Genomic DNA, 111743 nt, shown 5'->3' on the forward strand with positions numbered 1-111743 from the left:
ATATTAAATTGCTATTAAATTATTTCAATAGGGAAAACAATGGCCTCACAATTTGGACGTACGTCCGCGTGGCAACCCCTTGATGAGACCTTATTTTAATGTGTTTTTCTGATCTGTAATAATGACATCAACCAACCACATTTGAATGAAAACACTGCTGCAAATTAAATTAAAGGGTGGTGATATTCTTGCGACTAATTCATTGTTTTTTATATTATATTTATAATTTTATTAATAATCATTTTAAAATTAAAAAAAGAAAGAAATATAATAATCCTATCATGTTCTTATTTTTTTAACTTTCTATTTTAATTTATTTTATACATTTAAATATATTTAAATAAAATTTAAAAAATATTATTATTTAAAAATTTAGATACAATTTAGACAGTAAATTAAAATAAGATGAATTGAAATAAAAAATAAAAAATAAAATACAATATTATTAAAATTATCATTATTTTAAAATTTTAAAAAATTAAATTATTTATTATATTTTATCTAAAAATTTTAAAAAATTATAATAATCAATAAATAAAATGAGATAACCCTTATTATATCCGAACGTGCCTAATACAAATCAGACGAACTCAACAGCACATGCAAAAAGAAGACAAAATTCCACTTCAACTGAATCAACTCCGTGACTCGGTGACCGTGCCATCGCTTCTTTTTATAAAGTCACATCCTCCAGTACTTCCATCCCACTAGCTAGCTCTTTCAGCTCCTTACCGTCAGACCATTTCCGCCCATTATGACTGAGGCCAAGGAACTCTTGTCGGAGAAATGGCTATCCGGTAACCACATTTCCGTCGCCAAGAGAAACAAGAAGCTCTTCTTGGCTCTTTTCGCAACTCTCTTGCTTGCTGCTGCTATTGTCGGCATCGTCGCCGGAGTTAATTCCCGAAAGAATTCCGACGATGGCGACCTCTCGGCTTCCCATGCCATACTTAAAAGCTCATGTAGCAGCACATTGTACCCTGATTTATGCTTCTCGTCTCTTGCCTCCGTCCCCGGCGCAACCGCAAAATTGTCCAGCAAAAGCGACGTCATAGAAGCGTCTTTGAACCTCACGAAAAAAGCCGTCCGACACAACTACTTCTCCGTGAAGAAGCTGATCAAAACCAGGAAGAATCTCACCAAGCGCGAAAAGACCGCTCTCCATGATTGCCTGGAGATCATTGATGAAACTCTGGACGAGCTCCACAAGGCCGTGGAAGAACTCCACGAGTACCCCAACAAGAAATCACTGTCCCTCCATGCCGATGACCTCAAAACCCTGATTAGCTCTGCAATAACCAACCAGGAAACTTGCCTAGACGGGTTCTCGCACGATAAAGCTGATAAACACGTCCGGGAGGCTTTGCTAGCAGGTGAGATCTATGTAGAACGTCTGTGTAGCAATGCGCTGGCCATGATCAAGAACATGACAGATACCGACATAGCCAACGAGAGTAAGACGGCGAATCGGAAGCTTAAGGAGGTCGATGCGGATGAAATTAAGTGGCCGGAGTGGATGTCGGCAGCGGACAGGCGGCTTCTGCAATCATCTTCCGTGACACCGAACGTGGTGGTGGCTGCAGATGGCAGTGGCGACTACACAACTGTGTCGGCGGCAGTGGCGGCCGCACCGGATAACAGTAACACGAGGGACGTGATCAGGATCAAGGCGGGGGTATACAGGGAAAATGTGGACGTGACAAAAAAGAAGAAGAACATCATGTTTCTGGGAGATGGGAGAACGACCACCATCATCACAGCAAGCAGAAACGTGGGGGATGGAAGCACCACCTTCAACTCTGCCACAGTAGGTACGTATGTCCATTCTTCTCCTTCTCCTGCATTACTTTCTTATCGTTAATTTCTTTTGTTCAAATTTCTAAGCTGTTCATCAGGATCTTAATTTGTTTGAATAATCTGGTGGTATATGGCTATAGTATCGTAAGGGAATATGCTGTGATGGGCTGCGCAGTGGTCTCCATTTATAATAATATTAGATAATTCGTACATAGGGAAAAAAATGGAGCAATTTGGGATGAGTTGCGTATGTTTTGGCATTTGCTTCCATTTATGAGGACTGGGTCAGTGCCAGAACTTTAAGTCAGTAGGATTAATGCCAAAAGGCCCACTGCTTATTACCTTTTTTGTTAATTAAAAATTTCTATGATAAGTGATGAGTGTCGGTAGGTATAAAAAAAATTATAAAAATAAATCTTTGATATAATTTTATAGGATATATTAAATTAAATTAATTTATAAATTAATTTTTATGATTAAAATATTTCTTCATTTCTATTGCTTGCCTTTTTTTGCAATTTCTAACTCCAAAAAAAGAAATATATTTTTTGGGTCCGGTTCCTCTGTTCCCGACTAGAACAGAGTTAAAACTTTAAAATTTAGGTCTGTTTGAAAAATGGTGGGTCCAGGTAGCACCACCTGTTGGCTGCCCTTTGGTGCAGAATAATGCACGTAATGGCAGCATCCGGAAACCCCACCAACTAGACAAAAGGAAATGAATGAAGACAACGGGACCAGTAGGATATATATATATATATATATATATATTATTAAATAGGCAGTATGGATATAATTCTAGATAGGGGTCACACTCATATCTAGAAACTTCAATATATTATATGATGACCACAATAATTGAAGAGCCAGCACATGGGCTTCATTGAAAAGTAAAAAAACTGGACAACGAATTTAATGAATTATCGTTCCGCCAATTAATGTCGTGACAGACGAAGGGGAACAGAGATTTCTCTCTCGTTGAACACCACAAGTAATTTGTATATATGTATAATTTAGTCAGTAATCAAAACTGGTCATACATGAAGGAACACTCATCCATTGATGCTGTCCCACGTTTACGAAGAAAACAGTCTGATCTGTTGCGTGTAATCAAAAACATAATTTATCTGTTCTGCACATTACCAAAAAACTAAGGAACGAACCTTTTGTTCTATAGTACTGCATTGTCTTCAAGCTAGCATGCCGGATACATGCTTCCTCGACCTTTCGTTCTAATAGTTTATTATGGGAAAACCGGACCGCTGTTTAATTTCCTACTTCCCACTTGAGAGTTATGTTATTTATAGTATTTTTGTGTATTTATTGTGTTTTATATATTGATGTGATTTGTTAAGATAGTTATTTTTATATTAAAAAAAAAATGACGTAGTGAATTACATTAACAGAGTACATGAAAGAGTATGCAAAAAATAAATGCAGATACAATTTTTGGAGAGTTGATCAAGTTTTGCATTAGTTTTTAATGTTTAATGACATTAGAATAAGATGTTTGGATAGTTAAAATTACATGATTATAATTTAAAATTATTAGGGTGGAAAATATTTGATCCAAAACCGTCTTCAAGGAACTCCCTTTTTTATTTTTCTTTTTTGGAAATTTTGAATTTTAGACTTAAAATATCACAAGGTAACACTCATTCAACATCTAATTTGACTTTCAAATTCTTATGAAAAGTACTGTATGTTGTCACGTCAATAATATTAGGTGTTATAATTTATTAATAATTTATATAATTTTTGAAAATCTGTTTACACATGAATTATATATATATTGGACAGAACATGAGGAGGTTTTTTAGATGATTTCAGACTGTTTGAAAATGAAATAATTTGTAAAAATCTTTGAACGTCAATTCTGAATCCAAACATGTCATCAGCTCTAGCTCTCTTCACGTAACAATTTGTCCAGCTTTGCTCTTAATTTGCCTCTTCCGGAGTCCGATTACAGCAGGAACGGCCACGCCATTGAACTGATCTGGGGGTGCTTTGATGCTTTCCCTAATCCCTGGTTCTCCCTAGATGAGCATGCAGCCACACGATCTAGTCTGACGATGGATGATGCGTCAATGAACATCAGAAATATTTATGATCGATGCAGTTGAAAGCACATGTTACAGGATAAGCATCATCTGACAGCTCTTGAATGCATGGGGCCGTACGTAGATACCATTTATGATCGATGCAGTTGAAAGCACATGTTCATATATCTAGTCTTTTATGATAATATATATATATATATATATATCTGCTTGATTAATATCTCATATATAAACTGGATCGATTTACATAAATTAATCACGTTTCCATGCATGTTGTTGCAGCCGCGGTCGGAGAGGGATTCCTAGCACGTGACATAACCTTCCAAAACACGGCCGGTCCTTCGAAGCACCAAGCCGTAGCTCTCCGTGTAGGTGCTGACCTCTCAGCATTCTACCGATGCGACATGCTTGCGTACCAAGACACTCTTTACGTGCACTCAAACCGTCAATTTTACGTGGGCTGCCTTGTCGCCGGCACGGTCGATTTCATCTTCGGCAATGCCGCTGCCGTGCTACAAGACTGCGACATTCACGCACGGCGCCCGAATTCCGGCCAAAAGAACATGGTGACAGCCCAAGGCCGAACCGACCCCAATCAGAACACTGGAATCGTGATCCATAAGAGCAGAATCGGAGCCACTTCTGATCTGAAACCCGTTCAGAGTAGCTTCCCCACGTATCTCGGCCGGCCATGGAAGGAGTACTCTAGGACCGTCATCATGCAGACTGCGATAAGCGATGTAATCAACCCTGCCGGATGGTACGAGTGGAGCGGGACTTTTGCCCTTGACACGCTGTTCTATGGGGAGTATCAGAACACCGGGGCTGGCTCTGGAACATCGAACAGGGTGACATGGAAAGGGTTCAAGGTGATCACCAGCGCTACCGAGGCCCAAGCTTACACTCCAGGAAGCTTCATTGCTGGCAGTAGCTGGTTGGGATCCACCGGTTTCCCATTTTCTCTTGGACTTTGATCCAAAGCCTGTGTTTTTTACTTTTTGTTGTGCCTGTGGTGCCAATAATGGTAGTAGAAGTACTAGCAAGGCTTGCTATAAATTCGATTATTTAACGTGAGAATTAGTGCATGCAAAGGTCCGCCCGACATCATGAATTGTCCTCGATCGGGTATAGCTAGAGTGCGTGACTTTCAAATTTTCATTGCTAATTAGCTCGATCAAGCGCATTTTGCCATTTGAGAAGATATTATGTATTTTCGTGATATGGTATTTTGAAAATAAGAAATAAAATTGGTATGTTCAGGTTTATGAAAACAATTAAAATAGAGGCATGCCCGCATGATTGTTCACCCGACCCGGCCTGAATTTGAGCCTTCCTACCCGACCTGAAAATGACATCTCTCAGTTTGCAACTTCTGGGGAAAAAAACCGAACTGAATCGGGCATTACCAGACCCGATCCGATTATTATTATTTATTTGTTTATTTTATTTTTTGGTAGTGTAAATCTTTAATCTTGAACTTTGAGTTTAATTAATGTTTATATTGTGGAAAAAAATTAATGGATCACCCTAAAAAAGATGAATGCGAATGCGCCCGGTTACTTGTTTTTGGCCCAATTTGCTTCAACAATATTTGTGTCTCGTTTATTTTTAAGTTGAGATTAAAATTAAAAAATAAAATAAAATATTCTTAAATTTTTGTTTTAATTTTTTTTAAATTTAAAAAAAATAAATTGTTTATTTTATTTTGTATAAAAATTTAAAAAAATTATAATGATAAAATAAGAAATTTTTAAAATTTTAAATTTTAATCTCGAAAACAAACCAGACCTGAAGAGTTTACAGGCAAATAAAGTGGATTAGCATCTTTTCACTTAACATTAAAATGTTAGATTTTCATTTGCATCGCATATGTAATTTGTGTTTGGAAATTGAGTTAAACTTCGTTTGTAGGGCTGTACAAAAAGAAAATTAAGGTTGTCCCCATAATAGTTGATAGAGGAACAACGAACTTGCCTATGGGAATCGAATCCAAATCTGGCATGCACGTTGTCCCCATAACTAATTATTAAGGTTGGAGGCGGAGGACAGTTTATTGGGACCTTTGTTGATGAGACATGGCCGACCATGTTCTCTGCCTCTCTCTCTCTGTGTCTACGCGACATTTTATTAGTAATTGTTGTTTGAAAAAAAAGATGGCTGAAATCGTTTCATGGAAACATTCTTCTCTTTACAGGATTTATTGGCGCAATTACCGGTTACGCGTAGTGACTCGTGAGAGAGAGAGAGAGAGAGTTAGCCAATTACGCACCACTATTGGCGCTGATACTGCAAATGGTCGTCTAACTATTCGCATCTCTGATTACTAGATCTGAATGACAAAGTGAGATTTGGTACATAATTATCATCCCGATACTTTACCCCCTTATCAAAACTTAATTTAATTATTTCATTTATCAAAAATACTATTAAATAAGATTATTTTATAAAATAAAATTGATAATTACATAGATAAAACTTATCTGATTTGAGTAACATTAGAGGACTCCCGTTAGTATATTTTTTATATATTTTTTTTTCTTTTTTTTAACATATATATATATATATATTTTAAAAAAATAAAAAAGAATTCAGAAAATTATTAAAAAATATTTTTTTAATCATAAAGTAAAACAGAATAATAATAAAAAAATCTAACGGGAGCTTCCAATGGGAAGAATAGTATTGTTCATTTGAATTAGGAAAATGCTACATGCCCCGCTGGGGGCTCCCGCTGGGCATGTAACATTTTTTTATCTATTTATTTTAGTTTTTTTAATATAAATATTATTAATAATTTTAAATATTTTAAAAAATAAAATAAAAATTATAATATTATTAAAAAATATTTTCTTAATCACGAAATAGAATAAAAAATAATATTTATTTTACTTCGTGATTAATGAAGTATTTTTTAATAATTTTTTTTTACTTTCTGATTAAGAAAGTGTTTTTTAATGATATTTTAAATTTATTTTATTTTTTAAAAGTGTAAAAAAAATCTATATAAAAAATAAATTAAAAAAATACACATAAAAGAGTACATATTAAGCCCAACAGGAACCCCAGCGAAGCTGTAGCATGTCCATTTTAAATATTTAAAAAAATCATAATATTATTAAAAATACTTTCTTAATCATGAAGTAAAATAAAAATATTACTTCGTAATTAAGAAAATATATTTTTTTTTACTTTCTGATTAAAAAAATATTTTCTTAATAATATTTTAAATTTATTATTTTTTTAAAATATTAAAAAATGTTAAAAAATCTATATAAAAAATTATTTAAATAAAAAATATAGAAAATAATCCTACAGCCCCCAGCGAGAGCCCCCAACGGGGGCTGTAGCATCACCCTTTGAATTATAGATTTATGCACAATCAAACTAATAAAATGTTGAATTGAATCGTACCAATCTCTAATGGGGTTATATTACTCTTTTTTGTATCTGCTATTTTATTTTTTAATTATTTGTTTAATTAAGAGAAGAAAAGAGAATAGTAAATAATAGACTATTAGAATAAGTCACGCGTATTTTTTTTTTTTTTAAATGTAAATACATTTATAGCCCACTTGAAAAACTCATTTTTTTGTTAATAATAGACTCTATATTTTTTCAAAAAGAATATATAAGATTTACACACTTAAAATTATATATAATATTACTCTTTTATAAATAATATATTGTCACCATTAAGGTGGTAGCCCAATTGGTAGATATTAGGAGATCGTTTTTCATTTGTCTGAGGTCATAGGTTAGAAACAGCTTGCCTTAATGAAATTTAAGAACCAAAGTCTTGAAGACCTTTTCATGCTGGCACATTGGTGGAGATGTTGCGATGACTGATTGCTTCACCTGAGATTAATAGTTATGACTCAAATTAAATATTCTGTAACGGGTGAAGGCATTGTGGTCACGCGTAAAGGGAGAAAATTATACTTGCCACCCTCCTCAATCCCCACTCTTTTAAAAAATAAAAAATTAAAATTAAAATCTTGTCCCATTAATCATACCAGTGAGTAGGCTGCGTTACCCACGTACGTGGACCAACAGCATATGATTCATGATGTTTACTTTGTAATTTTGTTAGCGATTATGTGTAAATTTCTTAAACAAGAAGCATCGAAGCAATAGATTCTGTCTTGTAAAAAGACATCCCAACCAATCCGAACCTCCCAGATTACCCTCCATCCTCTCCTTTTTAGCCCTCTACCACTGTACCACCCACTTTACCTTTAAGGCCTCCTGGCTAGCTAGCTAGCTGCTAGAAAACCAGAGGAAATATCTTCAGTCTTCACTGCTCAATCGCCAGTTGAAACTTTATTAAATATGGATGATCCAATCAAGTCCTTCAAGGGCTATGGCAAGGTTGATGAGCTTGAAGAGCAGGCCTTCCGGAAAAGGACGCGCAGGCGTCTCTTCATCCTCGTCATCTCTGCAGTCGTCTTGTTGACGGTGATAATAGGTGCTGTTGCCGGGATTTTGATACACAGGCGTAACAACTCATCGCACTCATCTAGCCCTGCTCCGGCGACCCAGTTAAATCCCGCCGCGTCACTAAAAGCGATGTGCGGCGTGACTCAGTATCCGACCTCGTGCTACTCCAGCATCTCCTCCCTGGACACCACCAACACCACCGACCCAGAGGTCCTCTTCAAGCTCTCTTTGCGCGTCGCCATCAAAGAGCTCTCCGAGCTCGCCGACGAATTACCCGCCAAGCTTATTGCTAAGACCAACGATACCAGAGTAAGAGATGCTCTAATCGTCTGCCAAGGACTTTTCGAAGATGCGGTGGACCGTCTCAATGACTCGATATCATCCGTAGAAGTTGGTCATCAGGGTGAGAAGCTCTTGTCGTCGGCGAACATCAGTGACATGAAGACGTGGCTGAGCACCACCATCACCGACCAGGAAACCTGCTTGGACGCACTCCAAGAAATCAACTCAACACTTCTCGAAAACGTGAAGACCGCCATTCAGAACTCCACCGAGTTTTCCAGCAATAGTTTGGCCATTGTGACCAAGATTCTAAGTTTACTAGCCAACTTCAACGCTCCGATACATCGGAGGAGGCTGCTTGGGTTCGGAGGGAAATTTCCGGATTGGGTTAACTCGGGTGAACGGAGATTACTGGAGAAATCCAACGCGACGGCGCATGTGACGGTGGCAAAGGACGGGAGCGGGGACTACACCACGATCAAAGCAGCGGTGGCGGCGGTGCCAAAGAAAAGCGAAACGAGATTTGTGATTCATGTAAAGGAAGGAAAGTATTTGGAGAATGTGATATTGGACAAGAACAAGTGGAATGTGATGATTTATGGGGATGGGAAGAAGAAGACCATAGTCTCCGGCAGCTTGAACTTTGTGGACGGCACTCCCACCTTCTCCACCGCCACTTTCGGTATGTATCTATCTCCGTCTCATCCCTACAACATTACTGTCTTAATTTAATTGGGTTGTCCTCTAAATAATATCACCATTTTAACACTACTAAAGAAATAGGATTTCATTTATAAGAACTCTGTAGGTAAAACTAAAATTACAAGCATTGGGGGTTTGAATATTTAGAGATGTTGGATGAAAATATGAGGTGGAATGGCTTGTGTGAGATGTATTCAATAGAGTTGTGGGCTGATTTGCGTTGTGAGCAATGAGGTTGGCAGAACTTTTATGGGTTTTTGTAGCTTCTCATGAATTGAGAATTTTCAGAGTCCATTAGATATCTTTACCTATAGGAGAGGTTTAACATCGAGGGAATCATCTTCTAGGATTAGAATTTCCATGCCTTCAGTACTTTTGCATTATTGACAGCCAACAAAAGCAGCTCTGGCTTCTCCCACAATGAGAGCAATTTGATAGAGAAGTTAGAACCCGTGCGCCCATGTGAAACTCTCAGCTTAGTCAGAAGGAAACCGTGAGTGGGGTCCTGAGGGGGCCGATCGATATGGTGAACGAGGAGAAAACCACATGGTTTACGAGTAACCATGTGAATTGGATGCGCCAGTAGTAGTACTCTTACCTAAAAATTCGATAACAACTTTGCCAACTTTGCTTTGCCGCAAAAGAGGACAACGATCTTGAAATTCGATTAGAATGTAGATTCCATGTTGTTGTGTGGATAGTGGATACCCCACCACCACGTGAGGCCTACCTCCATTTGCTCTTACTATATCCCTACTTGATCACTTTTGATTGGCTATTATTTGAATGTTTATGTTTTCAAAAAAAATTATTTGAATGTTTTATGTTTTGAAATTTTCGGGCTGTGGGTGGGTTCCTTCACTTGTAGTGATCATAAAAGTCCGTTTCTTTATTACTACCATTTGTTAATAACTACCATTTCTTTCATATTAATTACCCTTTTTCTCTTTTTGGGCACGACCCTGATTAACGAGTACTAACCACAGAGTATGTGATATGTTGAGCACAGCTGTTGCAGGGAGGGGCTTCTTTGCAAAGGATATGGGGTTCATTAACACTGCAGGTGCTGAAAAGCACCAGGCTGTTGCGCTCCGGTCTGGCTCCGACCGCTCGGTGTTCTACCGGTGCTCGTTCAATGGCTTCCAGGACACACTCTACGCCCACTCAAATCGTCAGTTCTACCGTGACTGTGACATTACTGGCACCATCGACTTCATCTTTGGCAATGCAGCGGTGGTGTTCCAGAACTGCAATATACAGCCGAGGCAGCCCTTACGAAACCAATTCAACACCATCACGGCTCAGGGAAAGAAAGACCCGAATCAGAACACTGGCATCTCAATCCAAAAATGCTTCTTCTCTCCGCTGGATAATCTCACAGCTCCAACGTACCTTGGTAGGCCATGGAAGGTCTACTCCACCACTGTCATCATGAAGTCTGAAATTGGGGCATTCTTGAATCCGTTGGGCTGGAAGGAATGGCTCTCCGGTGTTGAGCCGCCCAGCACCATTTTCTATGCAGAGTACCAAAATACCGGGCCTGGATCGACTGTAGACCAAAGGGTCAAATGGGCTGGTTTCCAGCCCTCTCTAACCGCAGATGAGGCCGGGAAATTCACTGTGGAATCCTTCATACAGGGTAGCGGCTGGTTACCGGAAACAGATGTGAATTTTGATGCTTCTTTATGATCCGAAAATATGGATTGAGATGTCTGATTCCCAAGACCTTTTTCCTTTTCCGACACAAATTTTGTATACGCTGGTAGTAATTTTGGTTTTGCTTGTTTGTAACATTCTTAATTCGTATTATACACGACACACTCCTGGCAATTTTTACTATGAAGAATGTATGATACAAACAATACATTTCACAGCAAAGAGTATTTTTTATTTTTGTAAAATGATATTATTTTTTATATGATATTTAATGAAAATATTACTATTTGTGTGAAGTATTAAATTAAAAGAAATGATTTGTACAAATTTTAAATAGATAAGTTTTTGTAAAAAGGTAGATCTTATTTTAAAAATATGTAAACAAAATTATTTTTTATTAATGAAATTTAATATTTTATATAAAATTTATCTATTTAAAATTTATATATTTAAAATTTATATATAACATTATTCCTCTTAAATTAATTGCTTTTGATAATTGCTTTTGACTGCTTTTCTATAGATTGTGAATTCTTTCAAATCGGAGTCGGCTATATTCTTAGTGCTGTGCTGGCAATAACGACATTTAAAATAATAAAAATCAAAGCAACAACATCATAGTGGAATAGTCTTTGTTTTATATTTTTGGATGACAATGATGTTGCCTTGTCAGCGGAACTAGATTGTCAAATTGTTACCAATTTGATTATTAGTAGTGCTTCCAAATTGTCAAACAAGATGGCTAATCTGGATTGGCTTTAATTTCCAAATTTGGGAGTCATACTTTAAAAAAGAAAATGATACTTCCACCAAAAAATATGTATCGATCAGTTTTTTTTTTTTTTAAATATTTGTGTATATTTGTTTTTTGTATTTTTTTAAAAATTTATTAACATAATTTTTTTTTAAGAAAATTAGACTAGCGATACTGAATTTGGTAGCTTTTCTCGGTGGCTTCAACATCTAGCTTTGAAAATGGGTGAATGTGGTAAGCATTATTGTCACCAAAATATATCAAGAATAGAGGAGTTTATTTATTTACTTTTTTTCCTTTGCAAAAAAGAGGTTGGAAGGGATGGTCAAAGATGACTTACTTACGAAGAGACCATGGTAGCATCTAATCCGTTGGGGAGCCAGACAGGAGGGGCCTAGACGACGAGAACCGCATGCACTCTCTACAAGTTGGACTTGAGCTATAGCCTAATTCCAATCTCACGAGGGCATAAGTGGTTTATAAGCTAATAATCACCAATAATTTTGAGCACTTTTTGTTGTAGAATTTAACCATAAAAGTTTAATATTTGGATTCAGATATGAGTTGAAGTAGATTGAGATAATTTGTAAATAGTATAATAAAAAATTAAATTATTTATTATATTTTATATGAAAATTTTAAAAAATTATAATAATGAGATGAGATGAATTGATGTAAGTTTTGAATATAAACAAAATAATTTTTATGAACTAATAAGCCAACTTATCATTCTTTTTATTTTTTTGAAACGACTGGTGTCAAATTATTACAATCCAAGGTTTATTTATTGATCCTTGACTTTTTAACAATTTGTGTATGATGGCCTAACAATTAAGATTAATTAAAAATATGTGACGTGACGCAATCTCAATCATCTAATCTTAATGGAAAATGATAGAGTCACAGCTGGTGGCTCTTGCTGGTAGTCACAGTTGGCTCTAGTGTTTTTTGATATATTTTTTTATAATTATTTTTATATAGATTCTTTTAATAATTTTAAATATTTAAAAAAAATAAAAAAAATAAAATATTATTAAAAAATATTTCCTTAATCATGAAGTAAAAAAAATTAATTTTTTATTTTATTTCGTGATTAAAGAAGTATTTTTTAATAATTTTTTTATTTCATGATTAAAGAAGTGTTTTTATTAATATTATAAATTTATTTTATTTTTTAAAAATATTAAAAATTTTTTTTATAAAAAATAACTATAAAAAAATACATTACAAAATATGTGCTAGAGCCAGCGTTACTCAATCTTAATACTACATTTTAGTAGGCTTTTTAGGTAAAGTGTACGACTCATAATGTGTGTCTAAAATTTATTTTTTCTTAAATGCAGAAACTAGAACTTCTATGATCTTAAATATTATTATTTTTTTAATAATAATGAGAAATTATAATTTTTCATTGTGTAATACCAAATTCAGTTTTAAATTCTGGGTGCAGTGGGGCACACAGTAATAATAGCAGGCCCGCGTGTTTGAAGGAAAACCCGGGGGCGCCGATTGACAAAATAGACACGACGATCAAGTCAGCTCTGGTAGGGTTCTAGTCTCTAGAAGAGGCTGCAAAATCCATAAGTCTATAAAAAAAGATATATATATTTATTTTAATTATAAAATAATTATATACAAATAATTTTATAAATTAAATTATCTTAATATGATTAGTTAAATTATAAAATTATTTTTATTATAAAATATATCTAATAAATGAGATGAAATTATAGTATAGATTGTTTTGACGTAATTTACTAGTGGACGTAGGAATAAAAATTCATGGACGTAGGAATAAAGAAAAAGAAAAAGAAAAAGTGCGTGAATCGACGCGGAAATTTGCGACTGACAGAGCCAGTCCTCTACGTTTTCCGCCGACCATCCTTTCCCCATTTCAAACCGCTCTGCCAGCTGCTGCTTCTTCTCTCCGCATCTCATTCACGTTTCCTGTTCTCGATTTCACTTCTGCTATGGCTCCCCCCGTCACTCTCGATACCATCAATCCCAAGGTCTCTTCATTTCCACTCTCTCTATTTTTTCATTTGTTGTTGTTGTTGTTGTTGAATATTACTTTTGCAAAGCTTATATCTTTGTTTTATTTGGTTTAATGATCTTCTTCAGTATCGAGTCTTCGTAAAATATAAGTTGACCTCCTGATTTGCAGCGAGCTCACTTCTCCAGCAAATTTGATTGGTGTTTCAATGGTTACATCGATTCTATTGACCTTGAACACCATAAGAGTTGGCAAATTTTAGTTCATATCGAACGATTCTTTGACCTATTTCAGGAGTCCCCAGCAACCATGGCTGAGGATGTGAAAGAGTTGTTTGTAGAGTCGGAAGAATGTAAAAGCATCATCTCCTAGTTATTTTTCTATTTTGACGTTTCTAAAGAATCTCCAGCTCTAACAAAGGTTTAAGAAATAAAAATTGACGAGTGAATAAGAGGTCCTCTACTCTTTTTTTTTCACCATTAAAATTTATTTTTTAAAATGTATTTTTCTAGTATTTAAGGCAGTTGCCGATATATGTTATCTTCTGGATATGATTATTCACAACAAAGCGACTCTTTTCCCAGGTTCTCAAATGTGAGTATGCTGTCCGTGGTGAGATTGTCACCCTTGCCCAGGTAATATGAGAAGCCATATTGCTTAGAAGCCCTGCAGAGCAGTTATTATCCAATCTTTTTTATTCCTCCCTAAGCACCATTTTTATTGTTCTCCTGTCGCAGAGAATACAACAAGAGTTACAGAGTAACCCAGGTTCTCATTCCTTTGATGAGGTATGGTTCTTGTCTTTCGCATGTTATTTAGATTGAACATTTCTTTGCCTAGGCAGGAATTATATGTTTCCCTGGCCGAGTGCAGCCTATTTTCCCTTGCCACACCTCCATTTCAAAGCCCCAATAAATAATTGTTATGTCTCGTTACCAATACGTAGTGAATTATTTCAGATATACTTATTTGCTGCTATGATAAAAGTCAAGGTTTGAAATTCAGACTCACAAACTAGGCCATATCTAACGTGAGCTACCATAGGTAAATTAGTAGTAGCATCTAACAAGAATGATATTGTATTTTCTTTTTTATAGTTAAGAATAATATTGGAAATTAGAGATGAAAAGATGATTTTGTTTCCTTCGGGTAGCAAATAGCAATTTTATTTTTCAAAAATAGTAATGAATCCATATTAAAAGCAGCGCACTCGGATTTCTATAATCTGTATGGAAAGATAGAAAAGCACGTCCTGCTAGATTCACGCTCTAGTCACAATCTCAAATAAGTTCTTTGAAATCAATGCCCCAATGTCTAGTTCCTATGACAATAATTGTATTCGAGGTACTGACTTTCATTCATCTTATACAGATACTTTATTGCAACATAGGAAATCCTCAATCTCTTGGTCAGCAGCCCATTACATTTTTCAGAGAGGTTGGTTTACTCTCAGTATGTGCTATCAGCACCTGCATTAATACAATTAAATGAATGCTTAATTTAATGCCCGAGTAATCCCTGTTAGGTTCTTGCCTTGTGCGACCACCCTGCTATTTTGGACCGGAGTGAAACACAGGATCTGTTCAGGTACTGAAAATTCACTGCTAGTTATATGCTATTAGGTCATCTAAGGCGGTATATACCTGCTGCAAGTTTTTGTAACAATCTGACTTCAATAAAAACTTACACTAAAGCAAATTTTCAAATATACATGTTTTTAAAATTTATTTTTGAACCATTTATGACCCTTCCTAGATAAAGATTCTGGCTTCGTCTTTGGCAGTGCGGATGCTGTAGAGCGAGCTAGGCAGATTCTGGATCAAATACCAGGAAGAGCAACTGGAGCTTATAGTCACAGTCAGGTACTGATCACCTTGTCCACCCCAGGGAATTTGAAGAGAAATTGATTCTATATTTCATTGTCCATGTTGGGATGTCATATGACTGGTTTGTTGTTCCTTTGCACCTTCAGGGTATCAAGGGATTACGTGATACAATTGCTGCTGGTATTCAAGCTCGTGATGGTTTTCCTGCGGATCCAAATGACATATTCTTGACAGATGGTGCAAGCCCAGCGGTAACTTTCGAGCTCATTATTTTTTGTTTTTATCTCTTCCTATGTTTTCCAGTTGATACATAATAACAGATTGTGTTTTCTTATTCATAGGTTCATATGATGATGCAATTACTAATAAGATCAGAAGAGGATGGAATTTTCTGTCCCATTCCTCAGTACCCGTTGTACTCTGCTTCAATTGCTCTCCATGGTGGCACACTGGTAAGCTTCTAACTTTGGGGGCTACGATCAGAAGCTCAATTCATCTGGCTAATTAGTTCTGTTCAACTGATAACTTTTAGCTGGCTTTTTTGGCGATTGGCCTATATTCTTTTTGTAGCATATATTAAAAATTTGACCAGACATGGTTGCTTGGGAGTTGGAAAATGTATATTTCATTTATACTTTTATGAATTTTCTCTCAGTCTTAGGCATGTTCTTTTTTTTTTTTTATCTGCAGGTTCCTTACTGTCTTGATGAAGAAACAGGATGGGGACTGGAAATTTCTGAGCTTAAGAAACAATTGGAGGCTGCCAAGTCCAAGGGCATTGCAGTTAGGGCCTTGGTTATTATAAATCCAGGCAATCCAACAGGGCAGGTAAGCTATAAGTAGGTTTTAAGAAGAAATGTTTGTACTAGAAAAGTATTTAAATTTCACGCAAAGGAGAATGCCTGAAGATAAGTGTCAACTTTTGGCCACATTACATGAGATGACCTTTTTTTGGTTATGCCTGAAGGTTCTTGCTGAGGAGAACCAGAGGGACATTGTGGAGTTCTGCAAGACAGAAGGCCTTGTTCTGCTGGCGGATGAGGTTGGTTAATTCTACTTAGTAACTTAAGATGCATATGCACTTATAAAAAAAAAAAAAAAAAAAACTTAAGATGCATATTCATCTTGCAACTCTAGAATCAAATAGAGATTTGGATGTTTCTGAGGAGCTAGATTTGATTTTGTTTGGTTTATAATTACTTCATTGCTCTTTGTTCTATTTTTCACTGTGTTGAATTTAGATCTAATGTCCAATAATCTTCATACAGGTTTATCAGGAAAATGTTTATGTTCCTGAGAAAACATTCCACTCGTTCAAGAAGATTTCTCGTTCTATGGGGTATGGGGAGGAGGATCTCTGCCTGGTTTCTTTTCAGTCGGTTTCTAAAGGTATGCTGGATTAATAAATTGATCAAGAAAATAAGTGAGAAGAGCTTCTGCAAATCATTAGATGCAGATTTAAGAGGCATGCGTTTCTTTGGTTTCTTCAGGCTACTATGGGGAGTGCGGGAAAAGAGGAGGTTACATGGAGGTCACTGGATTCAACGCTGACATAAGGGAACAAATATACAAAATGGCATCTGTCAATCTTTGTTCTAACATCTCTGGTCAAATTCTTGCAAGCCTTGTTATGAGCCCACCCAAGGTTAATTTTATCGTCTCTTTAGATTAGTGCTGTTGTTGTCTCTTCTTTGTGTTTTCGGCTTTCTTCATAATTTTATTTTATTTCTACTTATGGGTTTAGGATTAGACAAGCTTAATTTTGGCAAGCTTGAAATAGTTTCTTGGGACAATTGGGTCAAACCAGGTCAGAAAGTTCTAACTTGAGACCGTTGACTCTTGATCATGAGTTATGGGAGTTCAATCCTTCTGAATTATAATTTGCTTCAACCAATGATATAATATTTACATGGGCCGGGGGTGTATCTGGTCTTTGAAGTAGTCAATTTTTTTAATAGAAGATTCCATAATCATGTTGCCATAAGGCATGAACGCGTGGAAATGAGTTGCTATAGAAGCTCACATGGTGAACAATTTATTGTCTAGTATAATATCAACTGCAATTCACATTCATTTGCTAGAAATGACATTAAAGGGATGTATGCAGGTTGGTGACAAGTCGTACAAATCCTACTGTGCAGAGAAAGAAGGAATTCTAGCATCATTGGCAAGGCGTGCAAAGGTTAGTCAACTGAACAAAATTAATTCTATGGGATAAATCAATGACGACAAATTAAAGAAAAAGGGCATTTAGTTAGAAAGGACCTGGTGTAAGATCTGTTATCGTGTGGAAACTTGTGCTTGGTAGTGGGAAAGGATATGAATATCCTGCGTGAGTTTCTAATAATCAGATCAAACCATTGATTATTTCTCACGTAGTTTCGGATGCAGTGTTTCCTGGAAAACTTTATTCATTTATGGCATCTTGCCTCCATATTAACCTTTTCAGAAACTCTTGGTTCCTACAAGGATTTTTTTAGAAAGTTTATTGCTGCATATGATTGCTCTCATATGTTATTTATTGTTTTATAACAGGCACTAGAAAATGCAATTAACAATTTAGAGGGAGTATCATGCAACAAAGCAGAAGGGGCAATGTATCTCTTTCCCCGTATTTACCTGCCCCAAAAGGCAATTCAAGCAGCAGAGGATGCAAATATCGCCCCGGATGCATTCTATTGTCGTCGCCTCCTTAATGCAACAGGAATTGTTGTTGTTCCTGGTTCTGGCTTTGGACAGGTTAGTATTTGTTAACTTCTGCCGTTGGTGTATTAATGTGGGATATCACTTCAGATGAGTCTATTGGAAGTTTAAAAACAGTGTTGTTAGCAAGTCAATGGCCATGAACATCAAATAGTCTTTCTTTTTTCTCTCTAGTTAGTGATGGAAATCAAACCATACCAACAAACCAATCTTTCAGATGCTATGCGTGGCTTTTTCATAAAGACCCAAGTACCGAGGGTGGGAAATAGAGAAGGGTGAAAAGACGCATGGTTTAACTGACCATTTGATTGAATTTGTCTGAAATATATGAAATATCCCTCACGAAATTGTCAAAAAGGTAGATGTTTTTAGTGGGAGGGTCTCACATTTCTGTTCCGTTTCACTAAAAAACTGTGAACTGTCAGTAAGGCACCTGTATTTACATTTGTCATCTTCCAGAGGTATTTAACTGAGAGTTTGTAATGCTTGCTTTGTCAAAGGTAACTGGCACCTGGCATTTTAGGTGCACAATACTCCCTCAAGAGGATAAGATTCCTGCCGTTATCTCCCGTCTGACGGACTTCCATAAAGGATTCATGGATGAGTTTCGTGACTGAAGGATTCATGGATGAGTTTCGTGACAGTACACAATAAGACGTACCCATTTTGGCAGTACATGGACATTAATGTTCCCATACATTTTAGACTTTTTTTTTTGTATGAAAGACTGAAGAAGAGGATCCTTCAATAATTTTTTTTTTTATAAAGAGGAAAATGTTTTGGTTAAGCATTTTTTATTGTGTCTACTGACACTTGTAAGTGAATTAAAGAAGAGAGTGAATTATTGGAGGCCAAGATGCAGTTGGTCGGCGATTGCTCTCATACTTTAACATGAACAAGTGGTGGAGAGCTTGACACCGCTGTCTTTCCTGCAAGCTTCTCATGTCAATTTTCATATCTAATATCTCATCTCATATCTCTTACTCATCTTATCTTATTAAACATATCAATATATCATATCTCAAATCTCAAATCTTATCTCCCATCTCATATCTCATACCTCATTTCATCTAATATCTCATCGTTGATCTCATATCTAATATCTCATCATCTCGCATATCATATCATCTCATCTGATCATCTCATATCATATCTCATTTAATATATCATATCTCATCTCATATATCATATATCATCTTATCTCATTATCTCATCTCATATCTCATTAATTCATATCTAATATCTAATCTCATATCTCATTTCTCACCTCATCTTTCATCTCATATCTCATCTCATCTCATCTTATGTCATCTCTCATCTCATATCTTATATTTCATCTCATATCGCATCTCTCATCTCATCTCATATCTCATCTTGTATCCCATTTCATATCTCATATGTCATAACTTGTCTCATCTCTCATATCAATTTAACATGAACAAGTGACACCGCTGTTTTCTTTGCAAGCTTCTCATGTCAATTTTCTTTACGGAAAGAGAGGCGGAAAGAAACGCCAAAATAGTAGATTTAATTGTCTGAGACGGTGGTGGATGAAACAAGCAAAAGATGGACCCCAAAGAAAGAATTGCAACTTCTGGGGAGCTCTGGTCTGCTTTACATACTTCCTGTGCGTGTTTGGTCTGCGGCTTCTTTACTCATTTATTATCTCTCTCTCTCTCTCTCGTGCTTTTTGTGTTTTTTCGACTTGATTGCATCCTGGTCCCAATGTATATGGAATATTGGTTTTAATTTCCGGGCTGGATTGAGAATTAGACATTGGAAAGCCATTAAATCTAGAGCTAAAGGTTTGTAAAGCGTTTTTTTATAATTATTTTTTATGAGAGGATTGATAGGTGGGCTAATCTTCAAACAACCTCCCTCCCAAAAACAGAAAAAGAAAAGGAAAAAGAAAAAAAGGAACATCAATTTTACTCAACCAGTAGTCTTCTCTTCATTAAAAGACTTGAAATGCACACTGCACAATGGGGAATTTGTCTTTTGTTTAATGCTCAATGGTAGTTATTGCAAGGAAAGCAACCACAGGAGTTGTGGCCAGGAAAATGGGAGTTATGCCGGTTCATCATCTTACATGCTTGTTCACTGGCTTTCTGCATGTGCTCCGAGTGTTGCTGCTGGGCTGCAGATCTCAATTCTTCAGCTTTTCTATGAACAACTGCCATTCTCTTCTTCAACTTCTCTTCCAAGTTTGATGTCATCCTTTGTATTTTCACCTGAACAATCGTTTCGGAATACAGTTAGATGAGCCAAAGGAAAGAGTTCCAATGACTCCAGAAAGTAAAATCCCGAGACTAGTCAATCGTTTTGATATGTTAATTCAAATAATGGATTCCGATCAACCCACTATACTCCAGTCAGTTGGAATACCGAATTTTATTGACAAGAAAAAATTAAACATTCCATCTCTTTGTTGATACAGCTTACACAAAAGTAGAACGAGAAGCATGTACATATAATATTCACCCTTGAATAAAAAAAAAAACAGTTCATTCTCAAAAGATAGGGGGGGCTGTGTCCCATGGCAGTGGGTGGCTCAAGGACCAAGTCAACAGCAAAGCCTGACAAAGCCTTCCAGAATCCACACACATCAATATATTAGCCCACTGAAATGCAATGATGAATTCATGAGGTAAGGTCACATATAAATTACCGTACATATTTTTTACTTTTTTGTTAGTATATAAATAATAAATACAACAAATCAATTAGTTTAGAAATAAAAAATAAAAAATAAAAAAATATGATGTGTGAGATTATGAGTAGAAAACTCTAGAGTTAATATACCCATTCTCCCAGCGTGTCATGTTCTTTGGGAATTTAGAGCCAAAGGCGTGGAAGGCTACGGTTTCATGTTCGCCATGCTTGCATTTTCAATGCAGAAGAATTAACAGTGAGCCAAAGAAACAATCCCTACTAGAATGGGAAGCAACAAAAATGTTGAGAAAGAAAAATCACACTAGAGCCTGAGAAAATACCTCAAGCTTTCTTGATTGAGCTTCTGCTTTTGCATTTTGAAGGTTCACCCAAGCTTGAATTTTTGCTGCTTCTCTTTGATACCTGTAATGACCCATATTCAAAATTGGTAAACAGCATTCTGCATGATAATAAAACTTTACAAGCCAATTTACCTGAGGCAGCACTTGGTCTTTTCCTCTTCTTTCCACGCGGCAGCTCTGGAGTCTGAAACACTTTTCCTGCTCATGTTTTCTGTATCGAAATGTCTGAGGCTTTTTGACACTTCTTCTTCCTCCTCTTCCCTTGAGCTCCAATTCGACGCGACGGAGTCGTATTGCGCCCCAAGTTGTAGTTTGGCTAAATGGCACTCTTGCAGCTGTGCAACGTCAATGGTGCTGTCGGCGCTGCCAGAGTTCGCCAAGGCCAATGGCCCTGACCTATTTGCAGGCGTGTTATGGTGGGCAGGGGATGGGCTCTTGAATGGCGTGTGGCACCTAGAAGTAGTAGAACTGCCGAGTGGAGTCATCTCCGTCCCAGCATCTCGGTGATGCACCTCATAAACCCCGTCTGTGCAGGCATCTTTCATGCTTCCAGCCAATTTGTTTTTGAACAAGAATTCTTCTTCAGTGGGCTCTGAGTATCTGAAATTGGGAAAAATGGTTTCTATGTCGTCCGTGTACTTATCTGCATTAACAAATTTCAAATGTCTGTTGTTCATAACAAAACTTAATGTCTATTACGATGGGTATATAATCGAGAAATTGACTGTACTCTAATTCTATCGGCAACCAAATGCATGCTAAGTTGAAACTAGCTAATGCATTGTTTGATAAACATTTTTACAGCTAGGAACCCAACTGGGTGTTGTAGCTGAACAAGGAACATAATCAAACGGTACATCAAAAGCTTAAAAACTTTGTTAAGCTTTTGGAGCACAAAAGGAGTTTGAGAAGTGATGCTGAAATGGCGAAGGTTCCATTAAAGTTGAACGGGAGATCCTTACCTTTTAGTACTACATCCGTTGAAGCTGAGACCTCATTGAGAGCTCTGACCGAGTAATGATGGTCCAAAGATGTAGAAACTTGAAAGCTTGAAACTACTTTTGAGACCTTTTCCTCTATGACCTTTGATTTCTCCGCAAAGACCTCTACTTGTTGCCTAAACCTATCAGACTGTCTGCAGATCTTCGAGGACTCCGGTGGCTTTATGGAGTGGGCAGGAGAGTCATGGCAAGAGCTGCTCACCAGCCATTTCTCTGCGTTGTCCCACTTTGAAGGGAAGTTTTTTCTTAAATGATCACCGATACTGAAGCTGAAAACAGGTCTACCAGGAGTCGAAGGAGCCTCCACTCTCCTCTGAGTGACCGAGCTTACTCCCTCTCTCTTCCTCTGAGCTGAAACCTCAAGAAGCCCTCCATCTTCCGTGATGTTGTTTGCCATTGGAAATGACTTGACAAAATCAGAGGTCTCTTTGAGATTAAGCTTCAAAAGTGGGTCGGGGAAGGTGTCTACAAAGGGATTATCTTTGCTTTTCCCGAAGAAGGTTGTGCTGCCTTGAAAAGCAGATTCCTGAATTAAAACAACCAAGAAAAAACAAAACAAAACACCGTTGTAGTCGATACCCAGCAGAGTATGGAAACCAGAAAAACAATAAAAGAAGAGTGCAAATGTGGGATCTTTACCCCATTAGATGCAAATACAGATTGAGCTTGGAAGTGTTTGGGGCTTGTGAGATTCATGGTCATGGGATTGAGGTTAGAGGGATCACTGGTAAGGGGGCCAAGGAATCGCCTGAGGAGTCTCGTGTATGTTAGGAGGGTGGTTTGCCTGTCTGCACCAATCTACGAAAGAACAAGTCTATTTTGTAAGCCTGCTTGACAAATCAAATATATGATTGATGTGAAAGCCTGTTATACAACAGTTAAATTGATGGAATAAAACACTGTCACGAAGAAAAGTGTCTGAAGACGCAGCTGAAGTATGAAAACAGTACAGCTGAACAAGGAAAAAGCATTGACTACAGAGAACCACGTTCTAAAATACTGTTACAAATGACTCACATGCGATGCGATCAGCCAGCCAACCTGCTCTCGGTGAAGTAGATAAGGAAGGGGACGAAAGAGTGCTCCTCCATAAAGGGAACTTTGGGAGGAGGAAAAAGCAGTACTTTTGAGTACTGAATCCTGATTCAGAAAAATGCATTCTTGTTAAAATAAACAACTCAGTTTTTCTGTTCTTCTCTTCGGAAGCTTCTAATTATTACAGTAGAGGCTCTCACTGTGTTGCATCCCAGGTGTCCAGGACTTCTGTCCCTCTTCTTGCATCCATGCTTAATGACGGTATACACACTACACAGTGTTCTTCTTTCTATGCGCTTGTTAGAACTTTTTTTATTCTGATTCTGTTCCAACATTTATAATGCTTGATAGTAAAGTTAAAAACCTTGAATGTTTTTTAAAAACGATATTACAAAATGTCTTTTGTTGCATTTTCTTTTATCCTGTTTCAGGGAAAGAAGGAAAATAACAGTGAAAATGACTCGAGATTATGCTCTCTCTCTCTCTCTCTATAAATATATACCCATATATTAGGAGTCTTCTTGTCTGTTTGAACTAGCGAGGGCGTCCAATGTGAAAGGCCCAGGAACATGGAGTCCAACAGCCCAAGAAGCTGAATGATGGCTCGCATAGTTGCTCATTTTCTTTCTTATCTTTTAGGTATATGATCATACAGGAAAGATGACGATATGATCATTCACATATAGCTGTATGAACATTATTTTTTATCAACGACATGACGATATCCTGTCCCACCTACGCAAGATCTACAATAAAATATTCATGCACTACATCAAATAATAATATATATAAGTTATTTGATTTCCCACTTAATTATATTGTTATCAAAGAAAGGAGGGGCCGGGTGTGATAGAACACTTCTGTTTGTTTACTATCGAGTAGCATTAGACGCGTTCTGTTAAATAAAAGAATAGACAAGATCGATTGAGATGATTGATTGATTGATTGATGGATGGATGGATGGATGGATGGAAAAATAGAGTTGAGTTGATTGATAGAAAATTAAAAAAAGGACTTGACGAATAATGTGCAAGTGAGAATTTAGAAGCAATTTTAGGCTACGGTGAAAATACTTACAAAATATCTATAAATAATATTTAAGAATAGTTATAATTAGATATTGAAGTAGATTTATAGATTTCGTTAAATATTTTGAGTTATTTAGATGTATAAAATATATTGAATTATTGACTTTTAAATAGATAATTGAAAAAAATATAGATCTCATCAATAATTAATCTTTTTAATAATGATTTTATTTATATTTAATAGTGATAAATATTATAATAATTTTATTTTTTATTTATATTTAATAGTGATAAATATTATAGTGATTTTATTTTTTATTTATATAAAATAGTGATAAATATTATTGTGATTTTTAGATAGATTTTGGTATTTGGATAGTTTATTGTGTTTGGCATGTGAAATATTTTCATAAGTACGAGAATACTTAGAAAGTGTTGAGAAGACTTCACCACCCAAACGTAGCCAATTATTTTTATTGGATTAGCCAAATAAAAAAAATGTTCTATTTTATTTTTAAGAGGACTCTATTGGAGTTTGTTTATTTTTTTTTAAGAGGACTCTATTGGATAGGGGTGGGCAGCGGGACCCCGCACTCCGCTGACCTACCCTATTCACCCCGCCCCCCACCCATGTAGGGCGGGGGCTCCGGCCCGCTTAAGCGGGATGCGGGGGGCCCCGCTCGCACCCTAAGGAAGATGCGGAGGCAGGGGGCGGATGGGGCGAAGCCCTGCTCCGCTTAAGATATATATATATATATATATATATATAATTAAAATTATATATATATATATAAAACAAATAAGTAGAGTGAAACGGCGCCGTTTTGTCATGGACAAAACGACGCCGTTTCACTTAGGACTGGTAAGCGCCTCAACTAAAAGTGAAACGGCGCCGTTTCACTTTTAGTTAAGGTTCCCCCCTCCCCCCTCCCCGCGTCTGTTTCCCTCATTTTTCGAACTCTCATCTCTCACTCTCTTTGAGTCTCTCGCGCGATCTCTCACACTCACTCTCTCTGAGTCAGTCTCGCACTCGCAGTGCCAGCCTCTCTCTCTCATTCGAATCTCCGTCTCGCACGAGTCCACGACTGCACAAGTAGCACCACCGCCGCCACTTCTCCGTCTCCGTCTCTCACTGGGATTTCGCCGCCACTCAAAGGTAAGAAATCCGAAACTCATTCTTTTTTTTTTTGTTTTGGATTGGAGATTGGAGGAAGGTTGGGTTGAATCGGAGATGGAGGATGGGAAAATTGTGAATTTGTGTGCTGTGGAGAATTTTGTGCATGTGTTTGATTCGTGTGTTTGTTTGTACTTGTTTGTTTGTTGATTGGAACTTTAAATCAATTTAGGAGTTCAATCCGAAGCCCATTCTTGAAATTTAGGGGTTCAATCCGAAACCCTAAATTGAGTTAGGGATTTCAATTGAAACCCCATCAATTTTAGGGTTTTGGATTGAACCCCTAAATTGATTTAGGGGTTCAATCCTTAACCCCCAAATTGAGTTAGGGCCCTAGGGGTTTTGAATTGAAACCCCTTGAAACACCCTAAAATTTGAGGGTTTCGGATTGAACCCCCTCAAGTTATGTTTTATATAATTATTTTACTATTTAAAGGTCCAATGTTAATGGAAATAATAATGTGATTGATAAGTACATGTTTTGAATTATGTCGTATGTTGATTGATTTTTTTATTTTTTATTGTGTTGTGGAATCAGGAATGTCTTCTCAAAGAGATTTCATTGATAGCTTTCCCACCCCTACCAGTACCACTGCCCCAGAACCTAACCCTACTCCAACCCCTGGGAGTGGGAATACACATTGCCCTGCCCCTAAGCCAACACAAAGTAAGAAATATGTTTCCGTAGTTTGGTCTCATTTTACCGAACTAGAGGGTAGTGACCCCAATAACCTACAAGCTAAATGTAATTATTGTGGAAAAATATATGGATGTTATCATAGGAAACATGATACATCCCAGTTAAAGGTCCATTTAGAGGAACAATGCAAAAAGAGTTCAATATTAAGATCCTTAGTGGAGAATGGTCAATCAAGACTAGAAATTGGACTGAAAAAATGACGGATGGGAGTAGTGGGGGTTCAACATTGAAGGGGTTCACAAAATATAATGTTAATGAGTGTAGAAGGAAGTTAGCTCATATGGTTGTCATAGACGAGTTACCTTTTCAATTTGTGGATGGGAGAGGGTTCCAAGAATTTGTCCAATAATTGGAACCTAGATTTATGATTCATTCTCGCCACATTGTGGCAAAGGATATGAAAAAGATGTACTAGAAAGATAAATATGTTTTGAGGGGCCAATTGGCGGGTTTGGTAGTTTGCCTCACTACCGATATTTGGACTTTTATCCAAAATTTTAATTATATGTCTTTGACTGTTTATTTCATTGATTCTGACTGGATTTTTCATAAAAAGATTATCAAGTTTTGTCAAATAACTGATCACAAGGGTGAGACAATTGGGAAGGCCTTAGAGGCCTCAATAAAGGAGTGGGGGTTGACATGGGTTTGACAGTTTCGGTTGACAATGCCTTGTCTAATGATGTCGCCTTGGGATGTCTGAAGACTTATCTTAAAGAGGCAAATAAGACATTCTTGGGTGGTGAATATTTGCATGTTAGATGTTCTGCACATATCTTGAATCTAATTGTGACTGGGGGTTAAAAGATGTTGATAACTCGGTTGCACGAGTTAGATTGGCTGTGAAATTTGTGAGGTATTCTCCTTCTAGATTGGAGAAATTCAATATTGCTGCGAAGAATGTGGCATAACATCAAAGATGGGTCTTTGTACTGATGTTCCTATCAGATGGAACTCAACCTTCTTGATGTTGGAGGCGGCCCAATAATATAAAAAAGCCTTTCAATTATTGGGTGATGAAGACATTCAATATGTCAAATACTTTGATGAGCACGAGGGTTTAGGATTGCCTAATGATGATGATTGGGAGGTAGTTGCTACATTTGTTGATTTTCTCGGGCTGTTTTATGATGTCACGTTGAAGTTATCTGCTTCTTTGCATCCTACATACTATGAATTTTGTCAACAAATATGTAGGGTGAAAGAAGAATTAGACGATATGTGTAGTGGTTCCAATCTAAGGATAAGAGGGATGACATTGACCATGTGGATCAAATTTGACAAGTATTGGGAAGATTTGACTAGACTCAATATTTTGTTATATGTGGCTACTATTCTTGATCCCCGTCTAAAAATTTCAGGCATGTTATATGGTTTGGGACTTGCGTATGATTAGGCATGGACTGATCTTATTGGTGAGATGACCCGCGATACCCTTTATAGATTTTATGATGAGTTTAATGCAATTAAGGGTGGTACTGCATCTACTACACCTACACATATCCCAACACCTCCTCCAGACACCGGGGCAACAAAGAAGCGTAGATTAGCATGGACGAAAACCCTCACAGATAATCCCACACTAGTCCATCAATCCACAGAGGTGGTTTCAGAGTTAGACAATTATTTGTCAACGGATCTTATTCAAGAAGATGGTGATTTTGACATTTTAGGATGGTGGAAGGTAGTATCAAAAAAATATTCCATCCTTTCTGAAACTGCCCGTTGTATATTGGTCATCCCTATTAGCACCGTTGCCTCGGAGTCTGCCTTTAGTACCGGAGGGTGCATATTAGATCCTTTCCGTAGTTCATTGTCTCCTACAACTGTGGAGGCATTGATATGCACACAGAGTTGAACGATGGGAAAATATATTTATGTTCCAGATGTGTTAGATTTTAAAGAGACCGACGAAGAGGGTGGTGATCAGTCTGGATCTGGACCATCTGGTAATTATTGTTTTTATTTTATTATTTTAATTTATTTATATTCATTTCAATTTCATCAGTATTAATTTTAGTATTGATTGTTGTGGTAACACATGAGACGACTCAGACGATGTCTATCTCCACTACTATATGAACATGTGCTCAAGCCTCAAAAGAGTCAAAGACTACCCATCCGGCCGCCCCAAATGTCACAGTCAAAGACCCAAACCGCTCGCATCTTTTTTTAGATTTTTAATTTCTTAGATTTTTGAATTTTGAATCAGTCTATCAGATGTATGTATTATGTATTTTATTTGTAATTTTGTAATGTTAATACAATGTCCTTTGGACACTTTTTTATTTGTAATTTTGTAATTGTTTAGACTTTCCATTTTATTTTTGTAATAGTTTAGTTATTATTATTATTTATTAGTTTATTAGGTAGTAGACTTGTAGTCTATACTCTATATTAGTACTTCATTAGTCTTAATTATATAAAATTGTGTATGTATATATTATTTTCATTCATGAAATTTTTTTTTTTTTTTTAAAAAACACAAAATTATATTTTTATGGGCCTAAAATGGCCCAGAAACAGTTTCTGGGCCATTTTAGGCCCATTACAGCGATTTATAGGCCAAAAAGGCCCAGAAACCGCTTTTGGGCCTTTGGCCCAATAGCAGTGCGGGGTGCGGATAGAGGATCCCCTCCACCCGCACCCCATCATCCGAGACGGGGTCCTCCGCCCCCGCACTCTAGGGGCGGGGGGCGGATTAGTAGTATGGCCCCCCGCCCATGCGGGGGCGGGGTGGGGGCGGGTAGCACTCCTATTATTGGATTAGTCAAAATTGAAGGATATTTTTGATGAATTTAAGATAAATTTAATTTTTAACTATTCTATTCACATAAATTTTTATATTGAAATAGTTATTTTTTATTATATAACAATAAGATAATATAAGATGAATTTAGTTTCAGTTATTTATATCAAATCTTCACATTAGATTATACATTTATTGAATAATTAATAATTTTTTTAATTTTATCATATTTTACTATTCTACCTATTATATATTAATTAATAATTATATTCTTATTAAATTAATATATCACTACCTCAAATTAATATACCAATTATGATAAAATATGTAATAGAAAGAAAGGGAGAGAGAAATAATTTTATTAATTAATAAAATTAATAAAATAATTTTAAATTTGAAAAAAATTTTAAAAGTCACTGTACCTTTAACTAATCCATTGTGTGCATATTTTGGTCTCTAATAATTAAATATTTCGTAAATTTAATTTTAACTAATCTAATGAGAATGCTCTAATGAAAGGGAAAGGTGTTAAAATTGCCATCACTGCAGCACAATGAACATGTGAAATGAACGATGTGATAATAATATTCCTACATACAAAGTAAAATACATTCAATGGCATATGATTCCTATCTCAGATGAAGAAGACTACTTTCTTATTTTCTTAAAAGTTTTTGCTTTTGTGGTAAAAACTTTGACTTGGGAGTAATGCTAAATACAAATCTAAATAGACAAACCCGACTAGGTATGGGTATCAACAATATCTCAGATATTTTCATTAGAGAAAATAGGTCTGGATTCAAACACCAACATAGAAAACAAGCAAGTTCGTTCTTGTATAGCTTGTGAAACTCTGAATAGATCCACTGAGAATATATTGGGAAGAAAAAGGCAATATAAGCAAGCAACAGAACTTGGGATTCACCGGCAACACTGATAGAAGATAAGCAAAATGGGCCCCATATACATATATTTAACCAAAGAACGCACCATGATAAGACAACCTATCAATAATGGAATTTGATATCTGCTTCAACTTATAGAACTTTAGACACTCATGATGACATGACCAAACCATTATTCTATTGCCAATATAACTAGAGTCTGAGGAAGAACAAAAACTTCTACTTTCTTCTTCTTCTTCTTCCTCTTCCTCTTTCTTCTTGTAGCACAAGATCAATGGCTATTTCATGTTCTTATTCCTCTCACATCCCAGTTCTGAAATCTGGTCTAGTCTCAAAGCCTATCAGCAAATCCCTAACGCTTAAAGACAGCCAAGTTCCACCCAGGAAAGCACCGAGATTCCAGATCAGATGTTCCATCAGAAACAAGGTTAATTATCCCTTCACTATTTTTATTATCTTAAAGCATACAATCCCTCTCTGTCTTGATTCTTGTAATTAAGAAAACAATCATACCAACAAACTTTTTCAACAGAACAAGACCTGGTTGGATCAACTCCAGTCTCATATATATCCTTTTTTTCCCAATTATTGCAAGGAAAAAAAATACAAAAAGTAAATATTGCTTAACCTTTTTATTAATGTCTGAGACTGAATGGTTTGTTGCAGGTTTTTGAGGATCGGTCTAATGGTATAGTCTGCTATAGGGATGACAGTGGGGAAATCATTTGCGAAGGATATGACGAGGGCCCTCGCTTTCAGAAACAGACTCCAACAACAGCTTATCATCCAAGGTAAATAGTCCTAAAACAAGTACCAAATTCAAATTGTTTGGAAACCTGTCTAATTATTTGCTTTTTGTCGGGTCAGAGATGTTGAGATCTTTGACCTTCTTCTTCAACAAAGTAGGCTTCAGACTGTTAAAGGCAGTGGATTGAGCCACGCTGAGGAAAGTGTTGCTGTGCAGAAGGACTTCAATTGCAATGGCTTCAACTCATTCTGCTAATCAATGGCAAACTTTTGTCAGTTGTATAGATGTCTCCTCAACTCCCTGCACTTACATCGATCATAGAATGTGTAAGGCAGGCATATACATCGATCAAAGAATGTGAATAGGAGGCATAAATGCACTTGTTTTATTTTTTAAGCACATTCTTCACCCGTGAATGTACAAGAAAATGCCTCATCTCCCCGATTCTCTCTTTCTTCGCTAATTTTAAAAGAGAAACAATATCACCCGGACGAACAGTGTCAGTCACGACTCACGTTTGAGATACCGTAGTTCTAAATATTTGAGAAATATGTTCAGCAATGAAGTTTTCACAGAGCACAAAACAGAGAGGATAGGCCAACCATAGCTCTAGCCTACAATATCAAAGATGCTCTAGCTTTCGATACTAACACACGGATTCATAGAAATCTCCAACACGATATAAATTATTTAATCCGAGGCCAATGCTCGAAATCTTAAAAATGATGTTGGTGTAAGTGCACCAGAAACAATTTATGAGCAAAATGAGCTCACAATGTGAAATCAAAGTAACTCTCTATCTCGTCAAAAGCTTATGGCCTGATTGGCATAACTCCAAGCTTCCAAAAATGGAAGTCTAGAGTTCGAAACCCCCCACCCCAAATCAAAAAAAGTAACTCTCTATTTCAAAAAAGCAGAAGACATGATAAGTGGGTCTCTTGGTGAAATATTTCTGGATGGATTTACATCACAGGGAGAATTCTAGCCAGCACGTGAAAGAGAGAGAGAGAGAGAGAGAGGGACTGTGAATTACATCAAAATTCTGAGAATGAGATGATATGTATACACGTTGTAATTGCTAAATACATGAATAGGTTTTTTGTACAAAGATTTCATGGAGAGGTCATCCAATATTATACCCCTGACAGAAATCTCCCCCCCACCGGTTCAAACGGCCTACTTCTACATCTTCTAAAAAATATTTATGAATTTCTCGTTAAAAAAAAAAATAAATGAGCTATGAAAAGGAAAAACTTATGAAAGAGGGAAAAAAGAGCATGTGAGAGGAGTAATTCCAAATCACATGCTTAAGTGTACAAGCAGAAAGACTCGCAGTAAGCATCATTCAACCAATGTCCCAGCTTGTGTGTTGTTGTCTTCACATAATTCAGACTGGGATTTACTTGGGATAATAGATGGCGGGGACCATTGATCTGGGACCATCAAAAAATACGTAGTCATCGCTTTCCTGAACCTTTTCTTGTATTGCTTGGGGGAAATTACAGTTGGAGATGCGTTCTTTGGCCCGCCAAGGATGCCTGAAGCTTTAACCCATGTTTCAAGATGCTTGTCCCATGTATACTGCCTCATGAAATCAATGATCCCAAGAACTAACTCATGCTTCTCTTCATCCACCCCAACCAGTAAAGAATAATCCATTACATCGATTGACTGCAACAACACATATAAAAAGGATAAGGATATAATCTAATGGTAGGCTGGGAGAACCAGTAGGGTACTCTTCAAAATTTTTTTTTTTTTTGGCCAATAAGGAATTTAAACAAGCTTAAAATTTTGTAAATGCATCATATTTCTAAGAGTAAAAAAAAAAAAAAAAAAATTATCCAACGTATATGGAGTTTAGAAACTTACTGCAAGGAATGAGGTATCGTTCCAAACAGCTCTCTCCAACAATCGCTTTGCTTTGTTTCCCACAAAAATAGGAGAAGTTGGCATTGCTTCGATCAAGTTCTGATCCAGCAGAACTTTGTTGCTACCACTACAATCAGGATTATACCGCGATCGAGAAGATCCTTTAAGATCATAAAGCCGTGTCAAGTTCCTACCAAACAGAAGATTCTCCATAACCAGAACATCCATCTTTGATTCTTTCCCTCCTTTAAGATGCTTAGATGTTACCTTCATACATAAAGCAAAAAAGAAAAAAAAAAAGGGGTAAGCCCCGGAGGATCTAATGTGTCTAAGTTAGCAACATAATGGGAGGTGCCAAATGCAAAGGTCCTTTACAGAAATAATGAAGCTCTTTCATTCAAAACCTTAAGCAACAAGTATAGAAGCCTACTGAAATTAATTGATCGATATGATATTTGGTAAGGAAAAGGAGAAATGAGAAAATGGCAGTTTATAGGTAGCTCTAAGCATCAGCTACTTATTTCAAGCTTTTTAAGTGTAAATCACTAGGATTTGCAGAAAAAATATCGAGAGCACTCACCAATAAAGAGTGAATGTAACAGTTGTCCACTCCGGAAAAAATAAAGAATGTAAGAGTTGTCCCACGAAGAAAAAAAGAAAAAGAAGTGTACACCCAAATGCTAGGCTCCAACTCAACCTATCTAGGACCCTTTCTAAAGTATTTATTCTCAATAATAGACTTTGAAAAAAGAGTTATCAACATATATACAACTGACCATGCATATGTGCATATTTTACTTTTGTCCTTAATGCATTTAGATACAAAAGAAAATGATATTTAAAATATTAGCTCAATTCTATTTTCTTGTCAGATAGAATTCAAATGACCTATGTATAATAGATATAGGATGAGCATCTGATGTGCAAAGCTCAAACCCATTACTATGAGCGGGGAACTGAAGAATGATAGCCTTCCTCCTAAATCATCCTTCCATCTATATACATTACATGACCAACAAAACAGGAATGATGTCATTCAAATTTATAACCAAACTCAAACAGGCCCCCAACAAATTTCCATTGTTTCGGTTGCCATGGCATTACCCTTACCCGTCTAGTAGACTTGTGCATCTATATAAAACAAGCTAACGCCTAGTTAAAATGATAATCGTAGATAAGATTACTAGCATTTAATTCATTACTAGACTTGACAAATTGCCAGGTTAAAAATGAGTATGATGATTTAGTACGACAAGCATTTGCAGCACACAAATAAGTACCTGATAGATCCCTAGAATCTTTGCCAGGCATGTTGGACTTCCTGTGTCAATTGATTCAGATAGGTACTTGAAGTACGCAGGAGCAAATTTTATGAATGATTCCAACTCCGTTTTTGTGACTTGTTTAATGATAAATCTTTCATCCAATGTTTTTGCAAAGAATACATTGCTTTTGCCACCCTTGGCACCCCACTTTTTACAACGACTGAGAGACCTTATGAAATCAAGCTCAGAAGGACAACAGATCTTCCTCAAGGCTTCAAATCGCTTTGCAAAGTAACAAGTCACAGAATATTTCACCTTACCAAGTGGGCTATCATCTCCAAAAGAAACTCTGGCATGCAATGCCTTTGTATATGAGAGTGGGTCTAGAACCAGGGAGGTACGAGATCCAGACAGAGATAAAAAGATATCATCTGAGGACCCAAGACTTCTATGATATTCAGAGCCCATGTCATCAGCAGAATGAAATGATTGGGAATTCACTGAATCAGAAAGTGGCAAGGAAGCCAAAAAATCCACTCCAGGTCTTTCACCCTCATCAGTCAATTGCAATTGACATTCTGGTGATGCTAGAGCATAAGATATAATACTTGTTGGTTCATCATCATACACAGGAATGACAGTATCATTAACACCTACAGGAAGAATCAGCCTAGCGCCACCCTGAAGTTCCAACTTCCTAAAGGACGAAATGTAGACTGGATTATACTCGCTCAGTGCATCCAACTTTTGAGCACTAGCTAAAAAGTTTTTGTTGAATGATCTGTAGAAGTTCAAGAAAGGCATTCGTAACCAGCTTACAGAGTCTTCTATGCCATCAGGGTTCTTGGTGGTCACTGCTGATGAAAGAAGGGAAACCTTGGTGTCATTTTGCTCTTCTGCTCGGTTCTCCAACTCAAATCCCTCCAACAGTTCAGGTGTGCTTAAAGTTTCTGCCATAGACATATCAGGAAGTGCATTGGTATTATCCATGGGTATTGCAATTCCGGTGTGATTTTCACCCGTCCATGCAGCATCAAGGGTATCTGACAGATTTGCCATGATAGGGAACTCCCCCTCAGAGAGGGCCCTACGAACATTTACGTTTGATTTCAAAGGGCCTGATTGATCCTGATCCATGTATTTTTCTTGAAGAACTGCATCAGACTGGTTAGTGTCACTACCATATCCTCCCCTCTGCTCAGGGCTTTTATCAAGATTCGAGTCCAAAGAAAGAGAGACACAACTATGAAAGCCTTTCTCAGGCTTGTTGGTCACATTCATTTCCATGGGCTTATCATTATTACCAAGGAGTTTCTCCAATTCTTCTGAACTTGAGCTTCCCAACCCATCCTGAAGGCTGTTCGGACCCAAACTGGCTGCATAAATCAGGCGATGGTCCCACATATAAGATTGAAAAAGTAACTGCCTCCGCAGTCGATTGATCTCAAAAATGTCAATAACAGGTTGTCCCTTTTTTATTTCCCTGTTCAAAGTCTTTTGGAGTGATTCCTAAGATCATATCAACATAAAAGTTAAAATCAAGTAATTAAAAGGCAGCAAACAAACATTTCTCCTGATAGACATAGTCCAGATTTGACATTTTTTATTATAGAAATTTCCAGTGTATTTTCTAACTTTTTCAAATTTCCCTTCATGACCAGGATTAGATTCATGTGAACTCAAAAAGGAACCAAATCACACGGAAAAAAGGCACTTCTTGCAATCAAAAGATGTTTGCATATCTCATGTTACAGAAAATGGTCAAAAGTATAAATGTTTATTCCAAACGTACAAATCATATGTCAATGATTTTTCTTCATTTTAATTATGATCGATGCTGAAAGTCAAGAGAAAATACTTTGAATTAACAATTTCAATAGTGTCCATATTTAAGTGGACATATAGAAGAGTCCATATTCAACCGCAGAGATTGTCTACATATCTGCATTGTAGTACAGCTTCCAACACATGGAACTAGTGTATGAAAAATTTGAAATTAACAAAGAACCTCACCTCAAATTCTGCCTTCTCCTTTTGTAACATTCCTTCCAGTTCTGCAATTCGCCGCCTTATTTCGGGGGCTTTCGTGCCACTTATAAGAGGCCCATCAGAAGATCTTTTCTCTGCTATTTGGCAAAGAGCATTTAGTACTTCAGAAAATAAAAGCTCAGCTCGATCAACCACCTGTCATAAAACAGAACTATATCATCACATGCAGTTATATAATCGACATGTAATCTTCAAATATCCCAACTTAGCAATCATTGCACCTCTTTGGTTTCCTTTTGTATCCAGTCCTGATTTTCATAGTTGAAGTCCAGTTTGGATGGTGGAAGGTAGACAGAATGAACATCAATCGATGCATATCGAAAGCAAGCAACCATTTTGCCGAATCTGCACGTGTAAAAAGTGAGGGTAGAGAGAGAGATTGAACAGCATACATGATCTAACCATTATAGTTTATTTCTTTCCACCCATCTATTAATTAGGTTGGCATCTACCTCCTTGAATGGGCACAATACTGAAATCAAACTTTCACTTTTCTGAAGATTCACCAAATAAATATGGCCACCCAGAAAGAGGGATAAAAGAGGCTGAATCATTCAACTTGTTAAAATTAGTTACGAGGGTCAATTCCAATCCAACCAATTGGATCTTTGTTCTGGAAATGTGGTGTGCAATAACTGTATTGATCAAATACCCAGCCATCTACTGTACTCTTCCACATAAGAGTCAGCCGTCCACCATGTTGTGACCATATATATAAACAAATAAATATAACTGAAATGAAAAAATTACCCATAGAAACGAAGACAATCTCTATGTAAAGAATGGCCACAACTTGCTACCCTGCTTGCAGCTGCATGGTTTGAGAAACTGAGCTCCAAAAATTTCCCAAAAGATAAACCCCAGGCAGCATCAGACATCACTACTCTCCGAGTTGCAGGTGGAAATCCACTGGCTCTTGGACACCGCAGGCATCGGTGCCACATCCAGATCTTTCCTTCCTTTTCACCTGGTAAGAGAATTTCTGATAGCTTCTTAACAGATATGGTGAGCGTGCCCTGCCTATGAGTATAGCAGTGAACATGGGCTTCTGATGGCATACCACAAGAACGACATTGGTAACTCTGACAAACATTTAAGCTACGTCAGTTTTTTTTAAAAATGTATTGCAAGGTTTTGTACAAGGACATATGAGTATGTATGTATGTATATATATGCACTGGCCAGAAGAGAGTACTCACCTGATCAAATAAATGGTCTCGAAGAAACCTACCAAGAGGTTTGTCAAAGCTGCCATAGTATTTGATTCGAAAGAGATGGGACCTTTCACAAACAGTCCCCTTCCAAATGCACCGGGATGATAAGGACACCAAAATGCTTTGGTGATCTGAAGGTGATGGAGGAAACTCTTCTTTTAAAGGCACAGGATCTTCTTTTAAAGGCACAGGATCTTCTTTCAAAGGTCCTCGCTCTTGTAAATGGTCTTTACTATCTTCTTGCAGGGATGATGTCTCTGAACTGGTGATAGTTATGGCATTCTGTCCCAAAGTCTCTAAAGTCCCAAAACCATTAGCACTGCGATGATTCTGCAAGACAATAGGGGTGTTGCTGGCTGCAGAAGTTTCCGCTACCAGGGGTTCTTTAAAATGCATTCTATTTTTTTCCTCAAAGCTATAATAGGGAGAAAGTCCGTTAAGGTAGGAATCCGGAAATATATTTCCCAAAGCAGCGCAAGAGGAAAAAGCTGTAGAATTTATCAAATCTGCAGTGGACTCTATGGATTGAGAGGCCAGATCTGAAGAGACACTGTAGGATCTTTGTGGTTCAACAATATGATGTGGTCCCAGTGACTTGCCATCCACAGAAAGGCTAAAACCAGGTATTGTTGAGATGGATCTCTGAATGCTTGACGGTTTATCTGGAAGTGCAACGGTTATTGGAGAATTCAAAGGGAGTTCAGGCAGAGTGGCTCCTTCATCGGCAAGGAAAGAAGTCTCCAAAGCCAAGTGATACGCTGCAAAAATTCCATACTGAACCACATGCTTCACTTTCTTCAATTCATCCCCACTAGCACCTCTAAGTAAAATCTGAAAAAGAGCCAAAAGAATCAAATTACCCTGTGGCAGTTCTATCAAATCACTTTGCATGTACTAAACAAGAACTACAAGATTGCCCAAACAGCATGATACACACACACAGCATGACAAAAATTCATTTGGGCCATCATCTCTGTAGATGCAAATAATTTTTTTATAAGTATGCAAATAATTTTTTCTTTCATAATCCATATTAAGCTGTATCTATGGCCTGTCGAATTAAGTTTGAGCACTTACGGTACAACCCAGTGGCTTTGGGCACCCTTCAAAATACATCAGTGTCTTCACCGATTTTTTGCCACCCTGTCCAGCAGAACCATGATCTTCTAGAAACTTCTCCACATGAAATGCATCGCAGTGGCCCAACTTCTGTGATGAAAGATGATCAATTGAAGGCACTATTTGAGCACCTGTGCAGCGGGCTATGCGTTCCAAAAGTGGCCTCTTGATGTTGAGAACAAGTGATATGTCTTTGGCAAGAAGGTACTCCTGTGCATGTCTAGAAACTGATTTCTCCACCAAAAGGACATCAGGGTGGTGGGCATCTATCTTTGCCACTGCCATCTTTAGATGGTCCATTTCCTGGAGAGGGATATAAAACACATAAGAAGAGGAAAACAAATCTCCTTCACTAGAGCCACTCAGCAACAAACGATCAGAAAACGGTAAACAGACAATAACAACCTGCTGCAACAAAGTATCAAAACTGGACAGTAGGTTAGAAATCCGCTGGTACTCAAGAGCCCCCTCAAGGATCAATAATCGAGGTTTCTCGATTTTTGATGTCATTCGCCGGTGAGCCACATTTTTCTTACAAACAACTCCTTTGATCACCATACTACAGCAAAAGTAAGTTAATTAGAAAGAATAAATTATAGAGAATTATGGTATGTGAAAGTTTCTAGTTCACCAATAAAAAAACTACCAAAGATAATGTAGGGACTAAATATCTGGCCTGGTAGACATTACAACCCAAGACATGATTAGTGTTAATAGTATAGAATATGTTTCCTCCACGATTAGTGAGATATCTCTTGCTCTATTATTCGTTGATGCGGCCTTAATGGAAAACATACAATTGCTTCTCTTGTGATTTCTATTTTGTTACTTTATTATGTTGCTAGAACCCTCTTTTACTCTAACTTCTCTCACGATTTATTAGTTGCTTAACCATTTATGATTAGATAAGAAACTAAGTCTCAGCATTCACACTTTAAGCAGTACATTCATTCTAATTCATACACCTATAGCCTAAAATGATGGTTGGGCAGATGCATACCACTCGAACAAGACTGTTCCATCACAAAAATAGACCATCTCAGTGATTACTTACTAAATGAGAAATCAGAATTTGTGAGTTCATGTCCAGTAATGTGAAAAGAGAAGCATGATCTATTTACAGTCATAAAATTACTAAGTCTTTTGTGTTCGTAGAAAGGAGAGACAGTTGGCATCTCCCCTGACAGGGACGGGAACAGCCTTCGGGCTTACCTGTTACCACACATACGGTTAAGGCTTCCCACCTATGGTGGATCTTATACCCAATTTTCAACTTACCAAAAAAAAATTACTAAGTCTTTTACCTCTCACAGCGACGCCCGGATGCTAGGCATTTTACTTTTACGTATCCACCTGGATCCATCCCTCCACCTTTGCTCATATCTGGCTTTAAAAGTGTAGCAGCCTCCCAGGATAAAGATGTTATGATCTCCAACCAACTCTCTTTGTCATCTTCATCACCTATGGGAAGGTTCTCAACCTGCAATAGCTGAGCTACCAATGCCCTAAAATGACCATCAACCACATTCTTCATAGCCTTCTTGTGCTCCTCGCTTGACCTATCCCTATTGCGAGACTCTCCACTTCCAAAACTGCTCGAGGTGCGTAAATATCCCCACTCGCCTGCAGCATCCCCATAATCATCATCCTCATCAAACAAACCTGCTTCCCTATCATCTTCTTCATCTTCTGGATCAGGGGGGAGCCAGAGAAGTCCATTGTTCTCAAAATCCATGGGTTCTGCTTCGACATGCTGTGCAGCATATATAGAGGAAGGTGCTTCACACTCATCACCGGTATCATGTTCATCTTTTTTTCCTAGCTGTGGAATTCCTTCCAAACCCTGTGAGTCAAAGCTGTGATGCAAGGGAGAGCTGTTTAAACTTTTTGTATTGTTGTTTTCTCCATCGGGATGGAACTCGTGTGATCGATCATTATTGCTCAGATCATCAAACTCAACTTGATCATAGTAATCATTGACTTGAGGAAAATGCCTTGCATCAGAATCTGACCGATATACATTGTACTCATCATCATCATCATCACTCCTGACCCCACAGAAAAAGCAAGCAATGAGTAACTGGTTATAATAAGAAAAAATCTACTCTTATGTTCTCATATAACACTAACTAATACAATTTACATGCAGTAATGCTAGTGCATTAGCTTTATGAAATGATATTTTAAGTAATCAACTCTTGTCCTCTAACATAAATAGAACTTGCACACACTTCTCACTGACTGACAGAATATAGGCTCAGTTTTCCATGTTAAAACATATTAACAACCATGTAGTAATTGTTATGTTACGCACAACTTAGTCGAGTATTAATACATATTCTTGACTCAACATCTATCATACATTAAAAAATAAAGAAAAGAAAGATCAGTAAAATCGGCGTGTAAAAATGGCTTCATGCACATAAAATGTCATAGCGTGAATCCAAGAGAAATAATAACAGGAGAGACGAGTGTGCTAAAACTTAAAACAGGCATCACGCACATAAAATGTCCAGTTGCAAATCCAAAAGAACTCAATAACAGGAGAGACAATCAAACCTGTGCACTGGAAACACATACTGGTTTGGATTCCCCACATCTGAAACAATGTCATTGCTCCTTCCTGACGCTATCTCGCCTCGCCTGTCCGAGCTTGATTCCATTGAAGATGATTGCCGTGGGCTGAGACCTGAACTGTGTTGAACTCGCTGGTAAGGATCAACTGGGTACGGCATTGAACCAAGTGTAATGATACTACTGTCAGCAGTGCCACTAGATTTAGTGCTGACCAAACTTGTCGCTGATGGTGAAGTACTAAGATCCAGGTTGGAAACCTGGATCCCATTATCAGGGGTAGGTATGCCCTGCACCCATTGCTTGAAACAATAATTACACACTCGTATCCTCTCCCACTCTTCCCGGGCAGTCGTTGGGTCACCACCAGATGGGACAGGAACTGAATTTGACGTGCACTTGGCGCAGAAAACTCGACCGCAATGACGACAATGGTGTCTACGGTTGAAGACGGTGAACTGAGAATCACACTCGTAGCAAACCCTACAGCTATGATCGGGCATCCAAAAATCCCTCGACACATTAGCTGGCTCGGATCGCCAAGGGATCCACGATTTCACGATGCCAACCAACTCAGAAAATGTCTTGTCGGGGGCGTCCATCGACCCACAATCCTACTGCCTTGTTCATTATGATATGCTCATTTGCCACCCTTAATAAATCATATAGCAATTCTACAAATTAACCAAAACTGGAGAATAAACAATCCAACTCAGAGTATCTCTGCCCCAGTACAGAAAGACCGTCGAACACCAAAATTCAATTGATGAACAGTTGTCAGAAATCTATGGCAGCCTTAAGCAGCTCTTGCTTCTCCATCTCATATTCTCAACCCAGCATAAATCCTGATGCTGCTTCCACGTAGATTCATAAACCAAAGACTAACCAGCTCAGTCTGCCCAAAAGAAAAATAACTAACCCAGGTCCTGAAATCAATGCACGCAAAGAGACAGGAAATGCATTAAACAAACCCCAAAAAAGCTCGAAAACGGTACAAAACCTTCTCGGCCACAACACGAGTGAGATTCAAACACACTTCTTTGGGTGACCTAACCCAAACTTGTCTTTCTTCCTTCGCTCCCACGCGCTACCCAGCAATTCCCCAATCCAAAGCGACCCCAATATCCGAAACAAACTCAATAATCCATATAAATGGTAGTCTTGAGCTTCCGTTGATACAATCTAATGGGATTCTCCTAGTGAAAGAAGAAGAATTTGAAAAGGGGATATGCAGAATTCTGATCGGAAATAGGAATTTACCTCTTGAAAAAATAAAATTTCATCACAATCAGATAATATCCGAGTGAGATACGAAAGCGCGCACCACCTAGATTTGAACCACGTGAACAGAAAACCGTGACGCACGCGAAAGTATTCAGAGAAAGGAGGGTAGGTGGAAAAAACTGAGAAAAACCCACCACCCAGAAAGCGATTTCCGTTGCCGAATCGGAATATCAAACGCTTGAATCTCCGATCTTTCTGGTCTTTCACCCAATATTTTACACAGAGAAGCAGAATTCCGAAATTTTTTTAAGGCGAATGGGGAGTAATAGCAAATGAACGAGGAAGACCTCTGCTATCTGATCTCTGCAAATTCCCGTTCATGCATTGAAGAAAACAAACGATCAGATAAGGTTTATATCAAAATCTTTCTTTCCTTTTCCACCATGAAAACGAGTTTTCAATTTTCTCTCTCTTAAGAATGAATTTCTTTCATCTGAGAATCTGGGTTTTAAATCCCCCCACCCTTTTTTTTTTTTTACTTTAATGTTTATTTTTCCCTGTGGTAGAGAAAGAGACACACTGCTAACGTGGTTGCATGATACATATCTGATCTAAGGACAATAAATAAATACAAAAATAAAAAGAAAATCTTTTCAAAAAATAAAATAAATAAAAAAAGGAAAATAACAATTTTTTTATTTTCCTCTCTTCCTGCATTACTTTCTGTGTGGTTAGGAGACGTTACCCAGAAGACCTCGACGACGCCGTTTCACCGGCATCAATCAGCAGTCACACACATCCAGTGGGACCAGTGTGCCGAATTCCTAAAATACCCTCCCCATTTTTTTTTTCTTTTATAATTAAAAATTGCTGGATTTAACATGGACAGAGATATTGCACGGGTAGATTTGACCTTCTCCTATTTTTATAAGTTTGGGCTCTTTGGTCTTAAAGAGGCGCGAGCGACCCAGCTCACTTTGACCACACACACAGAGTTCCCGACCTCGAAAACCAAAACCGCGTGGGCTGCTCTGTTCTGGTCAAATGACATTGATACTCAAGCTCCCCTCCCCCAACATATCTGCTCTTTTTAAGGATAAGGCATCGCTATTTTATTTATTATTTTGGAAAACAAATTATAACTCAATCCATGATCTCTCTCTTCAGTATAACCTACTTAATTAATGTTAGCTATAGTTTTATGTTGTGTAAATTTTGCACTCTTTTTATAAAAATAGTAATACTAGGTACAAATTCTTAATAGACAGATTTCACGTAAACCCTTTGTAAAAATGTGGATCTTATTAAAAAATAATAATTTTTTTTACATTTTTTCAATGATGGGTCCACTTTTTTAATGCCAAAACTCTATATACAGTCATTTTTATGTATTTTTTGCATGTTTTATTAATATGATTAGTTGCATCACTTTTTTTTAATATAAAATAACTATTTTGACTAATCAAATCAGTAAAATATGTAAGGAGTACACAAAATTAACTCTATATGGCATAATTTTTTTTTATCAGACGAGAGACATTTTTATAAAATAATATCTCTAATTTAAAACAAAATTGTGAATAAGTTATAAAAAGAGTTATGCGTCTATCATTACTCTTAAATTATATATTATATTTTAATTTCATCCTAGAATTATAAGATTGTGTTAAGGTAGTCTTCTTACTTTTTTAACTTATTTTTTTTATTTATTTATTGATTGCTTCTTGCTCTAACTTTGGATTCACTTTAATGTGCATGCATGACTCTATGGCATGATAAACATTTTTTCCCCCTCCAATCGTTGAATTTTTGTACGCAATAAGTTTGACTTGGATAAGTTTTCAGAAATTTGGGAAGAGTGTGTCGTCCTAAAAAAGCCACCCACATCATATATCATTCCTTTGCTAATCAGCACGAGACTCACGACCTACAACGGTGGCTGTAAAGACCACACCCCCCCTCCAAATAGCCTATACTTAGTATTTTTTTATCTAATCTAATAAGTATTTATTATATACGTAGTATGGATGCTTAGCACTCTTATCTATCACAAAAGGTCGTATCATTCAAAATTTTTATTTATGTGTCAACTTTTAGTGACATAATATGATAAAAGTGTCACTTAATTAATTTTTTAGTAATATTACATGTATTTATAATTTTACGTTTAAAACTCATTTTAACAATTTTTTTCTTTTAAATTCAAATTTTGAATTTTAAATTTGATAACCTTTATCATATCAATAGGCAATAGGTGACACGTAGAAAATTGAGTTTTTTTTTGTAAGTTTTTATTAAGGTCCCGTTTGGATATAGAACGGTTTTATATAATCTCATCATTATAATTTTTATAAATTCACATAAAATATAATAAATAATTCAACTTTTTTAAATATTAAAACTATAATAATATTAAAATATAATATTAAAATAATATTTTATTTAACTTTTATTTCATCTCATTTTATCTCACTGTCCAAATAGACCTAAATGAGAGAAAGCAAAGGTTGTTACTATTTACCCTATTTATCCAATATGATAACAACTTTATTTATTATTAGGAGCCCGCATAAAATATTTATATAATTATCGATGGGCAAGTACGAAAATATTTTCACGTACTTTAAACGAGAAAAAAAAAAAATTCAAAGATTGATACTCTTTATACTATTTGCATATATGACTAATCTTTTTACTTATTATTAGGAGCCCTCATTTGAGACCTGGATAGCCTTTAAGGTTGTGCAAATACGAAAATATGTCACACACGCTAAATCGGAAAAATCAAAGGTTGATAATTTGATTTATTGCAAGGAGTTCTCAAAACAATAGAGATGATAAATTCTCATTTCATATCAAAATTTCTCACAATTTTATTCACAAATATTGTTTAAGGGCTAGTTTGGATTCAGATAATATTTCATCTCATTTATCTCGTCATTATAACTTTATCAAATTACAACATAAAATATGATAAATAATTCAAAATTTTCAAATATCAAAACAATAATAATATTTTATCAAACTTTCAACTAAAAACATCTCATTTCATCTCATTATCCAACCAGTCCTTAGGTAAGTAAAATACATTTTCATTTTAAATTTTTAAATTTTTTATTTACTCACTATAACTTTTCTAAATTTTAAAATAAAATATAAAGAAAATATAATTTTTTTAAAATTTCAAGATAGACGTAATATTAAAAATATAATATTTAAATGATTTTTTAATTTTTAATTTTTAAAATTTAATACAAAATACCTTAAGTCCTTAATTCAAATGATTTTATTACTGTTTATAAAATTCTCACTCAAACATGCCCTGAACATGACCAACAAAATGTACCAATAAGATGAGCCAATTTCGGCCAGATGAACTCTCATGAGATGTCCGCATACCAATAACAAATATTAGACATGATTCTCAAAACAAACTCGTATTAAAGATATAATTATAACAAATTAAGTTGATAGATAATCGAATCTATGATGTTGTTTGGAGAAAGGAATAAAATAAAATAAAAATTGTTTTATAAAAAAAAAAATTAAAATTGTGGGAAGATAATCAGGTTCGCTCTCTCTGTTTATCCCAATCCTACGATGTTATATCGAACATAATGATTCGACTGATCGGAATCTACCAACACAACAGTCCCTGCGAATTCGGATTTTCTTTATTTATTCTTTATTTGGTGATTTTCTCTCGTAAATAGTCGAGGGTTTTCGTGGGAAAGTGACACCCTCATAATACACGTATTAATGTGGCGGAGATCGGCCTCTTTCATTCTCGACCAACGATATCAACACGACGCCGCATCAACGTCAAAACCCGAAACTCTGTCTCTGTCTCCGCCCCAAACGGAGTCGTCGCACATGGCGGCCTCCGTTGAGCCATTCAACCAAAACCCTAACCCTAAGATCTCGGCCTATTACCAGACGAGGGCGGCCCACACAGGCGTCGTCACCCCCGACTGGCTAGCCCAGGCACAGGCTGCCGTCGGGCGCCAAACCGAGGACCTTCCCTTGCCGGAACCTGACCTCAAGGAGTCCGACTCCGGCAAGTCCTTCAGCGTCATCCAAGAGTTCGACAACTGGCGGAAGCAGCCCGATCTCGCCGAGGCTGTCGCCGCAATTAGGGCTTTGGCCGCGGTGATTAGGGCTAGCGAGGCCACCACCATGATGGAGCTCGAAATTGAGCTCAAGAAGGCCTCTGATTCTCTCAAAGTAAGTGTAATTCTTTATAATCTATTTTAAGTTAGAAGTGTATTGGATCAATTCTTTAAATGGAAAACATTATTACAAGTTGCTGTTACCACGTATTTGTCCCATTCTAAATTAACTTTGTTGAAAGATTTACATGTTTGTTGTCTGTCACGTTTATTCTCCTGGCGTTCATCTTTTAGTACTATGTTCGAAGATTTTACACAGCAATACCGTGACTTGGCTTGAATTATAAGTTTGGTGGTCTGGGAAGTTATAGTGACGCCATAGAATTTGTGAAAAAAAGAAAGATTCATATAATTGGAACGACCATTTTGTTTGTGGCCTTACGATTTTTCTGTGGGAGTTTCTCATGTATAGCACCTCAGGTCAGTAAGAAATAGGTTGCAGTTGATGTATTTCTGGAAAGAAGCCCTTGAGAATTGGTATTGGGGTTTGGATGTGGAACTGCATATTAAATGTTTTTGACCATGTCTAAGTTGCAGGTCGTTGAGTTTGAGAGAGTGCATTCATGTACAAATTTCAGATATCATGAATGTGTTGGTTTAGTCTTTGTGTTAATTAGTTGAAATGTTTATGCCAAAGAATTCATGTAGAATGAGCTGCTTATAGATTATAACTGTACATTATAGGTTAAACTTGTGGACATCAAGTGATTTAAAAATGTAGTTAGGCGAGGATATTTGGTAAAGTTGTTGCACATCCCCCTGGCAGGCAGATTTGGTAAAAAATTGAAAACAAAAATAAAGAGGAGAGATATCTGAAACAAATGTTTATTTTTAACAGAAGTGGCAAGCAAACGATATTGCAAAAATACCTATAAAAGAAACAAGGTTAGCGGCTCGAATTGATAAACTGTATCGTGATTTCTTATGGAGTGGGATAGGGGAAGAATTCAAATTTCACCTGATCAGTTGGGATAAGGTGTGTAGACCAATCTCGTCAGGTGGTTTGGGTATAAAAAATTTAAGAACATTCAATCGGGCCCTGCTTGGGAAGTGGCTATGGAGGTATAACACAGAGACAGAAGCCTTATGGAAACTGGTAATTGATTGTAAATATGGAAGCTTATTTTTTTGGGGGGGGTAAGAAGAGGTAAATGGGGCCAGCGGTGTTGGAGTTTGGAAACACATTAGGCGTGGGTGGGGGGATTTCAGTAGACATACTAAATTGGTGTTGGGAAGGGGTTCTCGTATTAAGTTTTGGAGGGACATATGGTGTGGGAATGAGGCTCTAAAGGATGCATTTCCAGCAGTTTTCCGAGTGGCACGCAATCGGGAAGCTTCAACAGAGTATCTTATGCTTCTATCAGGGGACCAAGTGCAGTGGAACGTCACGTTTAGTAGAGCGGCACAAGACTGGGAAGTGGACATTTTTTAGGCTTTTTTCAGTCTGGTTTATTCTGTGAAGCCGAATAGACAACAAGCTGATAAGATGTGGTGGACTCCTGCGGGTAAGGGCATTTTCTTAGTTCGATCATACTATAAGTCCATTTCCCAAGCCGTTAATATTTCGTTCCCTTGGAGGAGACTTTGGCGAAATAAGGCGCCCCCGAAAGCGATCTTCTTTACATGGATAGCAGCGTTGGGGAAGATTCTGACTACCAACAATTTGAGGAAGCGCCGGATAGTTATAGTAGACTGGTGTTATATGTGCAAGAGATATGGCGAGTCAGTGGAACACCTTTTGCTACATTGCGAGACAACTAGAGCCTTGTGGGTGTAAGTCTTTAGCCGGATAGAGTTATCTTTTGTTATGCCTACAACTGTGGTAGATCTACTGGCCAGCTGGACACTTCCAAGAGGAGTTCAACAGGCGGTGTGGAAAATGATCTCGATCTGTATTATGTGGTGTATATGGCAAGAGTGGAACGATCGGACTTTCGAAAACAAGGAGCGGTCTTCGGAGGAACTTAGAACTCTATTTTTCTAAGTGTGGCGGGTAGACTTGAGAAGTTACAGAGAAACTTTCTGTGGGGGGGCTTGGGAGAGGAGTTTAAATTCCACTTAGTTAAGTGGGAGATGGTATGTCGGCCTATCTCCAATGGCGGTTTGGGTGTCAGAAATTTGAGAGTTTTTAATCGAGCTTTACTAGGCAAATGGTTGTGGAGATATACCAAGGAACCAGAGGCCTTATGGAAGACTGTGATTGAAAGCAAATATGGTGATCTAGGGGAGGGGTGGTGTACCAGAGAAGTTAGAGGAACAGCAGGTAAGGGGTTATGGAAATACATTAGAAGAGGATGGGAGGTTTTCCAGCGATACACTAGATTGCACTTGGGGACAGGTGTCAAGATCAGATTTTGGAAGGATGCATAGTGTAGTACCAGTGTTCTACTAGATCTGTTTCCGTCTCTTTTCTTGATTGCAAGTAACAAAGATGCCACAGTGGCGGAGGTTATGGAAGTCTCAGTCTCAGGTAGAAACATTCACTGGAACATCAATTTCAACCGAGCGGCACAGGATTGGGAGATGGAAAGTTTTGTAGAATTTTATAGCCTCTTATATTCTGTTCGACCGAACATTCAGCAGGAAGATGAGTTGTGGTGGCATCCTGCAGGGAAAGGGGTATTCTCAGCTTGCTCTTTCTATAAGGTTCTCACACAAGAGCCAGAGATACAGTTTCCTTGGAGAAAGTTTTGGCGTCATAAGGCTCCTCCCAAAACCTCTTTCTTTGTGTGGACAGCGTCTTTGGGTAAGATCCTCACTACGGATAATCTAAGAAAGAGGAGGATAATTATTGCAGATTGGTGCTGTATGTGTAAAAGCGGGGGTGAGTCGGTAAATCATTTACTTTTACACTGTGAGATAGCTAAGGCTATTTGGGACGAGGTGTTTAAAAGGATGGATATGGCGTGGGTGATGCCGAAAACAGTTTTGGATGTATTGGCTTGCTGGAATTCTATCCGTGGGATGAGACAGATTAAAGCAGTATGGAAGATGATCCCTATCTGTATTATGTGGTGTCTATGGTAGGAATGAAATGAGAGGACTTTTGAAGACAAAGAGAGATATGTGGAGGAGCTAAAATTGTTATTTTTTAGAACTCTTTGTACTTAGGCCATTGCTGTAGACTTAAATGGCATGGACCTTCATGAATTCCTAGTTTCCAACATGCCTACATAAACAGGGCATTTTCTTTGTATCGTGTTACTTTGGTGATTTAATAAAGTCTTATTTTACTTATTAAAAAAAAAAAAAAAAGAACTCTATTTTTCTGTACTTTATGTTTATGGGCCATTGCTCTAGATTTTAATGGCCTGAATTTTCATGACTTTCTAGTTTCCCTTACTTTGACCTAGATAGGTCTTATCTCTTGTATATCATCTTGTATACTTGGGTTTTGACTATCTCTATTTATATAATATCGATTACTTATAAAAAAAAAAAAATATTGCAAAAATAATGGTTCAGCCATGGGGAATTGTAATATGTGTTTGTGACAAAGTTGGGGCAATGTGGGAGAGAAAAGTAGTGTCACTGTCTGCTATGTGGGTGGTCCACTAAATCTGTTCACCTATATATAGATTAGATTGCCAATTAATATGTTTAACCTGTATCTGCTGTCCAGTCATGGGACACGACCTCCATCTCCTTGACAGCAGGCTGTGATCTGTTCATGCGCTATGTAACTAGAACTTCAGCTCTAGAATACGAGGACTTCAATTCAGCTAGGTCTCGCTTGATTGAACGTGCAGAGAAGTTTGGTGAGATATCTTATAAGGTAACTAAGCTAATAACGACTATATGATGTTTTGCGATGGTGTCGTGAAGCCCCTATTAGCACAACTAATTGTCTTAATGTTGCAGGCACGCAGGATAATTGCAATGCTTAGTCAGGATTTTATTTTTGATGGTTGTACCATTTTGGTGCATGGTTTTTCTAGAGTTGTGTTGGAAGTGCTGAAGACAGCTGCTCAGAATAAGAAACTCTTCCGGGTCTTATGCACAGGTTTTATTTTGTCAACACCCTCTTTTTGCATTGGAGTATCCTTTAATTGGATTAAATCAAAATTAGCACCATTTCTATTGGCAGCACTAGCTATTTGGGATCTTGTTTATTTGGTATTGGAGCCTTTACTTACATCTTCAAGAGCCTCAGTTGCAAATAAGCAAGGTTGCAAGAAATAACATTATCTTCTTGGTGCATAACTTGATCAATATCATCTGTCATTGAAAGTGGTCCAAGTGGATGATTTCTGAGTAGTTATATACCTGTCCATTGAGTATGGTTCCCTGCTCCAGTAACACGTACCAGGGGTTCTAGCCTTACATCTGCATATCATATCGTAACTCATGATGATACTATTCTTGAATGAATGAGTGAGCGGTGTCTGCATCTCTTAGGGCAGGTTTGGGTAGTGAGATTAGAATTTTGTATTTAAAATATTATTTTTTAATATTATTATTGTTTTGAAATTTGAAAAATATGTTTTGGGATTGGAAAAATGTGTATTGGGATTTGAAAAAGTTGAATTGTTTATTATATTTTGTATGGAGATTTGAAAAATGTGTAATAATGAGATGAGATGAGAATTTTGTGTTTTGCTGTTTAGACTTTCCATATTGTGTCGTGATGATTTTCCATATCTTATCATTTCTTACCACCAAATTTAAATTTGCATGCTGTAAAATGCAGAGGGAAGACCAGATAGAACAGGTTTACGATTATCTAACGAGCTGGCTAAGCTTGATGTTCCTGTGAAGCTTCTAATTGACTCTGCAGCGGCCTATAGTATGGATGAGGTCGATATGGTATTTGTTGGGGCAGATGGGGTGGTTGAGAGTGGGGGTATTATTAATATGATGGGAACGTACCAAATTGCACTGGTGGCACACAGCATGAACAAACCAGTTTATGTGGCTGCTGAAAGCTACAAGGTATGCCAAAATTTGTTCTTTACGGTATCAAAAACTGCATGATGAATTGGACCAATTCACTTTGTTGCATTTATCACATTTTCTTAAACATGGTGTTTTTTCTTACAAGAATTATACGAGATTGATAATTTGATACGACTCTTTGCAGTTTGCTCGCCTTTACCCATTGGACCAGAAAGACATGGCCCCTGCTTTACGTCCCATTGATTTTGGGGTGCCCATCCCCTCCAAGGTTGAGGTCGAAACGTCTGCTCGGGATTATACACCTCCTCAATATCTTACGTTACTCTTCACGGATTTGGGTGTCCTCACTCCATCTGTGGTCAGTGATGAGCTCATCCAGCTCTACTTATAGGCGTGTTATGGCTACAATTTTGTCTCATTTACTGTTTTCCAGATCATGATGTAAGAATGCTTTGTGTCATGGAGATATTCTGGACTCAATGAATGAATGAATGTTAAGTTTGGTTAGCATTGGTGGATTTTTCTGTGCACTTGGTAAATGATCAGGCACGCATATGTGCACATGTTCACACAGACATGTATTCCTATGTGCAGGTACATGCATGCCTGTGCATCAGGTGCGAACTTTTTGTTTTTGTTTTTGTTTGTAGTGTTTTGTTTTTGTGGTGGGCCCCACTTATACTGTTCTGTTTTCGTCATTTGTTTTGATTTTGGAATTGGTGCTTTTGATGTTGGAGTCGTTGGTTTATTTGCTTTTGTTCAGGGTTTATTGGACTCCCAATAAGCTTACTCGGAAGGCCCTTGTTTGATAAGATAGGAGAATATTTGCTTTTTAGAATTTTTGGATGCCATGCCCCACTTGATATGAGAGCCTGTAAAAATATACAAACTTGAATACTTCCCTTCTCTTAACAGTATAACAAAACTTGATCAAATATGAAGTGGGCCCTTCATTTATAGGCCTCATTTGTAACTATTTTCCCTTTATATAGAGATTTTGTTGGGTTTCATGAATACCATGGTTGTGGGCCATCTTCTAGCTTGCTTCCATTTACATGGGCCTTAATTTTTCCCCAGTCGCTCCTGACAAGACTTACGGGCCCTACAAATTTCAATCCAAAAAAATACTCAATTTTAAAAAAAAAATAGAGCTATCATTAAAAAAAACTAATTTTTTTATATAAATATCGGATTTATCTATTTTTTTTAAATGAAGTACGTGGAAATTGTAAATTTCAAGATTGTATATATCATTTCTCTGTATGATAATGTGCACGGTTTAAAAAGAAAAAAAAACAAAAAACTTAATTGGAAGCTCTTTTCCTATCCAATTTTGTTGATGAACTTATATTACTTGCAGCATGTTATCATCAATTCCGTGCTTTGTATCTGTGGCGCCACCCATTGAATCATCTGAGATCGTCGGACATTTGATTTAATTAGGAATGCTTGCCACTCACCAGTCACACGTGGATCCTGTTGATAACTTGATGTGCGACTGTTCATTTGATTTCAGCCCCATCAGAATCATTAAAATGGTTAGACTTATCCATCCAATTAAATCATCAAATTTTAGACGTATGTCGAAAATCAATCCTTTTATTAGTTTCCGTGTTCTATATTTTCTTTTCCGTATAAACTTACTCAAGGAGAGAGCTAATTAATAGCCATTTGATTCATAAATCGGTCTTAGATTTTTGATCCCGACCGTATAAAATCAATGCTGGGTGGAAGTTTATTTTGTTTTTATTTTTCTTAATAGGAGTACCTATGTTTCCCAAGGGATGCAAGAGCTCCCAAATCCCATTACTTTTTTCTCGAACAGCACATGAAATGTTTTTCCACACTATCCTTACGTTTTTCGCTTCTTTCACGTTTCTCATTAAAGTTTAGACCTAAGAAAATGTTGTGCCTTTTGGTGGGTCCAAACAAAACAAAACAAAAAAGCCCTAAAAAATGTCCAACTATGTTATCCTTGGGAAAGAGCATGCACTGCTAAACTCGGCCGATAAAGATTATAATGAGTAGTACTGCAGTTATAAAGTGATTATATAAAAATAATTTCATCAATTAACGTCGTTTTATATAATCCGTCAGATCTACTTTATAATAAAAATAATTTTATAATCTGATAAGCTAGATTAATGCACATCAATTTCTAGAATTATCTTTATATATTATTTTATAATTAGAGTATTTCTCTTGTAATATAGAACAATCAGAAGCAAAATGGAGCACGTAAGAAACTGAATAACAATAGTAAAACATGTTATTTTCTCCTTTTGACATTATTCTGAACTGTGTACAAAGAGCCTTTAAATGTCTCTCTCTCCTTCACTTCAGAACTCTCATCAAATTCCTCTCTCTCTCTCTCTCTCTGTTCATAAAAATGCTTCCAAGGTTATGGAGTCCTTTCAAGTTGGAGGATAAAGAGATCATCATCAATGGGGAGAGCATAAAAAATAAGTGCTCAAAAAATATTTCATTAGCTGTTGGGTTGCAAATCCTTGTACAGATTTCACATGGTGAATCCAATGTTCTTGTGAAATCTCATGCAATATCGAAAAGCCAACCAACATCTCAAGCGCGTGATCATGTTCAGACCAAATCTCTTGAATATTCTTGTTTTCTGAAAACATGTCGGTTATGCAGCAAGAAATTAAGCCCACATGAAGATGTATACATGTACAGGTAAACTCATCTATAAAGATCGATCATGTATATATTGTATTATAGAACTGTTTATAACTGATGAAAGTTCATTGCTTTTCCTAGAAGATCAAAATTTTTTAAATCGAGAAATCGTTTGGCTTGTGATTGTGAGCGTTTAATATATATTTCGTTAATGCAGGGGTGACCAAGGGTTTTGCAGTGTAAAGTGCCGCGACAGCCAAATAGTTTTGGATGAAATGAGAGAAGTAGAAAGTACTTCTACCAAGCAAATGCTATCACCTTATCATGGGCATCGTTGCAACAGTGGCCGGCGTGAGACTCAAATCCTCCTGCAGGAATTCCGTCAGCTACATGAGCGTAGGCCGAGGATCCGTTGTCAAGCAAATTGGGCAATAGTTTCATAGCCTCATTGCTCATACACTCACTCTATTTTACTATTGTTTTCAGGTGCAGATCGGAAGCAATGCACTGAATGTGTTGTGGTGTGGAGTGAGAATTTCTGAAAGAATATCTGTTGTAAATATTTTTGCTCTATTTGGTGTATAAATTATAAAACAAGTAGAAAGATTTTCACCCAAAAAGAAAAAGAGAAAGAAAATCAGTGCTTTTGTTTCCCTTTCGATTGCTGGATAAGCATCACTTTAGTTATCATTCTTGCCCGTCGCTTTCTTTCAGCTTCGTCTGTTACCATAAGGCCATAGCAAGTGGGCCGGCCTGAAAGATATACCGCTGCTTTCTTTTCTAATTTTTCAGCATTATCGATGCTTTGATGTTTGCAGCAGCAGCTTCTTTGTCTAGTTAGACAAAAAGGGCAGTAGTTTTATAGCATTGTTTCATAGTTGGCAGAGAGAGAGAGCTCCTGCTGATCCCATTTGTCATGACAATAACGTTGTATTTGTCATATTGATCTGTAAATTAGGCTGGTTTGATAAAGCGATCATCTCACATTATTACAATTTTTTTAAATTCTCACACAAAATATAATAAATAGTATGAACTTGGAATGAAAATCATGTAAACACTTTGATCTTTTGCTCATCCGATGAAAATCTAATCTTCTATCAAGGAAATGTAGCAAGAGCTGAATTGATTATGCATTGAGTTCGAAAGGCAGATAATGTTCAATCCTATGAGCAAGGTCTTTGGTTCAGTTTTTAGACAATTGATGATTTAATATAGTATGTAACTAAAAAGATTTGTCGAGAGTTTTACTTGGATTTCACTTATCATTATTTTGAGTTAGTTTTTATATCTAAGATGATTCTATTAGGAAATTAACTTGTTTATTAACATAGATTAGTTCGATTTTAGAAAACTTAGATAATGTTTTTGGATGTATGAGTTAAAATGGTGAAAATTAGGTATTGTTGTGCCATCAATATCAGTCTCTCTTCTTTAATCCACGACACTCACAAATTCACGCTAATCCTTCCTTCATAATCCCTAGCTATGACTAGCTCGGATAAAAGAGAGTTCCGTATAGGCAAGCTCATTCATTGCCTGCTACACAAAGAAAGGAACTATTTTTTTTTTTTAGATTACTCACAATAGATTCTTCATTTTATATTTTAAAATACATCATTAAAATTTATTTTTTCTATTTTACATACTGACTTTTACAATATATCATACATCAGCTTATCTATTTTTTCTTTATATCATTTAAATATTATACTTGTTAATTTTTTTATTCATTATAACAATTTTCTCTAATTACTAATGATATCATCATATCTTTTGATATTTGGAATATCTGATCATATACAATATCATATAATTATGTTCTATTTTAAATTAATCCAAATTTATAAGCTAAATCAAAATATAAATTAATTTAAAAAATAAGATATTTTGTTTGCATTCGAAAAATAGTTCACTTGAAAATATGGAATTGTTATTTGAAAGAAACTCAAAAGCTAAAAATCATTATTTGAGCAAAACTCGGTGCCTAGGGTGTTATTTGAGAGAAACACAGAGTCTTTGACGCTAAACAAATAAGAAAGTGTGGGAGAGAGAGAGAGAGAGGAGGTCTAAAATGAAGATAAAAGATTTTGAAGAAATGGAAAAACCAGACAACGAGAGATAAATTAATTAAAAATGTTTTACATGAATGAACAGTTCCCTCTAGATGTAGCGGGATCACTGTAGCAAAATAGAAAATAAAGATGAAATACAACATCTATTGTAGGTCATTCTTGAACAAATTTCTTCATATTTTAAAGAAAAATATATTATAGAGCATCTATTGAGAATGCTCTAAGCTAAATCTCACCGCATATTTGCTCATCGATCTTCCATACACAAACATATAAGGATTTGTTTTTATATAAGTATTAGGTTTACAAGGATATATAATTTTAAGAAGATGTGGTAGTTAAATCTGTATTACACTAAAAAAAAAATTATAATCTAAAAGGTACATCAAGTAACGATGTTATTTGTATTTTTCTTTATATCAAATAATTCTTTATTTTTATGGGAGGAAATAAGGACTATAAAAATGGTTGGTTTGGTTACACAAAATTAAATTATTTTATCTCATCTCATATGATATAATCATTATAATTTTTTTAAATTCTCACACAAAATATAATAAATAATTCAATTTTTTCAAAATTTAAAATAAAAATAATGTTAAAAAATAATATTATAATAATATTTTATTCAACTTTTAATAAAACATCACATCTCATCTCATTTGAACTGCGTAACCAAACAATACCTAACTTAACCGATTTAGATTGAGAGATGAGTCGAGTCATTTTATTACTATTTATAACTTTTAACTCATAAATCTTATTACTATTCGCAACTTATTTTATCTCTCAATATCTGTCAATCCAAACGGGTAAGGCTTTCTTCCTCTTCGGCTTTTTCAAACCGTGAGAATGAGCAAAGAATGGTGCTATACAGATTACTAAGCCGAATCCATATAATTTTGAATACAAGTGATCATAACGTACTCCAGAGCCTGCTAGTGAGTAGATGCACCGCATGAAGCCTTTTCTTGATAAGTGGTATAAAGTGCTCTCTATGTTGCCAATTTTCTTGCAAGATTTCGATTCAACACGTGCAGAAAACTCAACTTTCATTACCAAAACCAGCAAGATATCGCTGAGGAATGCTGTTCGATGACACTTACGTAGTATTGCTGTTAATTCTACATATCATCTTACTACAAATTTTTCACGTTTCTTTGATGAAGTTATAACGAGTTTTAGGAGAGAAGAAGAAGAACAAGAAGAGCCCATAAAAATAAAAATTAAAAAACGGAAGGAACAAGAAGAGGAGCCAAAACTCGGCCAATGGCTGTGCAATTGCGATTAGTTATCAACCCTGCAACTTACGGCATTTTCCACGAGTTGTACAATTAAAGCTGACTTTTTGAATTTTTTTTGTCGTTATTAATTTCCACAGAGAGAGAGAGAGAGAGAGAGAGAGAGAGAGTGGTGATGGACTGGACACTGGAGTTTCGAAACAAAGGGGAGCAGGCCTCGTGTAGCCGAACGAAGATCAAAAAGAAGCATGAAAATGAACATACAAAAAAAGAAAGAAACGTAGGACTACGGGTAAAACTAGTAAATAAATCCGAGGTTCTGTTTGACTTTTAATCTATCTATTGGAGAACTGACTACGTCGTTACATTCACGAAGTCCGAATCTTTTGGCCACCCACTTAATGCAAATTATCCCGAAAACTTTTATCTCTATGGATTTTAGGTCCTACTATTCGTTTGGTTCGATTACTTAGAAGAAAAGAGAACCTTACCGACGAGTACTTGTTTAATTATTTGTTCACAAAAAATACATCTTTGGATTTTTTTTTGGTTTCTGTTTCCTATGAGAGCTTTTACTTTATGTGTTCGTCAAAGGGCCTTATAGTTGTAATCTCTGTCGCCCTCTTTTATTTCTTTTCCTTAGTTTTGATGTTTGACCTGAGGTTAGATTTGTCTGACTCATACTGTTTTAACACTTGAGAATAATATAATCTGATTTTGGGCTTTTGATTGTTTTTCTTTCGTGGAGTGTAAATTGGGATATAAAAAAAAAGTTCTTATTTTTATAGATTCATTTTTTCGAAATAAAAAATTTGAGAAGTGAATTTTAAGGGCCTAGGGTTACCTTTTTCTTACTTTGCTTGTCCATTCAGTGCTTGTTTATGATTCTACAAGCCGCGGACTCACTTGGATCATCGATGTTTCTCGATTCCCCCTTCTGGGTAGTTGAAGACCTTTAATCCCCGGATGGGTCGGTGGGTTTTCTGTTTTATCGTCTGAAGGGGTGAGTTTTCCTCCTTATCCGATCTGGGTCTTGGCTATTTCCTCGGTTTTGATAGCTTTCGGCATTGAAAATTGAGGGCTTTTCAACATTTTATTCGATCAGTGGTAGAAAATTGATTAATTTTGCTCATATCTCCATGATAAGGATATAGGGTTTGATTTGCTTCGGTTCTGGATTCCCTGGCCTTTTAGTGTTTGGGTGGTGAATTCTGGCTTGGTGGCTGGGATTTGGGTTGTTTGCTTGCTTAGATTTTTAGGATCTGCTTGTGGGTCTTGATGGGTTGTGGGCGGATTCTCCTTTGGGGTGGAAATTGGTGCAGAGTTTGAATCAAGTGGGTGTCATGATTTCGGGTTCCAAGTGTTCTGTAAGAAGCTTGTGAGGCTTTTTGGCATAAGAGAATTGGTGGTTCTACTCTCCCGGAAAGAGAATACTAGCATTGTGAATGATGGTTCATCCTCAAGGCGCTTCAAAACAGACATGTAGTCTTCTTGCTGTTACCTGTGGGAAATTTTCGGAAGATAAACTCAAGAAGGATGCTGCAGAGGATGAGCCCAGATATCCTTTTCCTGAATTGGCGTCTTCTGGACGTTTGGAGGTGCAATATTGGATTTTTGGTTGTAAATTTTCTGTTATTAATTTCAGAAATGAATTGTGTTACACATGCTTATATTCATTGTTGACTCTTTTTACTATAGTTCTCACTCTCCGTGTGCAGGTTCAGACTCTGACCAATCCAAGCAAAGATGAGTTCTGTAGGACCCTGGAATCATATAGACCGAGTATTGTTTACTTGCAAGGAGTGCAACTCGAGAATGATGAAGTTGGGCGTCTGGTGTGGCAAGGTGTTGACATGTCCACCCCAGAAGTTATATCTGAGATCTTTGCCACCACATTGCCTACCGCAGTATGTGATATATCTAAATTGAGCATGTTAAGTGCATTCTTTATGTACATACCTCTTTCTCTTCCTTTTTTTTTTGTTTTCCGCCACTGGGGGGTGGTGTCGGAGTGAGCTTGCCACAAGTGGTCATTGCATTACTCTGTTTCCTTTTCCATTTTAGGGCTGGTGACTTAGTTGGTACATGCATCTCATTATCTCCTCCTCTCAGTTCCCCATATGACTGTTTTTATCTTTTTTTTCTACTGTGGACATTAAAGCTTCATGCATAGTGAATTTCTGCATAACAATCATCGAACGCTGGGACATTTGGTTAATAGTGTCAGGCAGGTACTGCAAGACTGCTCAAGCTCTTGTATGTTGTCAGAACTCCGGTTTGCAACAATATCTTAGATTGTTATTTTCAGAGACATTCGTGCTTGGATTAATAGGATTGAGTTTTTAGTTCTGAATTTTATACTCCACCTGTGTAGTCATATGTCAGTATGTGCTAAATTAAGCTTTTGAGAAATATATGTTATCTCTTACTGTGTCTGTTGGATAAATATTGAGATGGAAAAAATGGAAGGCTTGTGGAAGAAAGAGAAGTGATTATAGAGTAAAAAAAAACATTGAAATTGCACTTATGCTCCTTAATCATCTGAATTAAAATAAAAGAATTATTACTTATAAAAAACAAGCTGAATTAACAAAATGTAGTAGTGAAAAGAACTTTGTAAAGAATTGGTCACTGAGTTTTCATTATAATAAGAAAATAGAGCAAAGGCAAGACAATTAGTAAGAAATCAGTAGGAATGCTGTAAGTTCAGATAAATTGGAAGCATGTTCACGGATAATTTGCATGGTTCTCCATGGTCTTATCTTGTTGCTTAAACTCCATGCTGATTATTCCCATTTTACCACTTCTATTTTTCAAATTTTGTTGAAAGTCATGTGGGTATGTTGACTTATGATCTGATTTAAGCTTTGATGTGCGTGCAGGTTTATTTGGAGATCCCAAATGGAGACAAATTAGCAGAGGTGCTTCACTCAAAGGTGAGTTAATGGAATTTTGATCATGCCTTCAGGTGTTCACCACTAATGGTTATCTAATAGCGAATAAGTTTAGTGTCAGCTGCTTAGCTTTGAGTTCTAGAGGTGCTAGCTTGCGTTTCAATGGTTTAACATAATTTTAGTTCATCGAAAATTTAATTAAAATCGGGGTGCTTCACTTTTGCAGGGGATTCCTTATGTGATATATTGGAAGAATGCAATTTCTTATTATGCTGCTTGCCATTTTCGTCATGCATTATTTTCGGTGGTACAAAGGTATATTATCTTATTCCTTTAATCAAAAGGGGGCAGGATCATTTTAATCAAAAGTACACTTTCAAATCTACCCACCTACTACCTATCATTATTCCCTTTACCGGCGAGTGTAGCGGGTCGACTTGAGAAATTACAGAGAGAGTTTCTGTGGGGGGGCTTAGGTGAGGAGTTTAAATTCCACCTAGTTAAATGGGAGATAGTATGTCGTCCTATCTCCAATGGAGGTTTGGGTGTCAGAAATTTGAGGTTGTTTAACCGGGCATTACTTGGCAAATGGTTGTGGCGATATACTAAGGAACCAGAAGCCTTATGGAAGACTGTGATCGAGAGCAAATATGGTGTTTTAGGGAAGGGGTGGTGTACTAGAGAAGTTGGAGGAGCTCCTGGTATGGGGCTATGGAAACATATTAGAAGAGGATGGGTAGTCTTCCATCGTCACACTAGATTGCAATTAGGGACAGGTTCTAAGATCGGATTTTGGAAGGATGCGTGGTGTAATAACAGTGTTCTTCAAGATCTGTTTCCGTCTCTTTTCTTAATTGCAAGTACTAAAGATGCCACAGTGGCGGAGGTTATGGAAGTTTCAGGTGGAAACATCCATTGGAATATCAATTTCAACCGAGCGGCACAGGATTGGGAGATGGAGAGTTTTGTTGATTTTTATAGCCTCCTTTATTCTATTCGTCCAAACATCCAGCAGGAAGATGGGTTGTGGTGGTGTCCTGCAAGGAATGGGGTGTTTTCTGTTCGCTCTTTTTATAAGGTTCTCACACAAGTTTCAGAGATACAGTTTCCCTGGAAAAAGCTTTGGCGTCATAAGGCTCCTCCCAAAGCCTCTTTCTTTGTGTGGACAGCATCGTTGGGTAAGATTCTCACCACGGATAATCTAAGAAAGAGGAGGATTATTATTGCAGACTGGTGTTGTATGTGTAAAAGTGGGGGTGAGTCGGTAAATCATTTACTTTTACACTGTGAGATAGCCAGGACTCTTTGGGACGAGGTGTTTAAAAAGATGGAGTTAATGTGGGTTATGCCGCAAACAGTTTTGGAGGTATTGGCTTGCTGGGCTTCGATTCATGGGGTGAGACAAATCAAAGCAGTTTGGAAGATGATCCCCATTTGTATTATGTGGTGTCTATGGCAAGAGCGCAATGAGAGGACATTTGAGGACAAAGAGAGAACTTTAGAGGAGCTTAAAATGTTTTTCTTTAGGACTCTTTGTACTTGGGCCATTGCAATAGACTTTAATGGCATGGACCTTCATGTTTTCCTAGTTTCTAATATGCCTACATAATTAGGGCATTTTCTCTGTATTCGACAGTTGGTATATTAATAAATTCTTGTTTTACTTATCAAAAAAAAAAAAAAAAAAAATATTATCTTTACTGAGTAGGTGCATGGTGAGGTTTATCTCTGCAATTTTTGAGGCAATGTATGAACAAAAATTTCCGTGTGCATGCTTGGAGGCAAGATAAATAATCTCGTTGTGGAACAGAACTACTCTCTCTATGAAGTGTCAGACTATATGTATGAAGTTTGTGGTGTGCATTTGTGCACACGCTTGCATGTTCTTGAGACTGTCAAGATATATATATTTTTTATTGGCACTGGGTGTCCGAGTACAAAGTCCCAACTGATCCTGGGGGTGCACAGCCCTCAGTAACGAGTTTCCCGCAAGTGCACCTTGGGCAATTCACATTTGATCCTGATTAAGCCTTTGAGCTTTGTTTTTGGTTGTTGTGCTTGTTTGCTATATGGGTCAATTTGATCCTGATTAAGCCTGTGAGCTTTGTTTAGAGAACTGTGAGCTTGCCCATTTGACCCCTCCGCCTACATGGGGTGGGGGGGAGTTTGGTTTGAAATCCTCTATTTTGCATCTGGGACATTGATCTCCATATATTTATACTACTACTACCACCATCTACTGAGATGGGCCATGTTTCATGGATGATGCTGATTAAATGTGTTTAACTCTTGCAAGGGATTCACAGGCTGCTTTGTGTCTTCTTATTTTATTTTCGTTATTGGAGGGGGAGTGTTTTCAAGGCCTTAAATAATAATAATAATAATAAGAGTTAGATAATATGATATGAGCTTGACATGGCGTTTCATTTATCTGTTGGATTGCAGTTCATCAACTCATACATGGGATGCTTTCCAACTTGCACGAGCTTCCTTCAGGCTCTACTGTGTAAGAAACAACTATGTCCTTCCTAATAACAGCCATAAAGTTACTGGTGAGTTGGGGCCATTCCTTATAGGGGATCGATTGAAAATCAGTGTCGATCCCCCTGAGATAGATGCAGAGGGAGATGATGAAAGTTCTTCAGGTACTCTACCTGCCATAAAGATACACGATGATGATGTGAGCTTAAGGTTTCTTGTTTGTGGAGTGCCTTGCACATTGGTAAGCTGGGTTGGATCTCTCTTTATCACTCTATATTGGTTCTTCATCACTTACGAACATCTGCACATCACTGCAGACCAAACACAGCCATCCACCCACATATATATTTGTTCATAGTATACTTTTTGAACAATTTCCTTTCAGGATGCATGCATGCTAGAATCATTGGCAGATGGCCTCAATGCCCTCTTGAACATTGAAGTAAGTGATGATTGTTTGTCTGTACGAGTCTTATCTGCATGTTTTTGGTATCATCTTTTCAGTTCAAGAAGGTTTCAGTTCTCTCTTTTCTTTCTCACTTTGTTCTTTATGTTGTTTCAGCTACGTGGGAGCAAACTTCACGGCAAATTTAGGTATATATGGTGCCTTTATAATTCTTCAGAGTTGTTAAAAATCTTTTGGTTACTGTCAACTTAATCTTCTAAACTATAAGATTATGCCCTTGCTTGCAAAAGAGATACTTATGCCCTTGTCTGTGAGAAAACCTACAGATACTGGTGTTGTGTTTTTTTCTTGATATGATGCTTTCTGGGGTTTTGAACTTCATAAAAGATGTTTTAATATTTGACATTCTAATATGTTGATACATCTACAATGTGGTTTAGTGCCCCTCCACCGCCACTTCAGGCAGGGACTTTTTCTCGTGGTGTAGTTACCATGCGATGCGATGTGACAACCAGCAGTTGTGCCCACATCTCATTTCTGGTGTCTGGAAGTGCGCAAACTTGCTTTGATGATCAGGTAATATGAACACATTTCTGTGACAAGGTTTTGGTATAGGAGATGTGAAATCTCATAATTGTTGAATTATTGATCTTCAGCTCCTGGAGAATCATATAAAGAACGAAATTATTGAGAAGAGTCAACCAGTTCATACAGTGCCTGACGGTGAGGAAAACAAAATTACATTCTCTGAGCCTCGTAGATCTGTTTCAATTGCCTGTGGGGCAACAGTATTTGAAGTTGGCATGAAGGTCCCTACGTGGGCTTCACAGGTTTTTCTACTAACACCCTTTCCCTCCCCCAACCCCCCGCACCCAATTTTTTTAAGCATTATGACTTTCCTTACCGAGTTGCAGGAGTTTTGCTCTCTTTACCATGCCCCAAATGCCAAGCTTTATACACTATTCATATGAACATAATTCCTAAATGTTAGAATGTCAGCTTGCTGGTAAATTGGCTTGTTAAAAGTCGAAGCATAGTATAATTAACTCGGACCTTGACATGAAATGATTGCTGGTAAATTGGCTTGTTAAATTCTTTGGATATTTTGAAGTGGTGACAATTTAATCCTTGTGGTAAACCCTGGGAAAACAAATAGAAATTCAGCTTTTGAAGTTCAATTTTTTTTGGCTTTTTATAAATTGGAGTATCTACAAAGCCACCTGTACAACAAATCTGAATCTGTTTCAGAGGAATATATATATATATTAAACGCACTTACTCTGTTGACTGAATTTGATGCAGCCAGCCCTGGATATTTGTTACCATGCTGCTTGTGGTTGTGTTTTCAGGTTTTGAGGCAGTTAGCCCCAGATGTTTCGTATCGTAGTTTAGTTGCACTTGGCATTGCCAGCATCCAGGGATTGCCTGTTGCTTCTTTCGAGAGAGATGATGCGGAGCGTTTACTCTTTTTCTATCCAAGGCACGGGAAAGATACCTGCATGGACAATTTAATTTTTAGCAGTCCCCCAAGTTGGTTGAGACCACCTGCTCCCAGTCGAAAGAAATCTGAACCAAGACAAGAAACTACACCTACATCTCATGATGGTGTCTCTAGTAAGATTATTGATGAAGAGAGCAAGGTCACTGGATTGAGGAATGGGGCTAGCATGCCCTTACTCCCTGCTAGGAAACGACTGAAGGTTGCTGCAATGAGACCTATTCCTCATGTTCGGCACCATAAAATGACACCATTTTCGGGAATGTCCGAGGCAGATGGGCATGATGGAGGCCAAGTTAAGGCTAATTTGCCGGTTGTTGTCCCTACAAAGCATAGTATTGTAGGATCAACTCCTACAACACAACGAAGATCATATTCGAGCACATCTCAGTCTAAGCAGATCATTTCCTTGAATCCACTACCTCTGAAGAAACATGGGTGTGGTAGAAGTCCAATGCATAATTGTTCTGAGGTAAGTTGTCTAATTTGTTTCACCAAATCACCAAAAGTTTGGCTGTCAAAAGTGGTTGTTTTGGAATTCCATTTTTCCTGTTCTCACATATTTCTTTAGGTTAAAGGAAGAAATGAGAAATATACAGTTTTTTTTTATTGGCAACAAGTGTTCGGAACAAAGCCCCGACTAATCTGGGGCTGCACAGGCCCTTGGCAAGAAATTTACAAAGAAATGATATTTTTAATTTATCTTCCTGGGCCATGTCTTTTGTGTTTTTTGATAAACCTCTGATTACTTCTAAAAAAATCATAATCTCTATGGTAAGAAGTTAAGGCTTCTTTACCTCATAACTTCTTGGTAAATGGACTCTAAATTAATAGATCAAAACCATATGATACACGCCTTTGAGATAAAGTGGCTTTTCACATGTCTGCTAGAAAACCAAATGGAAGTGCTGTGTCCTTCAAAGTTTAATTCAAATCAAAGATGCCTCTGAAATGAAGAGAAGACTTCTTAAATAATGGTTGCCTTAATGACTTCTGTTGATTGAAGAATACTTGTCCTATTTGAATGCACCTCATCTATTCCTACTGTAGTCAATATTTGTAATATATAAGCCCTTACCCCTAGAACGTGTGTTACGTGATAGTCAGATCCTTAGGAAATAAGTTCTGCTGATTCATTATTCCCAAAGTAGGTTTTAGATTTCTTCTTCATTAAAAAAAAAATCTTATGCCTTTTGGGAACGGTCTAATAAGTGTCATTTTATTGTTTTTGTCATTTATTATTCTCTTGTAGGAGGAGTTTCTGAAGGATGTGATGCAGTTTCTAATCCTTCGAGGACACAGTCGACTTATACCTCAAGGTGGGCTTGCTGAGTTTCCAGATGCCATACTTAATGGGAAGCGTCTTGACCTCTACAACTTATACAAAGAGGTTGGTTCATTGCATTTTTCTAGTTAGTGAGAATTTTGTAGAATTTGTTACTGAAACATTTGAGGTGCTCTTAGGTGGTTACAAGAGGAGGCTTTCATGTTGGCAACGGTATCAATTGGAAAGGGCAGATCTTTTCAAAGATGCATAATTACACTATGACGAATAGAATGACAGTATGCCCTGCAATCCTTTCTCAGATCTTTCTACCTGACTTTTAGATATTTAAGGATAGTTCACAGTTTGCGACAGAAGGAAAAGGGAAAAGGATGGTAAACAGGTAGGGGTATGGGATGGAAGGAATGCTTACTCCTAGAGTGGTTAGGATTCCTAAATCAGTCTAAATAAAGTATTCATTGGTGATAACTTGTAACGAGCATATTTAGAATCTATATGATGAGTAGTTTAATAGTTGATCGCATATTACCTATGAAAAATCAAGTAAATTATAATACTCATGAAAAATTTTATGGACCTTTTTTACTTTTTTATGTTTAAGGGTTACTCTTGTATGCTCCTTTTGTACGTGTCAAATATTTGTTTGCTTATTAATAAATTTATAAAAAAAAAAATTCATTTGATTTAGGTAATCTATATGTTTTGACAGGGAGTTGGCAATACGCTAAAGAGACACTATGAAACTTACCTTCTAGAATACGAATTGGCTCATGATGATGTAGATGGGGAGTGTTGCCTGCTATGCCACAGGTTATTACTTTTTTCTTTCTCCTTTTGATTTTTCCCTGCTGAAATGGTATGTAAAGATGTTTATGTTAAACAAGTGGTTGCTGACAATGGAAGTGTGGACTGTTTAACAGTAGTGCAGCAGGGGATTGGGTGAATTGTGGCATATGTGGCGAGTGGGCCCACTTTGGCTGTGACAGAAGGCAGGGTCTTGGTGCTTTTAAGGTATTAGAAAAGCATACCCTTTGAATAATATCAAGTCCATACCTTTTGTACATGAATATGCAGGCGGAGTGGATCCATCAAAAGTTGGTGTTTCATTTTTAAAAATATTGTTGTGATAATTTGTTTCCAACTTGCAGGATTATGCAAAAACAGATGGGCTGGAATACATATGTCCACATTGTAGCATTACAAATTTTAAGAAGAAACCACAGAAAGTCGGAAACGGATTTCCTCAAGGCTTAATGGTATCAAGACCGCTGTGATTCAGTTTTGCATCTCTTCTTTTGTTTTTTCCCCTGTTTGGCTCACTAGTTTTAGGCTTTCTTTTCCTTATATCATGTTCATGAGAGACTGAATTTATTCGGCTGTCGGGGTTAGATGTACTTACTATGATCTCATCCATTTTCATCGGAAGTAAATTAGGAGGATTGTGGGGGAAACCACAAGAAGTACTAGAGAAATGAAATGGAGCTTAGTAGTTGCTGGCATGACATCAAAAGTACGGGTTTATATATTTCTTTTTACTTTTTTAGTGGGGCAGAGAGTCTTTAGGGTGGAGGGATACCCTTGATTGGGAAGGGTGGTTGTACAATATTCGAATACTCCATTGAACATTTAACTGATGTAGCTTAACGAGGATAAGGGAGATATCCCTTGAACAATTTAGATTATCCAAAATATATATATATATTATATATTTCATCTGGCTTCTTCTTTATTTTTTTATTTTTTATGAGATTCATATGTGATTGGCAAAAACCACTCACCAGAAGAACTCCTGCTTGGAATTTGGCATAACGGAAACGTTATTTTTATTATTTATTGAACATGGCACTAAGCCAGTGTTTGGGGACATGTCTAAGCAACTATACTTTGTTCAAAGTTGAAACCAGACGATCTTCTGTTGATAACAAGCTAGCACGCCCCTAATGCAAACAAGCATATGACAACAGATTCAATATCTTGATCATAACAGACTCGAAATGCTTGTGTTGACAACAAGCATGCACATGTCCCGAAAGAAGAGAGAATTTGGAACGAAAAAGAGAAGAAAATGTAAGCAGCAAGGACAGGTAGGGAGCCTTTCCAGATTCCTAGATATGCATGGGGAAGCGTTTTAAACTATCAAATTCATATACAACTTAAACGTTTCAAGCACCAATATCAATCTATATATCCAGAATACTAGACGATCGAGACGTCCCTCCAGATCCCCTAGACTGGAGGTTCATGTATATAGATAAAAACAAAATGAATTCGAAGAATCAGAGTGATATGAGATATCTCCTCAATTCAAGTTCCTCAGGGAAAATCTAGAAGGAAAAATGGCAGGAAGCTCGTCCTCTAATAACATTCTCTTTGTCGATGATTTCTACTTCTCAGCTCTCTGTGACGATGAAGAATTATTTCCAATCTCTGATGAAAAATACGCGCAAGAGTTACAGTTCCAAGAGGCTCTCATGTCCTCAGTATTATATTCAACAACCAATAGCGAGTCATCAGGAGTGGAGCAGGAAGAGAATCCCTCTCCCACGAATAAATTTAAAGCCAAGGAAAAAGAAACCGGTCAATCTTCTCAAAGCTTCTGCACCATTTGCATGGACGGGAAACAGACCGAAGAAATGTTCAGAAACAGCAACTGCAGTCACTCGTTCTGTGCCGACTGCATTGGCTCATATGTTGCAGTAAAGATACAGGAAAGTATATCAATGGTGAAGTGCCCTGATCCGAAATGCAAAGGTCTCTTGGAGCTCCATTCTTGCCGTTCCATTATTCCGAAAGAAGTGCTTGATCGATGGGAAGATGCCCTTTGTGAGTCCTTAGTTCTTGGGTCGCAGAAATTTTACTGCCCCTTCAAGGACTGTTCGGCAATGTTAGTCGATGATGGAGAAGATCAGGCAGTTTCTTCCTCGGAGTGTCCCAATTGTCATAGACTGTTCTGTGCACAGTGCAAGGTACCATGGCATGCAGGAATTGAATGTGTGGAATTTCAGAAACTAAGTAAAGACGAAAGGGAGAGGGAAGATATAATGGTGATGGAGCTTGCTAAGAAAAAGAATTGGAAAAGATGTCCCCGTTGCAAATTCTACGTTGAAAAGGTGAAGGGCTGCTTGCACATTGCATGCAGGTTTGTATATAATATAATAATTTTGTATATCTCTATATTTTCAAGTCAGTATAGAGATCAATATATTCATTATTCAATATTAGAAGTCACTCCAAATCATGATCTCATCGAAAACTCTCTAGATGATGAATTAATTTCTTATATATATATATATATATATATATATATAAATATATTGCATAGAATTAAGATTATATATGGATGCATGATGATCATAAGCCTGCATATATAATGAAGATGACGGGATATTTAATTGGCATCATGAGTTGATCAGTTTTATATATTTTTTCTTCCGTTAATTATTGTTGTATTTACTTTGTCGTTATATTTTATTTTCAGGTGTGGTTTTCACTTTTGCTATGGCTGCGGATCCTTATGGAGTGAAGTGCACTTATGCTTACAAATTTAATTAAGTATGATTTTCATTTTGATGATCAGGAAATTAACAAATATTACCTGAATCATCGCAAATAGATTAATTAGCTTTTTAATTCTCAGCTGTGTTTTTGAGCCAAGATGATATTATATATATATATATATATATATATGCAATAACTAATTGGGATTCAATGTTTGTCTGAAGTACTTGTTCTTCTGATCTCACTCATGATGATACGTCGGGGGTCCATAGTTGTCAATTTGCTGACAATTACAAATGAAGTACTCATCATGAACATACTATTTATAATAATCTATTCCAAAATTATCAATTTCTCTGTTCTTTTTGTATAATCTATTATATATTATGATTTGCAAAGTTAAATACGCCCATCAATATGCAGATCATTAAGTGGCATCTTCCGGTGATATATTCTAGTTAATATATTAAATAGAGTAATGTTAAGTATAAATCTCAGACGTGGAAGGTTCGTGCAAACTTTTTATAAAAAAAAGTTATATCCCACTTAAAAAAGGGTTATCTTTTAGCAAAAACTAATCAAATTTAGTCTGATGATCGTGATGAAGATCAATATGGAAGATATATGCATGAACCTTCTTCAATTTAAACTACCCTAACTTTGATCTGTTTATGAACACCTTTAAATTGTAAAGAGCAATCCTTTCAGAGGCTTAAAGATCAGTACCGTGGCAGTAAAAATAAAAGCTTTCCTAGATCAACTTTTAGCTATCAAATCTTTGGACTCTTCCTCCGTTTTACTATTTTACTACAAAGAGAGCAATAGTCAATCGATCGACCTCCTTTTCACCGTATCTTTCTTAATGGCAATGGGACAGAACGAGCACAAGCATCATATGCATGCATGGCAATGGAACGTCGACGATCCGTTTCAAATTCAAAGCTACAAGAACACAGATCGATGCAACTTTTTTGAGTACTTGAATTTATGACATATTGTCAGATTATATTGACATGTTTGTGTTGGCTCTGTTTCAGCAAACGGAGAGATAGAATGTGGGAACCTATGTGGGCTAGATGGAACTTAAGAATCCTACTTACAAAAATCAGAATTCTGCCCTAGCTTGTTACTCACATATATTGCGGTTTTATCCTTCCTTTTTCACCTTTCCTCAATAATACGATGCTTGACAAATCTCGATTGTTATACAGTAATTACATTTTAGTAAGTCATACAACATCATGTAACATCAAGGCATGCAATAATTGAAACCATAATGTGTTGTGAAATGTTATGCAAAACACACACACCAACGATGACAAATATAGTAAAAGTAACACAATCAAGAACACGGCACACAATATACGTGGTTCGACAAATTGATAATGTCCACAGAGCTGCATAAATCTTATTAACTAGAGGAGATTATAATTACTCAATCTCAATTCATACTTTCTAGGACTTTTTGCTCTATCACACAATATACACTCACAAGACAGTTGTTCTCTCTCAAAATATGTTTAAGGCCGTCTAACATAAGTCTAATATGATATATTTATAGTGAGTGGCGCTGGAAACCTAAACTGGCAAAAACTGAATACTTCTCTCGAGCGGAGTGTCGAGCGCGATTCGAGCAAACAGTCAAATGAACATTGGCTCAAGCAGAGTGTCGAATGAACACTAAGGTTTCTATCTCGCTTGAATAGAATGTCGAGCACGATTCGAGCAAACTTCTCTTACTTGAGCTTCGCTCGAGCGGTATGTCGAGCAACGTCAAGCAAACTTTGGCTCAAGTCAATTGTCGAGCCAACTTTCAACTAACACTTTTTCAACTCCAAAACCAATCTCCACATATACCCCAACACGATGCACCAGGACGCGAATAACAACATTAATTTCTAAGCAAGTAATACATTGTGAGGAATAATGTTGCATAGGGTCCATGCATTAACCATAATGCAGGGCTGCTTATTTAAGTCAAATTTTTTATAGTGCATATATCTGTACGTTGTTGCTAATAATGCAAAATCTCGTTGTATATAATGCTAATCATTTGTCTAATTGCCTACTAGTTGATTTTCCAATATGGTCATACTAAAACACATGCCAAAAGGGCTAACAATAGAGATGGATGGTCATGCATGTTTGGCCGACATAATTTGCTCATGCATCTGTGCTGTGTGAACAAAGCTTATCACAATTAGGAAAATTCCTCAACATGTAATGCAATCATCATAAGAATGGCATGAAACACACAAAAGGCATATATATATATATAATTAATTATTGATGAAAATGACAAAGATTCAAGGCCCCAACTAAAAGCCATATCCTGCAAGAATATGGCAAGGCAATATCAGGAATTGCAAGGGTGAATGGGAGAGATTTTCCAAAGAGATGTTACCTGTAGGGCACCAAACCGCCGGGCCTTTCATGTTGATTAAAAGATATGCACCTCCGATATAGGCTACCCACCATTCACTTGGCGTCTAGAATTGGCCAAATTCGGAATGGAACTCGAGGAGGAATTGGAAAAGTGGAGGATGGGGAGGACGGGGAGGAGGTGAGTTGGAAGTGTGTTTGTCGGAATCACAATAGATGTATCACATGCAAGATGTCTTGTGCTTGATTTTTCTCTAAAAATGATAAAAGATGGAGACTGTCACCAACGACTTTGAATGAGGAGGAGACAAACCTTTGGATGAGGCGACAAATCAAAGGGCCTTTCGACGAAGGTTCAATCCAGTGGAGGAGAAATGCGAAGGGGTCGAATCTATGGATGAGGAATCAAAGCCAGGGAGAAGGTGAGTTTTAGTTGCAAGAATGGAGTGGATATAACAAATCAAGGTTTGAGAAGATGGAGAAGAGAAGGGGATCGGAATTTCTGTCTGAGCACGGTGAGGTGTGTGGGAATGGAAGATAAAATCTTCAGTGTTGAAATTTGCGTTTTGGTTTTCAAGGGCTTAAGAAAGACAATTTGGTGCATTAGATATATATGCTGTTAAAACACAATCTTCCAATGGAGAAAAACGTCGCAAACTAATTGTTTTTATTGCGATGAACTATTTCGACACAATAGAGTAATATATTGCTGCAAAAAGGGGATGAATACCCATAAAATCATAACAGTGGAAGTTGCTGTACAAAGCGACCGACAAATTCAAAGTCATTGCAAATAGTATGCTATGGCGGCGATTTCTATTACAATGAAAAAAAGTTCGACGCAATAACCCTATTTTCTTATAGTGAATCTAACTCGCACTTGGATAGAATTGGTGGGGTAAACTTCATGGGCTAGACATCCGGCCCTTCAGTTTCAGTCAAAGCCTGTGAACCTTTTGGCAACTTGCAAACTCATCTTGCATCATAAAAATTACCGTAAAAAATGGCGAAAAAAATTAGAAGTTATTTGCAAATGTCAAAACTAAATCTCATGTAAGATAAGGTCTCACTTTTAATATATGGAAATATCTATTCATATGTTGATGTGGAGTATACACACTAAATACTATTAATGTGACATCATTTAATTTGTATTATATATATTTAAATTTTACAAATCAAATCATGTTACATCAATAACATGAATGATGCATTTTTCAGAGTAATACTAGATATTTTAAAAAGTAGTGGAATCTATCATTAAAAAATTAATTTTTAGTGTGATTTTCATATTTACTTACTTTTTCAAAAGGAGTGCACGATATTTCCGCACTCTACGATTGCAAATATCATTTCTCATTAATTAGAAGGAAAACAAACAAAGAAAGCGTGATGAGAAGAAACGGACATACCAACATGAGCAATCACCCTTGAGACCAGTGGCGGACTCCACATGTGGCTAGTACAGTCTCCAATTTGGAAAAAAAAAATATATTAGTCTTTTTATTATTTAATAAGATTATATTATCTTATATTGTGTTGGTTTTCTCTCTAAAACATTATCTTAACCTCCTCTACAAAATTATTTTGACTCAAAAATAGAATAAAAAATATTTTATTATAATTTTAGCTTTGCTCGGCCCCCTATAACAAATTTCTGGTTCCGCCACTGCTTGAGACCACATCACAGCACTCCTTTTAGTACAAGATTCTTTCTTTCATTGCATCAAATATACAAAAGAAAATGTTATAAACTGCATAATTAAATTATCATCGTCTCGATTAATGTGATAATAATTAAATCACTATTTGGAAATGTATATAAAAGTTGAAACATGATTGCTAAATGTTTATAAAATCATTAGATTTGGTTAATCACACTTAGTATTGGGTGATCAAAGAGGCTTATAAAATGTTTTAAGTTACATACAATCTTTGAGCTGATCTCCTAATTAATTATTATTGGCTAAATATTAAGCAAAATATCAATAAAATTGCAACCACGACAATAGGCCTAATTTCAGCTAAACCGGGTCATGCACAACAATATTGGGCCGGTTAGAAGTTCCAAGTTCAGTAACCTTGCTAACCATGGCCGGCAAACTGCATGGTTTATCTGAATAAGCCGGGCTGACAAAATATGGGCTGGCCTAGGTTGTAAAGCCCAATCAGTGGCTTAGCAACTGAACAAAAGAAGGCCCACAAACAATCACCATGCCTTCGGCAGTATTATATAGAAAGAATGAAACCTACCATTAAAAATTATATTTTTTTAACATGGATCTCGTATATACCTAAATTTTTTTAAAGAACTTACACACCCTAGCTAGAATTATCTAAGTCATTTTTCTATATATAGTATGCTATTTTTTTTTAAATAATAGTTAAAGTTGTGAGTACGCAAGTACTGCGTAATCATTTAAAAAAATAATTAAATACGAGACTCACGTGAAAAAAAAAATAATTTATTAATAATAAATTTCATTCTTTTTTAAAACGACTATATAATATTTATACACTTTATAACAATATATAATATTATTATTATTATTATTTGGTCGTCTTGATGCTTCACGTACAGCTTCATCAGCAACAGTTGTGTGACATTGATTTTTGACAGCCAAAATAATGTCAATTCGTGTAGGCCAGCAAGAACCAAATCTGTGGAAGATATTCTTCAGAATCTAACCATATCATTCCAATATTAATGCAATTTCATTTCCAAATAATTAAGAATAATTTTATATACAATCGTGAAATACGTAAATATTATATAATTATTTAAATAAAAAATAGAATGTAGTATTAAAAAATTAATTTTTTTTTTATGAATATTATATTTTTTTTATTTATTTTAAAATGATTACGTGACGATCGCACAATTCACAGTTATAAATATATTTTTTCAATAATTATAAAGCATTAATCGAGCATCCAAAAACAACATTAACGCGTCTGAAACGATAACTGAAATTTATTGCCCATTTTACAGATAAATCAATAGCTGCCTACCTTGCCTTGCCTTTCCTGGGGAAATATTAAATGCGCGCATGCAGGCGATCCGAAAGGCGATATATCATATGCTCATATATATTTATATGCAGTATTAATCCAAGTTGCCTGAGTTCAACTGTTAAATTATGAGATATATATAATACTTCAACTATATAGCTAGAAAGGTAATTAATTCATATTATAGGTGTTGTCCAATGTATATGAAATTAGTATTAAAAAATACAGCATCTTGATAAGGTACGTAACAGCTAGCTAGCTAGCTTTAATTAATGATGTAATTAATTAGCTCTACATGATCATAAGATTAAAACGAAACGATCGATATATAGATCAGTCCTCGATGATATATAATTTCTTTGTTTTTTTTTTTAGGAAATTATAGTTGTAATTATGATAATGTAAGTACTGCGTAATTATTTTGAAATAAATAAATAAATACGAAATTTATATAAAAAAATTTAATTTTTTAATAATAGATTCTATTCTTTTTCAAAATGATTATATAATATTTATACATTTTATGACTATATATGATATTATTATTTATTATTATTATTATTTAGAGAAATATTTGTAGCTTTCACGTTTGGTACAACATATGATGCTTACCTACCACCTAATTCCGTGTTGATCAACAATCCTAATCAAGTGGACTGTGGATGAATATTTCTTTTCTCTCAAACACAATTCCGTGAAGACACCCAGTCGCTGGTACTAATCTGTATATATAGCAAGTGTTGCACTAGCGTGCCACTTGCAAGTGACCGCTAGTGCAAAATTAGTTTTTTTTTTTTTAATCTAATTTTTTTATTTACATTTTTTTATTATTTTTAAATATTTTAAAAAAATAAAAAAATATATCAATATATTTAAAATGAGTAGTGATAAACACACAACACTTTGTACAACACTTTTCACAACACATATTATAAAATAAGGGTATTTTTGTAAAGTGATGTTAGTTTTATAAGGTATTTTACAAAAATATCCTTCCTTTTAAAACATTATTGTAGAAAGTATTGTATAAAGTGTTGTGTATTTTTCATTTTTTATTTAAAATTATTTTTTTAATTATTAAGTAAAAAGAAAAAGATTTAACAAACAGTCACACTAAGCGGTATAATTAGAGCGGCAGACTAGAAACCCATATATTATATAAATATAAATATAAATATATATATCAAAAAATCTTCATAATTTTTTAATACTCTACACTCTATATTATTTTTAATTTTTATTATTTTTTTCTTTTATCAAATATTTATTATATGAATGAATAGAAAATTTGAAATAATTTAAAAAGAATAAACTCAAAAAAAAATTTAAAATTTTAAAAAAATATAAAATATGAAATGTAATAAAAATTATGTAACAAAAACTCTATATATATAAAATATATATATTATAATATGCCAATATCATATGCATGCATCATGGTGCTTGAGCTATTGAGACAGTCAATTACGGCAAACACAAAAGCAGCATATCCGTACGTATGGCACATGAATGATGAGTCACTGCAGACATTACTTGTCCACTCGATGCCTCCTAAGTCTCCCCCAAATATATATTATTTTTGCTAATACGAAATGTGGAATGGAATTTATTACTGTTTTTGAGAGTTTTAAATAAATAAATAAAAATAGATAAATATATCAAATAAGTTTTACAGTATTTATTAAATATTCAATAAATATTATAAAGTTTGTTTCACGGACTACCTGTAGCTCACATCTCTAATATTTGATGTTAAAGTTAAAATAAAAACGTAGACAGTAAAAATAATATTAATCCATCAACCATACGCGATGTTTGTCAATAATTGACTTGTCACTTTAAAAAAAAAGAAAAGGAAATATCATCATTCATTTATTTATCAAGATAAACTTACATCTATAATCAAATACATATAAAAATATTCTCATATCAATCATTCATAACTCTACTAGTATACTACTAGATTGGTTTAGACTTCATTACTAATGATACTCTCTACAAATAAATATCTAAAAAACAACATTTTGTCTAAACAAAAACCCAATCTTATCATTCATAGAAATTGAGGATTCAAACTATATGGACAAACTATCTAAGAGACGGACTCCTTTTTTTACTTTTACTATACAATAAGGAAAATGAGAACGAAAAAAGATAGACTACAGTTTAGACCAATTTCTATAGACATTGACGGCACGTGAATGTAATAAGTTTGTCTCTTTTTAGTCATAAAAGTCAAATCTGAAAGATCTGATGGTGGTGGTGATTCGGTGCATGGCGCGTGAGAACCACGCGCAGTTGTGAGCAACACATGAGGATCACTACAGTTTAGACCAATTTCTATAGACATTGACGGCACGTGAATGTAATAAGTTTGTCTCTTTTTAGTCATAAAAGTCAAATCTGAAAGATCTGATGGTGGTGGTGATTCGGTGCATGGCGCGTGAGAACCACGCGCAGTTGTGAGCAACACATGAGGATCACGTGCAGTGAATTCAGCAAAATTGTCACTATCTTTCAATTGATTTGCGGTTTGAAAATCTTTTTGTGCTATGCGTGTCTCTCGAATGTTGTCGAAAAACTGTAGATCCGATTTTTTCGATTTTGAATGAAGAAAAATCAACTAAGAAATGAGAGAATGAGAGTGAAAAACGAAGAAATGAGAAAATGAGATGGAGAATGAGAAGGAGGGGGCCGGCAAATTCAAATTTAAAGGTTGTTTTTTTTTTTTAGAATTAGATTTTTTTTTAGAGTGAGGTTTTATTGATAAATCTAATAATTGACTTGTCACTTGGCAATATGTTTAGATTTTTAATAATATCTATTAAAAGCTAGGCCAAAGTTGAATAAGGACACTCATGCCCTTAAAATTATGTACAACTTGTCATTGAGATTTGAGATAGAGATAAATTAAGGATTGTAGCAAAATATAGGAAAATGATGGTAGTTAGTATAATCAAGTACTATTTTTTTTTATTTTTTTATCGTTTTCGATCTGTCCAAACATTTTGATTCTACTATAGTTAATTATTTAAAAATTAAAAATTAATTATAAATCAAATCAAATGGTTTGGAAAGAAAACGTTAAAACATTGGCACATCGATCGGAACAAAGTTTTTGCAACTTGCAACAAAGTAAAACGATTGATAAATATTCGCACCAAAACGTACAAGTACTTGTAAAATTATATGAGAGGCCCATTAAAAAAAGGTGACGCACACTAAAAGGCAAACCGCCTCAAGCTTCCATTATTCAAAGTGTGATCCATCTGTATATAAGCTGCTTTTTTGTTCAATTAATCATTTATAACATATATAGTTCCACGCAATTAAAAAAAATATATTATTATTTTAAGATCTCTAAACCATACACTATTTACGTAACATAATCTAATTTAGAAAATTTGACCACTTATTGCAGGCAAGTTTAAATAAACTTATACCTAATAAAATGAAGAAAAAAGGCGTTAGGAACTTAGGCTACAACCTACCTACTTAGAAAAATATTACAATTTTTTAAGTTTGTTTCAACTCATCTCATCTTATCATATGTTATATCATCTCATCTCATATTTTCTCAACAACCAAGCACCATTCAAAATTTTTTCAATTTTTCTATATAATTATTACAATTTTCAAAACTTTCAAACAAAATTAAAAAAAAATCCAATATTTCTAAATTTTAAAATAAAAATAATATTAAAATTTATATTTTAAGATTATAATATTTTTGTTAAAATTTATTCTCTTATTTTTAAAAACTCTATAAAATATCTTAATTTAAATTATTTTATTATTATTTATATATTTTTTATCTGAACTAATCTTATCTAATTTAATGAGATTTTAACGTGTGATGAAGATTTTTTAGAATAATATCTCTCAACACTAGATTAAACGGATAAAATAGGCTGGGATATTCAAATTACACGCCAGAGGGTAGCCACTAGCCATCCCAAAAAAAAAAACCAAGGAATACGGATCTGCTAAATATTCATAATCAGGCGTGGTTGACCCCACAGGTCTCTACGGGCCCTACCTTTCCACCTTTTAATATTTAACCTTTTTTTCAAAACTTTGTCGTTTTGTGTTTTTTGATTATCTATCTATCTCAAAGCCCACATGGATGGCGTCGACATGATTTTGGGTGCATGAACCTCCTCTTGTTCTTTTTTTTTATTTTTTTGATAACTGTACCATAACGTAATATTGTAACCTGACCTGACTTCCCACATTACGTTACATTCCGCACCCTCCAATTGACCGGATTTTACTCGCCTTTACTTTTGGGGATGGGATTATTGCGCTGGTCCACCCGGCGGTAAAAATTATGCGTATAAAAGATTCCTCCCTCAGGCATTCATCATTTTCTTTTCCTTCCCAGGTTACCCTTTTTGCCTTTATTTATTTACTAACTTGCCATTCTACTGCTCCACCTTTCACCATCGCTCTCTATCAATATCCCACTACGTATCATTCGGATTACATCCTCCATCTCACCCTTTCTTAGCAAAAACAAAATAAATAATGATAATTGACATAATGTCGACAGAAGAAAATATTTTTGTTAGGATTTGAATTTTATAATAATCATTTATTATAAAAATTGAGATTGTTTTGGTGATTGACTTTGTTTAAAAAAGAACATTTAATTCTAGAGCACTGTTCAGTGTTACTGCTAGTTGCAAAATCATTTTTTATTTTATTTTTCAATTCGTATTTTTTTAATATATTTTAATATTTTTAAAAAATAAAAAAATATATCAATATATTTAAAATTACTTTTTTCATCATTTAGTAAAAAAAAAAAATCACCTAACGATATGTTTGGGGCGGCATAGTAAACTTTTTCTTAATTCTATAAAAAGTACATTTGGATCTTTAGGCATTTATGAAGCATTGGCATTGGTTTCATCAAAATTATCTCTAAAATTTGATGAAAAGTACATGATTTTTATAAATCCAAAACTTTCCTAACCATAACTTCACATTGAATTAGTCATTGAATTCATCAAAATAATAATATAATATTATTTTTTTAATAAAAATATTTTTATTTTTTTTCATATTTTACAATTACACTAATCATATGTTGATTAATAATTTAATTTGATTCTTACATTATTATTACAAGACGGTTGGAGATTAAACGTGAATAAAAAAGATCTTTAGAGATTAAAAGTGAATAAAAAATAGATTTGATGAATTAATAGTAGACCTTCAAATTTGAAGAAACCTATAGATTTACTGTAACTCAAAGTTTCACATTTATCTATTTGACTAATCTAATGCAGCCCTATTTTGATAAAATTCATCAAATTTTATATTTGACTAAGCTTTTAATAAACCCAATGCTAATACTCTAAGGCTTGATTTAGATACTTGAAAATATCTTAAATATTTTCAAAATATCTTACTATTATTTATTTATGGGACCAATGGTCCCAACAAATATTATTTAATGAACTGATGGGGTGCATTTTTAGAGTTTTCTTTTCTTTTCTTTCAAGTATTTGTTTTTTACCATTTTTAAATACTTTTTTTTATAAAAAATATATAAATTAAATAATCTTTAATTTATTAATTATTAAATAAAAAATAAAAAAAATATATCGGTCAAACCATTGATAGTCCATCGGTTGAATAGTATTTCACATTTATTATTAATTTTTACCTAATACTTTTCAGTTTTCACCTACTCTGGCTTGAAGAGATTCTAATGCGCATTGGGTACCAAAATGTAACTGCATGTTTTGTACGTACGGTCTCTGACTTGTTAGGAAGAAGCAAAGCCTGTCTAATCACCCTTCCTTTCTTCCTGCGTCAAAATCGATTCATTTTCACCAACTACATATATACATATTATATATTCACTGAATTGATCAAATCAGAGAGAAAATGGAAGCCAGATGAATCTTGATCATTCTAGAATGATCTCCAGATCTGGGTGATGCGCTGTCGGTAGAAATTGAATGCATATACATATCTATAGTAATAAATAAATGACGATAGAGATAAACAGTAAAATTATCGTTATCCATATATCATAATTTTTTTTTCTTGTTTTTTAGGTATTTTATCTTTTTTATCCTTTTCTTTTTATTTTTTATTCTTTTGTATCTATTTACGTAAGGATGATTTAGGAGACGTTTGGATTTACAGGACATCTCAACTCATTTCAACTCATTTTATTACTATTCAGTAATTTTAACTCACAAATCTCACTATTATTTACAACTCATCTCATTACTATTCACAATCCATCTCAAGTCATCTTTGAATCTAAACGTCTCCTTAATCTTTTTACCGTAATGATATCAAAGAGCTTATAGGTTTTTTTTTTTTTTTTATTATTATTATTCTTTCTGTCTTTTTATTTACCTTCCATCTTCTCTCTTTCTTTTATCTTCTCTTTTTCATTTTTTTTTATCTCTCTCTTTCTTCTTTTTTCTTTAGCTTTCTCTCGATTTTTCTATTGGCTGTTTATCTTCACCATCTCTTTTCTCTTTGTGTCTTAACTTCTATTGGTGTCTCTTCAGATTTTTTTCTCTGTAAAGTTGAGATTTTTTTTTCATTTACATATTCTGGATTGTTCTGTATTTTTGTTCGAGTTGTTCTGTAGATTTTTTTTCTCCTGCTGTTAATTCACATTTTTTGTCGCATTTTTACTTTTGTTGATGTCTCTTCAAGTTTATTCTTTACAAGGTTGAAATTTTTTTTCGTTTACATGTTTTGGATTGTTCTGTATTTTCATCTGGATTGTTATATGGTTTTTTTTTTCCCATCTGCTCTTGATTCACATTTTTTGTCGAATTTTTTGTGAATATATATTTTTTTATGGGTTTGTATGAATTGAATTTGTATATTTTTTTGTATTTTTTGACAATTTTTTTTTTTGTAAGGACTTTTTGATTGTGTATTTTTTTGGATTGTTTTTTAGAATGTATCTTTTTTTTTTTATGGATTTTTATGAATTTTTTGTGTTTTATGAATTTAAATTTTTTAAAAAAATTATATCTTTCTTGTTGGTGCATGACGTATATGCATACGCACGCTGTATATCCGGAGTAGTTAGTACTGTTGGACACTACATTTGCATGCATGCATGCATGCGTTCGTCACCATGCAGCTCAGCATGCACCAACCAATATGCTAGTTATGGAATTAAGTTCATCAATGACTTTAATTTCGTGCATAAAATTGGGAAATATTAACAGATGCCACGACTACTCTTTCTTCTTTTGCTGCTTCCATTATCTCTGCATTTACGTGTTTCAAGCTGATTAATAAATGATCAAGATTGGCCCAAAAATAGGGCAGTAGTGGGTATGATAATTGAAGGTGGTAACATCCGATCGATCGATCGAGTCGGGAAGTCAATCGCAAAAACCTGGCTTCTTGAATATGGTAAGAAAATGCGACATGTACATTGGACTCCGTGTGTACCTGCTGCAATATCCATGATGCATGTGTGGTGGACCTCGCGAATTCAATAAAAGTTTGGCGATTCAACAGACTTTTCGTTTTGTGGCCGGTCAAATCAAAATGAAACACCTAACATTCTATGCAATTAGGTGGTATGCCAGCCTTCCTAGAGTTTTCCGGCGTTAGTAATAATATAATATAATAAATAATTTAATTTTTTTAAATTTCAATTCAATTTTTTTAAATTTTAAATTAATGATAATATTAATTAATAATATTTTTTTTTTCAATTTTCATCTTAAATTACTATCTTATTTCATCTCTAAATCTAAATTAATCCTAAATAATTTAATCATGATTTTTTTAAAATAAATATGATAAAGTGATTACTTCCAAATATTAGGATAACCAATGCATCTATATATACTTTAATTAGATGCATCTACCAGCCACTTGTACTACTGTACAGTGAATCTGAGAGTGTGTTGTATTGCAAGTGCATGAACAGTAGTAAAGCAGTACTTGTGATAATTTAAAGAGTCGGACTATTCTGTCATCTATAATAGTCCGTTGATTTTGACCGATAGTTGTTTTGTAATTTTTTTTATTCACATTTTTTAATATATTGAAATATTTTAAAAAAATAAAAAAATATATATTAATACACTTAAAATCACAAAGTAAAAAATAATAATTTTGTTTTATTTTTCAAACGGTCAACTTGAGTGGTCAAATTGAGAGGCAAAATAGATTTTTTCTAATTTAAATGCAATTTGAAGATATACCTATCTCTTTGGCAAAATGTTCAACTAACCTTTTGTCGCCAAATAAGGGTTGGTGAAATACAAAAAATCTACTCAACCTCCTACTATTCATACAACCTCCACACTCCACATTATTTTTAATTTTTATTATTTTTTCTTTTATTAAATATTTATTATATAAATAATGAATAAAAAATTTAAAATAATTTAAAAAGAATAAACTCAAAAAAAATTTTAAAAAAAATATTAAAAATTTAAAAAATTTAAAAAAGTGTGGAGTGTGGAGTGTGGGGGAGGTTGTGTAGCAAAGCTCGGTGAAATATTGCTGCGACACGAAGAATTATTAATGTTGCAATGTACGTAAATTGGGTGGTTCGATCTAAAAAAATAACTAGATATATAACATTTAGAACAATATAATTAATATATATATAGAACAGTCACAACTATATATAAAAATAATAATAAAATTAATTTTATAAATTAACGTGATTTTATACAATGATTTAAATTAAATTTATTATAAAATTAATTTTGTAATATGACCTATCACGTGAAGTCGTAAACCATGATCACATTTTTTACGTTTATCTATATATGCCATAACTGATGATCTCAATCAATCGGAAGCGTTATTGTATGCATGTGATTACTATAATTAATACATGACGAAAAGCAAAACACATGAAGCTGATCTGTGTGTATTTCTAGTTGTCGAAAGTTGTCACTCAAGCTGATCCATCTCTTGCAAGTGAGAGATGCATGATCAATGTTGTTCATGGAATGCTCGAAAAAGTAGTGGTAGTTCGAAAGAAACACATGTTCATTAATTAACTTCCGTAAGGGTCACTAAATTAAAATGAGTTTACATTTGGTAAAAAAGATAAAATTGGATGTATAATACGTAATTTTCTAAAGAGTAAGGAAAATGAGTACTTGTACAGTCCTAGCTACGTCCTCTATTAAAAAAACAAAATTAGAATATACGTGAAGAAACAAACTTTTTCATGGTGTTCTCATTTTTTTCCAAGATGGTGTGTAAGATTTGTATATAATGTTTTAAATTCCATTCTGATAATCATCTCGATATATTGAAACATAATATTTTGATATTTGTGCATTTTGGAATTAATTATATATATATATATTAAAACATATAAATTGATAATAAATAAAATAAATATATGTATATGTAAGTGTGTATGTGTATGTATTTGTGTGTATATAAATATATATGTGTGTGTGGGAAGGATTGTAGATCTATAAAATGAATATACGCTGAAAACATAAAAAAAAAAGTAATTGTAATGGTGATAAAAGATAATATTAAAAAAATAACAAATTTGAGTTGAGACATACAAAAGAAAAGAAAGAAAAATGAATAAAAGAATCGAGAAATTGTTAAGAATAATGAGATGAAAAAAAAAAAAGAATGAGAGAACATATTTAGGTGTCGTTTGTTTTTGTAGTTGAGATGAAAGTTGAAAGTTAAATAAAATATTATTAGAATTATATTTTTAATAATATTTTTATTTTAGAATTTGAAAATTTTAAATTATTTATTTTATTTTATGTAAAAATTAAAAAAAATTATAATAATTAGATGAGATGAATTGAAATTAAGTATAAAAATAAACGAGACCTTGAAGTTACAAAAACAACTAAAATTATGTAGATAACTATTACATTTTAAAACTATGTAAACGTCATTTAGATTTAAAATTTATAAAAATATCATACAAACTCAATGAAATTACAAATTTATAATTAAAAAAGTCGAGAATGAAATATAAATCGAAAATGCAGAAATTGACTGTTGAAATTGGCCAATATTTAAAATGAAACAAAATAAGGATATATAGTGGAACAGATATTGCACTGGAACAAGAAATTCCAATCGAAACATAATCAAATTCCAAATTCAAAAGTATACTCACATGCCTTAGAGAAAATGTAACATTATTCTTTTGTAAAAGAAAAAGAAAAATAGTATACAGAAACAAATACGTGAGGAACACTTTATGTACACGTGTTACGTACGGATCATCCTATTGTACTGCCACAGGCTATTGTACTACTAACTACAGTAATAAAACGTAGAACTGTAAATTCAATCTCAGATGAAGGCCATTAACGTCAAGTGACACTTCATTGGAATCACAGTTCGCCCAACCTTCACACCCCCCACCATTTTTGCTCCGAATATATATATTATGTACCGGCTCCAATTCATCTTCTCTGAAAAACTACTGAGAACTTGAGGTCCAGACCAAGAAATCTCACAAATCCGACATTTTCTGAGGAACCTTTTCGTTTACGTCCTTTTTGAGAAAAGAGAAAAAGGAAAAGAAAACTACCATGTGTGGAGGAGCTATCATTTCCGACTTCATCCCGCCGAACCGGTCGAGGCGGGTCACGGCTGACTTCCTCTGGCCTAATCTTAAGAAACCCATTTCAGGGAAGCGTTTCTCGAAACCTTTCTTCGACGATGACAACGACGGTTTCGAGGCTGATTTTCAGGATTTCAAGGACAACGTGTCTGAAGCCGATGACGAGGAGGAGGTGATCGACGTCGATGTCAAACCCTTCGCTTTCTCTGCTGCTCGTGACTCTGGTATTAACCTTTATCTTTCTGGTGTCCTAGTTTTATGATTTTGTTTTTATGAAATATCGTAGCTTTACGATTTTACCGATCAAATTTAATGTATTTCTTTTTTTTCATGGCACAAGTTTTTTTTTTTTTTTTTCCTTAGAGCTGCTTGTTTGTTTTTACACGTTTTTTGGGTTAATAAATGGTTGATTTTAGTTTATATCAATGCTGGATTTCTGGTTCTGTAAATTAAATTAACATTTTTAATGTTTTTTGGTATCATCTGTTTGTTTGACACATTATATGTGGCTGAAGTAAACTTTTATTTGTACTTTTTTAAATGAATATGGGTCTGTAAATTTACAGGTCATTTTTAGATTTGGCGATCTCGAATTACATCTTCTGGGTTTTTTTGATTGATGGGGAAGGGCTCGTGTTTATTCTCAGAATTTTGTATATTTCTTTGTGTTTCTTGACGTGTTTGTGGATTATGAATTAGATGTCTGTGGTAATTTGACTTATATGTAGAAATAAAATCAGATTCAATGCTTTGCAGGCCATTTTTGCAATTTTTTTTTTTTTTTTTTACATTAGATTTATATGATTCTTTTAAATTAATATTTATTATTGTTTATCGTTGGGGTAGAGATCTTCAGTGTAACATGTTTTGTTGTTGAAAAGGGGATGTTATCTCTCATGGATCTATTAATCCTTGTTATTTTTTCTTGGTTAAACAATTGAGCATCGAATTTATGAATTCTATTTTTAACTTTTGAAATCAGTGCTCAACTTCACAGAAAGTTGTCTTTTTGATTTGCCAAATCCCGGCTCCCCCTTCCCTTCCCTTCACTTCTCGCCCTCTGGTGCTAACTTTTATCTCATCTGTGAAAATAGCTTAAATATTTTTGCCAGTGATAATTTATATGACAAAATACTGCGATTCTGGGTCTCTGAGAAACGCATGAAGAACTACGTGTGCATATATATATGTATATATAATATTATATATATATACACACACATGCATGTATATATTGTTATTTTATCCTAAACATTTGGGGTTGAAAGCTGCACAGGTTTTACTCAAGGAGATTAATTATTTTTTGCTCCTTAGAAAGATGTCTGATCTGTGAGTTATTTTCCTTTTCTTCTTTTGCCATAACGTCAATTCTATTTTTTGTTTTGATCTTTTGGATATCAAATCTGGAATTGCTCGTTCAAGATACATACTCTTTTCTATCTTTTAATTATCAAACAGTGAATCAAATGTTATTCATTCCAAACTTTCGGTCAGTATATATCAATTTGTCCTGCCCCTGTTTTGGTTGCCCTATTATGAGGATCATGTTTGGTTTAATATTAGGAGACTGAATTATTTATATATTCATTAGTTGATGAGTCATCTGTTTCTACTCTTGTAATTGAAGGATCCAAGACTAAAAAATTTGTGGAATCCAATGGCCAAGCTGAGAAATCAGCAAAGAGAAAGAGGAAGAATCAGTATCGGGGAATCCGGCAGCGCCCATGGGGTAAGTGGGCTGCCGAGATCCGAGATCCAAGGAAGGGTGTTCGTGTCTGGCTTGGGACTTTTAACACTGCCGAAGAAGCTGCAAGAGCTTATGATGCCGAGGCACGGAAAATTCGTGGAAAGAAAGCTAAAGTGAATTTCCCTGATGAGAGTGCCCGTGCCTCTTCAAAGCGATCTGGAAAGGCAAATCTGCTGAAGACACTTCCCCTGAACTCTGTGCAGTCCAACCTGAACCAAAATTTTGATTCCAAGAACAACAACTACGATCAAGACTGTACCATGGGTTTGATGGAAGAGAAGCCTTTCACCAACCAGTATGGGTATACGGATCACATCCCTGTCAAGGAAGATGTTGGACTCAAATCCCTTGTTTCCTCTGGTACCACCCCCGTGTACTTTAATTCAGATCAGGGGAGTAACACCTTTGATTATTCCGACTTGGTGTGGGGAGAACAGGGTTCTAAGACACCAGAAATCACGTCTGAATTCTCAGCTATTATAGAAGGGGGTGAATCTCAATTTTTGGAGGAGGCGAGTCCAAGGAAGAAACTGAAGTCTCAGTCTGGGAACGTTGTGTCTGTTGAGAACAACACTGCAAAGACGCTGTCTGAGGAGCTCTCAGCTTTTGAGTCCCAGATGAATTTTCAGCTGCCATATCTTGATCAGGGTAACTGGGATGCCTCCATTGAGACATTGTTCAGTGGAGATACAACTCAGGATGGTGGGAACTCAATGGATCTTTGGAGCTTTGAGGACCTCCCAGTTATAGATGGGGGGATATTCTGAGCAAATTTCTCCCATGCTTGCTAGTATGTAAATAAAGGCTACATGTCAGTATGTTTCGTCCGTTTGCATGTTATTGTCTCGTTGTTTTCCTTTCATTTATCCTTGAATGCATAGTTTTATCTTGATCTTAACTGTACTTATTACAGGAATGGTGTCATCTTTGATGGAGATGGAGTACAAACAAGTTTCATTCTGCTTGAGGCTTTTATGGAAAGATGTATTGAAGTAGCTTCTGTTGTATGGGAGTATATAGGTATTTAGGTTCCTTCTACGTACCTTGAAGACTTTGAATTTGGGACTCGATATCTTGTACTGATTTGATGACTTGTGATCTGTGATAAAATTACTAAACCCGATAAATGTCAACTTTGGTGTTTGTTTGCTTCTTGTGTCTTCTACAAGGGGCCGGCCATCAATTTTTGGATTGCGAATTTGGATATTTTGGTCTCTTGTAGATTACCTGCTGCTTTGAATGCTCCTTTGCATTTCTTTTTCCTCACTCTGGTATGGACTTTTTAACAATTTGTTATTTTCCTTCCCAACTTTATCGTCTTTAATTGGGTTACCATGAAAGCTATTTAAGCCGGTTTGGATATAAAACATGTTTTATCTCATTTTATCTTATCATTATAATTTTTTAAAATTTTTACATAAAATATAATAAATAATTTAATTTTTTCAAATTTTAAAATAATAATAATATTTTATTTAACTTTCATCTCAATTTATTTCATCTCATCTCATTATTCAAACCACACTTTATTCCGGCCGTAAGTTATGAGATTTGAGTATTACTTGGAATCGCGCGCGGCATTTTGCCATCAGGTAGGGTCGAATTTCGTTCACATATGTACTTGTTGCTTCATCTCAATTTCCATGTTGAGAAAGTATACAGAAATCATCGCAGCAATGCCGTTCTTAGTCGGAAACTTGAACAATCTGACATCGCCTCAGTTATCATTAATCTCCCGCCATAAATACCCCAATCAGTTTGCACATGGAGACATGAATAGAACTCGCCATCTTCATTAATATGCATGCATGCTGCATGCATGACAGCATGCATGGGAGATTGGTTCTATACTCACCATCACAACAAATATTACCTATAGACACGTGCCACGTAATCTATATATGCAAGGTGTGGCCACGTGGCAGACACTGAGGTCGATGTTCTGCAGTCGTGGGAAAAGGGTCGATAAGTTTCTTCTATATATGTTCAGTCTCTTCTGGCTCCAAAATTGAGGTGTTGAGGACCCTAGACTGAAACATCTTTGGGATCATAAATTTTATAATATCTAGGAAGATGACTCTATATTGCTCCTGTAATACTAAACCAGAGATGTTTGAAAATTTGGCCTTATCGATGATGGAGAGTGTCGGTGGGTGCAGCAGCGCCCCATAGCAACATGAACATGGGAGCTAGCACTCGGGATTGGTTGGCACAAGGTGTCCAGGAGCAGTTTGGCTGTCGGGTGTTGCGACTGCTGAGCACGCCCTACCAAATTCCCAATCACGGGTATTCTCTTCCGCAGAAGTATACGGCTGTGGACACAGGAAGGGGACCAAATGGGGGGAAGATTGCCTTAGTTTTGTTGATGGAGTGCGTGTGTTCAAAATTGTCCTTTGCCGACTTTTCTGATCCAGTGAAATTTTCTTAGGAAGTAAGGGCATGCTTTCACCATTCACTTGGCTTCGGCAATGATTTTAAAGGTCAGGATTTCAATTACTAGAGTTTTTATTCAAAACGTAAAGTGAGAATTACACATCAAATGAATCTTATAATATTTAATGTTGTTCGAAGAAAATCACTTCGATAATTATAATTGTTATGGAGTTCAATTTATGCGTCTACTTTTCTCTAAGAGCTTTAAGCCTCGTAGCAAGAAGTTTAGAGGAGCTAAATCCACCTTCAAGAGCCTAAAAAACCCTGAGTACTCCTGGATTTTATGTTGGCTGATCATTTATATATAAATGAGTAATATTAAATATAGTCGTGAAGTGTATAAATATTGTGCAGTCGTTTTGAAAAAGAGTATAATCTATTATTAAAAAATTATTATTTTTTTATGTAGATCTCATATTTATTTATTTTTTTCAAAATAATTATGACGCTGGCGCATTCACGACTACAACTATCATTTTTCTATATAAATCCCACACACACTTGTTGGTAATACGACACTATTTGTTGGTCATCTCCAAAAGTCGAATTCTAAAAGTGTATAATCAGTTTGAAGAAAGCCATTCCTTCCAGCTCAAGTTAACATTTGAAAGGTTTTGGAATCAATCTATATAAAAAAAAAGGAATTATAGAATGCTACAGTCAAAAGAAAGACATCACATTCCACCTTTACATTGAAGCAATTGCCGCTTAAGATGATTATAAACGATTTCCCATTAATGTTGAAGTACTCGATCAGCCTAAACTCCAAGCTGATCATGGCCTTCCATGCATGGATGCTCCAAGGCAAAATTCAGACTGTTTCTGTTGCCAGGAACTCCGGCACGAGTGTTCTTTCAAGAGATGCTGCTGCTTTCTTCTTATCTTCCTCATGTTTATAGTTCTGGCAGTTGGGATTGCTACATTAATTGTGATCTTCCTTCTGAAGCCTGAAAAGCCTGTTTTCTCCTTCCAATCAATAAGAATGGATTGGTATGAGCTAGATGCTTATTCTGGTTCAGTCCTGTTTGTTTCATCCGTTTTGACTTTGACCCTGAATGCTCAAAATCCTAACAAGGTTGGCCTAAGGTACAGTCCTTCACGGCTTAGTGTCTATCATGAAGGACTGCCAATAGGAGCAATCCGAGTTCCAAGATTCTCTCAGCCTGCTCACAGCAACAATGTCAGTGTGCGAACCAGGGTTCTGTTTCATTGTGTGAACCTCAGCCAGATTGTTGCAGGGAAAGACATAATTAAGATGAATATATTAGGTGATGTTAGAGCTCAGCTGTGGGTATTTCACATGACTTTGCTACGAATGAAGGTTTGTCGCCTATCTCGTTTTGGCAAAATAAAGCTATACTCTTTTATTGCCATTTACTTTATACTTTCAGGCCATCATCAAACTCCAAAAAACCATTGATGTTTCAAGGACAGATCTTTTATTCAGTCATTGATGTTAATACTATTTCTTGTAGGTTGCCCTAGATTGTGACATAGACATTGACTACAGGGAGCTTGCATTAAAAAACGAAGTTGATGCCAAAAGGGCTGTTCAAAATCATCAGTACTTCGTATGTGTTGATTGATTACTTAATTCATTGTATTTCTAATTTCCTTCTGTTTTCGCAGCAGATACCATAACAATTAAGATCATTATATCTATTAATCTATCAATGGTTTCCGTTTTTCAGGCTTCTTTTCCAACCAACTCCAAATTTATCTTCAGGAAGTGCGCGCTAGCTTTATACGCATAAAGAGAGCCAAAGTCACATTTGAGGGTCAGTTCCTGATATCAAAGATTGATTATGATGCCTCTATAAAAGTTTTAATGTCAGTTGTCAAATCCAACTATGGATACATACATGAACTTCTGGCCTCGTCTTCTTGTGCACTTTCCATCACTGCTTCTACTGTTGCACTGTAATTATTGCCATTGGAGTCACTCATGACTTGCGAGCTATATATATATATATATATTATATATATCAGAAATTTTTTTTTATTTTTTAACTTAATGATTAAAAAAATATTTTTTAATAATGTTGTGAATTTTTTATTTTTTTAAAAAATGTTTATGATGATTAAAAAATTACATGAGAAAAAGGAAAAAAAACAAAAAAGTGAAATGCATTATTAATTCAGTGAACTCATTTAAGCCACTTTATCGGTGGATGTAGCAGGACTCATATGTATATATATTTCTAGGAAGAAGCCAAATCCATGCACTTGGAAGTTGGAATCTTTATGGATCTTTTAAGCGCGTTCTGAGAAAATTTAGTATTTGTGATTGATTATTTATGATGAGAATGATTATTTGTGACAGAAGCAGACACATTTTAATAAAAAATAATTATTTTTACAGAAAATAATTAATCACAAATAATTAATTTTCTTTATAGCTAGCCTCAAGATGTGAACCATATCATGTACATAATTCTCCATGCATTTCTTTCTTTGTGGACATAATGTTCAGTGCTAAAGTTATATTCGATTGAGATGTGGGTAAATCAGTGAAAAATCATGTATCTATGGATAATTTTCAGTACTTTTCTTGTCAAACTTTTGTTACCAGAAAATCTATAATTTTCTGGAATATTGCTATTTGGTATAAAGAAGCCTCTCTTTTTCGGAGCACCAGTGCTCAATGGGAGACTTTTAGCATCTATGCTAGCTTGAGCCTTTGGTAATGAATATCATGAAGAAATCGGCTAGTTGGAGGTCATGTCCTTTATCTAGTGGAAGGAAAATTATCCTTGTTAAACATGTTATGTCTAGGTACCATGTCTATCCACTTGCTTTTAATGCCTAATATTCCCAAATTAGTAGTACTTTCGTATGAAGTTTCCAAGAAAAAAAAGCTAAGTCATGAAATTATTGATTGTGTGGAGGAAAATTATGCTTTTATATGGGAAACTGTACCATCTTAAATTTTTTTTTTTCACACTTCTTGATCATGCATGCCCTGTGCTAACTGTGAAAATTAAAAATTCACATATAAATATCAGTAAATTCGTAATGCTAGTTAGATGCCTTGAATAGATAGATAAGTCTGCGTAATATTTTTGTAAAAAAATAAAATGTCATTAAAAAATAATTATTTTTTTTTTATATTTTTTTAAAATAGAGTTCACTTTTTTTATAAAAACTTTTACCAAACTTATCTATTTAGAATTTTTACAAATGATTTCTCTTGTTCCATGCATACTCTGTACTATACTCATGTATTTTGGAATCAATATTCATGAAGAACACCCTAAACCATCTGATCAACGTAACCTTTTCAGTCATGCATTTATATGGATTGTGCCAAGGACACAGCTTTATGCTTTGGCAGCCAATTATACATTTATAGTTGTAGTTTTTTTTTTTTTCAAAAGACAGTATCCTAATTTTATTGATAGTCCTCACTTATGACAGAAGAAAAACGTGATTACAACTTGACATTTAAGGGTTAACACATATTCAAAAACTAACTAGAAAACCAAATTGAGACATCTAAACTAACTAAATATTATACCGTACATTATAACAAAAGCAGCAAATGATAAAGATAAACCAAAATAAAATAAAAGGTCAGTAAAAAAACAAACCTATAACCAAATTTGTTATTTTTAACGGAGAACGTGTAAGCCAATTTTATCTATAAGAACAGCTCCCGAATTGTCCTTCGGTAGGCTGTGAGTGGACTCAAAAAAAGCCTCATTTCCATTAGAACCCAATTTGGTAAGTTTGTCGGCTACGTGATTCATTTCTCGATAAGAATGGAAGATACGTATCACTATCGAGCTCGCCATTGTTTTAACTTATTTCCGGTAAGCCTAACTCCTCTACGGACAGTTCCACCTTTATCCCAATTTATAGTTGCAGCTTATATATTTGCTTTCAAACTCTCCCTCATTGGCCATTAGGTCAAGAAGGAACTCAAGTTTTCAAGTCTGTGGCACTTGGCAATGTTCAAGCAATAAATCATTACCTAAAAGTCCTAGCTACCAGATGGCGCCACATGTAAAACCTAGAAACACTTCCTGCGAATTATATATGCAAAGAGAAATTTTATTTATAGTGTCCACTTGGAAACTTTATGTACAAATCTTTTATTAAATGAGAAATAACATCATTTTAAGATGAATATTTTTGTAATTTTAAAAAATTTTAAAGATAAAATTACTTAAACTTACTTTACAATCTCCAAATAGAGACTGTAGCATTGCTCATATGCAAAAATAATTAGACTTAAAATTATTCAATGGTTAGCTATGATGGGAATGGTCGAGGCTTCATAAGTATCATTGGACTTTCGTTCATAGTCTCCATTGGATTAGAGTAGTACTGAAGTACAATTAATTTATGAATTTCTTAATTAAATTAATACAAAAACAATCTTCAAATGCAAGTTCTCATTAAATAGGGTAATGAAAGGTTGGCAGTACTGTCTATGTGAGTGAAACCCAAGAGCATTCATTCGACAAAGGTTGGTACTTTCTGGGCAAGCATATAGAAAAATAAATCAAGTTAATGTTTTTCTTGTCAAAGAATGTGGTAAAGAACATATATACTGCATATTAATTTTGAGGTGGATCCAAAAGAGATAACAGGTTTGTTGAGACTAGATAGGATATGATTGCCGGAATTATGAAGTAAGTAATAAGCTATAATTCTATATATCTATACAATTCATTGATTAAAAATAAATCTCTCATCACTGAACCAACATCCACAGTAGTACTGGTAATGTCAAATAGATCATGATCTCTATATGAAATTCCAGCCCAAATCTTTATGCCAGCCGCAGCACAAACTTATGCAACTTGACATGCACGTTTGAAAACCAGGCAGGCAGGCAGGCAGGCATCGTCTGAATCGAGAATAATCTTTTCATGTATTTTAATTCGTGAATATTTTCTGGCTTAATTTTTTTTTATCGCTGTCTTCAAACAAATACAGCTTATACAAGCGTTTTGAATTTTGAGCCAAAAATATAGGAAAGTTGACGTTTTCAAGTTCTTTAGATTAGTTTGAGTACTTACCGTCCAACTCTTTACAGAGATGCACGTTTTTTTAGTTTTCATCTTGAATATCCAAGCATGCATCATGCCAAATTTCGAATCACTCCCGAGTACTGTTCCAAACTTTGCACTGCACTCAAAAGCATATGCAATCAAAGAGTTGGTCATATATTACAGACATTAATCTGGGATGAATGAAACTCATGTGGAAAGGATGTCAGCCATGGCAAGGCCAAGGTCTGTCTTTCTCATTATGGCTGTTCATGTAGCGATCCTCATCTCAACGAGTTGCGGGAGTAGATCATCCGAGCATTCAAGAAAACACGTTGCTTTCTTCATATTCGGCGACTCCTTCTTAGATGCCGGCAACAACAATTACATCAACACCACAACCCTCGACCAAGCAAATTTCTGGCCTTATGGAGAAACTTATTTCAGGTTCCCAACCGGGAGGTTTTCCGATGGCCGTTTGGTATCAGATTTCATTGGTTAGATTTTCAAACCATATCATGTCTTTGTTGCTTGTTGTACAAATTTGTTTTGGTCAAATAAGAACAAATATTCTGATCTATGCTTAAAGAAAACTCCTTTTTTTTTTTCTTGTCCTTCAATATTGTAGCTGAACATGCGAAGTTACCCTTGATTCCACCCTTTCTACAACCTGCTGGGAATCCTCACTATTTCAACGGGGTGAATTTTGCATCTGCTGGGGCGGGAGCTCTATCAGAAACCTTTCAAGGTGCGGTACGTACACATTTCAGGACATCAGAGATACATATACATATGTAACTAATTCCTTTCATAAATGGCATTTGCATATGAGTTTATTTTGCAAGTTCTTCTGGTTTATTGAGAATTAGAATGTGCCTCACAAAGGCAGAACTTTTCGATCCACTCGTGTTAGTTGAAGCACTTCCAAGAAGACAACCTTCCTAGTTTCATCGTGTAATCATACGAGAGATGTTGACTTTAAATCTGTGGCAATGTAAGCTTTTGTTTTTTTTTTTGTTTTTTGTGGCCACAAGCCAGTTTTACTTTTTCAGCACTTCTAATAGTTTGGGCCACAATTTCTGAGTGCACACCTGATTTGTCAAACGTCAAGTGAGGCCCAAAAGGGGTTACAAGCTGTCCCATTTACAGTTTTTCTTTCAACGTCTGTATCAAAAGTACTCGTGTATGGACCTGTCCTATATATAATACAATGTAAAGTTTAACGGAGATTCTTTTAATTTCTTACTCAAATTAGATGGTTTAATGTAGAGAGATACACATGAAAGTATTAAATACTTGAGTAGATTTACTAGTTCGAACAGACAATTGAAATGATCTCTGTTAAATGAGTCTAGTGGATACAAACCATTACAATGAAATGTTTCATTATGACAGGTGAATATTGTCATTTGCTTAAATGAGTCTCCGGGTTTAAGTGCTACTAAAATTTGCAGGTTATTGATCTTAAAACGCAGCTAAGTTACTATAAGGAGGTAATGACTTGGTTGAGAAGCAAGTTAGGCAATGTTGGAGCCAAAATGATGTTATCAAGAGCTGTCTACTTGTTTAGCATTGGAACCAACGATTATATGAGTCTTTTCTTAACCAATTCCACGGTGCTGGACACCTTTTCCAAGTCAGAATATGTTGGAATTGTGATTGGAAACTTGACAACCATCATCAAAGTAAGCTTTCTTGACCCAAAATTGCAATAGTTTCTCCTTCATGTTGTGAGGTAATATTTGGGGTTATTGCCATTTTGGCAGGATATATATAGCAGAGGCGGTAGAAATTTTGGGTTCATCAATTTGCCACCCGTGGGCTGTCTTCCAGGTATCAGAATCATCAATCCAGATAACAATGGTAACTGCTTGGAAGAAGCTTCATCACTGGCAAAATTACACAATCAAGCTCTGTCTAAGCTCCTCCAAAAACTAGAGAAACACTTGAAGGGGTTTAAATATTCAATTTTCAACCTCAACATCAGTCTCAGACAGAGAATGAATCATCCCTCAAAATATGGTATGTAACATGCACATCTCTCAGCATCTCTTTTCTCCAACCTGTGAGGTGGTGAGCAATAGAGCTGTCTAATTCTACTCAGGTTTTGTCTGAATTCAGTAGTTTAAGTGCAACAGAGATAGATGCATGAGCTTCAAGGCATCAAATATTTATTGTTGTCTGTGTGGGCTATTCAGACACTATTAAATGCTCAATGAACTGTATAACTCAATTTATGTGTTTATCTTTCTTTTACTTGACGTCCTCAAATTAGAATAAAAACATAAATATCAAATCCAGTTTCTTATCAACCCCTGGATTCGTTATTCATCAGGCCAAGCCGAACTGCCTAGTCCTAATATAATTGGGCGAGAGCAGCGCAATTCACAGGCCAGCCCTTGTAGTAAAACCACCCAATGAGAAAGTGGCCGAACTAATCTCTCGGATTCAGCCATTACCAATATACACTACATGCTGGCTGCTGCCAAAGAAAAAGATAGCTTTTCTGTTCTCATTTACTCGAAGTTGCAAATTGCTGAATGGGGAATATTGTTTTTTGACAAGGTTTCAAGGAAGGAAAAGGAGCATGCTGTGGGACAGGGAAGTTCAGAGGAGTGTTCAGTTGTGGAGGAAAAAGACTAGGGAAAGAGTTCCAACTCTGTGAGAATCCCAAAGAGTATATTTTTTGGGACTCTTATCATCTCACAGAAAGGGTCCACAAACAATTTGCAGATGAAATGTGGGGTAGGGCAAATAACACCAACAGTGTTGTTGGGCCTTACAATCTGAGGGATCTATTCCAAACTCTCTAAAAGTCCTTTTACTTTCGAATTAATGTCTCTTTGCTGCGTGTAATCTTACTGAAACCAGAGTAAATGAAAAAGAAGCTGCTCCTTCTATTCTTTTATCCTAGTAATATAACAAGGTTGTCAAGCTTGTCAGGACTTCCCTCCCTTCTGAAAGGTATTTCACAGTTGACATATCTAGGTGACCTTGATTGCAATTTCAATATCCCTCAGCACCTTAGGCACCCTTTAAAATTGCATGTGATTGCACGTAGAATTCATTCTTTTACCTTAAACAGGACAATCATGTGGTTGATTTGGTCTTTCTCCCCATTTGACCAACTTTGTAATGAAAGCTTAGTTTTATCAGAGATTTATTATGCATGCATGTAGCCACGAATTTACAAATCAATGGCATGATTGGGTCTTTATCCTCCATTTGACCAACCCTTAATTCAATGAAAGCTAACTTTGTTTAATCAGAGGATCATTCATTGCGTAGCCACGAGCGAATATACCAAATGTAAAGAAATCAAGCGTTGAATTTGACTGTCAACTCTTCATGCAACACGTAATTGGTCGGTAAAGATGTTTCCATTATTAACTTTTCAAAGGGTTGTTCATCCTAATTCTTGGATCGATCGAGTTCAATATCCTCATCCTATAGTTCAGAAAATCTTGATATAATTTTCGCTGAGTTGCCTGTGATCGATGCAGCAGTAGGTCTTAACTGAGAATGCGCCGATGCTGATGATCATGTATGTAATAGAATTTCCCATTCTTTTATCGTCTTTCTCATCATCATCACCCGAAATCTGAGATCATATGAAATTAATCAATTATGATCTCTTTTATTCATTAATTCTTGTTTTCTAGAATGGCCGGCATAGTTTATATGTAACAAAAGCGCAGACACGAATATACTAATGTGGTGAAATCGAGCGTTGACTTTGATCTTAGTACTATTCTACTTGTTCAATGATGTCTGTTCATTCTTGGACCGATACAATGTAAAATAATCAACTTATTTCCCCATCTTGAGCACAATGCAGCCTATAAATGGAAATCGCCAAGTAATGAGAAGAAAACAGAAAGTGAAGGAGATTTAACATGATGGCCGGGTCAAGGCTCCATTTCTGTCTGATGGTTTTGTACTGTGCAAGCCTTATGATCCCAACCCAATGTCTTGGTCGCATCTGCCTGCCGGAGGAGCATGTTGCCTTGTTCATCTTCGGGGAGTCAATGATTGATGCCGGAAACAATAACTACATCAACACCACGACTGTTTTGCAGTCAAATATTTGGCCATATGGAGAAAGCTACTTCAAGTACCCCTCCGGAAGAGCCTCTGATGGCCGTCTAATACCTGATTTCATTGGTAAGTTTCAGTCATCATGTATTTTCTCTAGGAGGACAACATGGATTGTTGCTAAAATTGACTTTTGAAGCATTAATGTTGCAGCTGAGTATCTAAAGTTGCCATTCGTTCCACCCTATCTACATCCCGGTTATCATTGATATACCGACGGGGCTAACTTTGCATCAGCAGGAGCTGGTGCTCTTGTTGAAACTAACCGTGGATTGGTATGCTTTTTCTCATGAAAAAAATCTATTTGCAAGCTTGTTTATTTATGCACAAAAATACATAACTCATGATGTGAGAGCCTATCACAGCAGTTAGCATAAATTGTATATATGTTTACCTGGCTAATAAGTACCAGTTCGAGCTCTTCTACCCTTTAACCAGGCTCCTTGGCATACATAGATTTTTTCCTTGAGATTCTAAGAAACTGAGTGCCAATAATTATAGCAAGAGTATTTGTGCTTGGATGGCACAGTATTAGTTCAAGTTGGGCTCAAAGTTATAAACATTACCGGATAGAAGGTCATAACAGTTATCAGTGATCCAGAGCTAAGTGAGGATGTTGCCCGACACTCCCATATGTATACTCCCAAAAAATAAATAGCAAAATAAACAATGTTACTATAGTTCCAAGTTTATGTCTTAGGAAATGTTTGTTTACATATGTGGTTGGACAGGCAACTTACATTAATGTATTAGCTGTCTCATGATCTTATGTGTTCATAGATTAATATCATTTAAGGCCTAAGCAAATTCTATATGGTGGCATGGTTGAATACTCGCTTTTGTTGATCTCTTTCTTTCTTCCCCTTTTTCTATCCCTCCTTTTCAGGTGATAGACCTACATACTCAATTCCATTATTTCGAGAAGATGGAGAGGCTGTTGAGGCAAAAACTGGGTGAAGCAGAGACCATGACATTGCTGTCCAGAGCAGTTTACTTCATTAGCATTGGAACCAACGAATACTTGGTCCCTTTCACATCAAACTCCACCATGCTTCAATCCTACTCTCATGAAGAATATGTGGGCATGGTGATCGGCAACATGACAACTGTAATCAAAGTAATATTTGCAATTATTAGTGTTTCATGATCCAGTATTTAAAATAAATTATTTTTTGGGTATATTTCTGTTTTCATTTTTGTAATTAAGTTGTTTACTATTGTACTTTGAACTGTTAGGAAATATATAACAAAGGAGGAAGGAAATTTGCGTTTCTAAATGTGGAGCCGTTGGGTTGTATACCCTTGGCGAAAGCACTAAACCAGGAAACGGAGGTGCATGCATGGAGGAAATGACAGAACTGGTAAAACTGCACAATAAAGCACTTTCTCATGTCCTCCAGATACTAGAGAGTCAACTGAAAGGATTCAAATATTCACATGCCGATTTATACAGTTTCGTCACTGAAAGAATGAATAACCCTTTAAAATATGGTATGTCAAGGCCATTATCATAGCACAAAACATATCTGATTATTGTGGTAATTCAATTATTTTCGTTTTCTCTTCCTTCTTCTAATTCTATCGCAGTCTGAAACCCATGATCTGCATTATAATTTGTGTAATGAAGGTTTCAAGGAAGGGAAGATAGCATGTTGTGGATCTGGTCCATATAGAGGAGTCGTAAACTGTGGAGGGAAGGGATCAGTAAAAGAGTATGAATTATGTGGGAACCCCAGTGAGTATGTCTTCTTTGATGCTGGTCATCCAACAGAAAAGGCCTACCAGCAACTGGCGCAGCTTATGTGGGATGGAGATCTCAGTGTCACTTGGCCTTACGGTATAAAAGCACTGGTTGGACATAAATGAATCATGTACTGTACCAACTGATCATGAACTAAATTATAATAAGCTCAGTATTGTGAAACAAATAATAAGGATTAATCAGAGTTCTAGCTTAGCTAGCTTTGACGTTCCTGTTCCTCGTCATGATATCTATCTGCAGTATGCACTCTGGAGTCTGGAGATGCATATGTCCAAGGTGCATAGCTACTATATATATATATGCTAAAAAAAGTTTACCATTTATTAACCCTTGGCTTTCCTTTTTTTTCTTTTTCTTTTCCTAGAAAAAAGAAGCTGGGTCTTTTCTCCCATCAATTCATGATTTCCAGAGTTAAGCTGATATTTATCGATCCGAACTGATCATACGTTATTTTTTGAGCAATTATATATTTTGCCTGAGTGAATAAAAATATTGGAAGAACAACACAAATATTTTAAATAAATTATATACTACTTTTAATTAATCCATTTTAATGGCGAACGTCGTTGACTAATTGCAACAAAAATGACAAAGAAAAGCGTATGTATAAAGAATTACTTCGTGAATAATGAGCTGGTGGCCACATTGAATTTAGAATTAGAAAATCAATTTGATCGATCTGGTCTATATCCTCCATTTGACCAATGCTTTAATATTAAAAGCTTTGTTGAATCAGAGGAACATTAATTCATGTGTAGCCGCGCGCTAATTAATAATGATTTACTAATTAATTAAATGTAAAGATCGAAATCAAGCATTGAATTTGAATTTGACTGTAGATCGAATCGGTCTACTTATAATTAGTTCGTCCTCATGAATTTACCGTTTATTAATCAATCATGCATTATAGACGCATGCAATCGATTTGCGAATATCACACAGGGATTTTAATCAACTGAAGGCCTCATTTTAACTGATGCATGCGTGAAAAGAAAGAGATTTTATTATTAATATTGACGTCTAATCAACAGATAAAGATATTTCCATTATATATTAACTTTCAAAGGGATGATCCCAGCTTAGTTCATCCTAACTCTCCAAATTCAATATCCTCCTCCTTTAGTTCAGAAAATATTGATATAATTATTATTCATGAGTTGTCTGTGATGCAGTAGATCTTGAATCTTGACTGTGGAATATCATGCGCTGATGGTGATAAAGAGTAGAAATTTCCCATTGTTTTATCGTCTAATTTCTTATCATTATCATCATCATCCTCTGATTAACGACTGGGAAAATGATATTAATTAATTGTTTCTAATTAAATTATTCTTCTTTTATAGGATGGCTGGCACAGTTTACTTGTAGCAGAAGTTTGGGGGCTGCCTATCTAATACTGTTGAAAAAATTTGTACACACGAATATACTAATGTGCATGGTATGATCGAGCGTTGAATTTGACTGATACATGTCTATAGCTTGTTGGAGGATGTTAATGTTAATTTGTTCAATCTTCAACGGATACGAATTAGCTAGCCGACCTACTCAGGAATTTTAAAGAAAAATAATCAACTTATAATTAAATTAGTCTGTTTTGAAAGTTCAACTGAAGCACAATGCATGCAGCTTATAAATGGAAATCTCCAAGTAATGAGAAGAAAACAGAAAGGGGAGGCCGAGATTTAACATGATGATGGGTTCAAGGTTTTACTTGATCTGTCTCGTAGTTTTGTGTGCAACCGGCCTTGCTGTCCCAACTCAATGTCTTGGTCGCATCTGCCTGCCGGAGGAGCATGTTGCCTTGTTCATCTTCGGGGATTCAATAATTGATGCTGGAAACAATAACTACATCAACACCACGACTGTTTTACAGGCAAATGTTTGGCCATATGGCGAGAGCTACTTCAAGTATCCCTCCGGAAGAGCCTCTGATGGCCGTCTAATACCTGATTTCATTGGTAAGTTTCAGTCATCATGTATTTTCTCTAGGAGGACATGATCATGAATTGTTGCTAAAATTGACTTTTGAAGCATTAATGTTGCAGCTGAGTATCTAAAGTTGCCATTCATTCCACCCTATCTACATCCCGGTTATCATCGATATACCGATGGGGCTAACTTTGCATCAGCAGGAGCTGGTGCTCTTGTTGAAACCCGCCGAGGATTGGTATGCTTTCTATCCATATAGTTCCTAGCTACCTATTAATTTAGTCACAGGAAATATTTGTTTACATATGTGGTTGGAACTTTGGACATGCATTAACCATATATAGTACTGCATTAAATATGTTTTTGTCCTCCCTGTTTGTCAGGTGATAGACCTACATACCCAATTCCATTATTTCGAGCAAATGGAGAGGGTGCTGAGGCAAAAACTGGGTGAAGCAGAGACCAGGACATTGCTGTCCAGAGCCGTTTACTTGATTAGCATCGGAACCAACGACTACTTGGTCACTTTCGCTAACTCCAGCACACTTCAATATTCCTACTCTCGAGAAGAATACGTAGACATGGTGATCGGTAACATGACAACTGTGATCAAAGTAATATCGCAATTACTGCTCTTCAAATATTCCAGTATTTAAAATAAATTAAATTGGTATATAATTATATATATTATTGTACGTACGTACATACTTTGATCCGCACGTTAGGAAATACACAAGAAAGGAGGAAGGAAATTTGCGTTTCTGAACGTGGAGCCCGTGGGTTGCGTACCATTGGCGAAAGCTATAAAACCAGAAATCGGAGGTGCATGCATGGAGGAATTGACAGCACTGGTAAAACTGCACAATAAAGCACTTTCTCATGTCCTCCAGATACTAGAGACCCAGCTCAAAGGATTCAAATATTCACATGCCGATTTATACACTTTCGTTACCGAAAGAATTAATGACCCTTTAAAATATGGTATGGTTTCTCTCTCTTTTAATAATCTTTTCCTTAAATAATCTTTTATTTTTTTGAAAATAGATTAAAATATAAAGATTGATATTGTACAATGTCATCTTATCATGATAGTAGAATGAAAGTGAGATGTGAGTATAGAATGTATATAATTAACATTACTCTTTATGAAATCCCTTAGTGCTAAAGCATTTCTCATTACATAATTTAGGTTTTTGTTCTAATATGTGTAATTAATGAAGGTTTCAAGGAAGGGAAGAAGGGATGCTGCGGATCTGGTTCATATAGAGAAAATCTGAACTGTGGGAAGGGAACATTAACAGAAGAGTATGAATTGTGTGGGAACCCCAGCGAATATGTGTTCTTTGACGCTGTTCATCCAACAGAAAAGGCCTACCAGCAACTAGCGAAGCTTATGTGGGATGGAGATCTCAATGTCACCTGGCCTTACGGTATAAAAGCACTGGTTGCAGGACATAAATAAGTCATGAACTGTACCAACTCAACTAAATTATAAGCTCAGTGTTGTGAAACAATTAATAAGGATTCAGGGTTCTTGCTTTTTTCTAGCTAGTTCCTAATTATGATGATATCTGCAGTCGCACTCTGTAGAAATGTCCAAGTGCATATATGGCTTCTACATATGCTCAAATAAAGTTTACCAAATGAAAAATGTTTTGACTACAAATGAATTATTTTACAGGAATAAATTCACAAATTGACGTAGTTTGATATAATTTATAAAATTATTATAAAATTATTTTTATTATAAAATAGATCTAACATATCAGACGAAGTTATTATGTCAATTTGTGAGTTTAGTTTTTTAGAATATTTTTGTGGTTGTATTTTGTTATATACCAAATAAGTTTTCTTTTTTTTTTTTTTCTTTTTTTTTGTTTTTTTTTTTACTTAACCTAGAAAAAAGAAGGGTGTTTGCTCCCATCAATTCATTTCCAGAGTTCAGCTGATATTCATCGATCCAAACTCATACGTACGTTATTTTTTGAGCAATTATTTTGCCTGAGTGATCAGTTATAAATCTACAAAATGTGTAGGAATAGCTGCGTTTACGTCTGAATAAAATTGAAAGAAGAACACAAATTATATTTAAAAGAATTATATATATATATACTATTAATTAATTCATTTTAACGTCGTCGACTAATTAATTAGGAAAAGCGTAAAGAGTTTCGTGGAAATCAGTACTGTAATTTGGTCTTTATCCTCCATTTGACCAACCCTTTAATATCGAAAGCTAATATACTAATTAAATGTAAAGATAATCGAAATCAAGCATTGAATTTGACTGTAAGTACGTAGAGAACTGGTCTATATACTTAGTTTGTTCTTAATTTAATTACGTTTATTAATCAATCATGCACCCATGCTATCACACCGGAAATTTAGAGAGGTACGTATTTTTATAGTTCGAAAAAGATTTTATAAAAATAAATTCACAAATATATTAAATCATATAGATTCATATAATATATTAAATTTACTTTAAAATATTATATCCCACATCAAATCATATCAACTTGTAAATTTATTTTTATATAATCTCTTTACGACTAAATCATTTTTTGACAATTTAAAGACCGTATGATAAAAAGTCAAACCTTCAAGAAATAACTTTAACTTTACCGAAACGATAAAGATGTTTGGATCCATTATTAACATTCAAAGGGTACTTGTTGATCATTCTAGTTCTCCAAATTCAATAACCTCAACCTTTAGTTCAGAAAATATTGATCGGCTTCGTTTGGATGACAAACATCTCTCAACTCATCTCAACTCATCATTACAACTTTTTCAAATCTCAATATAAAATATAATAAACAATTCAACTTTTTTAAATCTTAAAATAATAATAATATTAAAAAATAATATTCTAACAATATTTTATCATCTCAACTCAACTCAATTTAACTCACTTCAACATTCAAACGCAACCATAATCATTCATGAGTTGTCTGTGATGCAGTAGGTATATATATTATCTTGACTCTGGATGCGCTGATGATTGTGATGTAGTAGAAGTTTCTCATTGTTTCTCTCGTCTTTCGTAAAAATTGGAGTACTGGCCCGTAATCAAGGAAATTAATATTCCGGTCTTAGCGTGACAACTTACCAGGCCCGTCACGCTTTCCGGCGCATTGTCTTGGTCTAAATTTGCAATATATATATATATATATATATATATATATATATATATATAAAATGAGTATTTGTGATGAAAATAAATTTATTTTAGTAAAAAATAATCATTTTTGTAAAAAATATCTGGACATAAATAATTAACAATTTTCTTATAGTGTGTATATATATATATATATTATAATTTGTATGTATGTTCTTGTGGACGTACCATAGACTACTAGGGTTCTATAAAATGCATATTGAGCAAATAAAAAAATATATATAAATGTACCCATTATCTAATTTGACAAGTAAATATCGAATATATATATATGCTAAAAAAGGTAAGAAAATTAATTAATTGTGTCCCATGCATCTAATTAATTAATATTATATTTCTATTTTCGTTGATCTAATTAACAGTCATGTGATCTTTATTGATTGTACATATACATTGTAATTAGAGTTTGATAGGTTATATAAGAGTCGCAATTGCCAATTTTGATAGTTTATATGCAAATTATAAAACCAATCGTATTTTGAAAATACAAAATATAAATTTCCCCCAAAGAAATTAATTGAATATTATTTTGTTTTAATACTGTCACAGAAATCATTGATTTCCATTTGTTATTTGTAAGCGATAACTCATGGGAAATCATGACATTAATTAATTGTTTCTGATTATATATATTATTTATTGTTTAATTAATTTCTAGGATGGCCGGCGCAGTTGACTTGTAACAGAAGTTGGGGGGGCTGCATTCCTGTCTAATATTATTGTACATTAAAATCGTGCGTTGAATTTGTCTAAAGTACAAAGCACAATGCATGGTTTTGTGAATAGGATTCAAATAGACGAAACTTGTCTATTTGAATCCTTAGCATTACTCTTGTTCTTATAATACCTGTAAGTAATGAATTAGGTTTCGAGGAAGCTGGGAAGATGGCTTGCATGCTGCGGATCTGGTTCATACAGAGAAAATCTCAACTGTGGGAAGGGAACATTAAAAGAAGAGTATGAATTGTGTGGGAAGCCCAGCGAGTATCATGTGTTCTTTGACGCTGCTCACCCAACTGAAAAGGCGTACCAGCAACTGGCCAAGCTGATGTGGACTGGAGATCCCAATATCACCTGGCCTTGCGGTATAAAAGCTTTAGTTGAACATTAATGATTGAACTGTCCCATCTCAAGTATAAAAAGGATAAAGGATTCATGGTTTTGGTCTGGCTCCTCGTGATATCTGCTCAATAAATAAACTTTACCGGTAACTGAAAATTAGGGCTGTGCATAAACTGCTTTGGGCCCGATCCGTCCTACTAACCGATCCATTGAACTCGAACAAAGATGGGTTCATCAGGTCAACATATAATAAGCAGGTTGTGTTCCATCGAAACCGACGAACCGATTCTCTTCTCCCCCACTGCCTGCAGAAACCTTAGCCAGTGGCGTTTTCTATCTCCGTTATATGTCGTCGTCTCCATCGGCATTCGCCGTCACCGTTCGCCGTAGACATTCCAGGCGAACCAGAGGCGCCATCCCGACAACTTTCACTTGCATCACCAAATCGTTCATGGCCAGCAGCAAACAGCTTGGAGGTTTATGGGGACGAGAATTCCAAAAGGATTAGCCAGGTATTACTCAAAAAGAGTGGGAAAAACCCTTGCTTGTCGGATTTTGCGCTATCGACGTGCTTCGGAGCTTCACCGAGTGTTGATGGAAATAAAGATATTATGTTTGTTGATGGAAAGGGATACCAACCACCTTTCCCCCCAGCCCAAACAAAAGAGGAGAAAAACAAAATAAAAATAAAATAAAGACAGGAAGAAGAAGAAGAAGAAGAAAAAGAAATGAGAGCATGACCTCTCGGTATGCTTTATTTGAAATATTAATTTGGATGGGGTCATCTCTAATATTGAAGGCAAGATCTAAAACCTAAGATGTTCTTGAAGCTGAAGTTGAAATATTACGTTTTTCTTTGGTTCAGTTTGTCCGAGGATCAAAGGGAACGTCGGGAAGAGGAAGCATGAACAGAGCTTGGAAACTGCACATCAACTGTCCAATTCTGTCCTAGTACACAGTTTCTCTAAAATCGACAATCCAAGTCCCAGTGGTGAATGTTGTGTCATAATTCAAGGAAATGATAAGTTGGTTTGTTTGTTTTGGTTTTTTCTTTGTTGTTTTTTTTTTAAAAGAACCCGACCCGGCCCGAACAGTAATATGTTGGGTCGGACCGAGTTCGCAAGCTATAGTGACCGGGTCGGATTGGGTTCAGATCCATGTTTTGCTAGTTCGGTTTAGGGGTGCTACTCGCTCCTTATAGGGCGGGGCCACCCTACACTGATCTCCGGCCCCCACATCTCGGGGAAGGGGGACCGATTGGAATCCGCATAGCCTCATGTCTATTTAAAAAATTAACTACATTCTACTAGGTTTAAAAATTATTCCTAGATCCAAAAGTAATTAAAAATACAGTTTTAGACCTAAATTGTAAATTTAAATTTTGTAAATATGACTATAATTTAAAAAGTATGTATTTTTAAATTTACTAATGCATATTTTGTGTAAGTTGTAGTGTATTAGTTTTTAAATTTGTTAGTGTATACTTTGTGAACAAATTTAACAAATTGTAATATATATTTATATATACACAATTTGTAAAATATAAATATATATATATTTATGTTTCAGAGGCGCTTTGATACGGTCGGGCTACAATTTAGCCAAAAACAGCCCTCCATTCATCTATTGCCACGTAGGAAAAAACCCCATAAGAAGAATACACACCACCACAGAGAAGCACTTGAGAAAAACACTCAATTCGTATGTGCTATAGTCCGATGCCTTCTCATTTGCATCGTCCACTGTCTTCTCTTCACCGCTGCTCTTTGGTCGCTGCCCTCAGTCCGACTCCAACGTCGACGCCGAGGCAAGCATCTCAGTCCGATGCCGATGCCGACTCAGCCATCTCAGTCCGACAATTGAGACTACTGTTATAGTATTGTTATAACAACATAATGAACACTAAATAAACTTCTCCAATGCTGGAACTAACTAGATGTTAGCAGGCGTTAGGAAATTATACGAGAAAGCTTAAAAGGTCACAACTTTAAGGTAGGGCACTTTCAATTTTTACAAAAAATTGTATATCAGAAATAAATCAATCAGCTCGCCCAATTGCTTCCTCGATTCTGCAAGCTCGAACGGTGCCATGAGATTTCCACTGGGGTGCAAAAATGCCAAGAAAAACCAAATCAGAAACCTCTTTTATTTTATACCAAATCACAAATATAGCTCAACAATAATTCCCATAAACAAGAATTCCCAACCTGATTATATCAATCACCTAATCTGAAAGTCAGATTTAGAACTCCAATGCAATATAGTGGTGTTTTTTCTTCTTAAAAATTTTATCAAACAGGTAAAATGCATAGATTTCTGGTTTGCCAATCAATTTCAATTTCACTTTGTTAGACAAACAATTCAGGTGGTTCATTTCTTACAGCCACAATCAATTTTATATAAAAATGACATACCAGAAATTGAAAGGCAAAGAAGGTTGGGCTGAGCTTCAAGGGACTGCGAAGGGCTGAGAGGCGACGGATGTCGGGTTAAGCTTCAAGCGGGTGCGAGGGGGCTGAGAGGCAACAGAGGTTGAGCTTCGAGGGGTCGCAAGGAGGCTGCGACGCGACTAAAAGGGCTTGGGTGCGACGCCGACGTTGTTTGGGTGGGCTTGGGTGCGACGTCAATGGGTATTCTTGGGTGCGACGCCATCTCTGTTCGTGTGCGATTTGTGGGGCTCAAATCGCGAATGGAGATGCAGGGGTTTCTGCACTCTAAGAAATCGCAAAGGGTGATGATGCACAATTCTGATGTATTGCTAGTCCAAAATAAGTATGATAGAAGCACTACGTGTTGGTATGTGATTGGCGGGCTATTATTTACCTAAAACCAGCCTGACTTGTCCTAAGGTATTCTCTTTATGTTTATATATATATATATATATATATATATATATATATATAAATACGTAAGTGGTGGCGGGGTGCCCCTGCTAGGGAGGCTTGATGCGAGGCAGGAGCCCCTACCCCTGCATGGGTGGAGTGGGGTTGCCCGCTTTGCCATGCTAGGGCGAGCAGCAGGGTGCACAACCCTAGTCAGGTTGCAGGCCTATTGAAAATCATTGCCTTTATTAATTTTTTTAGCTGTCATTCTACTTCAAATTAATTGGTATCACGGATATAAATTTAAGATATTTTTAGTATTTAATATTTTATCCTGCAAACTTTATTTTCAGAAAGATCGCAGCATTAATAAATAATAAGCAGTGTCATGAAACACACCCATCGGCCCATCACTATATAATAGGATGTTTTCTCCCATCAATCCAGCACCAAGTAAAACGTCGATATCAGTTCCCGCAATATCCGAAAACTATATATGATCCATTATTAGCAAAAAGTGAAGATGTAGGCGGCTATTGAAGGATGAGTAGCATAACTCCTTGAAAGGACTGCTCGGATTTCTACACCGTAAACTATATCTAAATTTACTCTTTTAAGTAATAAAATTATTGTATTTTCAATGACTTTTTTATTAAAAACAAATGAAGAGTGGTTGATTTAAATAAAATTAGTAAGTTGATTAGATATACTGCTTTACCCTTGGCCGGGCTTAAAAGATTTTGGGCTTGGGCTCGGCTGAGGTTGTCACTGTACAAATGATCGCTAGTTTGTACACCGGGTTATAACATATCTTAAATTTTATCATCTTTAATTATATTCGGTGAGGCTACATATTTTAAATAAATTATATCAAGATGTATGATTAAAAATAATACAATCTAAGATTAAATAATAATATTCTTTAAATAAATAATTGTACACATAGCTATGTTTGGATAGTGAGATCACTCTACTACTATTCAATAATTTATTATTATTATTTTATTACTATTCGTAAATCATCTGAAATTATCTCGCAGAGACAGATGTTTTAAAGTGGCTCATTTTCCTACCAATTGGTTTGGGATGGGTGAAACTCGATTTGGTTTGGCTACCAAGAATACTTCAAGTACTCTCACTACTATTCTTTATTTTATTATTATTTTTTACCTATTTTTATAATATTCATTACTTTTTACCTACTTTTTAATATTATTCAATATTCTATTATTACTTTTTCATTATTTTTCACTACTATTCACAAACATTCTCAACACTTCTAAGATATTCTCACTACCTAAACCCAACCGACTAATAGAAACGTGTTTATATATAGTACCAATTATATAAAGTGTGTGAAAGTGTGACTGATTCAATATTGCAAGAGAAACATAACAGAGTCAAACCAATAATTGTATAGAGAAATAATAATTGTAGTCGTGAGTGCGTAAGCGCCGTATAATTATTTTAAAAAAATTGAATAAATATGGAATCTACATAAAAAAAAATAATTTTTTAATAATATATCCCATTATTTTTTAAAATAATTACACGATATTTATATATTCTACGACTACATATAAAATTACTCAATTGTATATTCTACCTGCTCTCTAAAACAACCATGTCGCTTTCCTAAACAATCATTTTTTTTTTCTCCTATTTCACCGCAATTCAAGTTTTTTAAAGCCAAATAAAGGATGAGGACCTTAGAAAAGATTTTTCTCTTCATCAATTAGAAGAATGGACGTCTTGTATGTCAACCGTACGAAATCAATGTGTCAAACAAATCAATAAACTTGTATGTCAACCATACGTAATTAATGTGTCAAATTAATTAATAAACCATGCATGCATGCATGTGAAAGATGAGGAGTAAAGGCAACCACTACAAAGAAAAAAAAAATGGCAAGGTGGTAGCGTAGGAGCAACCATCTCCGACGTCCCAATTCACGACGAAAACGGTCATTTATGACAATGATGTTTTTCTAGTACTGACTAATTGTACCGCAGTCATTAAAAAAAAAAAGGCTTCAACGACAAAGAAAGACTTGGGATTTGTTTCTATGCACATCAAAAGGCCTTTTTATATTATGCCGCAAAGTATATAGTCTAGTGCATGGTAAAAAGACCAAAATACATATATATGTATATAATAAAGTGCGCAGGAGAATGAGACGTGCAATTTGACCATGTGATAATCATTATTATATGATGGGAATCATTATAAAAGCCCCTTTATTTGACAATTTACGCCACTACTTTTTTTTTTTTCACGTTCCAAGTATTGGGTTCTTTTTTCTCTCTCCACAGCTTTAATTCACACGATGAGAGTTATTAAAATAACTTGTTAATATGATATGATATGATACGATACAACATATTTATTTATAATTTGTTACGTTTATAATTTGTTACGTTGAAACCGAATCAATAAAACACAAATTTGGAAAAAGAAATAAGAGATTGAGAGAGTGGCAGTAAATTTTTCTTAAATATATTTAATATTTTTAAAAAAATATATATTTATTGATTGTTTGTTAATTTTTCAAAAGCATCACTTTTTTTTTTAACTATAAATGGCTATGCAATAAATAACTTATTTATACATCATTTTATAAGTAGTAAATTTTTTTTTTTTAATTTCAAATGAAAAATACAATATACTACTACATACTAATATTAATTATATCATATTGTATTAGTGAGATACTATTATACCCCTACATTTATGGTTGTTAAAGTGTTGCATATTCGGCGAGTAGAAGACAGAGAGTGGTGGACTGC

At 35.5% G+C, this 111743-nt stretch overlaps 13 protein-coding genes, 1 non-coding gene and 1 pseudogene across 22 annotated transcripts; 13 read left to right on the plus strand and 2 right to left on the minus strand.

Annotated features, from left to right (window-relative positions):
• Window positions 1–612: 612 nt before the first annotated feature.
• Window positions 613–11170, plus strand: LOC109004988. Its single transcript, XM_018983727.2, has 4 exons — window positions 613–1811; window positions 4137–4825; window positions 8112–9255; window positions 10285–11170. The coding sequence occupies exons 1-4, from the start codon at window positions 755–757 to the stop codon at window positions 10962–10964; spliced, it is 3570 nt and encodes a 1189-aa protein (XP_018839272.2). The 5' UTR covers window positions 613–754; the 3' UTR covers window positions 10965–11170.
• A 2322-nt stretch (window positions 11171–13492) lies between these two features.
• Window positions 13493–18991, plus strand: LOC109004987 (alanine aminotransferase 2, mitochondrial). The gene is made up of 15 exons (XM_018983726.2): window positions 13493–13694; window positions 14263–14313; window positions 14416–14466; window positions 15050–15115; window positions 15204–15265; window positions 15462–15540; window positions 15651–15755; window positions 15846–15956; window positions 16195–16332; window positions 16472–16546; window positions 16773–16893; window positions 16995–17149; window positions 17612–17686; window positions 18040–18243; window positions 18708–18991. Exons 1-15 carry the CDS (start codon window positions 13656–13658, stop codon window positions 18822–18824), a joined length of 1449 nt encoding a protein of 482 aa, XP_018839271.2. The 5' UTR covers window positions 13493–13655; the 3' UTR covers window positions 18825–18991.
• Window positions 18992–19638: 647 nt separating this feature from the next.
• LOC109004986 lies at window positions 19639–23584 on the minus strand. 5 transcript variants are annotated; one of them, XM_018983725.2, is made up of 7 exons: window positions 23458–23584; window positions 23240–23362; window positions 22862–23020; window positions 22184–22748; window positions 21354–21864; window positions 21201–21282; window positions 19639–20438 (listed from the first exon to the last, which is right to left on the minus strand). In XM_018983725.2, exons 3-7 carry the CDS (start codon window positions 22922–22924, stop codon window positions 20217–20219), a joined length of 1443 nt encoding a protein of 480 aa, XP_018839270.1. In that variant the 5' UTR covers window positions 22925–23020; window positions 23240–23362; window positions 23458–23584; the 3' UTR covers window positions 19639–20216. The 5 variants fall into 5 exon arrangements, with proteins under 5 accessions (XP_018839270.1, XP_018839268.1, XP_035539197.1 ...); XM_035683306.1 differs by lacking the exon at window positions 19639–20438 and adding exons at window positions 20731–20828; window positions 21010–21086 and having other exon boundaries at window positions 23240–23584; XM_018983723.2 differs by having other exon boundaries at window positions 22862–23049; window positions 23240–23584.
• A 6355-nt stretch (window positions 23585–29939) lies between these two features.
• On the plus strand, window positions 29940–31002 carry LOC109004940. Its single transcript, XM_018983641.2, has 3 exons — window positions 29940–30240; window positions 30480–30604; window positions 30681–31002. The coding sequence occupies exons 1-3, from the start codon at window positions 30088–30090 to the stop codon at window positions 30814–30816; spliced, it is 414 nt and encodes a 137-aa protein (XP_018839186.1). The 5' UTR covers window positions 29940–30087; the 3' UTR covers window positions 30817–31002.
• A 588-nt stretch (window positions 31003–31590) lies between these two features.
• On the minus strand, window positions 31591–42367 carry LOC109004985 (1-phosphatidylinositol-3-phosphate 5-kinase FAB1B-like). 2 transcript variants are annotated; one of them, XM_018983721.2, is made up of 11 exons: window positions 40661–42367; window positions 39385–40128; window positions 38486–38639; window positions 38039–38383; window positions 36947–37792; window positions 36498–36829; window positions 35969–36092; window positions 35712–35882; window positions 33714–35207; window positions 32434–32700; window positions 31591–32232 (listed from the first exon to the last, which is right to left on the minus strand). In XM_018983721.2, exons 1-11 carry the CDS (start codon window positions 41254–41256, stop codon window positions 31903–31905), a joined length of 5403 nt encoding a protein of 1800 aa, XP_018839266.2. In that variant the 5' UTR covers window positions 41257–42367; the 3' UTR covers window positions 31591–31902. The 2 variants fall into 2 exon arrangements, with proteins under 2 accessions (XP_018839266.2, XP_018839264.2); XM_018983719.2 differs by having other exon boundaries at window positions 40640–42367.
• LOC118344076 lies at window positions 39226–39351 on the plus strand. The gene has a single exon (XR_004797843.1). It is a non-coding gene; the product is annotated as a U6atac minor spliceosomal RNA (small nuclear RNA).
• A 3079-nt stretch (window positions 42368–45446) lies between the features above and the next one.
• LOC109004981 (translation initiation factor eIF-2B subunit alpha) lies at window positions 45447–51636 on the plus strand. Its single transcript, XM_018983716.2, has 5 exons — window positions 45447–46102; window positions 49670–49822; window positions 49909–50050; window positions 50738–50979; window positions 51128–51636. The coding sequence occupies exons 1-5, from the start codon at window positions 45638–45640 to the stop codon at window positions 51332–51334; spliced, it is 1209 nt and encodes a 402-aa protein (XP_018839261.1). The 5' UTR covers window positions 45447–45637; the 3' UTR covers window positions 51335–51636.
• Window positions 51637–53307: 1671 nt separating this feature from the next.
• LOC109004984 (FCS-Like Zinc finger 17-like) lies at window positions 53308–54029 on the plus strand. The gene is made up of 2 exons (XM_018983718.2): window positions 53308–53634; window positions 53795–54029. Exons 1-2 carry the CDS (start codon window positions 53333–53335, stop codon window positions 54018–54020), a joined length of 528 nt encoding a protein of 175 aa, XP_018839263.2. The 5' UTR covers window positions 53308–53332; the 3' UTR covers window positions 54021–54029.
• A 3028-nt stretch (window positions 54030–57057) lies between these two features.
• On the plus strand, window positions 57058–67170 carry LOC109004980 (AT-rich interactive domain-containing protein 4-like). The gene is made up of 15 exons (XM_035683279.1): window positions 57058–58491; window positions 58612–58800; window positions 59776–59829; window positions 60014–60102; window positions 62233–62509; window positions 62654–62710; window positions 62831–62862; window positions 63115–63250; window positions 63331–63504; window positions 64024–64644; window positions 65425–65562; window positions 65637–65735; window positions 66167–66267; window positions 66378–66468; window positions 66606–67170. Exons 1-15 carry the CDS (start codon window positions 58339–58341, stop codon window positions 66729–66731), a joined length of 2337 nt encoding a protein of 778 aa, XP_035539172.1. The 5' UTR covers window positions 57058–58338; the 3' UTR covers window positions 66732–67170.
• A 623-nt stretch (window positions 67171–67793) lies between these two features.
• Window positions 67794–69005, plus strand: LOC109004923 (E3 ubiquitin-protein ligase RNF144A). The gene is made up of 2 exons (XM_018983624.2): window positions 67794–68596; window positions 68936–69005. Exons 1-2 carry the CDS (start codon window positions 67794–67796, stop codon window positions 69003–69005), a joined length of 873 nt encoding a protein of 290 aa, XP_018839169.2.
• A 15639-nt stretch (window positions 69006–84644) lies between these two features.
• LOC109004979 (ethylene-responsive transcription factor RAP2-12-like) lies at window positions 84645–87881 on the plus strand. 3 transcript variants are annotated; one of them, XM_018983714.2, is made up of 3 exons: window positions 84645–85152; window positions 86556–87465; window positions 87589–87881. In XM_018983714.2, exons 1-2 carry the CDS (start codon window positions 84897–84899, stop codon window positions 87440–87442), a joined length of 1143 nt encoding a protein of 380 aa, XP_018839259.1. In that variant the 5' UTR covers window positions 84645–84896; the 3' UTR covers window positions 87443–87465; window positions 87589–87881. The 3 variants fall into 3 exon arrangements, with proteins under 3 accessions (XP_018839259.1, XP_018839257.1, XP_018839258.1); XM_018983712.2 differs by having other exon boundaries at window positions 84662–85152; window positions 86556–87490; XM_018983713.2 differs by having other exon boundaries at window positions 84679–85152; window positions 86556–87486.
• A 371-nt stretch (window positions 87882–88252) lies between these two features.
• LOC109004978 lies at window positions 88253–91070 on the plus strand. 2 transcript variants are annotated; one of them, XM_018983710.2, is made up of 4 exons: window positions 88253–89155; window positions 89866–90429; window positions 90584–90679; window positions 90800–91070. In XM_018983710.2, exons 1-4 carry the CDS (start codon window positions 89144–89146, stop codon window positions 90860–90862), a joined length of 735 nt encoding a protein of 244 aa, XP_018839255.2. In that variant the 5' UTR covers window positions 88253–89143; the 3' UTR covers window positions 90863–91070. The 2 variants fall into 2 exon arrangements, with proteins under 2 accessions (XP_018839255.2, XP_035539173.1); XM_035683280.1 differs by having other exon boundaries at window positions 88261–89155; window positions 90008–90429.
• A 2979-nt stretch (window positions 91071–94049) lies between these two features.
• Window positions 94050–97108, plus strand: LOC109004939 (GDSL esterase/lipase 5-like). Its single transcript, XM_018983638.2, has 5 exons — window positions 94050–94602; window positions 94734–94858; window positions 95560–95790; window positions 95872–96127; window positions 96671–97108. Exons 1-5 carry the CDS (start codon window positions 94305–94307, stop codon window positions 96916–96918), a joined length of 1158 nt encoding a protein of 385 aa, XP_018839183.2. The 5' UTR covers window positions 94050–94304; the 3' UTR covers window positions 96919–97108.
• Window positions 97109–97588: 480 nt separating this feature from the next.
• LOC109004938 lies at window positions 97589–100116 on the plus strand (annotated as a pseudogene).
• A 1450-nt stretch (window positions 100117–101566) lies between these two features.
• On the plus strand, window positions 101567–103587 carry LOC109004937 (GDSL esterase/lipase 1-like). The gene is made up of 5 exons (XM_018983637.2): window positions 101567–101920; window positions 102008–102129; window positions 102275–102505; window positions 102617–102872; window positions 103112–103587. Exons 1-5 carry the CDS (start codon window positions 101650–101652, stop codon window positions 103351–103353), a joined length of 1122 nt encoding a protein of 373 aa, XP_018839182.2. The 5' UTR covers window positions 101567–101649; the 3' UTR covers window positions 103354–103587.
• Window positions 103588–111743: the final 8156 nt, after the last annotated feature.

This window comes from Juglans regia, chromosome 12 (genome assembly GCF_001411555.2).
Source record: "Juglans regia cultivar Chandler chromosome 12, Walnut 2.0, whole genome shotgun sequence".
Classification (NCBI taxonomy): Eukaryota; Viridiplantae; Streptophyta; class Magnoliopsida; order Fagales; family Juglandaceae; genus Juglans; species Juglans regia.

Coding starts and splice junctions, on each gene's coding strand:
- LOC109004988 (XM_018983727.2), top strand. CDS start 755: ATGACTGAGGCCAAGGAACTCTTGTCGGAGAAATGGCTATCCGGTAAC. Junction 4,826..8,111: donor TCCCATTTTCTCTTGGACTT/TGATCCAAAGCC, acceptor CTGGCTAGCTAG/CTAGCTGCTAGAAAACCAGA. Junction 9,256..10,284: donor CTTCTCCACCGCCACTTTCG/GTATGTATCTAT, acceptor TGTTGAGCACAG/CTGTTGCAGGGAGGGGCTTC.
- LOC109004987 (XM_018983726.2), top strand. CDS start 13,656: ATGGCTCCCCCCGTCACTCTCGATACCATCAATCCCAAG. Junction 15,957..16,194: donor CTCTCCATGGTGGCACACTG/GTAAGCTTCTAA, acceptor TTTTATCTGCAG/GTTCCTTACTGTCTTGATGA. Junction 17,150..17,611: donor TTGTTATGAGCCCACCCAAG/GTTAATTTTATC, acceptor GGATGTATGCAG/GTTGGTGACAAGTCGTACAA.
- LOC109004986 (XM_018983725.2), bottom strand. CDS start 22,924: ATGACCATGAATCTCACAAGCCCCAAACACTTCCAAGCTCAATCTGTA. Junction 22,749..22,861: donor CTGTATTTGCATCTAATGGG/GTAAAGATCCCA, acceptor GTTTTAATTCAG/GAATCTGCTTTTCAAGGCAG. Junction 21,283..21,353: donor AAGACCAAGTGCTGCCTCAG/GTAAATTGGCTT, acceptor GGGTCATTACAG/GTATCAAAGAGAAGCAGCAA.
- LOC109004940 (XM_018983641.2), top strand. CDS start 30,088: ATGGCTATTTCATGTTCTTATTCCTCTCACATCCCAGTTCTGAAATCT. Junction 30,241..30,479: donor GATGTTCCATCAGAAACAAG/GTTAATTATCCC, acceptor GGTTTGTTGCAG/GTTTTTGAGGATCGGTCTAA. Junction 30,605..30,680: donor ACAACAGCTTATCATCCAAG/GTAAATAGTCCT, acceptor TTGTCGGGTCAG/AGATGTTGAGATCTTTGACC.
- LOC109004985 (XM_018983719.2), bottom strand. CDS start 41,256: ATGGACGCCCCCGACAAGACATTTTCTGAGTTGGTTGGCATCGTGAAA. Junction 37,793..38,038: donor CAAAGCCACTGGGTTGTACC/GTAAGTGCTCAA, acceptor GCTCTTTTTCAG/ATTTTACTTAGAGGTGCTAG. Junction 36,830..36,946: donor GAGACCATTTATTTGATCAG/GTGAGTACTCTC, acceptor AATGTTTGTCAG/AGTTACCAATGTCGTTCTTG.
- LOC109004981 (XM_018983716.2), top strand. CDS start 45,638: ATGTGGCGGAGATCGGCCTCTTTCATTCTCGACCAACGATATCAACAC. Junction 49,823..49,908: donor TTGGTGAGATATCTTATAAG/GTAACTAAGCTA, acceptor TTAATGTTGCAG/GCACGCAGGATAATTGCAAT. Junction 50,051..50,737: donor CTTCCGGGTCTTATGCACAG/GTTTTATTTTGT, acceptor TGTAAAATGCAG/AGGGAAGACCAGATAGAACA.
- LOC109004984 (XM_018983718.2), top strand. CDS start 53,333: ATGCTTCCAAGGTTATGGAGTCCTTTCAAGTTGGAGGATAAAGAGATC. Junction 53,635..53,794: donor GAAGATGTATACATGTACAG/GTAAACTCATCT, acceptor TCGTTAATGCAG/GGGTGACCAAGGGTTTTGCA.
- LOC109004980 (XM_035683279.1), top strand. CDS start 58,339: ATGATGGTTCATCCTCAAGGCGCTTCAAAACAGACATGTAGTCTTCTT. Junction 62,711..62,830: donor ATGCCCTCTTGAACATTGAA/GTAAGTGATGAT, acceptor ATGTTGTTTCAG/CTACGTGGGAGCAAACTTCA. Junction 65,563..65,636: donor TCTACAACTTATACAAAGAG/GTTGGTTCATTG, acceptor AGGTGCTCTTAG/GTGGTTACAAGAGGAGGCTT.
- LOC109004923 (XM_018983624.2), top strand. CDS start 67,794: ATGGCAGGAAGCTCGTCCTCTAATAACATTCTCTTTGTCGATGATTTC. Junction 68,597..68,935: donor TGCTTGCACATTGCATGCAG/GTTTGTATATAA, acceptor TTTTATTTTCAG/GTGTGGTTTTCACTTTTGCT.
- LOC109004979 (XM_018983714.2), top strand. CDS start 84,897: ATGTGTGGAGGAGCTATCATTTCCGACTTCATCCCGCCGAACCGGTCG. Junction 85,153..86,555: donor CTCTGCTGCTCGTGACTCTG/GTATTAACCTTT, acceptor TTGTAATTGAAG/GATCCAAGACTAAAAAATTT.
- LOC109004978 (XM_018983710.2), top strand. Junction 90,430..90,583: donor TGACTTTGCTACGAATGAAG/GTTTGTCGCCTA, acceptor TATTTCTTGTAG/GTTGCCCTAGATTGTGACAT. Junction 90,680..90,799: donor TTCAAAATCATCAGTACTTC/GTATGTGTTGAT, acceptor TCCGTTTTTCAG/GCTTCTTTTCCAACCAACTC.
- LOC109004939 (XM_018983638.2), top strand. CDS start 94,305: ATGAATGAAACTCATGTGGAAAGGATGTCAGCCATGGCAAGGCCAAGG. Junction 94,603..94,733: donor TTTGGTATCAGATTTCATTG/GTTAGATTTTCA, acceptor TCAATATTGTAG/CTGAACATGCGAAGTTACCC. Junction 96,128..96,670: donor GAATCATCCCTCAAAATATG/GTATGTAACATG, acceptor TTTTTTGACAAG/GTTTCAAGGAAGGAAAAGGA.
- LOC109004937 (XM_018983637.2), top strand. CDS start 101,650: ATGATGATGGGTTCAAGGTTTTACTTGATCTGTCTCGTAGTTTTGTGT. Junction 102,130..102,274: donor TTGAAACCCGCCGAGGATTG/GTATGCTTTCTA, acceptor CCTGTTTGTCAG/GTGATAGACCTACATACCCA. Junction 102,506..102,616: donor ACATGACAACTGTGATCAAA/GTAATATCGCAA, acceptor TCCGCACGTTAG/GAAATACACAAGAAAGGAGG.